The following is a 144,179-nucleotide window of genomic DNA, read 5'->3' on the forward strand; positions in this document are numbered from 1 at the left end:
ATTACAAATAAAAGATAAAATATAAATAATGGCTTCACGGTAAGATGTTTACTTAAAAACATGCAACTTTAATAACATCCATCTATCTGCAAGGCCCGTTCCCAGCTTTCAGCTGTCAGTTGAGAAAGTGTCATTAGACTGGAATGACCCAGTGGCAAACTAGGCTGGAGTTATGGAGTTATATTTTGGCTGGACAAACAAGTCTATGCATAGTCCAATAAAAACTGCATAATGAAATCGACAGCAACTTCCCGAACTGTGGTGCAGATTTCGGTCGACTGCTGAATTTGCAAAGCATCTTGTCAACTCAGCGTCAACAGATATTTTTTCCGCATCTTTTCATGTTTTTAATCAAGTTGCTGACATGATTTGATGCACTTATGGAGCTAAGACCCCTTTTATTACAATATAGATTTTGATTATCGATCAGATCGTCTTGACTGTGCGCCACCATTTTGCTTGAAGCAAATGCAAGTGATATGAGAAGTGGAATCTGATTGGTCAATAGGGGGGGACATAGAAGGAACATCACTCATAATAGCCGCCACTGTCAAGCCCAGAAATAGTCAGTTAACTTCCATGCCTCAGGAAGATGGGAATGACCTTGTTCCTTATAAAACCTAGCCTTCAGATTCTTCCACTTTCTGCTTGTTCCTTAGCTCCATTTAAACCCCCCACTATACATTAATGCAAGAAGTTGTAAAAACATAAGCAGCTATAGCAAGACACCAAAACCATTACATAGCAGCATGCATGTCCGGTCAGAAAAGAAGTCAGACATGCCAGAAACATGTCATGTGGTAGGATTTGTTTATAAAGTTTCAAACCAGTAGAGATTACCAAGCCGAAAAACCTGGCAATGATACAACCACATCTCACAAAAATTTCACCACTCCCCTTGACATTTGTCTAATTTTGAACAAAACCTTCTGGAACAGAACCCCATGCTGAAGAAGTTTCACACTAACTAAAAAGACTAAAAAGAGAAGATATACCCAAAAACATTTTAGTGAAATTAAGATATCTCATGACCTTGTCTTCTCATGTGCCAAACTAATTTCCCTTGGCCATATGGAAGAAGTCCATTTTAGGATATCTAATGTCAACAAACTTTCCATAACAGCTAAAGATACTTGACCTTTGACATAATAGCAAATGATATTTGATGTGGAAGGATCTGAAATAGGATACATGCAATATGAATTTACATTCCAGGAAGTTAAATATTCCAAAGAAACTGAGAATGATATAACAATGTTAACAAGTTCAGGGAACAATAATAATCTCTGATGTTGAGAACAGCTGCATAATAGACATTAGAAAAAGCATTAGAAGAAAAAGCACCTGTGGTGGCCAAAAAATCATGACAAATTCTTAAAGCTGTCTTGTAGACGTTTACCTTTTTTGAGTAGTTCATATGACATAATTGTAGAATTTTCCTATTCGGAATATTCTATAGTAATACGTTACCACTTGTTATACAGGTAGGCTGTTGTCTCCCACAACTGCTCTTATAGCGAAATCTTCCACAGAGATCTCAATTACCTCATGTAGCACGTGCCTTGCCACCTATGCTGTCATGTGACACCCTTTACAGAGCAAGTACTCAGGGGACGGGCAGGCTGGCATCAGCCAAAGTGGTAACGCATTACTATAGAATATTCCGAATAGGAAATTTCTACAAATTACAATAAGTAATACGTTACCACTTGTTATACCGAGGCTGATTACTACAGTAGGCGGTGGGGAGCACCTACAACCCGAACCTGACTGCTCGTGTTCCTTCAGCAGAAGTAAACAACAAGGCGGAAGCGCTCGATGCGCATGCTCTCAGCTTGGCTTTACCATATAGGAATACCAAAGCACTGTCAAGCGCATACCTTAGGCTCAATCGTCTTGCCAAATGATTGGTGATTCCAAACGGCCCCACTGGATAGGTATTTCGTTGCCGCAACGGAAGAAAACACAGTATCCGTGTGAGCTAAATCTTAGATCAGGTTAAACAGTCCGAAAGAGGGAAATTAATTTCATTCGGACTGTATATCCCAAGAACAAGCCTACTTAAGCGTATGTAATAGGTGCGTGACCTAAATTCAATATTTGAAAACATGCATTACAAGGTTGCAATACACGACAGACAATTAAGTACATAATTGTCAACTCAAATAAAGAAACACACAGAAAGCCGCACTCACCTGTGGATGAGCGCGCTGGCTTGCGTGACCCCCACTCCTGTACCCACGGCTCTTGGAACATTGGAGTCGACCCAGATTGACCACTGTGCCAGGTCTGACGCCTGAGGAGTTGGGAATTGTGCTGACGCACCCCCTAAATGACCGATTGTGCCGCGATCAGAGGCCCAAGATGGTGAACACCCTCCACGTCTTCATCAGAGACCTTTCTGAGGTAATGATTGGCAAAAACTGAGTCAGAACGCCAGTAACAACCTCGCAATATTCTGTGAACAGAGATATTGGAGTGGCCCTTACTTAAGGGCCCTAACCGGACACAGTTATCTGTCCTCAGTATCAGCAGGATTTTAGATTTCCTTGAGTGATCTTACAGTGAATTCTGTCACTTTTTGGCCAAATTTCTGATTCTTAGCGACGAAGCCCATGAGCAGGCCCAGGCGGACCGCTCCTTCGTCGCCCCTATCGAATCATAGTTTGGTGACATCGAGTGCATGGTTCTCAGACACACCGTGGCAAAGGAGAGGAGAAATGCTGTTTTCCAAGTCACATGCCGAAACGAAGCATTTTTCAAGGGCTCATACGGAGATTCTGTAAGCTATTTCAACACCAGGGAAAGATCCCAGGCAGGAGCCCGAAGGCGACCTTTCATAAGATCTTGCTGTTTGAAACCCTTGATAATACCCCGAATCACCAGCTCTTTTGAGAGACTGTTACCCATAACAACATCCTGTACCGTAGCATAGTTAACAATTGAACCCCCGGAGTTTCCGGGTCTCTCATAAGTGAGACATGACACGAGCAATATCCTGCACAGATACCTTATCTGGCGAATGAATGTGATGTTTACAACACTACTTCGTGAAAATAGCCCAACGTGCATTATACACCCTCTGGGTAGAATCACGATGCATACTAACGTATGCCCGAGACGCCCGAAGAGAAAAACCTTTACTTCTCAGATGCTTCAACATCCACGCGTGCAGACTCAACTGCCCTACATTTGGATGAAGCTGACGGGTGTGAGGGTGGATCAGGAGATCCGGTCTCACAGGCAGTGGGTGTGGCGACTGCGTGACCTGGGCCAGCAAGTCGGGGTACCACGATCTGTTCGGCCACAATGGTGCGATCAGTAACATTTGACAGCGAAATCCTCGGAGCCGGCTTAGAATGAGCGGTATTAACGCCATCGGCGGGTAATCATAAACGTCCATGCCCATCCAGTCTAACGCGAGAGCATCGTGATCGATGACCCTCGGGTCCGGGACTGGTGATACAAACAACGGGAGTTGATTGTTGAACCTGGTTGCGAACAGGTCGACCATCGGACGACCCAAACGTTCGCACAGCCACTGAAACACTACTGGGTTGAGCATCCACTCTGTGGGGCTCGGATCCCCAGGCCTCGACAGAGCGTTGGCCAGTACGTTTGTGCACATCGGGGATGTGACGGGCGCGTACCTGGCATGGGACACTGTCCACCAGAGCCAGCCTGAGCCGGGCGTCGATTAGACGATGCTTCAAGTGATTGACTGCTTTGATCACTGCCTTGAACTCAAGGCAATTGATGTGAAGACTTAGTTCGTCTACGCACCACAGCCCCAAGCTCACCTCCCCCTCTAGATGGGCGCCCCAGCCCACTAGAGAGGCGTCTGCATACAGGTTCAACGTGGCCCGGAAGGGCTGCATAGAGATTCCCGATAGGAAGGGACCGTCCACCACTCCAGATGCCGTCGGAGCCGATCCGGGAGAGTGACGGTCGCACTGTTCTCCTCCTGTGGTAACAACTGGATTAGAAACCGTTGCAGCGGGCGGAGTTGGAGACGACCCCGATCGGTGCAGTCCTGGGCTGACACAAGTAGCCCTAGCAGCTGTTCCCAAAAGTGAACAGTCTGTTGCACCGCTAAGACTTTGGCAATCATCGCCTGAATCTTGTGCCGTCAGTCTGGGGGGACAAAGAGGCGATGGGTCACTGTGTCGAACCGACCTCCGATGAACTTCAAGTTCTGTGAGGGGGTTAACTTGCTCCAAGAGCCGAAGAGTGAAATCGAGCTGACAAGACAGCACGTCTGTCATTCAATTTGCTACTAGCGAGTCATCCAGGTACGCGAAGTACCTGTCACCCCTCCTGTGGAGGAACCCCACTATGGGGATTGTTAACCGGGTGAACAGCCAGGGAGTGGACGATAGGCCGAATGGGAGCGCAACCCACTCGTAATGCCTGCCTTGACAAACCTGAGATACTTGTGACGGTCCAAGTAAATCGGAACATGCAGATAAGCATCCTTCAGGTCGATCGAAGCGAGCCAGTCGGCCGGCATGATTAGAGCTTTCAGGTTCGCCAAGGTCAACATTCTGAACTTGGGCGGCTTGTGCAGGTAAAACTTGTTGAACGATTTCAGATTATGAATCATTCTGAGTTCGGCACTGTCCTTCTTGGGAACGATAAATATCCTGGAGTAAAACCCCGGTGTTATTTCTGGTAGGGCTAACTCCCGTACCGCCCTCTTCTCCACCAACCTGCTGAAGGCATTGGCGAGGATGGGAAGGTCGGTTTCCTGAATAGAAAGCTGCCAACGGGCAGCTGTGAGCGCCGAAGCCGCTTTTAGATCTAGCCGATAGCCGTACCGGATCGTGTTGACCACCCACAGGTTCCCAATTTTCCCAGTAAGTCTGGAGTCTGGCTCTGACAGGGGAAGGAAAGGGAGGCCTGACAGGTTGCGGCAGGCGCAACTGTCCAGGGCCGAATGACTCGGGTTCGCCTACGGGCCAACCGAAGCTGGCGCTGTTGGTACACGAACCCTGCAAGTGAGAGTCTTTTGGAGGAGCCCTTACCGTCCCTGAGACGGCTTAGGCTTCCCCCAGTGTCCCTTCTTCCCCCGAAAGGGCGGCAGGTTGCCCTTACCGGGGCCCACAGGGCAGAGCCTCTTCCCGGAGGAAGAAGACACCAACCCCTTGGACTTCCCGGCCGCAGCATCCTGAGGGGCACTCCGTTTAGGGGCACCACCCAGGCGTCTGTGCAGAGACCCTACCAGATCCAACGTATGCCGCGAAGCCGCGGAAGACGAAGCAGCCTGCTGTTCTTTTAGAACACCAGGGATCCGGTTATTAAACAGGGTCTGCGCAGACCAAGGCCGCGAAAGGAGCACCTCCTGGTTTGCGGCGTCCAACCCAGAGGAACCCTACACCGCGGGCAACGATCGTGAGGATCCCTAGAAGACAGAAACTTCTGACAGGCCCCACAGCGACAGGTTCACAGGGGTAGCAGGGGTGCTGGACAAAATGTCTAATTCCATGTCCCACATTGTTTTTTGAACAAAAAACAAAACATGGTTACAACACACACACCAAACATATTCACAAAACGTATATTTTCAGAAAGAAAAACAAACAATAATTGCAAATACATAAAATACATATAATATATATATATATATATATATATATATATATATATATATATATATATATATATATATATATATATCTTAATAGGTAATGCAAAAAAAACCAAGATATACCACTAAAGGTGGATGGAAGACATGAAGTGCCGACGCCATACCCTGTTAGTAGCGAAAAAGAGCGCGAAAATTTTCCAAGCTCCGTATTACGAACGCCCCGTAAATTACAGTTTATAGGACTAATAAACAGTAATAAATATCACAAAAGGATAGGCAGGAGGCGAAAAACTGGACCGTAGAAGGAACGCAAGTAGAGCAGTCACAAAAACGTCTTGCTAGGGTAAGCGAAGAGACAAGAGTGAAGGGTGTCACATGACAGCATAGGTGGCTAGGCACTTGCTACATGAGGTAATTGAGATATCTGTGGAAGATTTCTCTATAAGAGCAGTTGTAGGACACAACAGCCTCGGTATAACAAGTGGTAACGTATTACTTAATGTAATTAATAGATACATAGAGGTTATCACGCGAGTGTGTTTGGGGATGGTAAATATCTTGCATTAGGAATAAACATTGTATTTAGCAAGCCTTGGCCATCGGTCTGTCCGCTAGAGTAACTGCACTTTGTCAAAGGGAAGCTACTCTTACCCTAGTCTATGAGACGTCAAGGCCACTTTCAGATGTTGTTGACAGTTGGTCTGTCCTGTCATAACGTTAAGAAGTGTAGTCAGATGTACACACAGCGACAAAACAAAACAAGGTTAACAATTCAAACATATTTCTGCCAACTCCAACTATTTTGATTTGTGGAGAAGGTTTCGAGCCGCAGAGGTCTACAAGCACAGATATGGCTACTGATCCCGCTTGGCTAGGCCTCGTGCCCTCGCAAAATTGTTTCGAAATTTATATCTCCAAAGTTGCCAAAATGCCTCAGCTACGTCACAGTTAGACACTGATTTTCAGTTTATTAGACTGTTCTTTTGATAATGATAGCAATTATCCCTGTAGTTTATCCAGATTCCCTATGGTTAATTCTGACTTGATCACGAATGACGAGGACGACGCCATGTTTGTTTGCAAACAGTGAAAGTAGTCCCTACTTGACCTTTGATATTTGCATCTCTATCCGCATATGACCACAACGGATATCGTTTTGATCCGTTGGCTTTATCCTGCTGAGAAACCTACCCATTATATGATAAATATACTTAATTTTGTGATTTCATAAACATTAAGAAAAGGCAGGGGCATGTTCACGATTTTGTCTTTTTTTTAAATTTACAATGTCAGTCTAATCCGTGGAATATCACACAAACATTAACATGTGATTAACATGTTATTAACATGTACACCCGGAGAAACTTTCATGGTACCATTTTCTAAAGTCATAGTTCATTAGTCTTTGAAATAGTGAGTATATGATGTTTATTGTGGTTGTCAGCTTGCTTCAATTTGCAATGTGGATTTACACAGTGTGCACACTGATTTTTAAGTTACACATCCATAAAGAAGAAACATTGAAGTCAATACTTATAAATAAATATGTCAACAATAATAATTTCTGACTGCATATTTAATTATTAATGCACAAAAAACATAGACAACAATAAAAAATCAGTAACACTGTTCAGCACAATAATGCAACACAAGCCCCGCCCCTTCTATTATCATTTCATCAGGATGCAGTAGCCAATCAAATGACATGGAATGACTTGGAATTTATTTATAATGTGTTTGTTGACAATTTATCAGTGAACAAGAATGTCATTAATCAGGTGAGCTGAATACTTGTAAGCTGACTTTCACCCTGGAATGATCCAGACACCAAACATTCATGGGCCACATCAGAAAGTACAGACCAAGTTTTGCTGGAGGGGATTAATAACCACAATCTTTATAGTAAATATTTTGTAACTAATGATCTTGACCATTTCCTATATATATCATTCCCCAGAACATACTGATTATCTTATCATGACTAGTATAAATAAGCCACATGTAGACACTACATGTAGCACACACCAATAGTGGTACAGACAGGCCACATGTAGACACTACATGTAGCACACACCAATAGTGGTACAGACAGGCCACATGTAGACACTACATGTAGCACACACCAATAGTGGTACAGACAGGCCACATGTAGACACTACATGTAGCACACACCAATAGTGGTACAAACAGGCCAAATGTAGACACTATATGTAGCACACACCAATAGTGGTACAGACAGGCCATATATAGACACTACATGTAGCACACACCAATAGTGGTACAGACAGGCCACATGTAGACACTACATGTAGCACACACCAATAGTGGTACAGACAGGCCACATGTAGACACTACATGTAGCACACACCAATAGTGGTACAAACAGGCCACATGTAGACACTATATGTAGCACACACCAATAGTGGTACAGACAGGCCATATATAGACACTACATGTAGCACACACCAATAGTGGTACAGACAGGCCATATATAGACACTACATGTAGCACACACCAATAGTGGTACAAACAGGCCACATGTAGACACTACATGTAGCACACACCAATAGTGGTACAGACAGGCCACATGTAGACACTACATGTAGCACACACCAATAGTGGTACAAACAGGCCACATGTAGACACTATATGTAGCACACACCAATAGTGGTACAGACAGGCCACATGTAGACACTACATGTAGCATACACCAATAGTGGTACCTAGTACCCAAGCACCCCTGTCAGTTTGTCAGTTTGATCTAACATTCTAACATATACTGCTCCTTACATTGTGTTATATAACAAATCAAATGTATACAATGATAACACGATACACATAATTTGAGCCAAAACACGTTCATGGAAAAGAATATATGTTGTAGACATTCATCAGTTCTGCTGACCAGTGTGAAACACTTTGAGGCTAATCATTTGGTAGGTCAAACAAGCACCACACGATCTGCTCCCACACAACTATCTAGAGATCAGCAAACAGTGACCTACAGCAGAAATACCTCTTCTTGTTGATCAAAATACATATTAAACCTTGACATTTTATCACAGCTTCCAACTAATTTCTACACTACATATATTCATATAAATACTAACAACATATGCAAACATGATAGGAGCTACCACACACATTTGTTGTTTGTTTGATAACTTTGACCATACTTCTTGGAAATAGTCCTATCACCTAACTCTTCAGAAGACAGCAAGGTATTTCAAGATGGATTGTGTCCAGTTTAAGGATATTTGTGAACAAAAAAGATTCAAGAATATCTGTTGTACAGATGCCTTCAAAATCGAGGTGCAAGTGAAAATAGCCACACTGCTATAATCCCTTCATTTCCTTCATTAGATCCTCTAGACTCTTCTCTGTTGCACCAACCGTTGATTTGTTGTCTGACATCTGGAAACAAAGCAATAAGAGTTACTTCCCTTACCATGATGGCAAGAATAACCTTGTATCGTAATGGCACATTCATTCAGAGTCAAGTTAGCATCCTAACATATGACAAAGCAATAGGTTGCAAAGAAAAATAATAGTCTTATACTAATCAAGTTTCTAATGAACTTTTTTCTATTGAATTGAACTTTTCTATAACAGACCCTAATAACAACAAACGGGTGATAATTAGTACCCATTTCAAAGAGTTGACTACACATCAATTAGGGACGTACTCCTCTGGTCTGACAACTGATGAACATGTAGCAGGGCATGGAGTCATCCCACAGATGACATCCTTACCTTGTCAGTGTAGTTTGAGTCCCATCACGGGACAAGAAAGTTTTATGGCTGCTTCATCGGCATGCTACATTTGGTAATGGTATGTCCAGCCACTGGGCTGTTAGGTAAAACATAAGGCAGATCTGGATGGTAATGGTGAAGTCTTATTCTTAATCAGATAACAAGGATAATGGGAGGGTCGCTGTTAACAAGAGTCCTCCCTCCATCAAGAGTTCCTGCACAATGCATGAGGAGGGCAGATGAGACAGGAAGGTGGACAGGAAGCGGACCAAGGGGCCAATCAGAAGTAAAGTAGCATCTGACAGGTGTCAAAGATGCTTAACAGTAATGCGAAGTGGTGCACATATATAACAATAGATAGGGGGAAGTTAATATGAAGGTAGAGAGGTGAGGTGAAATTAACATCGCATCCAAAATTAGTGCATAGCTCTGTGTGTGTGTGTGTGTGTGTGTGTGTGTGTGTGTGTGTGTGTGTGTGTGTGTGTGTGTGTGTGTGTGTGTGTGTGTGTGTGTGTGTGTGTGTTTAGCCTCTATAATGCCAAGCACAATGCAGGGTAGCCACAAGTACCCTCTTTCAACGTCTTTTGGTATAATGCGGCCGAGCATTCAAACCCCTGCCCTGAACTTCTGCTCTCCAGGCAGATGCTCTACCACTAGATCCCGGAGGCGAAAGGGAAATAAATCACAATGGGTATCAAAGTTGAATTTGTTAGTTGGCTGACATTCAACTGCAGACAAGGACAACATATGATGAGCACAACCAGACATGATTATGGAGGATTTAAATTAAGTATATATCATGAAGACTATGGGATGATGAGAGGGTGGCACCTATGTAGCTAACTCAACTAACTTAGCACTGCCGGGCAGAAAACAGATCACTGTGCATGCAGGCTTAATTCTCAGCTAATTGGGGGTATTCATTTTATAGACCATAAGTAAAAGGTTCATTTCATTTACCTTCAATGTAATTGTATTGATTTGAAATTAACTGAATCTGGAAACAACAGTAATAAGGCTCTGTAGATCATTGGCCATTCCAAATAAGGTTGTTGTGGTGGCCATGATGGTTTGAATTCTGTGAGCTCTCTCAAGGGACACCAGTTCTTGGATTGTTTGTTTGTTTGTTTGTTTGTTGTTTAACGCCACACTGAGCAATATTTCAGCTATATGTCGGTGTTACATAAATAATCGAGTCTGGAGTCACACAATTGGGTTACAATGACATGTATCAACCAGGTCAGCGAGCCAAACCACCCGATCCCGTAAGTCGCATCTTACGACAAGCAGAGTCCCCTTCACAGGCCATTTCTTGGATATAATACACAAGATTTAAACTTTGTGAAACTAGTAAAACAAGACAAGAAGTGAGCAGGGCTAACTAATATTCCCAACCCCTAGTACAACATATTTCTAAGTTCAAAACATTAAAAGAGCAATCTTTTCTCAGAAAATCGACTTATCAAAATCAAAATTTGCACTGCACCTCTCCTATAGGTATAAAAAGGGTTCACCAAGTTTGGAAGGATGGAAGGACAAACAGAATTTCTTGGCATAAAAGGGCATGTTTAAGGCCATAGGTGGGTAAACATTTTCAATATGGCTGACATAGCTAGCGTGCATGTTATAAACTTGGATCCGACTACTGTTGCAATAGCTGTGATCAACCATGTTTCATCTTTCAAGACCTTGCGTTTCTTAGAGGAGATGTCAAATATGTAAAAGTTTACAATGGATGAAAACTGTGCCACAACAAAATTCTCTTGACTTTCACTTGAGCTAAAATGACTATTCATCATGTTTCTTCCTTGTATTACTTACCTGGTTTTGGGCAGGTTTTGTATATGCAACTGTAACACCCTTGGTCAGTTCTGGTACTGAGCCCTCTGCAGCTTGCAATTCTGCCTCTGTTGTCTCAGAAACCAACTCTATTCCTAAATTAACAAATTATGATATTTTACAAAAATGTTGCTACAGTTAATAAGAGACAAATATACTCCTGTCAGGACACTTTCACAGATCTGCTACAGTTAATGAGTGAGTGAGTGAGTATGGTTTTACGCCACTTTTAGCAATATTCCAGCAATATCACGGCGGGGGACACCAGAAATGGGCTTCACACATTGTACCCATGTCGGGAATCGAACCTGGGTCTTCGGCGTGACGAGCTAACGCTTTAACCACTAGGCTACCCGACCGCCCCACAGTTAATGAGAGAGACACATACCCCTGTCAGAACACTATCACAGATCTGCTACAGTAAATGACAGAGACACATATCCCTGTCAGAACACTATCACTGATCTGCTACAGTTAATGAAAGAGACACATACCCCTGTCAGGACACTATCACTGATCTGCTACAGTTAAGGAGAGTGAGTAGTGTATGTAATGACAGTTCTGCCGCAACTCCACTGGAGCCAGATTTATACCCAATTACTATACTACAGAAGGAATTTTCTATGCAAAAATGATGATGCGATTCAAAGATCTTCATGAGATTAAACTAAATTGTAATGAAAATATTCTCTATTATTTTTACTCATACGCATACCATTATTTTGAACAAAGTGATATTCAACAATTTTACTGAGTTCTTCATTCATTTTACTAGACCAGACTATATACTCTTTTTCGAAATTGGAAAGAAACAATTGATGACCGTATTTGGTTGGTTTGACATCACTGATATAATATATACCTTGTGGTAATTCTCTCCATTTTATAATTATGTCCCTGAGCATAAATGTTTTTGTTGACATTATCATAGACTTATGTAAGCATTCATTTAATGTGATCAAACAATCTATTTTCAATCTCCAACCAGTTCTTTGGTTTTGGCACGGAATAATTGATGTGCTTGTTGTCTCCCCTGTTCTATGAACTTTTTTTTCTCGTCTTCACTAATACCACTGGTCTCATGAGTATTGGATCAAAACTCCTGCTTCATTGCATTGTATTTGGTTAGTTCTGATAACACTAGACGAAACTCCTCCTCAGGTTTCTTACAATCAGCCAGTGCTGTTGAAATATGGTCCTCAATGCTGTGCACTTTGCTTCGGCAAGTATCCGAACATTATCATGTTTTAATGCTTTCTTTTGCAACTTATGAGAAATGAATTTTATTGTTATTCCTGCCAGTCCTGAGACTCCAGCGGCTATTTCCATACCAAGTACGATAGGCGTGGCGATTATAGTTGATGATAAACCAACACCGGCTACACCGAGTCCCATGCCAGCTGTTACAAGCGCGGTGTCAACTCCGTCCAGAGCATTCACGGCTATGCGATGTTTTATGTCGCATATTTGATGTAATCGAAATCCATCAACAGTATCCATCTTTTCAAATGCCTCATCGAGCGCCAGATATAAGCTCATAGTGTATATTACGGTCATATAATAGTCTTTAATTGATCTTGCTTAAATGTTTTGAGAGTATACATCAACCTTATCAAATGAATATTATATGGCAAGAATATCTTAGTAAGAGAAATGCTGTCACTTTTAATAATTTGGACCCCCTCAAGGGTTGCAACGGGTGATGCTCCAATATGAATACTGCGATGTCGACGCTCATGTTTCTTGAGCCATTCAACCGACAGACCTGGTAATATTTCGAAAGCATCTACCGGTACATCTCCGAACAAGACTTCAATAATGAGCGTAGAAAGATTAGGTATTGCACTCAAGTTATGCTTAATATCATTGAATTCAGTAACCAAATTTAAACTAACATTTTTTACTGCCGGACGACTATATAACATATGACCTGGGTTTTCTGGCTGGGGAGAGACTAACACACTTTTTTCGTTTTGATGGGATATAAGCCCCGAGTACGATTCCACTATTCATTATCTTAGTTAAATTATGTGCCTTACCCATCAACACATACGGTGGGGTAATGACGATATTCAGTAGCCACTCAATGTTTGCTTCGACCATAGTCCATTTATTATCATCAGAGTGAGTAAGATTGTACGAAGTGATTTTTTTAAGGAGTCTACTAACGTCGACATCGCTTAAATCTCATAGATTACCTGTGAATGTAACTTCTTTCCGCTTGTATACATTATCTTGTAAGTGTAAAGCGTATAACTTACCATCGGTACCGGGTTTACCGAATCCTTCTGTGTCTCCGAGATCGGAAAGCGCAATTGTATTACATTGTCTGAGTGTTCCAGGGCCTGATGAATCAACCATTATTTATAATATGAAGTGTTACACTCAAGTATCCTATATGTACAGGTTGGTGTTTTACAACTAATACAGAAATTTTGAGGTCTGAAATAATACCACGCTTTAATTTTTTATATTGTAATGCTGATAAAGATTCCGTTCTACCACTATTATATTTTTCATCTTTGACTGGAATAGATATGAGTAAAGTTGAAGGACTTTCGGGTTGAATATTATCCGTCGTGCTTATCTGATCAAGATGGATGCACAACTCTTTATAGGGAACTAAATCGGGTAATTTAACTCCATGTCGTGTTTGGTTGGATCATATAAATTTTTGTTTAGGAAATCCAAGTGATTCTTCTAAGTTCGTAAAAAAGCCATTGTCTTTTCTCCAGGATCTCATTTCAGCACCCCATTCGACTCATTTTGTGTGAGAATAACTCCATTAGGCTTAAAAATTTCATCATTGAGGGAGCATACGCTGTAATACCCATCAGGTATAGTAATGGGTTCGCCAATACCTGATAAAAAAAGCCATATTATTTCTTCTCACAGCATTTATATTGGTCCACCGCAAATAATAGGTTACATCGCATAAGGCGACTTCAAGTTGACTATCCGAATTATCGATAGTATGAAGCAGTTGAATAGACTGACCATTTGTTATTCCCGGGAGTGTAACATACATAATAAATATACAATGATACTATATCATAACTTAAATATGAAATCAACCATTATTTATAAAATGGAGTGTTACACATTTAAGTATCCTATATGTACAGGTTGGTGTTTTACATCTAATACAGAAATTTGAGGTCTGAAATAATACCACACTTCAATTTTTTATATTGTAATGATGAGAAAGATTCCGTTCTACCACTATTATATTTTTCATCTTTGACTGGAATAGATATGAGTAGAGTTGAAGGACTTTCGGGTTGAATATTATCCGTCGTGCTTATCTGATCAAGATGGATGCACAACTCTTTATAGGGAACTAAATCGGGTAATTTAACTCCCTGTGCTGATGTCTTGATTACTGTTATATCTCTGAGTGCAAATCTAAGTGTAACTGCTAAGTTCATGAAAAGCTTTACATCCTTTTCTCCAGCTTTTAGAATCAGCATCCCATTGGACTCATTTTGTGTGAGACTAACTCCCAAAGGCTTAAAAAATTCATCATTGAGTGAGCATATGCTGTAATACCCATCAGGTATAATGTGTCGTTTTCTATTTATCATTATCTGAGTATTTCTTCTCACAGCATTTATATTGATCCACCGCCGGTAATACGTTACATTGCATAGGGCGACTTCAAGTTGACCATCCGAGTTATCGATAGTATGAAGCAGTTGAATAGACTGACCATTTGTTATTCCAGGGAGTGTAACATACATATCAAATATACAATGATACTATATTATAACTTAAATATGAAATCAACTTATATTACTTATCAGTTGATTTTAGTAAGTGCCTCTGGTGCTAATTTTTTTGTTGAATTCCTTGATATCTTTGAAAAATACAGGTTCACGGCAACTAGCGATAAAATGGTGCACGATTGGTTCCACAATCCAATGCAATTTTGGCAGAATCAGTTAAACTTTGCCATATGGTGTGCCACAACAGGATGTGGTGTATTTCTTTATGCCCAAGGATTTGAACTAAATAAGTCTGTTTTATCATTTCACGTGTATTATCAGATTAGACGTATACTTAAAGAAATTAGTGCACCATTACCGCAGGATCGAGCATGGAATGCATCAAATAATCCGTACAATAGGTCGGCATTCCAACGTATTTGTCAGGAATTTAATATTTCTACGAGTAAAGATTGGCGTATTAAAGGAATTAACCATGGTCTAGGTGTTCCGTACAGCGGATAAAAAACTGTTAAAGAAGAAAGCGATGATTTAGTTAAAAAAACTCATCAACCATTCGATCCATTTAAGTTGTTACAGAAAAACAATCTTTTTGTAAGATTGCATAATCTTAATCATGTCTGGGAACTCTCGAGTAACGATTGGAGAGGTTCTCTTATGAGTTTTAAGGGTGGTTTGGCTTATATTGTTACAAAATTTGTACATCTGAACGATACCGCAAACGCTTGGAATGAATTTCTTAATGATAAAACAGAAAATAATTTTACTAACCCAGGAGTTGTAAGAGTTAATGAATCAATAAGAACTAATGTAATGACAATTCTCGGTGCACAATCGCAAACACGAACATACATTATTGGTTCTGGGACAGCGCTCGATGCACAAAAACAAGTGCCACCACATATAGCGGCTAAAATCAACAACATATCGATGAAAAAACAGCACTTGTAGTGGGTGGAGTTGCAGCTGGTTTACTCATGATTTGGTCAGCGAACTGATTTGGTTAAATAGTTCTTAATGAACTGATTTGGTTAAATAGTCTTTAGCAGTAGGTGGAGTTGTGGCTGTTTTACTCATGATTTGGATAACGGATAAGTACAACAGCCCTGCAATTGCTACGATCAGTGCCCACAAGTTTTGACTAAGCCATGTGGTGGTCTTAGCTAATAAATTCAAGAGCCAGGAAACTATGCTCCCTATTATACCGGGAAGTGCAGATGCGGCTTTTCTAGCGAGCTTTCCTAGTGCTGAACCTAATGCTTTTAAATGCTTTTTTATCCACTCTTTTATACCCTTTTTATCAGTAGGGGGTGTACCACCTCCTGTACCACCACCGGTTAACGCGAGAGTCAAAGTCAATATAATAAATCCCAATGCCGTTAAAATACTGGCAATGGTTATTCCCTGTTCTCTGAACAATATTTTAATTTTATCGGCCAGTGTAGTGTCATCGTTGAGGACTTGATTGATAGTTTCTCGAATTCGACTGATTTGTGAACGAAGTGCCTTTCTATTACTCGAAGCTGCTTCGAGGCAGGCCGATCTTTCGTCTTCTAAGTTACGCAATCTTTCTGCAACGAGACGTCTACTGAATTCATCACCCACCTCTTCAAGTTTTGTTTTCTCATAAGCTATATGCTTGTCGAGTTTGGATAGCTTGGCTATATTATTGATGAGTTCTCCCTGCATTGTTTGCATTGCCTTGTCAAGACCTCGTAATTCCCTAATACTGAACTCCGAGGATGGTACCTGTAATGTGGAATTATCGTAGTAGGTATCCAAGATTTCTCCGAGTCCGTCCGAGGCCACCTTCGAGCTTCCTTTCAAATTATCTATAGTACCGAGTTCAGTACACACAGTCCGAAGAACCTTAGTAGTCTTTTTCGGAAAGTTTTGCTCGTTGTGAGTAGTTCACAAAACCTAATTCATTACGAACAATGTTGATGTCGTGTATACTGGCTATCGTAGACAAAGCTAGGGGCTTACGAGTACGAGAATTCATAAGATCAATATCAGGTTTGCTACTCAGTCGCAATATTCCTTTACTATCTAATTCAAACTTTGAATATTCACGAACAATAGGACTAACATCTTTAAAGGTATCGTAATAATCATTGACGGTTGATTGTAAAAGTTCATCGTTAAGATTCTTGCCACCAAAGCTGGTTTCATCAGTACCTCTTCGATTGTACTAGGGTTATCAAAATCATCTAGATTAAAATCATCCATTTTTATATTAAACATAAGGTTACATCATTTCAATAAAACAATGTCTTCGCAATACGGACGCAAGTTAAACCCACAACGTAGACTTCGAGATCCATAAGGGGTCAAAGCAATTCGTCAGTCTGTAACTATAACTAATAACGCGAGTACCATCGATCAGAATCAAACGCTTCTGGTTCACTTTCCTAATCTCGGTGCACACGATGTGTTCCGGGAACTGTCCGACTAGCATTTACGATTATTTTGACTTCTGCCAACGTTAACAGGGAGCCTGTTCAGAACATAGGTCGAGCTATCGTTAAGAAAATCGCGATTAAAATTAGCGGTAATGAGGTTTTGAGTATCGACGATAGCGATCTATACTATTGTTACATGGATCTCTGGAGAACAGATAAAGAGCGGGAAAACTTACAGTACCAAGGTATTTGTAATAAGAACACATTGAGACTGCGTGTAGATGCTTCTAGTGGTGATAGTACCGTCGTTAAAGATCAGGCCGTTGCCGACGCATTAGGTAACCGATTCTATATTCCCCTCGACTTTGAATTACTAGATTCCCACATGCCCTTTTATCAAGCATCCCTAGTTAATAGGTTAGAATACGAACTCACTTTTAATGACTACAGCAGAGTAATCAAAGTCACTGGGGATGAAATGGCTAGCTATTCCATTGACAATATCTCGCTGGACTATGACATGATAATAGATCCCGAATTAGCCAGACAAATTCATAACCAGTATACAGGAAGTTTAGCCATTTTGTACGATCGCGTGCTTCGACATCGAAAGATCACCAGGAACAAAAAAGATACGACATGGAATATCAATCTAAACGTCCCCACGAGATCGTTGAAGGGTATTTTGATGTTGTTCAAGGACCCCTCCGATGCATTTAAAAGAAATACCGAGAAGTTCTACAATCCCAAGATTACAAAAGTAGAATTGACTATTGAGGGCGTTCCTAATCAACTATATAGCCAAGGAATGCTAGCGTATCATCAATGGGATGAGATTAAAAAACTCCCTTCTATAAAACGAAGCCCAGAAGTTAACGCAGTCGTGAAAGATCCGTCTCTCGTCAAAATTATAGCAAATATAGCAAAATTATAGCAAATATAGCGAAAACATTCGATGAACTGAACATGAGCGGTTAATATGACATAATGTGGTTTGAAATCCTCATTCTTTCGCAACAGTTTTTTATTACGGGATGTATTGGATATGCCATATTATATTATGTTAGACTTAAATATCTCCTTAGGTATTACATTATGGAATGCGACGAACTCATCGAACAAATGCTCATCAACATCAAAGAATCTCATCAACATGCAGAAGAACCTATGACAGATAAATCTTTAGATAAACATAGAGAAAGACTCGCCGCTTTGGTAGCCGGTGGAAAATGTTCCCAATATTTTGGGAAAATTATACCATCGAAAAAATTGATAACATGACCGAAAAAGAAATTTAAAAACTGTACGCGCATTACCAGTCTAGACTGGGAGCTACCATGACTAAAACGATAGGTTATATTACAACTATACACAATCGTAGCTAGTACGTTTCTTCCTATCCCTGCAGAACATCGAGAACTCGAGAAAGACCCATTCATTGAACATGTTATAAGCTCAGTGAGCTGTGAGTTTTATCATAGATACGGAATGTTCTTAGCTCCACTCACCACAGCTTTAATAAAGGCTAGGTATTGTCAATTTAAACATACGTGCCCACTTAATAATAATTGAGACTCAACAGATTGCGGAAACACAATCACAACAAGTGACACCACAACAGATTGCAAACGAGGAAATAATAACCCCGATTGCAACACAAACACAAGAGATAGTGAATGAAGAAATACAAACCATTGCACCACAACCACAACCACAACCACAACCACAACCCAGAGTGACGAGGAAGAACCCAAAAAAAATCTCGGCTGGAAGAATGGGCGGGCTTGCGCACAAAGCGAAACTAATGAATAATTCAAATATTGATCTGATTAAAACTTGGGCACTAGTAGGAGTTGTTGCTATAGCAGCTGTATGGTTGTTTTATAAGACCGGAGAAGAGAAAACGTCAACCCTGATGTCACAACAAGAAGTTCAATTAGAGGTTAGCCCTCATATATTGCTATAAGAAGCATGACTACTCCAGTTACAGACGGTAAAATGTTGGTAAACGCAACGTATCATTCAGCAGTGGTCAGCGGCTTGGCCATTGGCTATGCCCGTATAGCTAAAATGATTACTAAAGCCACACCACCCAAGCTAGATTTTAATGGTTATGATATTGGTATGATGATTCTTCATATAGGATTGGCTATGTCAACAAAAGATATGCTCATCAAACAAGGGCTTATCCCGGAAGATATCATGAAGTAATTAAACATTTGAATATTTTATATTCATATAAATATTTGAATATTTTATATTCATATAATATGGCATCAATTGCAATGATGGTTGATGGAGGTGTTGTTAAGGCTCTAGCGTAGACAGGGACATTCAATTCAAATGTTTAAGGATATCGAATCTGCCATGCAGATTATGGGAAAAAACCTGACCCTATGCCGAGACCAACAATGAGTCAGTTTAATACACCGTCAGAGGAACAAAAAGACTGCGAGGTAAAATTCATAATATGTGGGTTGACTGCTGTATTGATTTTAGGTTACACAATAACTACGCATAAACCATGACCAAGTAAGGGCTGGAGAGCGAGTCAGAGTGACTGCTAATCAATAAATCACCAGTGGAGATGTTAGGCTGGGCATGCATTTAGACAAATGATACTAGAAGTATATATTTATCACAATGGCGAGAGGCACATCAAGATGTAAATTCATACGCATTGGCCGATCACAAATTTTTGTGGAAAGAGCTGTATGTCAGATTTTTGTGGAATCCACTCCATTGCAATTAGAGTGAGTGAGTGAGTGAGGTTTTACGCCGCTTTTAGCAATATTCCAGCAATATCACGGCGGGGGACACCAGAAATGGGCTTCACACATTGTACCCATGTCGGGAATCGAACCCGGGTCTTCGGCGTGACGAGCGAACGCTTTAACCACTAGGCTACCCGACCGCCCCATTGCAATTAGAAAAGGGCATGTTAATTATTCGTGTTCTGTATGTGGGATTGGGGTCAAAGGTAGTTACTGTTTATGTAAGAGTCACTGTGCTGACAAGAAACGGTTTCAAATTATTTATGAGAGGAAAAAGGCTTACCGAAATGAGATAAATAGATTGGGTAGAATTCAAACCAATTAGACATTAGTTCACATGTATTTATATATCACAATGACTTATGTTGTCAGAGAGCTGAAAGCTTTAGCAAAGCAACGTGGTCTACTTGGATATTCTCGAATGAGAAAAGCTGAATTGATCGATTTACTCGGTTGGGAATACAACAAACCCCAGACTGATAGAGAACTCAAAGCTCAAGCAAAAAACAGTGGGCTGAGAGGTTATTCTCAAATGAGAACAGCTGAATTGATCGCTTTACTAGATAATAATCAACAAGATGATGTTGATAATAATCAACAAGAATTAAAATTTGTATACCCACATCCGCCGCGTTGGTAAATATCTAAGAGGTTGGAAGATGGATATTAATTCCAACATGGATGTTAATGATGTTAAGCCCATCATATCGAGTAAAATTAACGAGGAGTTAGATGATTTACATAGTATAAAATACCAGCTGACGATTAAAATGTCATTGAGTAAAAGTAACACAGACGATAGCACTGAATATACCGAACCATATTTCCGAAGCAATCAAGAAGTTATAACGGAATCCAATACTATAAACGCATCATTAGATAATCAATTCAGAGGATACAGGAAACTTTAGAACGTTGGACTAATAGAGGTTCGGGTTGGGGTGTGGATAAAATCGATAGTTTATATTTAGATATAGCAAATTATATGCCCTTCAAAGGTGGATCTTATGATTTACCCCCGTATTATAAAAAGAAAAAAGCCATAATTAATGTAAAAAATAAATCCGATGACTGTTTAGGAATGATGATAAGATCTGCATTGTTCCCACAGATTCTAAAATTGCAAATAGACCTTCGAGCTATCCCCAAAACGATGGACTCAACTTCGATGGTATAGACGAACCTACATCAATCTCACAAATTTATAAGGTGGAAAAGCAAAATAATTTAGCTATAAATGTTTTCGGACATTCTAAAGGAATTGTTGTACGCAGGATAAGCTCTGCCCCGGGACATATTCCCAGAATCAATCATTTCTGATCGAAAAAGATGGAAAATATCATTATACATGGATAAAGAGTTTAAACAGGCTATTATACAATCAAACAAAACATGCTAGAAAGAAATATTTCTGCGAAAGATGCCAGCATTGGTACACCAGACAAGATCTATTAGAAGCGCATAAAGAAGACTGCAGAGGTGTTGGACAGACCGCTATCAGGATCAATATGCCTAAAGAGGGGAAAAATATATCAAAATTTGAACATTATTGTAATCAAATGCAAGTACCATACGTAATTTACGCCGACTTCGACGCGCTTATCAAACCTATAGAAAATAATCAAGATAATAATCAAGATAGTAGTTTTACGTACAAAACTCAAGAACATATTCCTTGAGGGTTTGGATATATAGTTGTAAGGTATGATGGGAAAACAAACCCGCCCGTGATTTACAGAGGTCCCGATGCAGCGGGAAAGTTCCTAGAATATCTACAAAATGAAGAGAGAATAATCAGGGAAAAATTATCGTGTAAGAAACCCATGTGTATGACGAGGGATGATTGGAGGGCCCATAAGAAGTCAACGAGTTGTCATGTTTGTAATAATCCCCTGAATTGGGATTCCGTAAGAGATCATTGCCACGTCACGGGTAATTATCGGGAGGCCGCGCATAACGAGTGTAACTTGAAACTAAAAATGAATTCTCAAACAATACCCATCCCCGTTGTGTTTCACAACCTTAGAGGATACGATTCACATCTCATTATGCAAGCTATCTCAAAGACCGACGGCGGCTTAACGTGTATTCCTAATAATATGGAAAAATATATATAATTCTCGTTGACTAAAACTATACATTATAGGGACAAGGATGGGAAAGCCAGAATAAAGCAAAGTAATGGGCTTAGATTCAGAGACTCCGTACAGTTTCTGTTATCTTCCCTGGACAATTTAGCTAAAGTGAACAATCCCGATGACTTTGCGATAACAAATAAATATACCGATAGGTTAACGCGTCATTTATTGCTGAGAAAAGGTGTATATCCTTACGAATATATGGATGATTGGTCTAGATTTGAATAAACTAAATTACCCCCCCTTGAATCATTCTATAGTAACTTAACAGAATCTAAAATAACAGATGCCGATTATGAACACGCTCTGACTGTATGGGATAAATTAGGTTATAAGAAGTTAGGTCATTATCACGATCTGTACTTAAAAATCGATGTACTGTTACTCCTATATATATTTGATATATTTAGAAAGACATTTTAAAGACAATACGGCTTGGACCCGGCATGGTACTATCGTGGGATGCATTGTTGAAGAAGACCGGCATAGAACTAAAATTACTCACCGATTACGATATGCACTTGTTTAGTGAGAAAGATTATGAGGTGGTATATCGATGACAGCGAAAAGGTATTCTAAGGCTAATAATAAATTAGTGGAAGGATATGATCTGAGTAAACCTGAGACGCACATATTATATCTCGACGCCAACATTTGTACGGATGAGCTATGAGTCAACCTTTACCCACGGGTGGTTTCGAGTGGGTCGATGTGATTGATATCAAGTGAATGATATCCCCTCAGATTCCTATAAAGGGTACATACTAGAAGTTGACTTGGAATATCCAAATTCGTTACATAAAGATCATAACAGTTATCCGCTAGCTCCCGAAAGATTAATTAATGGTTAATAAAGATTGGATGTCGGAATATCAACACTCCTTGATGGGTAATACTAGAATAGCTAACGAAGAAAAACTCGTACCAAATTTGATGGATAAGACAAAATATATAGTTCACTACAGAAATCTCCAGTTATATCTATCGTTAGGTATGAAACTTAAGAAAATACACAGAGTTCTAAAGTTTGATCAAAGTCCTTGGACGGAACCCTATATAAGACTGAACACAGATTTAAGAAAGATAGCTACCAGCGATTTCGAAAAGAATCTATATAAGCTCATGAATAACTCAGTATTTGGTAAAACTATGGAGAATCTAAGGAAGCGTGTTGATGTTAAATTTGTCAGGTTTAATGAGGAAGAAAGACTCAGGAAACTTATAGCCAGTCCGCCTTTTAACAGAAGCAAGATATTCGATAACGACTTATGCAGAAGAGTAATATAAAATTCAACAGACCATAGTACGTCGGTATGAGTATTCTCGACTTGTCAAAACACTTAATGTATGACTTTTATTACAACGAACTTAAGAAGCAATACGGCGATAGATGCGAGGTGTTATATACCGACACAGATTCTTTGTTGATGGAAATACAAACCGAGGATGTGTGTAAAGATATGGCAGAAAAAATAGATATGTACGACACAAGATTACCCAAAAGATAATCCACTGCACAGCGTAGTAAAAAAAAAAGATGTTAGGTAAGATGAAGGATGAATGTGCTGGGACCCCTATAGCGAAGTATGTAGGATTAAGACCTAAGATGTATTCTATAAAGAAGTCCGATAATGGAGAGATAAGAAAAGCTAAAGGCGTTAAGAAGTATGTGGTAAAAAAGCATATCAAACACGAACGTATAAAGAAGCATTATTCAACGGTAGAACATTGAAACACGAGATGAACTCTTTAAGAAGTTACAATCATAGGATATATGGATTAAGAATGAACAAGACATCATTATCCCCTTTAGATACAAAGAGATGGATTGATAAGGATGGTGTAACTACCTATGCTTAAGGTTATTTAGGGCGGTAATACGGTATCGTTGGGACCTATGAACAACTCTTCTCGTACAAATGCCCTGCCCGGTCGATCTTTAAGATAATAAAGAATAGGCTCTCCTTCTTTCATAACCAATTGACTAATGTTATATGTCTTAAGAGACCAAATCGGATCTGTTGCGCAAAGTAGGCCTCCTTCGAGTTCACCGGGCTGGTATAAATATCTTACGCTTATTCTATTCGGAAGTTTTTGTTCTTTGCCTCTCCTCGGTGCTGAAGATTCGGAAGTTACGTATTTTATTTTAATTGCATCGGATGGTTTCTTCCCGATTAATCTCGTTACTTCATTTCAGCGCTGATACAACAGCTGATAATCGTGTCACCCATTCGGTTGATCTCAATCATTCCGATTTCCATCCCATACTGATAGCCAAACAAACGTTCCGCTAATGTCCGGTTAAATCTTTCGACGATAGCTTGACTACGGTGGGCCTCTCTTTCACCATGCCTGATTTTGACATCGTGCTTTGTTAACAATTTAGTTACCAATCCCATAAACTTGCGACCGGGATCTACTTGAAATAGCTTAGGCCATTTTAGTGGTCCGCGTTTATATATGCGACTCAGTGCATTAGCTACTTCTGTTGAATCTTTCGCGGTTAATGGCTCAGCCTCTTTGTATCGACTAGCCACCTCCACTACGGTTAAAGCGTATCTATACGTTTTGCGTCTTACGTTATCGTGGGGAAGAAACAAGAGGTCAGCCTGATGAGCTTCATTCGTTGTAAAAATATCAAACTTCTTCCTCGGTATATAACGCGGTGCCGGTAAATATATTTGCCACATCGCTTGGTTTCTTTAACCAATCCTTGGCCACATCTTTAGATACCTTAACCCGCAGTGGCTAATTTTTTTATTGCTCCTACACCTTTCCAATATCCTCGTGGGCTATAGTAAATTTTATTCGTTATTAATTAATATTGATGTTTCTTTTAATACGACTCATGGCGATCGTTGAATCACATCAGCGTTTTGACGCTGGAAAAAGTTCCATCTGTAGTGGTGGTATAGGTATATAAATTTGGCTCCAGGGGAAGTGGTCCAGAACCCCCATTACCTATAAAAACTTATATCATAGAAGCATTGATTGACTCCAGGTGGTGGTGAGCTAGAGTCAATTTAGTTTAATCTCATGAAGATCGTTGAATCGCATCATCATTTACACATAAAAAATGCCACCTGTAGTGGTGGTATAGGTATATAAATCTGGCTCTAGTGGAGTTGGGGCAGAACCATCATTACCTATACTACTAGTCTGTTTTATCATTTCACGTGTACTATCAGATTAGATGTAATGGTGGTGTTGCTTTCACCGTTCAAAAGTTTGAGCAACCACCCGGAAATGCTTGGAATGAATTTCTGTATGATAGAACAGAAAATAATTTTACTAACCCAGAAGTTGTAAGAGTTTATGAATCAATAAGAACTTATGTATGGGCAATTCTTGGTACACAATCACAAACACAAACGGGAATAATTGGTTCTGGGACGGTGCTCAATGTACAAAAACAGTTTGTCGCAAATGTAGAGGATGCTATTAATTCACCAGTTGACATACCATCTTCTATAAAGCGTTATCAAGATGTATTACAGTACGCTAAATCCAAACTAGACTACGTTTATAGGGCAGGACTAAACATGTCACCGAGTAATATGGAGCTTAAGATCGGTAAAGTGATAAGCTATAATAATAAAATTGTCATTGCTTCCGATCCACAAAAACCAGGTATAAATTCAGCTATTAACACCAAATTAATAACCCAAACAAACACAGGCAAAACGGGAATAGTAAAACCACACATATCTACTGACACACCACAACAACTGCAACAGTCACCAGTGCTGCCACATATTGCAGCTAAATATCGACAACATATTGATGAAAAAACAGCGCTTATAGTAGGTGGAGTTGTGGCTGTTTTACTCATGATTTGGATAACGGATAAGTACAACAGCTCGGCAATTGCTACGATCAGTGCCCACAAGTTTTGACTAAGCCAAGTGGCAGTCTTAGCTAATAAATTCAAGAGCCAGGAAACAATACTCCCTATTATACCGCGAAGTGCAGATGCGGCTTTCCCCGCAAGCTTTCCCAGTGCTTCCCCTAATTCTTTTAAATGTTTTTTTATCCACTCGTTTACACCATCTGGCCTTGGTAGTGTCGGTGGTGTGGGTGGTCCACCTCCACCGGTTAACGCGAGAGTCAAAGTCGATATAATAAATCCCAATGCAGTTAAAATACTGGCAATGGTTATCCCCTGTTCTCTGAACAATGTTTAAATTTTATCAGCCAGTGTAGTATCATCGTTGAGGACTTGCTTGATAGTTTCTCGAATTCGACTGATTTGGGAACGAAGTGCCTCTCTATTAGTGGAAGCCGTTTCGAGGTGGGCCGATCTTTCGTCTTCTAAGTTACACAATCTTTCCGCAATCCGGCGTCTACTGAATTCATCGCCCGCCTGTTGTTTTCTCATAAGCTATATGCTTGTCGAGTTCAGATAGCTTTGCTATATTATTAATGAGTTCTCCCCGCATTGTTTGCATTGTCTTGTATATTCCCTAATACTGAGCTTCACAGATGGTGGTACCTGTAACAGGGATAACCAAAGGTATCCAAGATTCCGTTTGAGGCCAGCTTAAAGCTTTCTTCCAAATTATCTTTATCTATGGCACAGAGTTCAGTCCGCACAGTCTGAAGAACCTTAGTAGTCTTCGCAGAAAGTTTTCTCGTGAGTAGTCTACAAAACCTTAATCATTACGAACAAAGTTGATGCCATGTTTACTGGCTATCGGTGACAAGGCTAGGGGCTTACGAGTACGAGAATTCATAAGACCAATATCCGGAGAGCCTTGCAGTCACAATATTCCTTTACTATCTATCATAAACTTTGAACAGTCACGACCAATAGGAGTTTCTTTTAAGGCATCGTAATAATCATTAACGGCTGGTTTCAAAAGTTCATCGTTAAGATTCGTAAAGATGGTTTCATCAGTACCCTCTTCAATTGTACTAGTATCAGTTAGGTTATCTAGATTAAAATCATCCATATTTATATTAAACAGAAGGTTACATAATTTCAATATAAACAATGTCTTCGCAATATGGACGCATGTTAAACCGACAACGTAGACTTCGGGATCCATTAGGGGTCAAAGCAATTCGCCTGTCTGTAACTATAACTAATAACCTGAGTACCATTAATCAGAATCAAACACTTCTGGTTCGCTCTCCTAATATAGGCGCTCATGATGTGATAGTTCCAGGAACTGCACGACTATCATTTACAATTATTTTCGACGCTAACAGAGAGCTCGTTCAGAACATAGGTCGTGCGATTGTTAAAAATATCGCAATTAAAATTAGCGGTAATGAAGTTTTGAGTATTGACGATAGCGATGTATAATTTGCTTACATGGATCTCTGGAGAACAGCTAAAGAACGGGAAAACTTACAGTACCAAGGTATTTGTAATCAGAACACAATGAGACTGCATGTGGGTGCTGATAGTGGCAACAATACAATCGTAGAAGATAAGGCTGTTGCTGATGCATTTGGTAATCGATTCTATATTCCGCTCGACTTTGAATTACTAGATAGTCACATGCCCTTTTATCAAGCATCCCTAGGCGATAGGTTACAATACAAACTCACTTTTAATGACTACAGCAGGGTAATCAAAGATACAGAAGATGCTAGCTCTTCCCACTGGAGTATGATATGATAACAGATCCTGAATTAGCCAGACAAATTCATAACCAGTATACCGAAAGTTTAGCCATTTTGTACGATAACATGCTTCGACACCTAAAGATCACCAGGAACAAAAGAGATACGACGTGGAATATCAATCTAAACACCCCCGTGAGATCGTTGAAGGGTATTTTCATGTTGTTCGAGGACCCTTCTGAAGCATTTCAAAGAGATACCGAGAAGTTCTATAATCCCGAGATTACAAAAGTAGAATTGACTATCGAGGGCGTGCCTAATCAACTATATAGTCAAGGCATGCGAGCATATCAACAGTGGGATAAGATTAAAAAACTCCCTTCTATAAAATGAAGCCCAGAAGTTAACGCGGTCATGAAAGATCTGTCTCTCGGGGATGTATTGCTGGCTGAATTCCTTACCACAAAGTATGTGCTATGGATCGACATGCAAACTACAGATGATGACCAACGTCACGACAGTGGGCGAAGAATAGAAAATGCTAGTGAGGGTGTTACTATACAGATAACGAAGCTCTTCGAAGCGGCTGGTAAATTAAACATATATTTTTACGTGATTAAGTACAACTTAATATACAGAATGGAAGATTCGTGAAAGCGAACTATTAATAATCTTTTACCTAAAGAACTGCACTGCGCTCACATATGCGAGCAAGCGGGTTGCAGAAAAACAGATATATTACAAAATCATAATCGGGATGTTTTCGACCGTATTATTATTCTGTGCCAGACTTTAAACGTTAGGAAAACATACCTATCAAGAGATTGGGTAATGAATGACCCCGGGGTGTACAAAGTTGATCCGGGCAATGGTTTACGAGACTGTTTACGAGAATGTCACGAAAAATAAAAAGAAGAATCAACCCTTTTTACAATAGACGATTGCAGTGCGAGTAAAGAACTTACCAAAAAGAAAGATATGCTTTCATATTTAGCATTCTTCGGACGACATATGGAGCATAGCATACTAACCCAAATATACAACTCTGTCCTGAAAGATCTCAGAGAGCAGACCAAATGGGTAGCCCTGTTTCATTGCAAAGACTGAGATTCAATTGAGGAATGTCTACGTGAAAATGATGTTATTTCTACCAAGCTCGAGCGAGATAAAGTCAGAAAACTGTTTGCGGAAATGAAGCACTGAAAACTCATATTAAAAACCAATCAACCAGTTGCTTATGCAATTGCTGAGCAAAAACATAGCAAAAATAGCAAAATTATAGCAAAATTTAGCAAATTAAAGCAAATATAGCAAAATTTAGCAAAATGCGATAAATTGAACATTAGCGGTTATTATGGTAATAATGTGGTTTGAAATCCTAATTCTTTTGCTACAGTTTATTATTTGGGGCTGTTTTGGATATGCCATATTTCATTATGTTAGACTTAAATATCTCATTGGATATTACATGATGGAATACAACGAACTTATCGATCAACTGCTCAAAGATGAGCCTGTAGTTACAGATCAACATAGAGAAAGACTCGCGGCTTTGGTAGCTGGTGGAAATTGTTCCCAATATTTTGGGGAAAATTATACCACTGAAAAAAATGATAACATGACGAGGAAATTAAAAAACTATACACGCTTAACGAGTCTAGACGGGGAGCTACCATGACTAAAACAATAGTTTCGGCTATGTTACAACTATACACAGTTGTAGCTAGTATGTTTCTTCCTATCCCGGAAGAAATCGCATGTATTTATGAGAATCTCTCGAAAAAGACCCATTCATCAAACACGCTTTAAGCGCAGTAAGCTGTGAGTTTTTTCATAGATACGGAATGTTCTTGGCGCCACTTAACAGCGGTTAAATAACAGCTAGGTATTGTCAATTTAAACATACGTGCCCACTTACTAATAATGGAGACGGAAATAGCGAGGAAACACAAGCGATTACACCACAAAGACTGATTGCATCACAAGTCGGAGTGACAAAGAATCCCCAGAAAGTCGCAGCTGGTAGGAAAGGTGCGCTAGCGAGGAAGGCAAAACTAATACACAATACTGAACATAGCCCGATTAAAACTTGGGCTCCCTATGAACTAGGGGTTGTTGCTATAGCAGCAGTATGGTTTTATAAGACCGGAGAAGAGAAAACACCACAAGTTCAAAAATTAGATGAGGTTCAATTAGAGTTAAGCCCTCATGTAATGTTATAAAAGCAATGATTACTCCAGTGACAGACGGTAAAATGTTGGTAAATGAAACGTATCATTCAGCGGTGGTCAGCGGCTTCGCCATTGGCTATGGCCGTATAGCTAAAATGATTACTAAAGCCACACCACCCCAGCTAGATTTTAATGGTTATGATATCGGTATGATGGCTCTAGATGTAGGCCTAGCTATGGCTACAAAAGATATGCTAATCAAAAAAGGGCTTATCCCAGAAGACATAATGAAGTAACTAAACATTTGAATATTTTTTATATATAGTATTATTGAACACAGTTCAAAAACATCAAGGCATCAATTGCAATGATGGTCGGTGGAGCTATTGTTAATGCTCTAGCTTTTTCTGAGAGTAATTTTTTATTTTCTATTGTGGGAATCAAAAGCTAAAGAAATTGAAGAGGAGCGTAAACGACATAATAAAGTATTAGAACAACTTTAAACAACCCAATCACAATGTGCCAGGTGCATAATGGAGAGATTAGATTTTATTAATGATGAACTTCGTAAACAAGGACATTCAATTCAAACATTTAAGGATGTTGAATCTGCCATGCACGAATACTTCCTTGCGTTTATAATGTTTGGGTGGTTGGTAGTTGCGATTTTCAGCTATACAATTACGCATAAGCTATGACCTGGCAACACACTATGTCGGGCTGAGTCATATCAGCTATTAATTATAACCCTGACTGCTCAGCTATGTCGTGCTGACTGGCTGACTGCTGATGTTAGGCTGGGCTGACACGCATTTAGACAAATGATACTAGAAGTGTAATATTTATCACAATGGCTAGGGGCAAATCCAGATGTAAATTTACACTCATGGGAAAACCAATTCAATGCAACAGACGTTGCATCGGTATATATTGTGGGATACATGTCTTTACAATTAGAAAAGGGCATGTTAATTATACGTGTTCTGTATGTGGGGTTGGGGTCAAAGGTAGTTACTGTTTATGTAAGAGTCACTGTGCTGACAAAAAATGTTTTCAAATTATTTATGAGAGGAAAAAGGATTACCACAATGAGATTAAGAGATTGGGTAGAATTCAAACCAATTAGACATTAGTTCACATGCAGTTATATATCACAATGACTTATGTTGTCAGAGAGCTGAAAGCTTTGTCAAAACAACGTGGTCTACATGGTTATTCTCGAATGAGAAAAGATAAATTGATTGATTTACTCGGTTGGGAATACAACAAACCCCAGACTGTTAGAGAACTCAAAGCTCAAGCCAAAAAAAAAGTGGCCTGAGTGGTTATTCTCCAATGAAAAATGCTGAATTGATTGATTTACTGAATGTTGATGTTGATAAAAATCATCCGGTTGTTGAGTTAAGATTTGTACCCACAGCCGGCGTTGGTAAATACCTAAGAGGTTGGAAGATGGATATTAATTCCAACTTGGATGTTAATGATGTTAAGCATATTGTATAGAGCAAAATTAACAAGGAAATAGATGATTTAAATAGTATAAAATACCAGTTAAAATGTTATTGAGTACAAAATGACGCAGAATATACTGAACCTTATTTCCGGAGCAACCAAGAAGTTATAACCAAATCTGAGTCTATAAGCGCATCATTAGATGCTTCAGTTCAGCGGATACAAGCGCATCATTAGATGCTTCCATTCAGCGGATACAAGAAACTTTAGAATGCTGGACTAATAGAGGTTCGGGTTTGGGTGTGGATAAAATCGATAGTTTATATTTAGATATAGCAAATTATATGCCTTTCAAAGGTGGATCCTATATAGATTTACCCCGTATTATAAAAAGAAAAAAGCCATAATTAATGTAAAAAAATATAGGCGATGACTGTTTCAGAATGATGATAAGATCTGCATTGTTTCCCACAGATTCTAAAATTGCAAATAGACCTTCTAGCTATCCCCAAAACGACGGTCTAAACCTTGATGGTATAGACGAACCTACACCAATCTCACAAACTGATAAGGCGGAAAAGCAAAATAATTTAGCTATAAATGTTTTCGGACCTTCTCCTAAAGAAATTGTTGTACATAGGTTTATAAAGAGTTTTAGCAGGCTATTATGCCATCAAACAAAACATGATGGAAAGAAATATTTCTGCGAAAGATGCCAGCATGGGTACACCAGACAAGATCTATTAGAAGCGCATAAAGAAGACTGCAGAGGTGTTGGACAGACTGCTATCAGGATCGATATGCCCCTAAAGAGGGAAAAAATATACTAAAATTTGAACATTATTGTAATCAAATGCCAGTACCGTACATAATTTACTCTGACTTCAAAGCACTTATCAAACCTATAGAAAATACCGAACACAATACTGGATGCAGTTTTACATACAAAACAAGAACATATTCCTTGTGGGTTTGAATATATAGTTGTAAGGTATGATGGGAAAACAAACCCGCCCGTGATCTACAGAGGTCCCGTTGCAGTGGAAAAGTTCCTAGAATACCTACAAAATGAAGAGAGAATAATCGGGGAAAATTTATTGCGTAAGAAACCCATGTGTATGACGAAGGATGATTGGAGAGCCTATAAGAAGTCAAAGATTTGTCATGTTTGTAATAAACCCCTGAATGGGGATTCCGTAAGAGATCATTGCCACGTCACGGGTACCGTATTTTCTTGAGTATAGTCCGCACCCATGTATAATGCGCACCCCCCTCTAGCGGGTTCAATATTTTGGAAAAAAAGAAATTTGAATATTATGCGCAGAAATAAATAACACTGTACCCTTCAGTGAAGTCCGGCAAATGAACGGGTAATGAGAAACCTCGTCAGTACAAAATCGAAATTTGAGATAAAAAATCACCAGACATGCTGATTTTCCGTTTAAATTGTATTTTTTGTTCAGCTAGGCATTGTTTTATATCCAGGGATTAAGATTACCTTGTGTATTTTCTCGTAAACTAAGCCGGACACATCAATCAGCTGTACACACGTTTTCTTAGAATCTACCGGTGATTCGGTCAAGACACACCCAATGTTATAACTTTACAGTATTTTAATGCAAGGATCAGCAAAAGTTGTATCTCAAACTATTTTTTTATCAGGAATAATATATTCCAATATCTTGTTAATTTAGATGCAGCTTTTACTAACATATTTAAAATAATAATAAATCTAAGCGAAGCAGCTGATCGCTATTGCTGGGTATTATTTTTTACATGGAACCAGTCTGACGAGTCACCGTCAAGTCTCCCATGTACGTGATCGCGAGAATTACGTGTTGACATAGAATCGTCCAACAAAAACAAATATGACTGTTAACGAGTCAAAGTATGGCATTTATGGTATATGTATCCATTCTATGTCAACTAAAGTTCGTTTCAAGGCGTCAATAGAGGTAATCTGACCGTGGTTGCTGTTAATAACGGTGAGTTGTGCAATCTTCCGATCGCTTCACACACGATTTCGCCAAAATTAATTAAAACAATATTAAAAGGAATTTTGAATAGAATTAATGAAATTATGTATCAAACATAAGTCCAGATATACAAAGAACACTTTTTATATCCGGACAGTGTAATACATGAATAATTTGCGAACTTCAGTATGGATTTGTTGACATGGTATTTCCGGTGTTACGTGCTCACGGAAATGTCTTTCCATGGGGGAAAAAACATCAAAACTCATTAATTTGTGTATAATGCGCACCCCCTTCTACACAGATGTGTTTTTGGGAAAAAAGTGTGCACTATACTCAAGAAAATACGGTAATTATCGGGGAGCCATGCACAATGAGTGTAACTTGAAACTAAAAAGAATTCTCAAACAATACCCATCCCCGTTGTGTTTCACAACCTTAGAGGATATGATTCACATCTCATTATGCAAGCTATCTCAAAGGCCGATGGCGGCTTAACATGCATTCCTAATAATATGGAAAAATATATCGCTTTCTCGTTGATTAAAACTATACATTATACGGACAAGGACGGGAAAGCTAGAAAAAAAAGAAAAGTAATGGACTTCGATTCATAGACTCCATACAGTTTCTTCCCTGGACAATTTAGCTAATGCGAACAATCCCTATGACTTTGCAAAAATAATTCAATATACTGATCAGATAACTCGTCATTTGTTGTTGAGAAAAGGTGTATATCCTTACGAATATATGGATGATTAGTCTAGATTTGAATAAACTAAATAACCACCCCTTGAAACATTCTATAGTAACTTAACAGAATCTAAAATAACCGATGTCGATTATGAACACGCTCTGACGGTGTGGGATAAATTAGGTTGTAAGAATTTAGGCGATTATCATGATCTGTACTTAAAAACCGATGTACTGTTACTCGCCGATATATTCGATATATTTAGAAATTTGAATGAATAAATATTTATGTTGAGAAAGGATTAAGAGGTTGTATATCGATGACAGCGAAAAGGTATTCTAAGGCGAATGATAAACAAGAGTTTGCCACTAACGTGGCTATATTCCCCGCCCTGGTTGCAGAATTTATGACATAATTAAATCTAAACAAACCCTAACCTTTTTTAACCGAGGTGGAACTTGTCATGGAAATTGTAAAAAAAAGAAGAGTTTGGAACCTAAGTCCATCTTGTTGCCATGGAAACGTAAAAAATTAAAAAATTAAAATGTCTAAAATTTCTAAATAGCAAAAGGCACCAGTTCAGCATGTACACCTGACAAACCTGCATAGTTTCATGAAAAAAAATTGAACGGTTTATGAGTTATGCTCCGGAAACAAACCCTACCCTCACAGAACCTAAGTCCATCTTGTTGCCATGGAAACGTAAAAAATAAAAATGTCTAAAATTTCTAAATAGCAAAAGGCACCAGTTCAGCATGTACTTGACAGACCTGCAAAATTTCATGAAAAACCATTGAACGGTTTCTGATTTATGCTCCGGAAACAAAATGTGACGGACAGATGGACGGATGGATGGACAGAGCCCGTTTCTATATCCCCCGCCAACTTTGTTGGGCGGGGGATAATAAAGAATAGGATCTCCTTTTTTCATAACCAACCGACTAATGTTATATATCTTAAGAGACCAAATCGGATCGCTTGCACGAGGTTCATGGGGCTGGTATAAATATCTTACGCTTACTCTATCCGGAAGTTTTTGTTCTTTGCCACTCCTCGGTGCTGAAGATTTGGAAGTCACAGATTTCATTTTAATCGCATCGGATGGTTTCTTCCCGATTAATCTTGTTACTTCATTATTTAGCGCTGATACAACAGCTGATAATCGTGTCACCCATTTCGGTTGATCTTAATTGTTCCGATTTCATTTCAATCACATACTGATAGCCAAACAAATGTTCTGCTAATGTCCGGTTAAATCTTTCAACAATAGCTTGAGTACAGTGGGCCTCTTTTTCACCACGCCTGATTGTGACATCGTGCTTAGTTAACAATTTAGTTACTGATCCCATAAACTCGCGACCAGGATCTACTTGAAATAACTTGGGCCATTTTAGTGGTCCGCGTTTATATATGCGGCTCAGTGCATTAGCTACTTTTGTTGAATCTTTCGAGGTTAATGGTTCAGCCTCCTTGTAGCGACTAGCCACATCCACTATGGTTAAAGCGTAATTATATGTTTTGCGTCTTAACTTATCATGGGGAAGAAACAAGAGGTCAGCCTGATGAGCTTCATTCGTTGTAAAAATATCAAACTTCTTCCTCGAGTAAGTATATTTGCCACATCGCTTGTTTCTTTAGTCAATCCTTGGCCACATCTTTAGATACCTTAGCCGCAGTGGCTTATTTTTGTATTGCTCCTATACCTTTCTAATATCCTTGTGGGCTATAGTAAATTTTATCCATTATTAATTAATATTGATGATTCTTTTAATACGAATCATGATGACTGTGTGTGCGCATCATCATTTTTTCATAAAAAATTCCCTCTGTAGTAGCAGGATAGGTATATAAATCTGGTTCCAGTGGAGTTGCGGCAGAACTGTCAATACTTATACTACTGAGTGGAACATACCCCAGTCATCCTCATGGATAATCTCTTCAACCTTCATCTCCTTTTTCTCTTCCTTCGGTTTTAGTTCTTCTCTTTCCTGCAGAAAGGCAACAAAAATAAATAAGAAATGTCCTTGTTTCCCCAGGTGGTGAGTGTATGGATTACAGTACACCACAACTATAGTATATGTGCCTGTTGGCCCAGGTGGTGAGTGTATGGATTACAGTACACCACAACTATAGTATATGTGCCTGTTGGCCCAGGTGGTGAGTGTATGGATTACAGTACACCACAACTATAGTATATGTGCCTGTTGGCCCAGGTGGTGAGTGTATGGATTACAGTACACCACAACTATAGTATATGTGCCTGTTGGCCCAGGTGGTGAGTGTATGGATTACAGTACACCACAACTATAGTATATGTGCCTGTTGGCCCAGGGGGGGAGTGTATGGATTACAGTACACCACAACTATAGTATATGTGCCTGTTGGCCCAGGTGGTGAGTGTATGGATTACAGTACACCACAACTATAGTATATGTGCCTGTTGGCCCAGGTGGTGAGTGTATGGATTACAGTACACCACAACTATAGTATATGTGCCTGTTGGCCCAGGGGGGGAGTGTATGGATTACAGTACACCACAACTATAGTATATGTGCCTGTTGGCCCAGGTGGTGAGTGTATGGATTACAGTACACCACAACTATAGTTTATGTGCCTGTTGGCCCAGGTGGTGAGTGTATGGATTACAGTACAACACAACTATAGTATATGTGCCTGTTGGCCCAGGTGGTGAGTGTATGGATTACAGTACACCACAACTATAGTATATGTGCCTGTTGGCCCAGGTGGTGAGTGTATGGATTACAGTACACCACAGCTATAGTGTGTGCATGCATCTTGTAATATATACACCAGTGGGACTGGGAGGATATGGCATCTAGTATCCACGATAGTTGGCAGTAATGAAGTAGGAATACATACATATATATTTAATGTAAATCTTGAAATTAATGTGTCTCCAAAAGAATGCGACCGCTGGTCCCTTGCCAAATATGCGACTCAGTATGAATGCGACACCCCCCTCCTTTCAAGCATCTAAAGAAAATGTCCTCTGTCAGGTTTACAGGAGAGTCGTCACCTTAATCCAACCTTACATTAATCCAATCACACACAACACACCAAATAGCACTGCTTATTAGCGCTGAGTAGAGTACTTTCGCTAAAACAATACATGCACACTGGCTCGTGTCGGCCTTTGACACAGTCACAAAGAACAAAGACACTGTGTTGCATGTATGGCATCTGTCTGGACTTGCAGGTGTGATCAGTGACGACATAAGTGAGTAGAACAAAGTTGTTTGTTTTCAGCGTATGTCTAAGTTGGTATTTCTGCTATCCAAAATGTCTTTTTGTTGATATAAATGCGATGTTTAATAATGTAAGCAAGCATTTTTCGCATTTAATTCACGCCCACGTTAATTTCAAGATTTACAGTATACACATATATAATATATATATATATATATATATATATATATATATATATACACAAGGGAGTTAACTGACTATAAAAGTCCAGTCCAAATGCAATCACACTGCCAAATATTTTACCTTTGTTTCCTAGAACTACCGTTGTATATCATGCACAACAGCTGTATATTCTGTAAAACATGTGCATTATATACAACAAAATATGGATTGTCATTTAAAGTTTCCCACTTGGTAAGAGAGCTTGTAATGGGTACTACAGATTCATGTAGAAATGGAGCATGGGAGGCTTATTGGTGCATGGTGTGAATGTGGTACATGCACTTCAGGTTTAATGACATGACATCTATTTTTGGGGAAACACATGTCTAATGAGGTACAACTTTGAAACAAAAGGTTGTATAATTCAAGCTGCATGAATATCAAAGTGCTGTGCACTTCACGGTGCACCCTGACCCCTATTTTCAGCCAATCTCATGATTGATTATTTCTACTTGGAAACACACACGCTATCTCTTACATGCAGACCCATGTGAAATCTCATAGGATGTATATCTATCCCATATGGTCATAAACAATATGCACACAATGTTGTGAAAATCCTCCTGTACCTGATAAAGCTTCTGTTGTCTCCTGCAGTGGCTATCATCACACTGGGGGTTAGGCCTCATTGTCATGGTGGGGAAGAAGTCTTGGAGTGCATTGTAACCAAGGTAGTATGTCACTTCACCAAACTTCAACAAATATCTGCAACAATTTGATCATGTACTGGCATTTATTCTTGTCAATCTTTGACTTCAATAAAAGTGCTACATTATGAGATTATACATTGTTAATTCCTAATTGAAAACATGTTTCAACATTTCATTCACACTTACTTTATTTCCTTTGTATGTTAGTGTAGGACAATTATTCACAGTGTTTTTATCAGTATGTCAGATTCACTAAACTGCCACAGTAAAACCTATTGTTTTGATATACTAGCTGCCATACTGAATACACTACTAACTTGAGAACAGTACTAACTTGAGTGTATTCTGCACGAGAAATCCAGCAACAATTGCCATTGTGGTGGGAAGGCTGGCGGCACACACACCCTCTCTCTTCAAAGTCTTTTCATCAGTGTTGGTTGCCACAACCAATGGGGGAGCACACTGCACCAGTAACACACACTTATCTTAGCAGTACACAACTAATTACAGACCAATACCAGGCTATAAGACTGAACAGAGGATAGAATCACAAGTCATGATCCAGGTATAGAGTAGGGAACAGGATCACAAGTACTGGAGCAGGTATAGAGTAGGGGACAGGATCACAAGTACTGGAGCAGGTATAGAGTAGGGGACAGGATCACAAATACTGGAGCAGGTAAAGAGTAGGGGATGGGATCACAAGTACTGGAACAGGTATAGAGTAGGGAACAGGATCACAAATACTGGAGCAGGTATAGAGTAGGAGACAGGATCACAAATACTGGAGCAGGAAACAGGATCACAAATACTGCAGCAGGTATAGAGTAGGGAACAGGATCACAAATACTGCAGCAGGTATAGAGTAGGGAACAGGATCACAAATACTGGAGCAGGTATAGAGTAGGGAACAGGATCACAAATACTGCAGCAGGTATAGAGTAGGGAACAGGATCACAAATACTGCAGCAGGTATAGAGTAGGGAACAGGATCACAAATACTGGAGCAGGTATAGAGTAGGGAACAGGATCACAAATACTGCAGCAGGTATAGAGTAGGGAACAGGATCACAAATACTGCAGCAGGTATAGAGTAGGGAACAGGATCACAAGTACTGCAGCAGGTATAGAGTAGGGAACAGGATCACAAATACTGAACAGGTATAGAGTAGGGAACAGGATCACAAATACTGCAGCAGGTATAGAGTAGGGAACAGGATCACAAGTACTGGAGCAGGTATAGAGTAGGGGACAGGATCACAAATACTGAACAGGTATAGAGTAGGGAACAGGATCAAAAATACTGGAAAGGGTATAGAGGAGGGGATGGGATCACAAATACTGGAGTAGGTTTTGTGTAGGGGATGAGATCACAAGTACTGTAGTAGGTATAGAGTAGGGGACAGGATCACAAGTACTGGAGTAGGTATAGAGTAGGGGATGGGATCACAAATACTGGAGCACGTATAGAGTAGGGAACAGGATCACAAGTACTGGAGCAGGGGACAGGATCACAAGTACTGGAGCAGGGGACAGGATAACAAGTAATGGAGCAGGTGACAGGATCACAAGTAAAGGAGCAGGGGACAGGATCACAAGTACTGGAGCAGGGGACAGGATCACAAGTACTGGAGCAGGGGACAGGATCACAAGTACTGGAGTTGGGGACAGGATCACAAGTACTGGAGCAGGGGACAGGGGATGAGATCACAAGTACTGTAGTAGGTATAGAGTAGGGGACAGGATCACAAGTACTGGAGCAGGGGACAGGATCACAAGTACTGGAGCAGGGGACAGGATCACAAGTACTGGAGCAGGGGACAGGATCATAAGTAATGGAGCAGGGGACAGGATCACAAGTAATGGAGCAGGGGACAGGATCACAAGTACTGGAGCAGGGGACAGGATCACAAGTACTGGAGCAGGGGACAGGATCACAAGTACTGGAGTTGGGGACAGGATCACAAGTACTGGAGCAGGGGACAGGATCACAAGTACTGGAGCAGGGGACAGGATCACAAGTACTGGAGTTGGGGACAGGATCACAAGTACTGGAGCAGGGGACAGGATCACAAGTACTGGAGCAGGGGACAGGATCACAAGTAATGGAGTTGGGGACAGGATCACAAGTACGAGAGCAGGGGACAGGATCACAAGTACTGGAGCAGGGGACAGGATCACAAGTACTGGAGCAGGGGACAGGATAACAAGTAATGGAGCAGGGGACAGGATCACAAGTAAAGGAGCAGGGGACAGGATCACAAGTACTGGAGCAGGGGACAGGATCACAAGTAATGGAGTTGGGGACAGGATCACAAGTACTGGAGCAGGGGACAGGGGATGAGATCACATGTACTGTAGTAGGTATAGAGTAGGGGACAGGATCACAAGTACTGGAGCAGGGGACAGGATCACAAGTACTGGAGCAGGGGAAAGGATCATAAGTAATGGAGCAGGGGACAGGATCACAAGTAATGGAGCAGGGGACAGGATCACAAGTACTGGAGCAGGGGACAGGATCACAAGTACTGGAGCAGGGGACAGGATCACAAGTACTGGAGTTGGGGACAGGATCACAAGTACTGGAACAGGGGACAGGATCACAAGTACTGGAGCAGGGGACAGGATCACAAGTACTGGAGTTGGGGACAGGATCACAAGTACTGGAGCAGGGGACAGGATCACAAGTACTGGAGCAGGGGACAGGATCACAAGTACTGGAGCAGGGGACAGGATCACAAGTAATGGAGCAGGGGACAGGATCACAAGTACTGGAGCAGGGGACAGGATCACAAGTAATGGAGTTGGGGACAGGATCACAAGTACGAGAGCAGGGGACAGGATTTGTAAAACTTTGTAGGCTGTTTATCAACCTATCTATTCAAGTATACTTTTAACATTGCATATGGTATGTTCAAAGATTTGAAGATTCTTGAGGGGAAATTTAAATCTGAATCATGAAAATAATGGCCATTGGAAAAAAGTTTGAGATGTAAACACAGTAAGCTCGATGACTTTTTAGGCCTGCTACATGTTTATTAGAAGTATAGAATCACATGTTTACTTCTTCTCCTTCTTCTCTTTTTGTTTGTTGTTTAACGCCGCACTCAGCAACATTAGAGCTACATGACAGCGTTCTGTAGATAATCGAGTCTGGACCAGACAATCCAGTGATTGACATCAAGAGCATTGATCCTCACAATTGGGATACGTTGACATGCATCAACCAAGTCAGCAAGCCTGACTACCCGATCCTGTTAGTCACCTCTTATGACCAGCATAGTCGCCTCTTACAGCAAGCATTGGTTGCTGAAGACCTATTCTGTACCCAGATCTTCTTGGTTCTACATGCAAGTAGTCATGAAGTGTCTTACAGCAAAACATGATGTCTCCCCTGGCACAATGACCTGTATGTGTCCTGACACAGCATTCTCACTCACTCCTGCCTCAATCCATGTCTGACCAACTTCATTACATGCCTGCAACATCACATAAATCAGCTCCTGAAAAAGTCTTTTCAAATACCAAATTTGAATCATTAACAGGCATGCCACACACACTTGACCTACAATAATAGACAACACGTCTTAATTAGCCAGAAAAACAGATGGATAGTTATGCAACAGATGTCTGAACCAGAATAACAGATGAATAGTTATAAGTGTGAGCCAGAATAACAGATGGATAGTTGTGTGACACGTGTGAGCCAGAATAACAGATGAATAGTCATGCAATAAGTTTTGACCAGAATAACAGATGGATAGTTATGCAACAGATATATGAACCAGAATAATAGATGGATAGGCATGCAACAGATGTGTGAACCAGAATAACAGATGGACAGTCATGAAATAAGTCTGTGCCAGAATAAGTGATGGGTAGTCATGCAATACATGTGAGCCAGAATAAGTAATGGATAGTTTAGCAACAAGAAAGAAGTGAGCAAAGCTGACATACCCCCGTTATCCCCGCTGGTCAATAACAAATAGTAGATAGTTTGTTAATTAATGAAATATACCTGTTGCTTTAAATCATTTCCTTTGTAACCCCATGAGCTATACAAAACCAGTCATCAAAATTTAAATTCCATCATGTTTCCATGAAAACAGCAAAAGAGGAAACTTTCAGAATCTTATAAAAGATAAAAAACAATCATAGTGGTTAATGTAACAAGTTTGCTGAAGCTAGGATACATAATATTGTAAACATGGATCGTACAAAAACTCTACCCAAAATTTATGTTTCACCATGATTCCATGGAAACGGCAAAAATAAAAAAAATTCAGAATCTTCAAACTAGCAAAAGGCACAAGTACTCATTGTGGTTAATGTGTGTAGAAAGTTTGGTGAAGCTAGGGTGTGTAGTTAAAAAGATATAGGCCGTACAAAACACACTCCCTAAAAGATTAAGTTTCTTAATGTTTCCATGGAAACAGCAATAATTAAAAAGTTCAGAATCTTCAAACTAGCAAAAAGGCACAAGTACTCATTGTGGTTAATGTGTGTAGAAAGTTTGGTGAAGCTAGGGTGCATAGTTAAAAAGATATAGCCCGTACAAAACACCCTCCCTAAAAGTTTAAGTTTCTTAATGTTTCCATGGAAACGGCAATAATTAAAAAGTTCAGAATCTTCAAACTAGCAAAAAGGCACAAGTACTCTTTGTGGTAAATGTGTGTAGAAGGTTTGGTGAAGCTAGGGTGCATGGTTAAAAAGTTATGGGCCATACAAACGCTTGGACGGACGGACGGACGGACGGAACGCTATATACCCCCGATTTACTTCGTAAACGGGGGTATAATAAATGTGAGCCAGAATAACAGGAGCATAGTCATGGAACACATATGTGAACCAGAATAACAGATGGATAGTCATGCAATAAGTGTGAACCAGAACATGCAATAAGTGTGAACTGGAATAACAGATGGATAGTCATGGAGCATATGTGTAAAACTGAGAGAGACTTCCAACTTGAAGATAAACTCAGTTATCAAGCATGGATAATAATATATGCTTTTTTTATGAATAAAACAGAACAGTGTTTGCAAGTACTTGTAAAATCAGAAGTAGCCCCTACAATGCTGTTTCTAGAAGGCCCAATAACCATTACATACAATCATGCATTTCCAGTGTGATTCCTTTACCTTCCTTTTAGGGAATATTGTCAATATCTCACAGGTTTCACATGTACTATGTTCCCCCATCACCCGTTATCATATTGCTGTGTACCAGATATTTTTAACCAATGGCCTGAGGGAAACTTTTGAATACTAAAACCAGTGTGTGCTCAAGTTGACAGTGTTTCTCACCTGACATCATGTGACACATGTGAAATTTCCATGTGGAATCTGCTCCACACACTGCTTCAGTGCCAGGCAATGGTAGGGTTTGCACAAAGTTCAAGCATGAAGGAGAGCTCATTTCACTTTTATAAGTTACACACAGCCTCATTGAGCTGACAAAAACAAGACACACTGCATATTGGTCCAATGTACTCACTTGGTGATGTAGAAACATAGTGCCTACATTTCTGTGAAGTGCCGACTATGCTTTGGGCCATTACAATGACACCAAACAAGATTAAATGCATTTGTGCTCTAACTAGAGGCGTTTGGAAATACTTTGGAAATACTTGCAAAAACAGAAGCAGCTCCATCACTGCCATTTTCTCAAGCTTATAAAGTCCTAAAATACCACCAATCCCAAATACCAAATTCCCAAAATTGACCTTATTAAAGACAATTTCCTATGATGCAACAATTACAAAGTCTCAGGACTGTACAAGTAGAAGGGCAACAGTAACTGGCAATGAATTATACAGTAATGTTTCACAATAACCTGAAAGATGACCTTCACCAGACATGTTATGAAGATTTCATGTGGTAGCAATTATATGAAAGATAAAGTTTCATCCTGTAGAGCTAACAATGCCCCAGAAACTGATTATGATGTAACATTTTTTTATAGTGGGACTTTTGGCTTTTTATCTTGACCTTTGACATCTTCATGACAACTGTATCAAAAGAATTCCAAGGGCCAACAGGAAGAAGTCCATGGAAGAATAATATCTTATGTCAAAAATCCTTGTGTTGCCAGTTGAGGTCAACTTTCAACAAAACCTTTTTTAGAACAGTACCATTTCATAGTGCTGCTAATGACATCATTTCTGTTTTGGAATTCCCAGGGCTGTACAATTTTAAGTTGAATGCATTCAGAGCTTTTGGTTTCAATGATATCATTTCTAGTTGGGAAAACTCCCATCCCTCTGCAAGTACAATCATATAATATGAAACCTTAATATGAAAGTTACATGTATGCATCGCTTGGTAACATTATTTCCAGTTTGAGGAAACAAAATGCAAAGTTATTGAATGCAAAATAACTCTAAAACAGTAAGCCCATACCTCTAGGTAGCTTCTTAAGAAAGTTATTGGCACTTCCAGTGTAATGACTTCAAATCTGGTTTGCAAAAAAATATGTCTAATGAAGTGCATCTTAAAGGCAGGGAATATCATGCCTCTAGCCTCCTTATTAAGAAAGTTGCATGGAATTCCGGTATCATGACCATGATTCTAAATTTCAGCCAATCACATGACTAGTTCTGGTTGAAGGCATAAGTGCTGGCATGTCGTGCCAACACAAGGGGTCTGTTTAGTACACAAAGAAGCAGAACCATCTTATAACCTTCAAAGAAGGAATCCCCATCCTTAGGATATGTACTAAAATTTTATCTGCAAATATTTACAACAAAACTTCTTCAATTTCATAAACATATATATGTTTGAATGTATGACCATGAGAGTGAAGATATTCTTCCATATCAGTTGCAAGTTATTTAAATACATTTCAAAGGGTTAAACGATATGCAAACAAAATATTACTTCCCTCCATGAGGGTCCTGATGGGAATACTTTTCAGCGCAAAACAACTAGAAGAATAAGAATACAGCATTATCTCTATCCCCTACCATGGGGAACATTAGAATATTGTTTGTTCATGTAGGAGTGAAAAAAACTATAAACAAGAGTCCTATTAAGCCTTAAGAAGAGACAGGTATTTGGGCCACTTTATGTCATCAGAAATCATGATTAAATGTGAAATTAATACACACAAAAAATTCCCCTTCTCTGGAAGCTCTTAGATAGCTCTTGATAAGGCTAAAAACATAACAGTCTTGGTTCTCAGACGCAGCCCACATCTTCATGCACGTTTCATTTTTATTTCCATTTCTAAAAAATGTAAAAATCCTTATATAATCCGCACCTCAAACACATGACCCAGGAAGTGAAATGCTACAAAATTTATCAAACACAATGCGATCCAATATGGTGCACGGTTACTTTTTCCCTTTATGTGCGTACTGCTTTAGTGCACATATCATGTACCGGTAAAGGTCAGGTTTTGTGCTTGCTTTGCCATTTGTAAATTTGCCAAATGAAAACATGAAATTTATGATAAAATATCACTAGACGTGATGATTTACAAATTCAATTGTATTTGTGTACTGTATGCTGGACAATGTTTCATATGCAGAGATAACAATCACATGTGTAGTTGTCTCGTAAAATAAGCCGGAAATAGCAATCAGCTGTTCACACACATCTATGGGTGTCTATGGGTGATTTAATTTACAAAATACCTCATGTCATGGCCATTGTCATAACTGACAAGTATTTGTGACAGTGTGACAATGTACCCCCGCTGCTAGAAAATGATAACGTACATAATTTCCTTAAATTTAAGAGAAAGTAGTCACACAATATTTCTCCTTAAGATTTTGAAACGGGAAGTTTAATAAAAGTATTTCCTTGTGTTGGTGGAACATTTTCCCTGCAAGTCAAGTAAGTACAGTAATGCTTCATGGGGTTACAAACCTACTACATCTTCACCCACACCAGGAAGCAATCTCATTAAAATGAGGAAATCCCATTACGGGTCACGTCAGAACGACCTTGCGCGAACTTTGACCAACCAATGAAATGACCAATGAAATGACCCATAAAATGACCAATTAGAAGGCAGCTTTCTTGTGCTTTATGGCACTAATTTCAAATTGGCGACTACGCTTCGAAACAAATTTTGACAAATTCTTGATTACAAATTTGAAACCTGAACCAAAGGAACATTCTGGAATGGCTAATAGATGGTCTAGATTGTATGGATTCAGTCGTTAGACCCGTAACTATCGTTCGGAATACCCCGTGTTAAAGTTTTCGAGGTAAATCACATTCCGACTGTCACTTTCATAATCTGGAGCGACGCTCTGATTGGTCGGATGAAAGGTCGTTCTGACATGACCCTTAATGGGATGTCCTCAGATCTTTGTTTAGCGGTAGCGAGAACTGAGGTCTGATTTTAATGAGATTGCACCAGGAAGTGGTCAGTGACGAAGACAGGGACTGGTTGTGTCGGTTCAACAGTGTTGACAGAGGTGAATATCAGATAAAGTTCTCCACCCTTAATGTGTGTAGATCTTTGTCTGCCTTGCACAAGATGAAGGTCAAATTTGTTCACCAACTGACAGAGTTGTACATGATTATTCATGTTGAAGTCTCCTGTCAGAATTGTTTTCCCCATTCCTGTGTGAAGTGTGGATATAGCTTCATCCAAAAGACGCAGAAAGTTCCTGAGTGGGCCTGGAGGTCAGTATACAACAACAACCAATACAGATGTCTGAACCATAACTGCCATCAGCTCCAGAGATGTTGGCCAATGAAACTGTGTGTAACTCAGATCTCTCTTAACTAGCATTGCTACTACATGATCAGATGCCTTGTGCAGGAATGAAAGAGAAGGGAGACGATCTTATTAGTGTATTTCCTCATCTTGGAGATGGGTTTCTGTGAGGCATAACACTATTCCCTCTTCATTAACATGGTCTGACTGAAATGTACCCCCTGGTTCTTGAGAAATCGCGTGATCACAATACAGTGATATGAAGACCGAATACTTTGTATCTTTAACGACAAATGTTCTCTTTTCAAAGCGAGTTCATGGTGAGTTGATGTGATTTGCCCATCATTTCAAACAGGATTTCGTCGAAATTAATGTCATCAAAATTGAATCAAATTTTTTATAAAAGTAATACAATGGATTACAAACGGATAATGGATTAAAGTCCATGTGGTGTATTGATGTTATGCATGTTAAATGCGTGATGATAATCCAGAGAAATGACTGCTCCTTTCGTACAACCCACACATGCGCTTGCTGAACAAAAACCCCGGCCCTTCCGCCAAGATCTGAACTTTGGCCTGTTTGTCATCTGCTTGAATGGCACATGGTGCCTTGGTAGTACATTTTCTCTGTGAATATTTCATGTGTTAGACTATATATTCGTCGTTGTTAGCGGATTCAGGACATAGCCGGACCAAGTTAGTCAACAGGCGAAAGTACTTCATGCATGTTATCTATGTGTTGTTTCTGATTGTGGGGCACCGTAGGTTCACTGGCAATGTTTGAGCCATCTGTTGAAAGGGCAGAGCAGGTTTTCATTGCTGAAGATGTTAAGAATGAAAAACATGTAGCGACTATTATCACTCTCATGTAATCTCCCCCCAAAAAACAGCATCACTAAATAATGACAATATGATCACGACCTTGAATGACCACCTAAACCAACGGAAATAGGTGAAAGATTTCATTTTACATGACATCACCAGCCTGAATCATGACATCACTCCTCAACAGTCAGTAAATGTCTGTCTGTTGAGGATACAATTGAAACTGCAAAACTTGATGAATCTGCTTTGAGGGATATCAGTGAAATTCCAGGTACTTCATCGCAGTCTATGAGTGTGAATGGTTACGCAAGACCCAAGAACACTTACTACAAACCATGTTATCGCTGTGGGAGGGGTGGTCATAATCTTAACGACTGTAGATTCAAAGAGGCTATATGTCACAAATGCAAGAGATTGGTCACCTTCAACAGGCATGTTTGTCCGAAGTACAGGTTTTTCTACAGAAGTATGAGTCGGTATTCAGAGGACTAGGAGAGTTAAATGAAGTCAAGGCAAAGTGTACCAGAGGATCGTGCACCCAAAAAGCAACAAATGTGCCATAACTGCTCCAGGATAAAGTTGGAGCTGAGCCAGAGAGACTTGAACAGTCTGGTATCATATCCAAGGTTGATTTCAGTGAATAGGCTGCCCACATTTTTCCCAACTTGAAAAGAAATGGCTAGGTCAGAAAGAGCGGAGACTTTCAGATCACTGTGAACCCAGTGCTGCAAGATGTGATACACCCAATGCCAAAGGTAGAAGATGTCTTTATTTCATGAAGACAGACATGAGACAGGCTTATCTACAAATGGAAGTGGAAGATGAATCAACAAGGTATCTCACTTTTAACACTTCAAAGGGACTTTACAGATATAACTGGTTACCTTTTGATATCAAGACAACCCCTGCTATCTGGCAGAGAACTATTGAGCAAGTGTTGCAGGGCAAGCCATTGCCTGAGAACCATTTCTTTTATTTTTTGAAGCCTAAGCTCTTAGATAAGGTAACTTCAGTAATTTCTTCTAAAACTTGTCCCCATTACAGACACTATGCACCAAGTAAAGAACATGGATCAAGGGCCTGTAAACTCTGTAAACTGTAAAAAAATATTAATTTTGGGGACTAGTTTTCAAACTCAGTCTTGCCAAGTATCTCTTAGATATGCATGCAAACTTTCATTCAGGCAACTTCATGCAAGGGCCATAAAATGAATATACGACACCAATTTTCGAACTCATTTGACATCATGACCATCAGAGTGTAAAATTTCATTTCTCTGACTTACATAGTTTTAGAGAAAATAAGTCCCTTTGAGAAGCAGACTGACGAACTCTGTTCCTATATCCCCTGACCTACTTCGTGGTGGGGGATAAAAAACTACCGTAAACATAAGAAAAGTCTCATTTGTATGACAAAAGATTGATGAAAAATCTCTATAAATATTGCTTAGCTTAAATAGAAACTACGTAAATCTCGTAAAAGTCATATGTGACTAGATGTAACAACACAACAAATTTTGGTATTTGCAAACCACGAATTGCAGTAATGAAATGGGAGCAGAACGAGTTGTCCCAAATGCTCCCTTCAGACAGACTGAAGATGTGCATTTGCACAGAGGTATTTCATACTTCAGATTCAACTTGACAGCTTATCCTCTCTTCAAATGGGTTTCCTTTCCAAGGCGACAAAATAATGATGACTGACTAAACTCCAAACTGTACTACTGACCAACACCCCAATGAAGACCCTCCTAGGGGGATTTCAGTGAAACTATGACTATTTTGCATGTCCCCCTCATTTCTACTACTGTCATCATAAAATTGACATCACTTGTCTGGGGTAACTGGGTAACTATTCAAATCATATAACCACTGCATCCATATGACGTAAATAGCTCTGCAGGAAAGGGTATTTTAGTGCAAACGGTTGGCAAACATAATTTACTCCTGACCTTCACTGTGACCTTGACCTGACACATAAGTCACTCAATAGTTTTTCAGTTTATGGCCTACCATAAAGATATACCTAGTTCTAGACTTGAAAATGTAACTTAAGCTATTGATTAATGATGGAGCTGATTAAATAGTAAAAGTTTTCATTCCAGTATGCATTAAAAAAAAATCTCACCGTGTTGATTGTCATTCTTGCTTCAAAGTTGTCCACACAGCTGAGAATCAGGTCCACTGGTGTGTCCACCTTCAGTCCACCGCACCTGTGATCACACAAACAACATCATACATCTTCTTAACCTAAACTCAGATGGATGCGTCACCTAGTTACATACTCCAAATGCATCATTTTGGGATAAATATGTGATTTATACTTATCCTGACTCATACTAATTTGCTTATCTCTTTTTCTTCACGAAATGTAGTGGAAACCTCTTGTGCAGTGATCCCTGTGAACAGAAAACATCTCACCCCAATGCACTCCACTTACGCGCATGCACACCGACCATCAGTGTGACTCATCACTCCTTATATTCTCTTCAATTTTCTTACTATGAAACACATCAGAAAGCAAGGACAGCTGGGCAGGTGGCTTCAGCGTATGAGTCAGGATAAGTATAAATTGCGACTTATTGGCCGGAGAGAACATGGTTCCCGGACCCCATCGCAACAGCAGGAGAACCAATGCTAGTGCGTTTGGGTGAGATGTTTTCTGTTCACAGGGATCACTGCACAAGAGGTTTCCACTCCGTTTCGTGAAGAAAAAGAGATAAGCAAATTAGTATGAGTGAGGATAAGGTTAACTATGATTTTTATAAGGATCGATGTTTTGAATAGTGTGATACATATCAATCCATTAAATGTAAAGCCAACAGTCAAAAGGGTTTCTCAGCATTTTCATGTTCAAAATAATCACCAAATACCAACTGCAAGAAGAAACAATGTGGTAACAATTTGTATATAGAGCAATGTAAGTACTGTGTAAAACTGTTGTATTCACTCAAAGTTTTAGCTTTCCTGTACTTTCTTAAAGTGAAAAATTTGATTGCATTTTTTTTTGGCCAAACAAGTAAAATCCTAGATTTTTTTATATTTTTGCATACTTATCCTGCATTACTCCTTAATGCATCTACTGCTTGTTTTTGAGCTGTGTGAGGTCTTGTTGAAGAAGAAGTTGTTTCAACTGCCCTATCACACAGCTCCAACGTGGCCAGGGAAGTTATGACATCATGGATCAGCACATTACTGCTAAAAACAGAGCATCTGAAGACATTGTGGGGAGGCAACTCTGTGACGGGAGGGTCCCTTTAGACGCAGTAATGCAGGACAAGTATACCAATATAAAAAATATCTGGATTATACTTGAATTTTTAACTTATCCTGCATTACTCCTTAATGCATCTGAATGCGACGGAAAGGTGGTGAGCAAACCTTCAGATGTGATCTTCCATCCCAAAACTCTCTAAAATCCCTTAGCCAATCAGCGAAGGCCAAGCTCGGTGTCAATCGACCATTCCTGTCGACAAGGAAGGAGGGAGTTAGGTATGCCAAATATACAGGTATCGATACAACCGTAGAAGATAAATGATACAATAGACGTACCGAGCCAAAATGCATGAGCATGTAAACTTCTAGTCTGGTACGCAACAGAGAGGACAAGAGGCCGGATCTGGATAGGTATGCGTGCTCTGTGCGTGCCTTACACGTCTTCTAAGGTGACATCTCTCAGGTAGTGACAGTCAAAATACGGTGTCAGAACACCAGAAACAGCCTTCCATAATGGCTAACTTCCACTTGCGATGTCGATGATACAGGAACAAAGAGACGACTGCATTGTTTGCGGCGATCCCTTGATCGGCAGATGAAACATCGCAGCGCTCTCACTGGACACAGTAGGAGCCCTCCGCTTCCGCTAATCGACGATAGAGGCGGGATGAGAAAGGATCTGTCGGGCTGTCCTGGGAGCTGGTTCTTGCTGTTGGGAGAGCCAGGAGGAAGATTGTCTTTTCCATCAGGTGGGAATGGACTGGTTCAAAGGTTCAAAGGGCGTGCCTCGGAATTGGAGCCCCAATTGATTGACCAGGTTGAAGAACTGGCTCGTTTGCAGAAGGAGTGAGTGGGAGCGAGTCGTTCCCTGGTTCCGGAGACACCAGATGACGGTGATGTTTTCTGTTGAGATGCTGATCTGTGCGTGCTGAAGGGCATGCTTCCTGTGAGAGAGAGCCAGTATGAGCTCATCTAGTTCGAGGTTGTTGATATGCCACTTCCAGGTGTGCTCCCCATCCTAAAAGAGAGGCATCAACGAATAGGTGTAACGAGGTCGTAGGCTCTATCAAGGAGACGCCGTCTAAGACGTTCGTTCCACGTCCACCACCATGAAGCATGAGGTGGTCTGGGAGGGCAATGGATACAGACAATTCTTGGCGTCTGATGTAAGGTGCCAGGAACATCTGAATCGGGCACAGTTGGAGTCGTCCTCTGTGCTGATGATAGAAGGTCCAAGATCGCTTGCCACTGGCACAGCATGCATGAGTTGGAGTTGGATTCGGTCCCACCAGACAGGAGGTCTCAGTCAGTTTTGAAGAGGCCCCCAATTAACTGGAGACAGAAGGTAGGCATGAGTTCCGAATTCCATATACTGATGTGGAGGGAGGACGGCTGAAGGAAGTTGTGCCTACGTTAATAGGTAGCTGACCTAGATGGCTTGAATGAAGCAGACTGAGAGATGTGGGCCAGAGCCTTGAGGGTGGTCTCATCCCTGGTGAAAGGCTGTTATCCGGGAGAGAGTCTTTGAGACTTTGCCATTAAAGAAGAAGGTAGACGACTATGGTTGACGGAGGAGGTGCGCATATGTGTCCTAATGTGTTCCACCTGTCGATGGAGGTAGGAGAGGACAGTGGTGAGATGATCCTGTCAATGGGGGTTATCCCCCAAGAGGACCTGCATAATGGTCTTGGAGGTGGATGCCATGACTGATAGTGGCTTGAAGGAGCGTCCGAGTTCCGTCTCAACATAGGTGAGCTTGTTGTCTGGAATGCGGATGGTGGTGGGGCCGTTGGAGCCTGTCATGCGGTGTAAGTCTTCATCGAGGGTGTGGGCAGTGTCCACAAGCTGGAAGGAATGGATAGGAATATCCTCTTTTTTTGTATTTTTTTCGAGAAGTCCTCATCAAAGGCTGTGATCATATTTGATCAAGGGATTCAGAGGGATGGAGGTGGGATTGAACCAAATCGTGTCACACTTATCCATGCCCTGGCCAGGTAAAGGAGCCACGTCCTCCAGCCGGTCAGACCACCAATCAGCCGCCTGGTTGAAGCAGAGGTGGACGTCGACCTCAGACGTCGATCCTTTATAGGGTGGAACAAAGGAGGCTTCAGAGTCTGACTGGTAACTGCTAGAACAGCCAACCGGAGAGCGACTTTGGAAATGGTGGCGGGAGTGAGACAACTTGCTGCTCCGCGTGAGGAATTCCTGGGGGCAGAGAATGTTATCTGCAATGACGCAGACTGTAATCACAATGCGTCCCCGCCCGGGTTTATGAAAAACAGGTTTACGAGAACACATACAACAACACATAAATAAAAAATATAATTGCAAGAGTACTTTAATGATGAAGTACCAGGCAACACAAAGGAAAACAGAATCCAAGCCACGAGATCCAGTGGCCATGTAAAATATTCACGGTGGTTATTTGAAACAACAAGACATCTGAGATTACTGTAGTGAAATAATTATGCTATGGTGTAAATCATATGAAATATATAAAGATACAAACCGGAGGCACAATATAGTCACAAGAGAAATTCACAAAACAATCAAACACACAAGGGTTGAAGAAGTTTTTGACTGAGATCAAAAACACAGGTCTTGCTTCTGTGAATGACAGCAGTATCATGCTGATCCGTGATGTCATCAATTCTGTGGTCACATGGGAGCTAGTTGTCAGATAGTTCAAACAACTTCTTCTTCAGCAAGACATCACTAAGCTCTTGTTTCTGTCAAGAACAAGCAGTAATGCAGGTTAAGTTAAATCTAAGGCTAGTTTGGGGTCTTCCAAAGGCTCTCTTATAGTTTTTATGACCCCATAAATGAAAATTGTACACTCAAAGTTAGCTTGTCCTCTCCTGGTATTTACAAATCACTAAAAAATAGACATATATGTTTGACAGAGAGAGAGATACATAGAGACTAGGGGAAGAGAGAGAAAGAAAAGAAACATGATGACATATTTACACTGACTACATACTACCCATGCTTGGCACTTATTGTGATGACATATTTACACTGACTACATACTACCCATGCTTGGCACTTATTGTGATGACATATTCACACTGACTACATACTACCCATGCTTGGCACTTATTGTGATGACATATTTACACTGACTCACCTGATCCTCTCCACAAAGTGATTGAAGTTGTCCACAGTTGTTATATTATAGTTGTACACCTCAAACTCTACATCTGGGTTGATATCCCTACAATTACAAAATAATGTACTACGTCAGGATGACAGCTCTACTATACTCGAGTGTGAGTGGCAGTCTAGATGACACATGGAGATGTCATGCACCATTCTGAGTGTGTGGCAGTCTAGATGACACATGGAGATGTCATGTTGACTATTCTGAGTGTGTGGCAGTCTAGAGGACACACAGAGATGTCATGCACCATTCTGAGTGTGTGGCAGTCTAGAGGACACACAGAGTTGTCATGCACCATTCTGAGTGTGTGGCAGTCTAGATGACACACAGAGTTGTCATGCACCATTCTGAGTGTGTGGCAGTCTAGAGGACACACAGAGATGTCATGCACCATTCTGAGTGTGTGGCAGTCTAGAGGACACACAGAGATGTCATGTTGACTATTCTGAGTGTGTGGCAGTCTAGATGACACACAGAGTTGTCATGCACCATTCTGAGTGTGTGGCAGTCTAGAGGACACACAGAGATGTCATGCACCATTCTGAGTGTGTGGCAGTCTAGAGGACACACAGAGTTGTCATGTTGACTATTCTGAGTGTGTGGCAGTCTAGAGGACACACATAGATGTCATGCACCATTCTGAGTGTGTGGCAGTCTAGAGGACACACAGAGTTGTCATGCACCATTCTGAGTGTGTGGCAGTCTAGAGGACACACAGAGTTGTCATGCACCATTCTGAGTGTGTGGCAGTCTAGAGGACACACAGAGTTGTCATGCACCATTCTGAGTGTGTGGCAGTCTAGATGACACATGGAGATGTCATGTTGACTATTCTGAGTGTGTGGCAGTCTAGGGGACACACAGAGTTGTCATGCACCATTCTGAGTGTGTGGCAGTCTAGAGGACACACAGAGTTGTCATGCACCATTCTGAGTGTGTGGCAGTCTAGATGACACATGGAGATGTCATGCACCATTCTGAGTGTGTGGCAGTCTAGAGGACACACAGAGTTGTCATGCACCATTCTGAGTGTGTGGCAGTCTAGATGACACACAGAGTTGTCATGCACCATTCTGAGTGTGTGGCAGTCTAGATGACACATGGAGATGTCATGTTGACTATTCTGAGTGTGTGGCAGTCTAGGGGACACACAGAGTTGTCATGCACCCATCTAAGGGTGTGTTCTGCCGTCTACTAGACACATGGAGATGTCATGCACCCATCTGAGTGTGTGTTCTGCTGTCTCCTAGACACGTAGAGATGTCATGCACCCATCTGAGTGTGTGTTCTGCTGTCTACAAGACACATGGAGATGTCATGCACCCATCTGAGTGTGTGTTCTGCTGTCTACTAGACACATGGAAATATCATGCACCTATCTGAGTATGTGTTCTGATGTCTGCTAGACAAATGAAGATGTCATGCACCCATCTGAGTGTGTGTTCTGCTGTCTACTAGACACATGGAAATGTCATGCACCCATCTGAGTGTGTGTTCTGCTGTCTGCTAGACACATGGAGATGTCATGCACCCATCTGAGTGTGTGTTCTGCTGTCTCCTAGACACATGAAGATGTTATGCAGCCATCTGCGTGTGTTCTGCTGTCTCCTAGACATGGGGAGATGTCATGCACCCATCTGAGTGTGTGTTCTGCTGTCTGCTAGACATGTGGAGATGTCATGCACCCATCTGAGTGTGTGTTCTGCTGTCTCCTAGACACATGGAGATGTCATGCACCCATCTGAGTGTGTTCTGCTGTCTCCTAGACATGGGGAGATGTCATGCACCCATCTGAGTGTGTGTTCTGCTGTCTACTAGACATGTGGAGATGTCATGCACCCATCTGAGTGTGTGTTCTGCTGTCTCCTAGACACATGGAGATGTCATGCACCCATCTGAGTGTGTTCTGCTGTCTCCTAGACATGGGGAGATGTCATGCACCCATCTGAGTGTGTGTTCTGCTGTCTACTAGACACATGGAGATGTCATGCACCATTCTGAGTGTGTTCTGCTGTCTACTAGACACATGGAGATGTCATGCACCCATCTGAGTATGTGTTCTGCAGTCTCCAAGACACATGGAGATGTCATGCACCTATCTGATTGTGTGTTCTGCTGTGTGCTAGACACATGGAGATGTCATGCACCCATCTGAGTGTGTGTTCTGCTGTCTGCTAGACACGTGGAGATGTCATGCACCCATCTGAGTGTGTGTTCTGCTGTCTCCAAGACGCGTTGAGATGTCATGCACCTATCTGATAGTGTGTTCTGCTGTGTGCTAGACACATGGAGATGTCATGCAGCAATCTGAGTGTGTGTTCTGCTGTCTCCTAGACACATGAAGATGTTATGCACCAATCTGAGTGTGTGTTCTGCTGTCTGCTTGACACATGGAGATGTCATGCACCATTCTGAGTGTGTGGCAGTCTAGAGGACACACAGAGTTGTCATGCACCATTCTGAGTGTGTGGCAGTCTAGAGGACACACAGAGTTGTCATGCACCATTCTGAGTGTGTGGCAGTCTAGATGACACACAGAGTTGTCATGCACCATTCTGAGTGTGTGGCAGTCTAGATGACACATGGAGATGTCATGTTGACTATTCTGAGTGTGTGGCAGTCTAGGGGACACACAGAGTTGTCATGCACCCATCTAAGGGTGTGTTCTGCCGTCTAATAGACACATGGAGATGTCATGCACCCATCTGAGTGTGTGTTCTGCTGTCTGCTAGACACGTAGAGATGTCATGCACCCATCTGAGTGTGTGTTCTGCTGTCTACTAGACACATGGAGATGTCATGCTCCCATCTGAGTGTGTCCTGCTGTTTGCTAGACACATGGAGATGTCATGCTCCCATCTGAGCGTGTCCTGCTGTCTGCTAGACACGTGGAGATGTCATGCATCCATCTGAGTGTGTGTTCTGCTGTCTGCTAGACACATAGAGATGTCATGCACCCATCTGAATGTGTGTTCTGCTGTCTACTAGACACATGGAGATGTCATGCTCCCATCTGAGTGTGTCCTGCTGTCTGCTAGACACATGGAGATGTCATGCTCCCATCTGAATGTTTGTTCTGCTATCTACTAGACACATGGAGATGTCATGCACCCATCTGAGTGTGTGTTCTGCTGTCTGCTAGACATGTGGAGATGTCATGCACCCATCTTAGTGTGTGTTCTGCTGTCTGCTAGACACATGGAGATGTCATGCACCCATCTGAGTGTGTGTTCTGCTGTCTGCTAGACACATGGAGATGTCATGCACCCATCTGAGTGTGTGTTCTGCTGTCTGCTAGACACATGGAGATGTCATGCACCCATCTGAGTGCGTGCTCTGCTGTCTGCTAGACACATGGAAATGTGATGCACCCATCTGAGTGTGTGTTCTGCTGTCTACTAGACATGTGGAGATGTCATGCACCCATCTGAGTGTGTGTTCTGCTGTCTGCTAGACATGTGGAGATGTCATGCACCCATCTGAGTGTGTGTTCTGCTGTCTGCTAGACACATGGAGATGTCATGCACCCATCTGAGTGTGTGTTCTGCTGTCTGCTAGACACATGGAGATGTCATGCACCCATCTGAGTGTGTGCTCTGCTGTCTGCTAGACACATGGAAATGTGATGCACCCATCTGAGTGTGTGTTCTGCTGTCTACTAGACATGTGGAGATGTCATGCACCCATCTGAGTGTGTGTTCTGCTGTCTGCTAGACACACTGAGATGTGACAGACCTGAGTGTGCGTTCTGCTGCTTCCACTTTACTCATACCAGCCTGGCTTGGTTGATAGAAGAGTCTGTTCATGTTAGCCAGCTCTACCTTGTCGTAGTCAAATAGTAGAAGCTGAGGAACAACAAAAAGGGTGAATGAGTGAGTTAATTTATAGCCACATCAGCAGTAGTTCAGCCATATGATGATTAGAACTAGTCATAGAGTAGAAGCTGAGGAACAACAAAAGAGGTTCACACAGGTGAATGTTAGCTAGCTCTACCTCATGTTATTGTTGCTCCTGGACTTCCTGGACTGTGTTCAAGCAGAACTAGCAAACATTCACCCGTTAGGACCTCTTTTTATTGTTATTACTTTATAACTTATTGGGGTACACATTGAGGGTTGAAGTGGAATTTCTCATTCTATGAGCCTGGTGAATTATTGCATGGTAAATAATTGCCACAGTACCTTTCCTATGCCACATCTGGCCAACATCTCTGCTGTCACACTCCCAACTCCACCAACACCAACAACAGCCACAGTGAAATCGCGGATTTTCTTTTTCAGGCAAAACAAAGAAAAGTGTTGACAATTAACATTCATGGACTAGAACTGATTCCATGTCTAGGGCTCAACATTTTGGACATCACAATTAGGACTCAAACTTGATATGGCAAAGGCATCATCGATTCCTAAATGTTCATTTTAATGCTAGTATTGTATGTTGTTTAATGTTGCACTCAGCAATATTCCAGGTATGTGATGGTGGTCTGTAAATAACTGAGTCAGGACCAGAAAATCTAGTGACGCATATTATGGGCTCAATCCATGCCGTTGGGCTACGATGACATGCAATCAATCAAGTCACAGAGTCTGACCATTCAATCCATTTTGTTGGTACGAAACATGTGACCTCAGACAGCATGTGCAAGGGGTGGTATGCTTGATTTACCATTGACACTCAGACACAGTTGTGAGAGAGTCAATACCAAAGGGACAACATCCGTGTACCACTCACGATGCCATTTGCAGAAAATGTCAGGCAAGGTTCAGAACTCCAGATAAGCTTTGATTTTGTTTGGGTATCCACAATTTTAAGCAGGAATTCAAATATTTTTTACCCACCTGTTTCTTGACATTTGGGTATTTTAACTTAAAACCTGTTTCATAACAATCCCTTTAATCACCTAAAACTATGTGAATAGTAGTATATCCTTCTGTGTCTGCCTGCGGCTCCCTCTCCAGGAAGCTATTTTTGTTTGCTTTTCTGTTTGCCAAAGTAAGCATAGTAAGAAAGGCGCTTTTTTTAATCACCAATCAGCGACTGTCTAGGATACAACATGTACATAGGGAATCTCACCCGAGTGTCTTTTGATATCAAATATATCAACACAAGTTGATAAAAAACTCAGAGGTTTGTCGAGGAGTTATCCACTTTGTTATATGACATCAAAAGACACAAGGGTGAGATTTTATTTATCATCCAACATCATTCTTCCAACTTTTTCAGTTTATATAGACAGTAATAACCAGTCTCTTAACCCGCATGGTGCCTAGCTGTCACTAGCTTTGTACACTGCTCATTGCCACACTGTGATGACGACATGGTTTCAAAAACGTATACATCGTATCAAAAGTGTTTCAACAGTGTAACCAAACTGTATAACATGCAACTCAGTTGACTGTCTTTCCAACAGTATCTAAAGCCAACAAATTCAAAAGATCTATGCACTGCCTAGCCATCAATAAAAATGCTGGTATTGTAAGTTTCCTACTTTTCTACATTAATTGTCATATGGAAGCATTCGAATGTGGCAAGTAAAGTGAAGTAAGCGCCCTTGTTTGAAATCTTAATGTCCAATAATTCATATCATTGTAAAGTACATGTCCTAACGGTGATAGATATATGACAATTTTGTCGAAGTACACATTCATTGAGAATTTTCCGTGATTCATATTTATCAATAAAAAATCCCGATGAAATTGTCAGTGTTTACATCAAAACAAAATTGACGGAAGTGGTCGTGATTAGTTCATACACTGACTGTGTCAAAGATTATGCATCTTCCCGAGGCAAGTGAGTTAACTGACTGTAATAGTCCAGTTTCCACCCTTGCTGAACTAGGCTGGTATAATGGAGTTACATTTTGGCTGGACTAACGAGTCTATGCATAGTCCAATCAAAATCGCGCACCGAAATCGAAATCCGGTTTGTAAAGTGTCATGCATAGTTAGGTCGACTGCAGGATTTGCAAAGCATGTGCACCGCTAACTCGTTGTCAACAAACATTTTCTATATCTTTTCATGTTTTTGATCAACATGCCCACGTGATTTGATGCATTTCATGATGTAAGACTCGTTTGATCACAATATAGATCTTGATTATCGATCAGATCGTCTTGACTGGGCGCCACCGTTTTGTTTGAAGCAAATGTTAGTGATACGAGAGGTTGAATCTGATTGGTCAATAGGAGAGGCATAGAAAGGACATTACTCATAATAGCCACTGATGGCACTATGATCGAGCCTAGGAATTCCAGCCTAGTTCGGCAAGGGTGGAAACTGGACTTTTAAAGTCAGTTACTCTCTTGCCTCGGGAAGATGAGATTATGTTACAATATGAATGACAGTTTGAAATGTATATCTTGAAGAAATCCCGGTTACGTCCATGTAGGTTTCAGTGTCCATGCTCTTTCATTAGTGATAAAAACAACATCAGGGTAATTGACCCCGTACATTTTCAAAGAACAAAATGTAAAAGATCGCTAAACAGCCCTAACAATACTCAAATTAACATCGCACAATATCGGACATCATTAGAATTTCTTAATAATTAAGAAGATTATAATAACGTACATACTACCACCCAAAAGTAAGTACATGTAGATTCAACCAATATCGCTAAGACTTTTTTACGGGCAGCAAAGCTATTTTCGATCACTCTTAACCCAGGCGCTGTATGTCATACAAGCAGTGCTTCGTTGTGCAATCACACAGACCACTTACTTATACTTCAGTTGTTATGATGTGTTGTTAATGGTTTAAACCTAACTGATAAAAAGCTTGAAACGAGATGTAATTGGACAATTTTAATACTTGAATTTGAAAGCTCAAGTAGCATAGAGTGGGCTATATTTAATACAAGAAAACGATAACTTTCACAGGTCAAAGAAAGCAATGTTATTGTTTTTACGACACAATTATTAGTAATATCTACATTAAGTCGATTAAAGTAGAGTTCAATGTATATACAGGTCATGTGCTCAAAAGTCTGAACAAATTTGTTTCACTATGACCACTAGAAAACATACATCCTCATCTCAGTTTGTATTTAGCACTTGTCTGCCTCACTTAAACCTTTGCCCAAAATATTATTGCATGGCCATGCAGTCCATGAAATACAACTTTTTCCTTCATATTGTTTTATAAATACGACTTTAGAAGTATATTTTACACCTTGGTATGAACAGGCACATTCAATGACATTTGTGATAGTTTATTTTCAGTACAGTTTTCCATTTCATCCCATTCTACAAAAGCAAAAGTGTGAAATACATAATGATCGAGGTGAATGAAAGTAATGGAATTATTTGTCATAAACATGATAAAAGGAAAAATATATTCTTGGAATTGAACTTCGAAAACATAACTAACAAAATGTTTAGTATAAATGGTTTTCAGTTACTTTTCTTTTGGCCTAGCTAAACTACATCTTGGAGGGAACATACACAATTTAAAATTGTGAAAAAAGAACCACAAGAATGCATTCATTTTACTCTTAGACAAGATTTTTTTTACAAATTCTATTTCTTACTAAGGATGCAAAACAAAGTAATTATAACTAAATATGTATGTCACTGGTCGAAGTATTTGATAATATATATAATGCAGAGAGAAAAAAAAAAAAAAACTATTTAAAACATCAAAACAAAACCTCATTTAGTCTACACTGAAATAATGTTGTCATTCAGAAATAGATTGTCTATATATTGTGTGTAGATATAATTATTTTTACTGTTTATGTTATCATGGGATAACATTTATACTAAGTTATCCTATAATAATTAGATCCACATCAAGTGCTTTTATGAGTTATCATAGTGTAATATTTATACATCATTTCATATAATTATAGTTTAGCAAGTAATATTTATCATCAGGTAAAATGTATATATAAAATATCAGTAGTAGCCTAAGGTAATGGGAGCGCATCTAGACATACTATTCAATACGACAGTGTTACGTCTACATAGTTTAATAGATTAGAAGCTTTTAGATAAATGCTAGCCTAAGGTATCAAGATCCCATCTCCCAGACAAAGGATATTTATTTAAGTATATCTGTCATCACCTACCGGGGTATATTAGAATAACATTACTTCAATTAAGACTCATTAAGGATTAGCCCCATACAAGCTCGTCTATAGTGCATTAAGGATTAGCCCCCATACAAGCTCGTCTATAGGGCATTAAGGATTAGCCCCACACAAGCTCATCTATAGTAACACCCTAATCTCTTTCAAAGCATCCAGTAAATATGTCAACAAGATTAGTGCCAGTCCAACAGGATTAACAGGATTTAGTATTCCCCTCTGTCTAGCCATCCAATTAGCATAGGACACAACCAATCGTGTATCAACCAATCAAATTCCTTTCTATTGTTCAAACTTTCATTAAATACATACTGTAGCCAAGTTCTAGCAGAGAAGGGGTTTGACTCTCTTACAAAGCAGACCTCTCTCCCACAGCCCAGAGTGTGTACCGACTCTCTGTGGCACCCTCAGTTATTATCTAAGCATAAATTGTAAATTGTTAATTGTTCTTGTAAATAAAATTGTGATTAGTCTCCTGTGACTCTGGCTCTTTGCTGACTAATTCCCCAAGAAAACCAGCACGTCATTTGGAAGGTATTGTTCACCTAGAACAGTTCCATGATAATTTGGCGGAGAATCATCGTTTTCGGAACCACGGAGTCCAGGAACTAACCACAACCAGCTACAAGAACCCATTGGAGGACATGTCCAACCGTGATCATCTGATGGAATAACAAGCAAGCTGCATCTACCTCTGACCTCAACACTGGATTAAAGACAACCAACTCCTGCAAAGACACCAACAACGAAAGAAAAAGTCTTCAAATATTGTAAGTACTACATTGTTGATTACTTGTCTTTCTTTAATTTAGTACGGTACATACTAATAGGTGTCATGGCAAATATGGAGTCTGGTATGGAAAGTAACTTTGAAAGTGAAATTCCAACAGTGTCTTTAGTTACGCCCCTTGCCAAAAGTGTAATTCAGGCAAAATTTGGCACAAAAACAACAAATTGTTTAGTAGATACAGGGGCATCCATTTCTTGTATTTCGTCTGCTTTTCTGAGCACAGCTTTTGAAAACCTTACTCTTGGAAACTCACCCTTTCCACAGGTTAAAGGTGTTGGCGGCGAATTGCACAAAGTGTTAGGTTCAGTTGTGTTAGATTTTGTCATTGAGGGTCAGGAATTTTCTCAAAGATTCCATATTCTGCCTACACTTCCAGAGGCAGTGATACTAGGTGAAAACTTCCTTGATGACAATGATGCAGTCATAGATTATAGCTGTCATTCCTTGACAACAGCACCTCAGATAGGCAATATATCAATTTCCTAGCCAATTCAGTACAAGAGATTAGTGGATTAGCAAAAACAATAGATCAAATTTACATCCCCCCTCAGAGTGAAATTCATTTCAAGGTCAGACTATCAGAGACCAAAGAGGATTCCCTCATCCTCATTGAACCCATTGCTTCCCTCACTGCTCATACTGAAGTAGCAGGTGGTAGAACTCTTTCCAAAGTGAAAAGCAAAACTGCTACATTTAGGCTTATGAATCCCTCCCAAGAAGAAAAAGTTCTTGACAAGGGAACAGTTGTAGGCAAATTTAGTTACATTGACCAAGACTCTGTTTATGCAATCGACTGTGACCAACCATTCATCAGTACCGTTAACACTGACAATGAGAAGAGAGACAATGACACCAGGGATTATGTTAAAATTGCACAAGAATTAGGATTTGATTTGACCAATACACAACTGACTCCAGACCAACGACACAGACTACTTAGATTCTTGGGACAAAATAGAGACATGTTTTCAACGAGTCTTGCAGATTTAGGAAAGACTGACATGCACCAGCATATCATTGACACTGGCGACCACCCACCCGTTAAGTGTAGACCATATCGCCAATCCCCTCATCTCCAAAAAGTCACTGAAGAGCTTATAGATGATTTCCTGAAGTATGATTTGATCGAGGAGTCTACTTCTATGTATTCAGCTCCCATTATCCTAGTCAAGAAACGTGATAGCTCATATAGATTTGTTTGTGACTACAGAAAGTTGAATTCTGTCACTTTACCAATGTCATGGCCTCTTCCAGTTTTTGATGATGTTGTTGATAACATAGCCAATGCACAAGCTAAGATCTTCTCAACTTTAGACCTTGCTAATGGCTTCTTCCAAGTGCCATTACATGAAGATTCAAAGCATAAAACTGCTTTCGTCACCCATCAAGGCCTTTATCAGTTCAAACGTTTGCCCCAAGGTTTGACAAATTCTCCACTTTGTTTTCAACAGCTCATGAGCAAGGTGCTAAGAAAATTGCTTTTTAAGGTTGCGCTGATTTACATTGATGATTTGATAATTTACAGCAAAAACTTTGAAGAGCATCTCCAACATTTGGAGCAAGTATTTTACTATCTGAAACAGGCAAAATTGACACTAAAGCCATCCAAATGCAATTTTGCAACAGACAAAGTTTCTTTTCTGGGTCATGTTTTATCATGTGGAGGTGTTCAAGTTGATGACAAAAAGATTGAAGCAATTAGAACCTTTCCAGTGCCCAAATCACAAAAGCAGATCCGCTCCTTCTTAGGTCTCACAAACTTCTACAGGAAGTATGTGAAAAATTACGCTCACATAGCGCTTCCACTGAATGCCTTGCTAAAGAAGCATTCAGAGGCAGAAGTAGGAAAGAAACCAAAGTTCCAATGGTCACTTGAGTGTGATCAGGCATTCAACACCCTCAAACATGCTATGAGTAATACACCTGTTCTGGCGTATCCAAATTTTGACAAAGAATTTCTTCTTGCAACTGATGCCAGTGATATGAGCATAGGTTTTGTTTTGAGTCAAAAAGACGAGAAAAATAATGAACATCCAATAGCTTTTGGTGGTAGAGCTCTTCATGGCAGTGAAAAGAACTGGAGCATTACAGAAAAGGAAGGCTTAGCTCTAGTTGAAGCCATTAGATCCTTTCGTCCATACCTTGCAAATTCCAAATTCACAGTCTACACTGATCATATAGCATTGAAATGGCTGAAATCAATCAAGGATGCCACAGGTAGGTTAGGGCGATGGTCTTTGGAACTTTCTACCTACACTTTTGACATTGTTCATCGCAGCGGCAAAGCCAATGGGAATGCCGATGCTCTCTCACGTAGGGAATATGAGGAAAATATTAACTGTAATGATCAGACAGAAGAAGATGCTGAGAAAACAGTCTTCTCAGTAACTTCAACTCAGCAAAGCAAATCAACTAGCAATACCACAATCTTGCCAAACACCCATTCATCCACACGGGTCACACAGACAACTCAGACTGAGGATATTTGCACACCTATTGTCAATCACTTAGAATCAGACACACAGACAACACATTGGTCAGTCACCTTTGAATATGAAGAGGATTATCAGTCAGTACCAGTTAATGTTGTCGCAGCATTACATGCTACAAATGCTGATGTTACCCAAGACGCATTGGTTGAAGTAAGTATAAAAGAACATCCAAATTTACGTCACCTACAAAGGATTTGTCCAGATTTCATCCAAATCTTTGACTACAAAGAGGATGATGTCCTTCCACAAAATGAAAAGGATCGTGAAAAGATTCTTATCGAAGCCAATACTTTTGAAATTGATGAAGGCATCCTATACAGATTCGTTCCACAAAGACAGAAAGGCCATGCAGACAAGTTCATTAAACAGCTGGCAGTCCCAAGAACCCTCAGAAATCAAGTCCTGCAATCCTATCATGACTCAGAGTTTGGCGGTTGCCACCATGGGAAAGAAAGGATGCACAACACCATGAGACCTAAGTACTACTGGCCCAAAATGTACAGCGAGATTGCTACTTATGTCCAAACATGTGAGGTATGTCAACAGACCAAGAGGCACTACCATGGTAAGAAGGCACCACTTCGTCCACTACCTGTAGAAGAGGTCTTCACCCGATGGCACGTTGACATTCTCGGTCCCTTGCCAACAACACCAGATAAGTACAAGTACATTTTGGTCATCACAGATGCATCATCTAGATGGTGTGAAGCCTTTCCACTTCGGACCCAAGAAGCCAAAGAAGTAGCAGATGTTCTCGTCAGAGAAATATTTTGTCGGTATGGCGCACCAAGGACCTTAATTTCAGACAGAGGTCAGAACTTCATGTCCAAACTTATCAAAGCAATTTGTGAACTTTTGGCAATTAAATTTACCCATACCAGCCCATACCATCCTCAAACAAACAGCTGTGTAGAAAGGCTCAACTCTTACATCAATCAATCACTAAGAGCCTATTGTAACAAGTCTCAAAATGATTGGCCCCGTTTAATTCCTGGCATCATGATGGCCTATCGGATGGCTCCAAATTCATCAACTCAAAAATCCCCATATGTTATGCTTTTCGGCCGAGAAATGAGAGCTCCACAAGATGTAGCATTAATTCCAAAAGAAAATTTAGGCCACAATAACAAAAGTTATCTTTCCAATTTGCTTGAGGAGCTTGAAATCACTAGAACAATCGCAGCTGAAAACACTGCTCGGGCTAAGGAGGTGTATTCAGAACAATATAATAGAAAGGCTAAAGAACCAGAATTCGCCCCAGGTCAAAGAGTTTGGCTTTACTGTCAAAAAGTTGAAAAAGGCCTTTCCAACAAATTAACCAAAAAGTGGTATGGTAGCTATTATATCATCCATACAGGTCCAAATTATACCTACAAACTGCGCCGAAGTTCTGACGACAAAATACACAAACCACTGGTCCATGCCAACCGTCTGAAGCCATATTTTGATCCTGCTGATCGTCCACAGTATCCTCCAGAACCATACCTCAATGACACCAGTAACATAGATTCAGGAGTCATGGATGACAATGAGGAACCAGTCAGTGATTCACAGCCTGACAGCAACAATTCCCCATCAACAAGTTCAACTAACCAGGCTACTGATCAATCACCTCCACAACAGAAAGGTAAGAAGGTCAATTCCAAAACAAAGGCAGGTACTTCCAGCAACAAGAGTCCGAAGCAAAAGACCCCAACAAAGAAGAAAAACCCTGTTCCAAGTACAACAGAAAAACCTACCAGTCCCACGGCCACAATGAAGGAAAATCATGCCACACCAGGTCCTAGTGCTCCAACCAAGGTAAATGAAAAGGTAAACAAAGGGAAAAGAGGAGTGAATAGTAAGCATCACCAGCCCAAATCCAGAAAACAACCCGACGACAGCCAGGTACAACCTCCAAGTCCAACATCAGGTAATCAAACCAAGGATATCCCTCAGGCTTTCAATCCAGAGGACATCCACTCAATTGTTAGTTCTAAGAGAGCAAATAGCAAAATCTACTACAGAGTGAAATGGAAGGATCCAGAAAGAGGAAACACATGGGAGTATGGCAGCAGCATTCCAGACTCCATTAGGAGAGAATTTCACCTCAAAAGAAGTATGTCAGGAAAACGACGAAAACGTCCACTGAAGAATCATAAGTTTTTCGACAAAAAGGATTCAGCACAAGACAATAAATCAGTCAATGTTCTGTCAGGTAATTCAATGTCAGGGAATGTCCAGCAAACCATGTCCACCAAACCACGCATAGAATTAGATGTCAAACCATATCCGTTTTTTCCAAAACAACTACGAAAAGTCGATCATAAAATAGAAAGAGTTCTGGGCACTGAAATTATTCAAGGAGACTGCTATGTCAAGGTCTCATATAAAGAAAATCCTGATCAATTCACATGCTATTTTGAAAGTGTTCCTCCCCACCTCATACAGCGCTACCTTGATGATAGCTGGAAGGATCTCCGTAAGTGGTCCTGTCTAGAAGATAATCCTCCATATGATCCAGAGGAAGCACCAATTTATAAATCCAAAAGGGGTATTTTTCCACATAAAGACTTTGGAAATATCAACACCTTTTTCTACCGTGAATCATATCTGAATTACACAGAATGTGGTACCACTCAACCATACGGTGATCTACTCCCTATATATGCCGATATCTGCCAATTGAACATATTCTTGATCAAAATACAAAATCTCCTGAATAAACGGTGCAAATCACGAAACAGCTATTAGCTGTATCTTGTTATGTTTTCTTGTGTCCAGTCCTTTCACTATGGGTCGCCAGTTGAGAACAAATGGCATCAGCCTGATCATCTGAGTTATTTGTATCACAACAAATTTTGAGCATTGACCTGATCAACCAATCTCAAAAGCGAAGTGAAATGACACAAACCAAACCATACTGCGAATCGAAACCCAAACCGCACCGAAGCGAAGCAAACCATACTGCGAATCGAAACCCAAACCGCACCGAAGCGAAGCAAACCATACTGCGAATCGAAACCCAAACCGCACCGAAGCGAAGCAAACCGTACTGCGAATCGAAACCCAAACCGCACCGAAGCGAAGCAAACCGTACTGCGAATCAAAACCCAAACCGCACCGAAGCGAAGCAAACCATACTGCGAATCGAAACCCAAACCGCACCGAAGCGAAGCAAACCGTACTGCGAATCGAAACCCAATCCGCACCGAAGCGAAGCAAACCGTACTGCGAATCAAAACCCAAACCGCACCGAAGCGAAGCAAACCATACTGCGAATCGAACCCAAACCGTACCGAAGCGAAGCAAACCATACTGCGAATCGAACCCAAACCATACCGAAGCTAAGCAAACCGTACCGAAGCAAAATAAACCAAACCCTATCACATTGAACCGAACAAAAATCAAAGTGAAACAAACCAAAACTAACAAAGAATTCTAAAAAGGATATACACCTTTCTAACATTTTTGTATACCGTATTAGTGTAATAAATCGATGCACTTGTTATATGCACATGCACATATATGTATATATAATTCGTCTAATGATTGTATCCAAAAATAGAAGGATATTACTATTTTTCTCATGATATACTTTTGTAATTTGCCGCCAATACATTCTTCCTGGCCATGACACCGTTTAGTAATAATTATGTACTGATCTTTTACATCATAATTATCATATTTGTTTTATTTTCTAGTTATTACAGACAAACTGAGGAAGTATTTATATATGACATATTATTTGAACATGCTAACTCTCTTTTCTTTGTTTCCATGTAAAACCTCCATGGACACAGCCAACTATCCTAAACCTCAAGCCAGGATGTGGAACTCAAAGCCTCTTACATCACCCATAAACCAACAGTACAGAGTGCCAAGACAAGCCAGCTCCACATCCAGATTCCCTGATGACAGCATTTTTATATTATGTTTCCTTATATCAAAGAGACTCTATAATAATTATTATTCACTACTACCAGTTTAACTTTATTCATTGTCCATCTTAGCCTTAATTATTTTTATTTTTTACACGTTTGGGGTCCAAACTTTTTCAGACGGAGGGGAAGTTATCATGGGATAACATTTATACTAAGTTATCCTATAATAATTAGATCCACATCAAGTGCTTTTATGAGTTATCATAGTGTAATATTTATACATCATTTCATATAATTATAGTTTAGCAAGTAATATTTATCATCAGGTAAAATGTATATATAAAATATCAGTAGTAGCCTAAGGTAATGGGAGCGCATCTAGACATACTATTCAATACGACAGTGTTACGTCTACATAGTTTAATAGATTAGAAGCTTTTAGATAAATGCTAGCCTAAGGTATCAAGATCCCATCTCCCAGACAAAGGATATTTATTTAAGTATATCTGTCATCACCTACCGGGGTATATTAGAATAACATTACTTCAATTAAGACTCATTAAGGATTAGCCCCATACAAGCTCGTCTATAGTGCATTAAGGATTAGCCCCCATACAAGCTCGTCTATAGGGCATTAAGGATTAGCCCCACACAAGCTCATCTATAGTAACACCCTAATCTCTTTCAAAGCATCCAGTAAATATGTCAACAAGATTAGTGCCAGTCCAACAGGATTAACAGGATTTAGTATTCCCCTCTGTCTAGCCATCCAATTAGCATAGGACACAACCAATCGTGTATCAACCAATCAAATTCCTTTCTATTGTTCAAACTTTCATTAAATACATACTGTAGCCAAGTTCTAGCAGAGAAGGGGTTTGACTCTCTTACAAAGCAGACCTCTCTCCCACAGCCCAGAGTGTGTACCGACTCTCTGTGGCACCCTCAGTTATTATCTAAGCATAAATTGTAAATTGTTAATTGTTCTTGTAAATAAAATTGTGATTAGTCTCCTGTGACTCTGGCTCTTTGCTGACTAATTCCCCAAGAAAACCAGCACGTCATTTGGAAGGTATTGTTCACCTAGAACAGTTCCATGATAATGTTATAAATTGAACCATGCAAGATTCTAATATATGAAGCTAAAATATGAAAAAGGTTCTTTAATATTGGATCCATTTTGACAGCTTTTTCAACGTAAAACATTCCATTCCCTTACTATATGCACATTATTTTCTCAGAATACCAGAATAAACATACCAAAATTAGAAAACAGGACCAAATATTCTAACAGTGTTAGTCAAGAGATAAACAGTCTCATTCACTCATTGGTCGCAGTGGAAATCTTCCCATTCGTGATAGTCTACTTTCTTGTTCAGTCAAAGAGAATATTATTCTTTGGAAAATGAAACGATCTGTATCCATTATATGACCACAACATTATATCAGCTGTTGACGTGATTTCATCCACGTCACAACACGCACAGGTCAAATCACGCACACCTGTCCGGACGACAAATTCACAGCGGCGCAAAATCAACGACCATCTATTTGCCTACACAAATAAAATTGAAGATTGTAAAGTTATTGAACGAAAAAAAATAAAGCATTTACTTATTGCTGACTTTTCAGACAACATATCAAATAAAAGTTGAAGACTTGCAATAGAGTATCATACGTTAATCGAGAGTACATTCTACATCAATAATTTCTAAATTTAATGTTAATTAGATCTAATATCCATGGCAGAATGTTGAAGATACGAGCTGTCGTGCTATGATAATATATTCCATTTTCTGAGGAGATTTGTAACATGTATTTGATTATACATATACATACACAATTGATTATCAATTATCAATTATCTTGTACAATCACAGCATGTACCATGTACATTAGACTCATAGAAAATACTATTTCAGCAAACCAATCATAGCACCACTATCACAGTTTCAATGAAAGGCAAAACAAATAGAAATCAAACTTTACAGCACATCGTATCCATAAGCAGTTAACCCAAATGCAAAAAAGGTATTGCTTTCATATTAGAAGTTATGTTGAAGTTTTCAATAGTTGTATCGCGTGTACTGCCGACAGAAACGGGGGGCAAGCTGCCACATGTGAAACCGACCTTGACACAATTTGTTAACAATATGGCGTCAACTCACGTTTGATGTCGTGGCCACACTTTTAAAATCTCCTTTTGCGACAAAATGTGAAACAGTTAGGGCAATTTATTTACACAGTCAGGTAGTTTGAGCAATAACACATGACTGTTGAGTCCTTTCATATGAAAAAAGCAGCAGTAATTTGTCAAAACGGGTGAGCATGTTGGACAACTGGTAGACAAGAAATCGCGGCACTGCTATGATGCGAACATGCCCTGTTGATCACTTATGGCTTGTCCATTCAATGTTTACGTTTTTATCATGAACTGCCTGCCCATAAATATACACTATAAGACCATAACATTAATGATCATAGCTATCATGTGGTGGCAGGTGGAGTTAAGCAACGTTGGTCTCGGATGTATGGGTGACCACGTTTAGCGGTTTGACTCCTGAGAGTTTCTAGGGCTTCGGTCCTGCCCCACACTGAAGCACATGTACCACATGTGGTGTCTCCTTGGGCAAGTGACTTTGTACGAAATGTGCCTCTGTTCACCCAGCAGTAAGTGGGTACCCGGTAGGATGAGATGGTAATGTGGCTGTTAACCTTCCAGCGCCTTCTCTGGTTGTATACTCTCCAGAGAGCTGAGAATGAAAATCAGTTGCTCACTGATCCATTGAGGGTAATAATGGTGTAGAGGTTTCAGCATGAACTGCTACATGGAGGCTAGCGCATATTATAAGTGCACATTATTATATTTGATCTTTTCATACCTTAGATTTGAATAATTTCTGTAAATGAGCATCATTAACAGAAAGACAATTTGCGCTGTCGTTTCATCTCTAGCACCGTGTGCATAATAATAAAAAAAATCGCTGTCATTCGCATGAAGTGCAATTTGCCAGGAAAAAGTCAAGAAGCGGGGTAACCACTTTACTAATCTCGCCATATTTCGCAATCTGATGCATTGCATAAAATATGAGTTACACGATATAAAAGCTGATTAGAGTGAAGATGGTTATAATTTTGATTGTGCACACTCAGTGTTTGATATCTTAATTTACAGTTGAAATGGGACATTTTTACGGGTCCATATATGGTCCCGTGGCAAAAAGTACTGCTAACAGCTTCAGCAGCCGAGCCATTAGTGATGTCATTTGATCGTGATGTCATGGTAACCAATGACGTCACCATGGTCTACAATGTAGATATCGCTTGATCTCACCCAAGCATATCTCCTGTGGGAGCCAGTTTTGGATGATAAATTGACTAGACATGATGTGCTTTTCAATTGGCATCAATCAGTATGGTTGTCGCACAAGCTTTTCCAAATGTAACTGTCGGTAAGTGAATTTCACTATCAGCTGATACACAATCATTTTATCTAAAAGTTTAATATACGCAATCGTTTTATCTAATAGTTGTAATTTACACATTAATTTTATTTCAATGGCGTATTTTTAGCTTTTGCTGCATATTTGATATGCTAGGATTTTATTTGTCTGCATATTTCAATTTATTTAATGTGTATTTTACGCAAATACGCAGCTCATCTCCAGCTCTGAGGTTTCATTTTTTAAGATGATAATGCACATGCTCATCGTGCCAGGATTCTGACCTGATTCCTCCTGACATCTCTGACAGTGCTACTGATATGGACGTCATGAAATTATTCACTGATGATTGTTATATTGAATCGTTGTGGATGGTTCTTTTCCTATCTTTTAGTCAACACAATATAAAACCCGAGTTTGGTTATTAATGGCATTCAGTATAAAACACATGGTGACCATGGTAATGCTTGCATTTTGCTCTTTGAATGAGAGGTCAACAAACTGTCTGAAAACACCAAGGTATTTACAAGCAATGTTTGTTAATCTTAATACTTGCTGTATGTTTTTGCTTATGGCACAATAAAGTAGGGAAATTAACACAGTTTTAACAATGTCAGACAAAATGTTTTGCTTGTCAGGTGAACACCCGACAAAAGGTGAGCAAGGGAGGTTTTCACCACTCTCAGTAAGTACATGTAATATAATTGTTTCATAGTATCAAACATCTTCCCAAAGCAAAGGAGTTAGCTGACTGTAAATGTCCAGTCTCTACCCGTGCTAAACAGGGCTGGAATTATGGAGCTATATATTTTGGCTGGACTAACGGGTCTATGCAAAGTCCACTCACTTGAACTCATGCAACAAAATCAACAAATGGTTAGTAAACCGCCGTGCAGATTTTGACCGATTGCAGGACTTGCAAAGCATGTGTACTGCCAACTCGGCATCAACAGATATTTCATGTTTTTATTCAAGGTGTTCACGTGATTTGATGCACTTCGTGAAGTAAGACCTGTTTTATCACAAAATAGATTTTGGGTATCGATCAGATTTTCTTGACTGGGCGCCACCATTTTGTTTGAAGCAATGCAAGCGATATGAGAGGTGGAATCTGATTGGTCAATAGGAGGTACATAGAAAGGACATAACTTGTTACAGCCACTGGTGGCGCTACGATCGAGCCCAGAAATTCCAGTCTAGTTTAATAGACAGTTACCTCCCTTGCCTGGAGGAAATGAGTATCAAACACCTTGAATGGTTTCACATCATCAGTCCAATGGAGCATACATACCTCAAAGTTATCAACTATGCCCATTCTTTTCAAAGCCATCAAGCGACTGAAAAATAAGAAATCATATGATTATCTACATACATAATAGGCACATAGCAATGATTCATGTTATCTTCAATGATTTTCTGGCCTATCAGCATGATAAAAACTAATGGGACTGGTAACTTATTGGGCAAATGGGGCATGTCTATGCAGTGGAAGACGATGGCATCTCCTTTCTGTGATGTTTACCAACCACAAGCAGTCAAAGAAGTTGGGAAGAGGTCAACTTCTGGGCTTGGATAAAGGTGGCAAATCCACCGAACAAAATTGTCAATTGGAGATGGCATTCCGTCAGGGATGGTTGATCTGTCGGGACAGAGTGTCCAATATGACATTTGTGGATCTCTGGGAAGTGCCTTGGACGAAAAGCCTATATGCAAAGGGAGTCAAAAAGATGGAAGAACTCTATTGCCCATCTTGTTTATGTACCAAACTACTGAATCATGAGTTGCGATGCACTGTGAATCTCGGCCCAAAGTGATATTGCCAAAATTACTGCCTCTAATTCCAAGTTGTTGATATGGAGTTTCATTGTTTCATTTTGTCTACGTACCAAAGCCCTGCCAATTGAACATACAGCTCCCCTCCCCACTGTTGAGGCGTGGATGAACAACTGATGGGTTGGGATAAATGGGTTCAAAGAGACTCCAGGGGGCCATCTTCCAGGGGGATGAACACCTTACCGAGCTTCGTGTTGAATACAGTTATTATCTGAAGAAGTTGAGTAGGAGTTTTCTCGGACTTCAAAACGTTGACCAGCCACACTAGCTGTATAAGTAGCTTCTGAGTGAACTCAAGGTGCTTCACAAGAGTTGACTGGTCTTCGTGGTCTTGAATGCAGTCTTCCATATAAACTTGGAAAATAATCATCTGAATGTTAAGGAATTGCATGATTGGCTTTGTAATATTGGTGAAAAGGCCCGGGGCTGAGGATATTCAAAACAGGAGACCTTCCACCAGTAATGCTGACCTTGAATATGAACCAGAGATAATGGCGATACCAATGAAGATAAGTGTCTTGTAGGTCCAGGCTGACCATTTAGTCTCTTGGAGGGATGATCGTACACAGCAGTGCAATGAAAATCATGCGAAAATTTGTCGTCGCTTCTAGGTACTGCACGCTGAAAATCTTCATGTTGAAAATCATTCGAAGCTTTTGCTGTCTTCCTTTGGACCAGGAAAATCGGTGTGTAAAACCTAGGGGTTGCGGGACATGCCTGTCCAGCTTGGCCGACTCTCCAGCTTCCTTTGCTAAAGTAAAGAAAACTGTTCTGGTACTTGACGACTTGTAGCTCAATTGTCCTTGGTGTCATTGACCTCTGCCACAAAAGGAGCCAGTGTTTACAAGTACTTCACAGAGGTCTCACTGTGATATGGTGAATTGAGGACAACATCATTCCTAGGGTTGTTGACCTTCCTCCGAGTGTTAATTTGAGAGGATCCACCGATACTTGTAAATGAGTCTCCTTAGTCACATTCTGGGCAATATTCTGGATCTTGTTAACTGTGTTGTCTCTGTAATTTGAGAAGATCCACCAAACCTAGTAAATGACTCTCATTTGTGACATTCTGGGCAATCTCCTGGATCTTGTTAATGAATAATTAAGGTAGTGGACCAAGGCAGCTGATAAAGGCACACCTTAAAATGATCTTCCTAGAGGCTGTATTGAAGGCGTAACAGTAGTCATGTAGTGAGACAAGAGGTCAATAATTCTCTGGAAATTGTCATGGACAAGCGCCATACAGTAGTTAACACCCCATGTGTACCACAATCTGTCAAAATGAAACTGGGAGGCAACATCTGGTCCTCTTGTTTAAGAAATAACATAAACGTCTGGGCGAGATTCTGGATGAGGTCAGACATGACTTGACTTGGGAGGTATTGTGATGGCAGATGAAGCTGAGTTAGGAACTACGAAGCCGGTCAGATGATCCTCATTAGAGCGACTATTTCTGTAATCAAAGTGACGTATGGCAGTAATGTTGTAACATTGAAGTGACATAGGTCCATATTGTTATCAGGATCCCCTTGAGCAGCCAACAAGTTATTAACTGTAGCGACCGAGGAGGTAAGGTCTTCTGGCCAGTCCAGGGTTGTAAAGTTGTAGTTATGGCTTGCAACAGCGAGTCAAAATCTGTGGATGATAGGACTGGTTGATCCCAGTGATCGCAAGAAGTAGCTAAGGTTGACAACTAGGCGGATCCTGTCTGGTATGAGTATCCCAGGGTTGGGTCCATTCCGTAGAATGAAACAGAGATCTGCTGGTGGGACTGTAGATACTGAATTCTTTCTACAGGTGAAGTGCCTCGCCGGTGTGATGTTGATCCTAACGTTGCTCTCATGGAGGCATATATCAACAGTAATCCAACATAAGAGTGGTAATCCCAATAAGGCGGGTATTGATGTCAATCTACATACGTCAAGGAGAGACATAAGAGTAGTGTTGATACCAGCTATGATATGTCGCTACATCAATGTCCATCTTCAGGGGAATGTCGATATGCATGTCGCTGTAGATCTGAATCCCAGGATCTAGATCTGGCCTTGCGTTCTGAAGGTTGGGATCAACCTTGCTCCTTTGAGTAAGAGCGATATTGGCCCAACTGTCACTGTTTATTCCTCTCAGAATGCTTAGAATTCTTAGAAGTTAGATTTCTGTCGATCCTTAGAACCCCAATGTTGCTCTGTCTCAGAAGTGTGAGTGAGTGAGTGAGTTGGGTTTAATGTCGCTTTTAACATTATTCCAGTTATATCACGGCCTGTCAGCTTAATGTGGTAGGAAAGCCCATCTTTGTTGAGAAGGTAAAGGGGAGCCTGATACTTCAATCTCTATAGTCTGTGACTGTTCATTATGTGTCTGGGGCGAGACTTTGTCTTGTGAGGGGTTGGCAACTTCTGACATCTGCTGGAACATTTCGAATGAGAAGATGGGGAGGGAAAGACAATTCATAGTTGAGCTTCTCAGTGGTGATCATTGTAACCAAGGGGAGGAGCTGTCCTTGGAAAGAACTGTCAACTATATGTCATAGGTGGTTGAGCAATCACTGATATGTCGTCAGGTGCACTGGGACCAGTCGTAGTTGCTGTTTTGGCAGGAATATCCTCTTTTAGGAAACTGTTAGATATGATATCATCTTCCACTGATAGTGTTTGTTTGTTCTTTAACGCCACACCACTGATAGTGAAGTGATGGTAGATGAGGGAGGTCCAACAGACAGCCATAATCTTGAAGAGAACAGACGCCTTGTAACTCGTTTCAGCTTTTCAAAATATGACAGTCCATGTTTAAAGTCTCTGGATTTCTATCACCAGTCAACAGTGCATTTTTGACACTTGCTGGAAACTTTGTTCTAGGGCGTTTGCACACCAGGTTCAAAAGAAGAAAGAAGAAATGCATGGTGTGAGATAGAATAAGTTAAAAAATTATAATTTTGGACATTATTTAGGAACTGGTTATTTAAAATAGGGAGGGGGGGGGTTTGTCCTGAACAACTGTAGCATGTTTTTAGAGGGGTGGGGGTGGGGGGCATTCATGAATTAGTATATAGGGAGTGGTGGGGTGGGTGTGAGTTGTCAGCAATATGATACAGTCCTAAAACCAATCCTGCCCCACCTTATAATAAATGGCCAGTCCCTTAGCCTACATATCTCCATGGACTCATTAACAGTCATTAATTAAAATCTAAAATTGAAATGGTAAATAATACAATGGATAATATTATTGATGCAATAAACTAATTACACAATAAAACTTAAAAGGTAAAATCTTGAGCACATTAACTCCACGGTGAAATGCTGCAATACTAAACATAACAGTAAAGAATATAGCATGCAGTTACTTCCCTTTACATATGGGTACTGCTTTAATGTGCATTTCCTGTTCATGGCAGCAGTAGGAGCTTGTGTGCTTCTTTTGCCCTTTGCAAATTTGGTCAATGAAAAAATAAAACTAAAATGATTTACAAATTCAGAAGTATGTTTCATTCACAGAGATTAAGATTAAATATATATTTGTCTCATAAAATAGGCCGGAAATAGCAATTACCTGTCAACACATTTTCTCCCCTATCACAGGGAACAAAAAGTAAATTAACATGCACTTCAGGGAAATTGAAGTACAAATAAAGTGCATTTTATAGATGGAATTAAAATGTGCATTTTCAATAGTCCAACCTGACTGGTTTATTGAATCGCAACACTGTAGCGAACTCAAACATGACAGGTTTACTCTAGATCAAGAACAAGGTACATTTAACAGTTGCAACTATAGAAACAAACATCTATTACATCATAATAACACAACACATGTAAAGCATACTTGTAACCAAGGAATTGAATGAGTCTTCAACAACATGTGCTTATAACAACAAACAATGGAAGGTAATTCAAATGTCAAGCTAAGAAATGTGCACCACCAATGAAGGTAATTGATCATCAGCAGAAGCTTATTAAGTTCCCACATAAGTGTGAACCTGTATGGACTTTGGCTGATGAGTGCAACACAAACAATCTTACTGAAGAAGGATCACAGCGGAATCACAACCCAGTAGAAAAGTGAAAGAAATGGCCTGTCAGAAGAGAAGTAGGTATGGGGGCAAGCACTACAACATAACCAGGGAGGGCAAGTAAATGGCGCAGGCATCAGACAAGCATCATCAAAAGGTTGGGAAGGAAACCTCACAGGGAAACGGACACAGACGTTTTTGAGTGCAGTAAAACTGGACAATGGAGGGTGGAATATTTACACAATGGTAGTCAAGGTGACCAATTAAGTACAATTTCTGTTTAAGAATAGACACGATTCTCATGTGGGTCAGCCTGAATGTTTTGCAAATGAAAGTATAGATATAAGCTGTAACAGTACATCAATGATGGGACCAGTAGTAAGCATGGGAGCGTATTCCGCTAGTGAACGGTACAAAACATGAACAAAATCATATATTTTTCAGAAAATACACATATCAAAACAAAACTTTGCACTGCACTTCTTTTATTAGTATGGAAACTATTCTCTAAATTTGAATCTATGAAGCAGTTTTGTAGTTAAAGGTCGCACACCCCATTGTTTCAGTAAAATAATTCTAAGTGAGAAAAATCTGGGCTTTTTCAGAAAATCCAAATACTGAAAACAAAACTTCTCAACATGCTCAATGCACATGTCGTATTAGGATATAAACTGTACCCCCAATTGGCAAAGTATCCACGAAGTAGTTTTCATGTTATAGGTCACACAAATGCTGAAGCAATATTTTTTTTATTTGTTCACTACATAAAAAACCATCATATTTTTGAAGAAAATACAAATATCAAAATCAAACTGTACACTGAACCTCATCTATGAGTATGTAAATGTTTCAGTAAAATACTTCTAAGTAAAGAAATATGCAAAAAAGGTGTATTTTATCAGAAAATCCAAATAATGAAATCAAACATTGTAATGCAGCTCTCCCATAGGTATAAAAAGTGTTTTAGATATGGGTATTATTAATGTGTGGTGTCACCCTGGGGAAGTGACTTAGTTCAAACGTGCCTCTGTTCACCCATTAGAGAATGGGTACTGATATCCCAGCTAACACACGACGTTGTCACAACGTTGTGGAAAGGTTGTTGATTGGTAATGTCGTGAAATAACGTTGTCACAACGTTATGATAACGTCAACGTGCAACGTTATTTCACAACGTTATAACAACGTTGCACATATACGTTGTGAAAACGTTGTGCATCGGACATCACACAACGTTTTGTAACTACGTTTCTGAAACGTCGGTGAAACGTTATAGAGTTTGCTTCTCGATAGTCATAAAGGAATAGAACTGCTTTATCAAAATCAACATGAATTTGTCAGAATACCAAGGCAGTAATGCATTACCTGTCTGTATATTCGGCATTTGAATTTTCATCTCTTAATGCTAAAATTTCAAGAACGTAATTTCGTATCTCTATGACAACGTTAGTATTATGTTACATTGAAACGTTATTCCACAACGTAACAACAACGTTGCAAATTAACGTTGTGATAACGTTGTGCTTTGGACATTACAACACTTTTTGTAAATGATGTTTAGGAAACCACTTATAGATCTAACATCTCTTAGTTTTATTTTTTTTAAACATATATCTATTAACAAAGTTATCTGTCTACTAAATGTTGTCACAAGCAATATTACAGTTAAAAACAATTAGCGCGCATTTTTTGCGGCGAGAGAGGGACTGCTGAAAAGTTTAGCCTGTTGCCTCGTGAAGTGACGTCAGAATGACGTCTCATTGTCGCGAAAGATTTGATGTCACCAGCCATCTTAGTTCAAGCTCACTCCGGACATATCATAACTAAGTGATTGTGCAGCAACTGGAACTGGACAGATGATCTGTTAATTCGGATGAGGTAAGTTATTTTTTCAAAAGCAGTCTCCGCTTGTTGATATGTTTCTGTACATGCAGATAGCCAAATGATTTAAATGTATCGTATTATTCAGAAGTGGCAGGGTTTAGAATGCAGTTAGCCGATCACTTTCACTGAGCGTCAGTATTTGATACACAGAACATGAAGTATATATAGAGGTGAAGGAGGCCCAAGATTTTTTTCCATATTATTATTTTATGGATACCAGGGTAATTACCAAGGGCAAGCAGTATGTGTTTGACCAGAATTCAGTCTGGCGGCGTTTTGTGGTCGTCATATTATGTTCGGGTTCCGATCGTAAGCGTCTGTAAAAAGGCCTAACTTATGCATCACCTACTGACCACTGACAGTTATCGCCATTTCTTGTTATTTCTGAAATCATTACTGTTTAAAGTTTACATGTACAAATCTTCTGAATTTGATGTTTGTGAAACAATGTGGCTCATTCGGGCCATGGGAAAGGTTGAGTAGATTTCTCTTATACAGCGAAGAGAGGGAATCAAAACAATGGAAGTATTTTCAAATCGACTCTCTGTAGGCTGCTAGTTATAGCCCTAGTCTAAAGCGCTCAATGTTATGAAAAATTGTATTTTCGGGAAGAGACAGAAACATACTTGTTGTTTCCGAAAAGGCCTAATTAGCACTGACTGAAGTAGCCTAAATGTGGATCATCTGGTTGTTGGTGCTGTCTATAAAGTTTATTTTTGCAAGGCGCTGATCATGTGTATTTTCAATATTTCCAAAAAAGAATCAATTCATCATTTTCCGATAACTAGATCTATGTCCGACGCCCTTCTAATGAAATCGGGCAAAAGAGAAACGCGTCTCTCGTCGCGAGCCATAACGGGGTGTTCGAGGTATTGTCCTCACTGGTGATAATAAGCTAGTCGATAGTCAAAAGTTAAATATCCCCATATATTGTCAGTGAGTTGGTTATCGTTTGTTGATTTTTAAGTGAGATAGATGTAGCCAATGTGCACAAATGAAAAATACAATGGAATTGATAGCAAACATATTCGTTCGGTTTTCGAACTCCATATGTTGCCACGTAGGCTACCATACTACAAAATTATATTTAACGATATTGATCTGTATTATGTTCACTAAATGTAGTAACAAATAAATTTCATATGATACTTGGTTCTCTGAAACATTGTGACAATGAGAGAGAATAAAATGGTGATCAAAAACTGAACGAGTAAGTTCCAGTGCTCGCTACGAAATCGTACAGTAGCTATATAAACAGCGCTGCGATGAAGATATGAGTCGTAATTAGCTACAATGCCTCTCTAATATATCTGTTCTCGTTTGGATTCCGGTTTAGAAAAGGACCCCAACAAGCCATATGTTTGTAATAACATGATTGTGTGTCATTGTAGTCCGGTTGTGAGACGTGGCTCACTATAACAATCACTGGTTTGCCTGACCGGTTTGTCAGACCGGTGTAGATCTATATGGAAATCAAATTACATTAGATGCTTTTTTATGATGGTACTCATAATTTTGTTACTTATATCTGTAGCCTGAGATATTTCCGGTCGCACATTATACATGGGGACTTTGGATTTACAGTTTTTCCTACATTTTAGGCAATTATACAATTTATGTTATCTTTTTGGATAGACTATAGTAGTATAGGTAATGGGGGTTCTGGCTCACTTCCACTGGAGCAGGATTCATATACCTATACTGCTACTACAGATGGAATTTTTTATGCCAAAATGATTAAGCGATTCAACGATAGTCATGAGATGTATTAAACGAAACATCATTATTAATTAATAATGAATAAAATTTACTATAGCCCACGAGGATATTGGAAAGGTATAGGAGCAATAAAAAAATTAGCCACCGCGGCTAAGGTATCTAAAGATGTGGCCAAGGATTGGTTAAAGAAACAAGCGTTGTGGCAAATATATTTACCGGCACCGCGTTATATACCGAGGAAGAAGTTTGATATTTCTACGACGAATGAAGTTCATCAGGCTGACCTCTTGTTTCTTCCCCACGATAAGGTAAAACGCAAAACATATAAATATGCTTTAACAGTAGTGGATGTGGCTAGTCGATACAAAGAGGCTGAGCCATTAACCTCGAAAGATTCAACAGAAGTAGCTAATGCACTGAGTCGCATATATAAACGCGGACCACTAAAATGGCCTAAGCTATTTCAAGTAGATCCCGGTCGCGAGTTTATGGGATCGATAACTAAACTGTTAACAAAGCACAACGTCAAAATCGTCCGTGGTGAAAGAGAGGCCCACCGCAGTCAAGCTATCGTCGAAAGATTTAACAGGACATTAGCGGAACGTTTGTTTGGCTATCAGTATGGGATCGAAATGAAATCCGAGCGATTGAGATCAACCGAATGGGTGACACGATTATCAGCCGTTGTATCAGCGCTGAATAATGAAGTGACGAGGTTAATAGGGAAGAAACCATCCGATGCAATTAAAATGAAATCCGTGACTTCTGAATCTTCAGCACCGAGGAGAGGCATAGAACAAAAACTTCCGGATAGAGTAAGGGTAAGATATTTATACCAGCCCGGTGAACTCGAAGGAGGCCTACGTCGCGCAACCGATCCTATATGGTCCCTTAAGGCGTATAACATTAGTCGATTGGTTACGAAAGAAGGAGAGCCTATTCTTTATTATCTTCAAGATGGACCGGGTAGGGCATTTGTACGAGAAGAGTTGTTCATAGTTCCCGACAGTACGGTATTACCACCATAACCATAAGCATAGGTAGTTACACCATCATTATAAATCCATCTCTTTGTATCTAAGGGGGATAATGATGTCTTGTTCATTCTTAATCCATATATCCTATGATCGTAACTTCTTAAAGAGTTCATCTCGTGTTTGAACGTTCTACCGTTGAATAATGATTATTTATACTGTTCGTGTTTGATATGCTTTTTTACCACATACTTCTTAACACCCTTAGCTTTTCTTATCTCTCCATTATCGGATTTCTTTATAGAATACATCTTAGGTCTTAATCCTACATACTCCGCTATAGGGGTCCCAGCACATTCATCCTTCATCTTACCTAACACCTTTTTATTTACTACGCTGTGCAGTGGATTATCTTTGGGGTAATCGCTCGTGTCGTACATATCTATTTTTCCTGCCATATCTTTATACACATCCTCGGTTTGTATTTCCATCAACAAAGAATCTGTGTCGGTATATAGCACCTCGCATCTATCGCCGTATTGCTTCTTAAGTTCGTTGTAATAAAAGTCATACATTAAGTGTTTTGACAAGTCGAGAATACTCATACCGACGTACACCGGTCTGTTGAATTTTATATTACTTTTCTGCATATGCAACGCGGCTAAGTCGTTATCGAATATCTTGCTTCTGTTAAAAGCCGGACTGGCTATAAGTTTCCTGAGTCTTTCTTCCTGATTAGATCTGACTAATTTAACATCAACACGCTTCCTTAGATTCTCCATAGTTTTACCGAATACCGAGTTATTCATGAGCTTATATAGATTCTTTTCGAAATCGCTGGTGGCTATCTTTCTTAAATCTGTGTTCAGCCTTGATCGAACTTTAGAACTCTGTGTATTTTCTTTAGTTTCATACCTATCGATAGATACAACTGGAGATTTCTGTAGTGAACTATATATTTTGTTTTATCCATCAAATTTGGTACGAGTTTTTCTACGTTAGCTAACCTTGTATTACCCATCAATGAACGTTGATATTCCGACATCCAGTCTTTATTAACCATTAATCTTTCGGGAGCTAGCGGATAACTGTTATGGTCTTTATGTAAGGAACTCGGATATTCCAAGTCAACTTCTAGTATGTACCCTTTATTCTCATCATTATTATTGATATCATCGACCCGCTCAAAACCACCCGTGGGTAAAGGTTGACTCATAGCCCATCCGTACAAATTGTGAGCGTCGAGATATAATATGTGCGTGTCGGGTTTACTCGGATCTCCACTAATTTATTATTAGCCTTAGAATACCTTTTCGCCGCCATCGATATACCCCCTCTTAATCCTTTCTCAATAAACAAGTGCATATCGTAATCTGTGAGTAGTTTTAGTTCTACGCCGGTCTTCTTCAACAATGCATCCCACGATAGTCCAGGACTGGAATAGTACCATGCCGGGTCCAAGCCGTATTGTTTTAAACACGTCTTTCTAAATATCTCGAATATATCGGCGAGTAACAGTACATCGGTTTTTAAGTACAGATCGTGATAATCGCCTAAATTCTTACAACCTAATTTATCCCAGACAGTCAGAGCGTGTTCATAATCGGCATCTGTTATTCTAGATTCTGTTAAGTTACTATAGAATGATTCGAGGGGTGGTAATTCAGTTTCTTCGAATCTAGACCAATCATCCATATATTCGTAAGGATATACACCTTTTCTCAGCAGCAAATGACGAGTTATCTTATCGGTATATTGATTTGTTATCGCGAAGTCATCGGGATTGTTCACTTTAGCTAAATTGTCCAGGGAAGATAACAGAAACTGTACGGAGTCTATGAATCTAAGCCCATTACTTTGCTTTATTCTAGATTTCCCATCCTTGTCCCTATAATGTATAGGTTTAGTCAACGAGAACGATATGTATTTTTCCATATTGTTAGGAATGCACGTTAAAACGCCGTCGGGCTTTGAGATAGCTTGCATAATGAGATGTGAAGGTTATGAAACACAACGGGGATGGGTATTGTTTGAGCATTCATTTTTAGTTTCAAGTTACACTCGTTATGAGCGGCTCCCCGATAATTACCCGTAACGTGACAATGATCTCTTACGGAATCCCCATCCAGAGGTTTATTACAAACGTGACAACTCGTTGACTTCTTGTGGGCCCTCCAATCATCTATCGTCATACGCATGGGTTTCTTACACAATAATTTTTCCCTGATTATTCTCTCTTCATTTTGTAAATATTCTAGGAACTTTCCAGCTGCATCGGGACCTCTGTAAATCACGGGAGTGTTTGTTTTCCCATCATACCTTACAACTATATATCCAAACCCACAAGGAATATGTTCTTGAGTTTTGTACGTAAAACTACTATCATTATCTTGGTTGGTATTTTCTATGGGCTTGATAAGCGCTTCGAAGTCGGCGTAAATTACGTACGGTACTGGCATTTGATTGCAATAGTGTTCAAATTTTAATATATTTTTTCCCTCTTTAGGCATATCGATCCTGATAGCATTCTGCCCAACACCTCTACAGTCTTCTTTATGCGCTTCTAATAGATCTTGTCTGCTGTACCCATGCAGGCATCTTTCGCAGAAATATTTCTTTTCCTTATGTTTTGTTTGATCGTATAGCACCCTGTTTAAACTCTTTATCCATGTATAATGATATTTTCCATCTTTTTCGATCAGAAATGAATTGATTCTGGGATTATGTTCCAGAGCGGAGCTTATCCTGTGTACAACAATTCCTTTAGAATGTCCGAAAACATTTATAGCTAAATTATTTTGCTTTTCCACCTTATCAATTTGTGATATTGGTGTAGGTTCGTCTATACCATCGAAGTTGAGTCCATCGTTTTGGGGATGGCTAGAAGGTCTATTCGGATTTTTGTCTACGGGAAACAATGCAGATCTTATCATCATTCTTAAACAATCATCGGATTTATTTTTTACGTTAATTATGGCTTTTTTCTTCTTATAATACGGGGGTAAATCTATATAAGATCCACCTTTGAAGGGCATATAATTCGCTATATCTAAATATAAACTATCGATTCTATCCACACCCCAACCCGAACCTCTATTAGTCCAGCGTTCTAAAGTTTCCTGTATCCTCTGAATTGATGTATCTAATGATGCGTCGATAGTATCGAATTCGGTTATAACTTCTTGATTGCTACGGAAATATGGTTCGGTATATTCGACGCTATCGTCTGCGTTACTTTTACTCAATGACATTTTAATCGTCAGCTGGTATTGTATACTATGTAAATCATCTAACTCCTCGTTAATTTTACTCGATATGATGGGCTTAATATCGTTAACATCCATGTTGGAATTAATATCCATCTTCCAACCTCTTAGATATTTACCAACGCCGGCGGTTGTGGGTACAAATATTAATTCTTGTTGTTGTTGAATATCATCCTCGTCTTGTTCTTGTTGATTATTATCAACATCATTATTATTATCTAGTAAAGCGATCAATTCAGCTCTTCTCATTCGAGAATAACCTCTCAGCCCACTGTTTCTCGCTTGAGCTTTGAGTTCTCTAACAGTCTGGGGTGGTCTGTTGTATTTCAAACCGAGTAAGGTAATCAATTCAGCTTTTCTCATACGAGAATATCCATGTAGACCACGTTGCTTTGCCATAGCCTTCAACTCTCTGACAAAAACCATTGTGGTTGAATGGTATATACAAAATGATTCATTTGTCTAAATGGTTGTTTTTCATATATAAATACGTATTCTCCCCAACCTATTCCTCTCATTGATGTAATCTCTCTTCCTAGCATAAATAATCTGCTTCCTAACCTTATCAGCACCGTGACTCTTACATAAACAGTAACTACATTTGACTCCAATCCCACATACAGAACAAACGTAATTTTTAAAACCCTTTCTGATGTTATAAGCGTGAGTACCACAGTAAATACCCACAGATGGCTTCTGACATTGAATCGATTTCCCCATGAGTGTATATTTGCATAGATTCATGGTTATACACATATCATATCATTTGTCTCAAAGGTAAATCACATCTACACTATTGTATAGCTGAAAATCAATAGAGCAGATAACCCCATAATCACAAATGTGACCCCGCGGTTCTTTTGTTCCTCAGACGGTGTATAAAACTGACTCATTGTTGGTCTAGGTATTGGGTCGAGTTTTTTCCCATAAACGAGGAAGTATTCGTGCATGGCAGATTCGACATCCTTAAACGTTTGAATTGAATGTCCTTCCTTAATCAGTTGTTCATGAATAAAGTCTAATCTCTTCATTCTCTGCTGTGTATATTGTAACTGAGCTGCTTGGTATTGTTCTAAAGCTTCGTTATGTCGTTTACGCTCCTTTTCAACTTCTTTAGCGTTTGATTCCCTCATACTGGAAAATAAATAATTACTCCCCGAAAAAGCTAGAGCATCAACAACAGCTCCACCGACCATCATCGCAATTGATGCCATATAATATAAAATATTCAAATGTTTAATTACTTCATTATGTCTTCCGGGATAAGTCCTTGTTTGATGAGCATATCCTTCGTTGCCATTGCTAATCCAATATCCAGAACCATCATACCTATATCAAATCCATTAAAATCTAGCTTGGGAGGTGTGGCTTTAGTAATCATTTTAGCCATACGAGCATAGCCAATGGCCAAGCCGGTGACCACCGCTGAATGATACGTCGCGTTTACCAACATTTTACCATCTGTAACTGGAGTAGTCATGCTTCTTTTAGCATTATATGAGGACTAACCTCTAATTGAACTTGTTGTTGCGGCGGGGGTGACGTTTTCTCTTCTCCGGTCTTATAAAAGAACCATACAGTCGCTATACCAGCAACTCCTACTAGTGCCCATGTTTTAATCGGATTTGAATTATTTATTAATTTTGCTTTGCGTGCCAGCCCTCCCTTTCTTCCTGCAGCTATTTTTTGGGGGTTCTTAGTAACTCTGGGTTTTAGTATTTTCTCATTCACTTGTGGTGCATCCTCATTCACATCCTCATTCACTTGTTGTTCCGCAATCTATTGTGGTTGCGCAATCTGTTGTGGTGTCACCTGTTGTGATTGTGTTTCCGCAATCTGTTGAGTCTCCATTTATATTATTTAGTGGGCACGTATGTTTAAATTGACAATACCTAGCCGTTATTAAAGCTGTGGTGAACGGAGCTAAGAACATTCCGAATCTATGATAAAACTCACAGCTCACTGAGCTTATAGCGTGTTCGATGAATGGGTCTTTCTCTAGAGATTCGCATAAATACATGCGATGTTCTGCCGGGATGGGGAGAAACGTACTAGCTACGACTGTGTATAGTTGTATTATAGACGACCCTATCGTTTTAGTCATTGTAGCTCCCAGTCTAGACTCGTAACGCGCGTACAGTTTTTTAATCTCTTCGTCGGTCATGTTATCAATTTTTTCGATGGTATAATTTTCTCCCAAATATTGGGAACATTTTCCACCGGCTACCAAAGCCGTGAGTCTTTCTCTATGTTTATCTAAAGATTTATCTACATCAGATTCTTTGAGCATTTGTTCGATGAGTTCGTCGCATTCCATAATGTAATACCTAAGGAGATATTTAAGTCTAACATAATATAATATGACGTATCCAATACATCCCGTAATAATGAACTGTTGCGAAAGAATGATGATTTCGAACCACATTTTATGTAATCGCCCGGATCGACTCTGTGTACCCCGTCGTCATTCATTACCCAATCTCTCGATAGGTATGTTTTGTTAACGCTTATAGTCGGGCACAGAATAATAATATGATCGAAAACGTCCCGATAATGACTTTCTAAAATATCTAGAATAAAAGCTGTTTTTCCGCAGCCCGTTTGCCCGCATATGATAGCGCAGTGAGGATCTTTAGGTAAAAGATTATCAATAGATTGCTTGCACGAATCTCCCATTTTGTATATCAAGTTGCGCATCCATAATCACGTACAAATATATGTTTAATTTACCAGCCAATTCCTGGAGCTTCGTTATCTGTATGGTGACACCCTCGCTAGCATTTTCTATTCTCCTCCCACTGCCGTGTAATTGGTCATCGTCCGTTGTTTGCATGTCGAGCCATAGCGCGTACTTTGTGGTTAGGTATTCACCCATCGATACACTCCCGATAGACAGATCTTTCACGACCGCGTTAACTTCCGGAGAGCGTTTTATAGAAGGAAGTTTTTTAATCTCATCCCACTGGTGATACGCTAGCATTCCTTGGCTATATAGTTGATTAGGAACGCCCTCGATAGTCAATTCTACTTTCGTAATCTTGGGATTGTAGAACTTCTCGGTATTTCTTTTAAACGCATCGGAGGGGTCCTCGAACAACATTAAAATACCCTTCAACGACCTCGTGGGGACGTTTAGATTGATATTCCACATCATATCTTTTTTGTCCCTAGTGATCTTTCGGTGTGGCAGCACGCAATCGTACAAAATGGCTAAACTTCCCGAATACTGGTTACGAATTTGTCTGGCTAATTCGGGATCCGTTATCATATTGTACTCGAGCGAGATATTGTCAATGGAATAGCTAGCATCTGCAGCAGCTCTGATTACTCTACCGTAGTCGTTAAAAGTGAGTTCGTATTCTAACCTATCACCTAAGGATGCTTGATAAAAAGGCATGTGGGAATCTAGTAATTCAAAGTCTAGGGGAATATAGAATCTGTTACCTAATGCGTCGGCAACGGCCTGATCTTTTACGACAGTACCATCACCACTAGAAGCATCTACGCGCAGTCTCAATGTGTTCTTATTACAAATACCTTGGTACTGTAAGTTTTCCCGCTCTTTATCCGTTCTCCAGAGATCCATGTAACAATAGTATACATCGCTATCGTCGATACTCAAAACCTCATTACCGCTAATTTTAATAGCGATTTTCTTAACGATAGCACGACCTATGTTCTGAACGGGCTCCCTTTTAACGTCGGTAGAAGTCAAAATAATCGTAAATGCTAGTCGGACAGTTCCCGGAACTAACACATCGTGTGCGCCGAGATTAGGAAAGTGAACCAGAAGCGTTTGATTCTGATCGATGATACTAGGATTATTAGTTATAGTAACAGACTGACGAATTGCTTTGACCCCTAATGGATCTCGAAGTCTACGTTGCGGGTTTAACTTGCGTCCGTATTGCGAAGACATTGTTATATTGAAAACATGTACCCTATGTTTAATATAAAAATGACTAATTTTGAACATAATGACTTTGATCTAAGTACCTTTGGTGACTTTGATAACCCAATCGAAGATACTGATGAAACCAACTTTGGTGGCACGAATCTTAACGATGAAATTTTACAATCAACCGTCAATGATTATTACGATTCCTTTAAAGATGATAGTCCTATTGTTCGTGACTATTCAAAGTTTACGACAGAAAGTAAAGGAATATTGCGACTGCGTGGCGCTCCGGATATTGATCTTATGCATTCTCGTACTCGTAAGCCCCTAGCCTTGTCTACAATAGCTGCTAAACACGGCATCGGCACTGTTCGTGATGAATTAGGGTTTGTGGGCTACTACCGACGACCAAAATTTTCCGCAAAGACTACTAAGGCTCTTCAGACTATGAGGAAAGAACTCGTTAATACAGATGATTTGGAAGCAGCCTCGATGGTGGCCTCGGACAGACTCGGAGAAATCTTAGATACCTATTACGATAATTCCACGTTACAGGTACCACCATATTCAGAGTTCAGTATTAGGGAATTACGAGGTCTTGACAAGGCAATGCGAACTATGCGGGGAGAACTGATAAATAATATAGCCAAGCTATCCGAAATCGACAAACATATAGCTCAAGAGAAAACAAAACTCGAACAGGCGGGCGATGAATTCAGTAGACGCCGCGTTGCTGAAAGGTTGCGTAACCTAGAAGAGGAAAGATTGGCCCGCCTCGAAGCAGCTTCCAGTAATAGAAAGGCACTTCGTTCGCAAATCAGTATTCGAGAAACTATCGATCAAGTCCTCAACGATGATACTACACTGGCCGATAAAATTAAAACATTGTTCAGAGAACAGGGAATAACAATTGCCAGTATTTTAACCGCGTTGGGATTTATGATATCGACTTTGACTCTCTCGTTAACAGGTGGCACAGGTGGCACAGGTGGTAGTACACCGCCTAACGATAAAAACGGTATAAGAGAGTGGATAAAAAAGCATTTAAAAGCATTAGGTTCAGCACTGGGAAAGCTAGCTCAGAAAGCAGCGGCCGCACTTCCCGGTATAATAGGTAGTGTTGTTTCCTGGCTATTGAATTTATTAGCTAAAACCACCACTTGGCTTAGTCAAAACTTGTGGGGGTTGATCGTAGCAATTGCAGGGCTGTTGTACGTATTCGCTAAGAACTATTTAACCACCAAATCATGAGTAAACCAACCGAGACTCCACCCACTACAAGCGCTGTTTTTTCATCGATATGTTGTTGATTTTTAGCTGCAATATGCGGTGACACTTGTGCATTAGTAGATGTTTGTGAAACATGTGGTGTTTGTGGCTTGACTATTCCCTTTTCGCCCGTGATCGTTTGCGTTATTAATTCGACGTTTATATCTGAATTTATACCTGGTTTTTGTTGATCGGTAGCGATAACAATTTTATTATTATAACCGATCACTTGACCGATCTTAAGTTCCATATTACTCGGAGACATGTATAGTCCCGGTGCATAAACAAAGTCCACTTTGGATTGAGCGTACTGTAATGCATCTTGAAAACGCTTTATAGACGATGGTATGTCAACTGGTGAATTAATGGCGTCCTCCACGTTTGAGACAAACTGTTTTTGCGCATCGAGCGCCGTCCCAGAACCGATAATGGACGTTCGTTTTGAGATTGCGCACCGAGAATTGCCCATACATAAGTTCTTATCGATTCATTAACTCTTACAAATCCTGGATTAGTAAAATTATTTTCCGTTTTATCATTAAGAAATTCATTCCAAGCGTTTTCGGTATAAATTTTTTTTAAATTGTATAAATTTTTTAACAATATAAATTAAACCACTCTTAAAACTCATAATATCCCCTCTCCAATCGTTACTATAAAGTTCCCAGCCTTTAATCACCGGTATTATGCCAATGATCATATATTCTTGCGTAAAGTTTGCTGGTACTATACAACTTACCAAAATTAACTGGAAGTTTATTAAGTACTCTATATACATAATCGCTTTCTTCTTTGACGGATTTATTTTCCTCTGTGTAAGGAACACCTAGACCATGGTTTGCTCCTTTAATGCGCCAATCTTTACTCGTAGAAACATTAAATTCCTGACAAATGCGCTCATACGCGGACCTATCATAATTATTATTTGTGGAATTCCACGCTCGATCCTGCGGTAATGGAGCACTAATTTCTTTAAGTATATGTCTAATCTGATAGTACACGCGAAATGACATAACAGACTTATTCAGTTCAAATCCTGGAGCGTAAAGAGATACGCCACATCCCGTTGTGGCACACCATATGGCAAAGTTTAACTGATTCTGCCAAAATTGCATCGGATTGTGAAACCAATCATGCACCATTTTATCGCTAGTTGCCGTGACTCTGTATTTTTCAAAGATATCGGGGAATTTAACGAAAAATTCAGCACCAGAGGCAGTTACTATAATCGATTGATTAGTAATGTATCTCGATTTCATATTTAAGTTATGATATAGTATCATTGTATATTTAATATGTATGTTACACTCCCGGGAATAACAAATGGTCAGTCTATTGAACTGCTTAATACAATCGATAACTCGGATGGACAACTCGAAGTAGCTCTATGCGATGTAACGTATTACCAACGGTGGACCAATATAAGTGCTGCGAGAGGTAATAATGAGATATTTAGAATAGATGACCAAAATAGAATTAATAGAATTATTACTATACCTGATGGGTATTACAGCGTAAGCTCACTCAATGATGAATTTTTTAAGTCTAATGATGAATTTTTTAATCCTATTGGAATAAGTCTCACACAAAATGAGGCGACCAAGACAGTGAAAATCTACAATGAAGGATCAAATATACTTATTGGTAGGAACTTAGCAATTACACTTGGATTGAATCGGGCAATAACATTACCACACGGCACAACAGTGATTGCAACGAATAACGTACCTGATTTAGTTCCCTATAAAGATTTGTTCATTCATCTTGATCAAATAAGCACGACGGATAATATTCAACTAGAAAGTCCTTCAACTCTGCTCAGAAGTGTTCCAGTGAAAGATGAAAAATATAATAGTGGTTTAACGGAATCTTTCTCGTTATTACAATATAAAAAATTGAAGCGTGGTATTATTTCAGACCTCAAAATTTCTGTATTAGATGTAAAACACCAACCCGTACATATAGGATACTTAAGTGTAACACTCCATATTATAAATAATGGTTGATTCCATATTTAAGTTATGATATAGTATCATTGTATATTTGATATGTATGTTACACTCCTGGGAATAACAAATGGTCAGTCTATTCAACTGCTTCGTACTATCGATAACTCGGATGGGCAACTCGAAGTCGCTCTATGCGATGTAACGTATTACCCACGGTGGACCAATATAAGTGCTGCGAAAAATAATAATGAGACAGAAATAAATGGTCAAAAATACATTATACCTGATGGATATTACAGCGTATGCTCACTCAATGATGAATTTTTTAAGCCTAATTGAATTAGTCTAACACAAAATGAGTCAAATGGGTTACTGATTTTAAACTCTGGAAAAAAGGATGTAAAGCTTTACAGGAACTTAGCATACACACTTGGATGGGGAGGAGAAATAACAGTAATCAAGACATCAGATCAGGGACTCAATTTACCCGATTTAGTTCCCTATAAAGAGTTGTGCATCCATCTTGATGAAATAAGTACAACGGATAATATTCAACAAGAAAGTCCTTCAACTCTACTCAGAAGTGTTCCAGTGAAAGATGAAAAATACAATAGCGGTAGAACGGAATCTTTCTCAACATTACAATATAAAAAATTAAAGCGGGGTATTATTTCAGACCTTAAAATTTCTGTATTAGATGTAAAACACCAACCTGTACATATAGGATACTTAAGTGTAACACTCCATATTATAAATAATGGTTGATGCATCAGGCCCTGGAACGATAAGACAATGTAATACAATTGCGCTTTCCGATCTCGGAGACACAGAAGGATTCGGTAAACCCGGTACCAATGGTAAGTTATACGCTTTACACTTACACGATAATGTATACAAGTGGAAAGAAGTTACATTCACGGGTAATCTAGAAGATTTAAGCGATGTCGACGTTACTAGACTCCTTAAAACCACTCCGTACAATATTATTTACAACAGTGAGAATAAATGGACTATGGTCGAAGCAAACATCAAGTGGCTGCTGAATATCGCCATTATCCCACCTTATGCGATGATGGGTAAGGGACATAATTTAACTAAGATAATAAATAGTGGCATCGTACTCGCGGCCTATATCCCGTCAAAACGAAAAAGTGTGTTAGTCACTCCCCTGCCAGAAAAACCAGGTCATATGTTATATAGTCGTCCGGCAATCCAAAATGTTAGTATAAATTTGGTTACAGAATTCGATGATATTAAACAGAACTTGAGTGCAATACCTAATATTTCTACGCTTATTATTGAAGTCTTGTTCGGAGATGCACCGGTAGATGCCTTCGAAATATTACCAAGTCTATCGATTAAATGGCTCAAGAAACACGAGCGTCAACGTTGCAGTATTATTCATGTCGGAGCATCGCCTGTTACAACCCTCGAGGGGGTTCAAATTATTAAAAGTGACAGAATTTCTCTTTCTAAGATATTCTTACCGTATAATATACATTTGATAAGGTTGATGTATACTATCAAAACATTTAAGCAAGACCAATTAAATAAGCACGACGGATAATATTCAACTAGAAAGTCCTTCAACTCTGCTCAGAAGTGTTCCAGTGAAAGATGAAAAATATAATAGTGGTTTATCGGAATCTTTCTCGTTATTACAATATAAAAAATTGAAGCGTGGTATTATTTCAGACCTCAAAATTTCTGTATTAGATGTAAAACACCAACCCGTACATATAGGATACTTAAGTGTAACACTCCATATTATAAATAATGGTTGATTCCATATTTAAGTTATGATATAGTATCATTGTATATTTGATATGTATGTTACACTCCTGGGAATAACAAATGGTCAGTCTATTCAACTGCTTCGTACTATCGATAACTCGGATGGGCAACTCGAAGTCGCTCTATGCGATGTAACGTATTACCCACGGTGGACCAATATAAGTGCTGCGAAAAATAATAATGAGACAGAAATAAATGGTCAAAAATACATTATACCTGATGGATATTACAGCATATGCTCACTCAATGATGAATTTTTTAAGCCTAATGGAATTAGTCTAACACAAAATGAGTCAAATGGGTTACTGATTTTAAACTCTGGAAAAAAGGATGTAAAGCTTTACAGGAACTTAGCATACACACTTGGATGGGGAGGAGAAATAACAGTAATCAAGACATCAGATCAGGGACTCAATTTACCCGATTTAGTTCCCTATAAAGAGTTGTGCATCCATCTTGATGAAATAAGTACAACGGATAATATTCAACAAGAAAGTCCTTCAACTCTACTCAGAAGTGTTCCAGTGAAAGATGAAAAATACAATAGCGGTAGAACGGAATCTTTCTCAACATTACAATATAAAAAATTAAAGCGGGGTATTATTTCAGACCTTAAAATTTCTGTATTAGATGTAAAACACCAACCTGTACATATAGGATACTTAAGTGTAACACTCCATATTATAAATAATGGTTGATGCATCAGGCCCTGGAACGATAAGACAATGTAATACAATTGCGCTTTCCGATCTCGGAGACACAGAAGGATTCGGTAAACCCGGTACCAATGGTAAGTTATACGCTTTACACTTACACGATAATGTATACAAGCGGAAAGAAGTTACATTCACGGGTAATCTAGAAGATTTAAGCGATGTCGACGTTACTAGACTCCTTAAAACCACTCCGTACAATATTATTTACAACAGTGAGAATAAATGGACTATGGTCGAAGCAAACATCAAGTGGCTGCTGAATATCGCCATTATCCCACCTTATGCGATGATGGGTAAGGGACATAATTTAACTAAGATAATAAATAGTGGCATCGTACTCGCGGCCTATATCCCGTCAAAACGAAAAAGTGTGTTAGTCACTCCCCTGCCAGAAAAACCAGGTCATATGTTATATAGTCGTCCAGCAATCCAAAATGTTAGTATAAATTTGGTTACAGAATTCGATGATATTAAACAGAACTTGAGTGCAATACCTAATATTTCTATGCTTATTATTGAAGTCTTGTTCGGAGATGCACCGGTAGATGCCTTCGAAATATTACCAAGTCTATCGATTAAATGGCTCAAGAAACACGAGCGTCAACGTTGCAGTATTATTCATGTCGGAGCATCGCCTGTTACAACCCTCGAGGGGGTTCAAATTATTAAAAGTGTCAGAATTTCTCTTTCTAAGATATTCTTACCGTATAATATACATTTGATAAGGTTGATGTATACTATCAAAACATTTAAGCAAGACCAATTAAAGACTATTATATATTCGTAATATACACTATGAGTTTATATCCAGCGCTCGATGAAAAGATGGAAACTGTTGATGGATTTCGATTACATCAAATAAGCGACATAAAACATCGAATAGAAAAGGATAGGGAGTTGAGACTTGGATTGTATAAAAAGTATCGCAGAGCCGTGAATGCTCTGGACGGAGTTGACACCGCTCTTGTAGTGGCTGGCATGGGACTCGGTGTAGCCGGTGTCGGTTTACTATCAACTATAATCGCCGCGCCTATCGTGCTCGGCATGGAAATAACCGCTGGAGTCTCGGGACTGGCAGGAATAGCGATAAAATTCATTTCTCGGAGGTTGCAAAAGAAAGCATTAAAACACGATAGTATTCGGATACTCGCCGAAGCAAAGTTGAGCAGCATTGAGGATCATATTTCGACAGCAATGGCCGATTGTAATATATCCGAGGATGAGTTTCGTTTAGTGCTGTCGGAACTCACCAAATACAACGTAATGAAGCAGGAGATTCGATCAAAATCGAAGAAAAAAAAGTTCATAGAACAAGGGAGGCAACACGCGCGTCAATTATTCCGTGCCAAAACCAAAGAACTGGTTGGAGATTAAAAATAAATTGCTTACTATCTTTTGATCACATTTAGACAAATGCTTACATAAATATATAATAATGGAAAAAACTATTAAATGGAGAGAATTACCACAAGGTTTTTATTATATCAGTGATGTCAAACCAACCAAATACGGTTATCAATTGTTTCTTATCAATTTACAAGAAGAGTGTAGTTATATAGTCTGGTCTCCTAGTAAAATGAACGAAGAACTTTATAAAAATGTTGAATATCGCTTTATCAATAAAAATAATGAAGAATATTTTTATTACCATTTAGATTCATCTAAAGCAATGATTGGCCCCAGGTATTGGTGAGCTGGAGTCAATCTCATGACTATCGTTGAATCGCATAATCATTTTGACATAAAAAATTCCATCTGCAGTAGCAGTATAGGTATATGAATCCAGCTCCAGTGGAAGTGAGCCAGAACCCCCATTATCTATAAAAATTTATATCACAGACTCCAGGTGGTGGTGAGCTAGAGTCAATTTAACTTAATCTCATGACTATCGTTGAATCGCATAGTCATTTTGGCATAAAAAATTCCCTCTGTAGTGATGGTATAGGTATATGAATCCTGCTCCAGTGGAAGTGAGCCAGAACCCCCATTACCTATACTACTACTATAGATCTAAATGTATGCTTATTGAATATAGTTCTAGTTTTGACTTTTTTATATGTTTTCGTTGCAGCACGGGGGAAAATGTTACACAACCATGTTGATGTTGAATCATTGAGAAACACACCAAATAAACCCTGGGCTGTGAATTATGTTAACGTAAGTACAATTGTTCACAGTTACATTCCATTGTCTATATTCATCTTAATTGGTTTATTTTCTTTTGCTGTAAATGAATGCCAAGAATGTAGATCTATTTATATAAATCTATGCTCGTACAACGTTTTGTATTCAACCTGATTCTTGATGTCTCTGAATGAATGTTAAAATGTGTTTCCATCAGACACTTGCATTATACAATATTGATAAAGCCTTATCTCCAAATGAATGTCTCTCGTCATATAGTTTCTTTCAAATACCTGCTTGAGATTTATTAAGCTGTTTGTATTTCAGGGTAGTGGAAGTGAACACCAAAGAAAGAAGATTCTGACAATCAATAATTTCGAAAAGTGTATAAATTTTTCTAAAAATATTAATATATCAACACAAATGTGTCTTGGAGTTCTTTGTTGAATGATGCCGTCGAATGACTGAAAGTTGAAGTATACTATATGGACTTGATTAGAGACCGACCATTTAATATTCAAGGAGGTGGGGACCTGGAACTTTTCTATGGAGATTACATGTTTTAGGTCACAGCTACAAAAGCAGATATGTGATTTTATTTAACTCTATGAGCCTGAAGATAAACACCTTGCAACTAGATTTTTGTGGCAGGCATTTTTTTCACCAGTCTGAACCGTAATTATTTTTGTCAAGAATTTTCGGTGACAATATATTTTTTCAATAAAATTCCAGGACCCGACCCGCCCCAGAAAATATCATATGGTCAACCCCTTACAATGTCTGGCCATTCTTATTTTGTTTCCTGCAGTACTTGCCTAAAGGGTAATGGTGTCTGCCTTTGTTAAAGTCAAATGTATCTAGTTAACAGCTCAGTGGTGTTTTTACATGTTGAACATTGTCAGCAAGGCAACATGTAACTGTTAACCGGGCTATTCGACGCCCTGGTTTTAAAACATTGGTAAAAGGTATCTCGAATCATACACATTCACATGACTAAAGCATATTCTAAAACATTTCAGGAAAAAGTTTTTGGGTTGTTTTTACAACATTTTAGTGGGGAATGTTCACAACGTATTTCATCCTTGTAACACAGTTATTTCACGTGGTTGTGACAATGCCCATGGTAGTACACAGAACAACGTTGTAGGGACGAACTATTATAACATTGCCACAACGTAAAATACAACACTACCACAATGTCAAATACAATGTTCCCTCAACGTAAAAATACAACGTTCCCACAACGTAAAATACAACGTCATCACAACGTTGTTACGACGTGAATATGACGTAACACAACGTTAGGAAATGATGTTGTGACAACATAAATGGGAGTCCACAGAATAACGTTATATGGACGTAACATTCGCAACATTACCACAATGTAAACACAACGTTATCACAACGTTGTAACAACGTGAAATTGTTAGCTGGGATGTGAGTAGGATGTCAAAACCCTCTAGAGCCCATAGGCAGCTAGAATGATAACTGAGATGCATACAGAGTCTGAGGGTCATGATGGGTTTTAATGCTTAATGAAAAACACCCTTCAAACACTATCGTAAACGTAAAATTCATCTTTTTCGTATATGCTTAACGTAAAATACCAAAAAATAACTGCTTAAAGGGGCACTGATCTAACGCAATTCCCCGGACTGGTTGTTTCCTTTGTTATTGTTTTTTTTCCCGTGAGTACCCGGATGATACGCAACGCAACTGAGCGTGACCAGAGACTGAGCTACTGTCTGCATGGACTGCTAAATAAACTTGGAGGCTGGAGGCAATATTTGTTTTACGCATTTTTTGCATAAACACTGATTGGTACACTGTGATGTATAAAGATTTCGACAAAGGGCGCATGTTAATTAATTTCTTCAGCCTAAACAAACAGACAAAAAGAACGGCGGAGCTCATTGGATGTCGTCATTTGGAAATACCCCAGATGATTATTGTTTAATACTAAAAAAAAGTATCCATGCAGTGAAAGCATTTTCGGATTTCGGATTGCGTCGGTAGTACGTTTACTACTCCCTTGTTGTCATCCACGTTTTCTCGTATATCCCTACACTTGTGTATTTGTCGTCATTCACTTGATGCTCAGTTGATGAATTTATTACAGGTACAATTAGTGGTGGCACCACTTAGATTACCTGACAAAGGTTCCCATTTGGCATTTATTGTGTCTGGGGTAATTATTCAATCTAAATCCAGGTTGGAACTGAGGTGAAATGTGTGTTATGTAATATGCACGTGGCAGCCCAGCAAGAGATAAATGGTCAGTTGATTTACTTTTTTTTTGTAATTCAACGGATCGTTCCTAGTCATCAAAGGATTAACAGAAAATACGTTGATTGATTAATCACTGTTATCTTGCACAGTGGATATGTCAAAAGTGAGTGCTTACATGTCTAGGTTTACTAAAACAAAGGGAATACACTCATATCATGGCGTGAAGTGCCGATGTAAAAACAACATACTTTGTTCAAAGGGTTAACTGATAATATGTTGATTGATTGATCATTGTTATCAATCACTCAATGGAATTTTAGGAACCTTGGACGTTTTGAAAATAGTTGTCACATGGGCTTTTTCAGCCGACCCTTGAGATTTGACACCTATGTGAAACACCTGAAACAATCCAAGTGATCAGTTGAGAAACGAACACGGGTTATAATATCCCGAAACGATATATATCTTTTAAAATATTTGATTGTTACAGAAACACGTGACATCGAATAAGTTTTTTTGTACAGCTGCAGATGAGTGGGATATTGTTCCGTTGTGTGTATATTCACAGATACATTCCTCGAACTAGGCAGCTGCCTAAAATTTATACACATAAATTTGATAGGTTGTAATTATAGTATTTGCATTTTGTTTTCCTTCATTTGAACCGATTCGTTCTTGTTTCTCTACGTCTTGGTTGGGAAATTCTTCAATGCGCGATAGACATTATTTTTTACAGGTCTTTTCCTTTGTAAGCGTGTATAAATTACCGTAAATTTGTAAAATGTGAATCTCTCAGGCAATTTATAAAATGTGTAAATATTTCAGTCATTTTGACTAAAAAATCTGTCCAGATTGATAAAGACGATCAAAAGGGCCTACAAACATGACAACAGATTATTATGTTGGATTAGAAGCCAAACAACATAGAAATATACTTTTCAACGTAACATTTTCAGTCTCTTGGTGATGACATTAAACATCAAAATGTTTGGAATTCGTTATCATAATAATACAGATGGAAATATTTTTCAGTTTAATAAATTTGTTACACATTTTGACAGTTTCAAAAATATACACACTATAAAAAAGCAATACTCAGGTGAAATATTTACTTTGTGTTGCAAGTCGATATAGTATAAACGAAAATCGGAAAATTACCAAGCAAGTGACTTATCAAAACTTCGTCACCATTACCGTTGCTACCCACAAAGATACCTACATTTCCATATTATCTCGAAAACTGTATTTCATTTTGCTGATCAATGTGACCATACGCCCTTATTACTACCCATAAAAGTGACTAATGCGCTTACAAATGGCGCAGCAGAGGTCGCGAACTAGTCTAGATTTCTGCTATACATCCGGGTACTCACTGGGAAAAAACAATAACAAAGGCAACAACCAGTCCCGGGGAATTGCGTTAGATCAGTGCCCCTTAAACGTAAATAAATAATTTACTGCTTATCTTAAAAATGACTAAAAACAGTCTGTCTTCAAGACCCAAATGCTTCGCCACAGAAAGCAGGCTGCGCAACTGACGCAGGGGACCAGTCTAGAATGTTTAGCGATTTGAGATTTTACCCGGTATTAGAAATATGAACTGTCAGGATGAAACAAAAGCAGAATTAAAAGTCCCATGTCCAGCCATGGCCGATTTAGGAATTTTCTGCTTAATGAAAAAGTACCCTCAATTTTACTGCTTATGGGACCCCCCCATCAAGGACCCTCGAGTCTGGTTGAGGAACAATTAAACAGCATCTGCGCAGATACTAGTATTTGGATAAGTGTGGTATATAAATGTATATGAATGTGAATGTTTTTCGTATGAAAGCTTATGATGCACCAGTGCACCAATGTCACAAGACATATGCAGATGACCACATGGTAACTTCCTCATAATTATTGTTTTATGGTTTAAACAACACACAATAACACAATAACCATTAACTTAATACCTACCAGGTGGTCCCTTCACCGATAGCCTTCCCCATACACAGAATACCATTCCAAAATTACAAGAACGCGAGCTAAATGATCTAGTTTCTCCACCTGACCTGTATGGGTTGCTGTCAACTACTTCCGAACTCATTTGCGGAATCTTCTGACGAACAGCTGTTTGGTTTCTTCCTCTTTCTCGTTGAAGTTCACCCTCCAGTTCCGCAATTCGCAGCTTTAGATCATCGATACTTGCCATAGTTGACCGGCCGAATGCAAACATACACCTATTGACCTCTTCGATTAAATTTTATATAAATATATCCATAAATTTATATATCATCCAAATACGAAAACTGTATTCGTATCAGGAAGCAACGTGTTGTCACGAGAAGCTCGCGATCCACTATGGATTAATGTTGCCTGAAGTCAACGGAGGTAGCACTTCCTACTTCTGTGTAGGGAGTTTTGCGACCAAACTGCGCTTCAACAAAGAAGAGTTCTCCAAAGAACGACAATCTACATCATGCTGTAGAAATAGTACTTGTTTCTGGTAATCAAAAATTATCATAGTGTGACTATAAGATTATGTTAGCTATTTATTTAAATTATATTCTAAATGGCAACTAGATCGTAAAAGAAGAACAGAAAGATATGATTAATCATTCTATGATACTAGAACAATTGAGACACATACGTTATCAACGCGGCTCGTTGGTCTAGGGGTATGATTCTCGCTTAGGGTGCGAGAGGTCCCGGGTTCAAATCCCGGACGAGCCCGACCCTTTTACTTATTCATGTAAATCTTTTTATTCGCGGACAATTTTATTAAGTGTTTCTGACGTTGTCTGTTGTCTTCATTACCTTAAACATTAGTGACACAATAATACTGGCCACACCAACAAATAACCTTGGGAGCTGTTGATAAATAGTTAACTTCCAAGAGAGGTTGCATTGCACTGACCTTTTGTTTCATGGATAGAGTTCATCGTGAATTCAGCTTGCAGATTGTAGTGCTTACTATTTGATTGTTTGTTGTTTAACGCTGCATTTAGCAATATTCCACACCGGAAACATGTGGTTGTGGGCTCGAATCCCGGTTCGCCCCGATTATGTTTCTAGGTTTCTCAGCACCATACCGCGTGGGTTTCACCGTGGTAAACGTCTGAGACCTGAGATCACTTCGGGCTTTCCTCCACGCTGTTATATAACTGGAATAGTGTTAAAAGCGGCGTTAAACCCAACTCACTCACTCAGTCACATCATCATAATATGTTACTGTGGAATGTCCACGATTGATGTTTGCATTCCAATCCAGTTTTAAATTAGTCCCGCGTTTGTATTCTCTGGACGAGAACGAAATAAGTTTGTCGTGATGAATAATAGCAGTGCCGATGAAACATTCACCATAATATGTGTCACGTCACCAAACGTGATCCTATGGTGTACGTACGGTCGGTAAATTTGCAGTTTATGAATAGGATTTCTTAAAATATCCACGGCAATCGGTGATTTCAACAGTGTGTTTTTTTCGCCCTGTTCGTCTTGTGCACATCTGGAATCTGAATGACAACGATCGTCAAAACCCTGGTAATCGTAAAAAATATGTTCAAGTGATGAGGGTAGGTTTTTGTGGTTTCCACATGTTTTCATTGCAAAGTAGCTATGTGTTTTGGCAGGGTCACACTTTTCCGAAAGCTCCTCGTGCCCATGTCATTCTGAGGGTTCTTTGTGACCCAGATTTTAATTCGCTGTTGATTCCTTTTTGTGGCATGCCAAGTATCATTTGCATATGGCCATCCATATTTATGTATATGTGTGTTTCTCATCTCCGACCTCAACTAACAAGAGCACGGGCGTAGGAAATATAATGTAACATTTAACAAAAAATGACTTTCCAGAATTATGTGAGTTATTTTATGGCATATTTTACTTTGTACTAGTCTAGAATGAATAAATATAATAATAAATGAACTTATGACGCGTGTCATGTTGCTTCGGAAACGATTTTCTTAATAACCATGTTCTTTAATTAGGTGCAACGTCAGCAGTAATTGTTAATTTCAAAAGCACTTGTAATGTGAGATTTTAAATTAAAATAAATTTATTATTTCCTTAATGAAACGAAGTAGATGTGATAGCGGTGTTTTCATCAGCTCATGCTACAACCAGGCCAAGTTCAAAGGCTACGATCTCGTAAAACGAGAGCGAGACCAAATTACCCATAAGCCCTTCTATATAACGTCGAAGTGCTAAAAACAACTAAGAAAAGAGCCTCAATCAAACATTATTTGGGATGTCCCAAATTAAGGGTACAAGTAACCCAGAAATACAAATCTGTGTACACTGTACCGTACGCGATCTACAAAATCAACAGTCTCCTCTGAGACAGCAACCGGACGGATACTCTTGGTCCAAGCTGTACATCTAGAATGTGGGAATTTCAGCCAGGACTCCTAATGGCGTCCTCCGTAAAGAGACACAACAATTCAGTCAAAATACAAGCTTGGTAGGGAAACTCAAGGTTGGGGCTATCACATCTACTTCTTTTTATTAATGAAATTATAATTTCAATTCACACATTATTTCAATGCACTACACAGAGCAAATGATTCTCAGGATAAGCTTGTATGGTCAACTTATGAGGTTCCGACCCAGGCTTAGAGACCTTTGAGGGTTTTGTCAAAAGGAAGACAACTTTGACGCCCTTGTCAGATGTGAACTTTATGTTCATGGAAGTACGTTCAGCTGATCGACTTGCTGATGTAAGCATCAACAATATGGCCAGTTTCTCTGCCAGACGTGTATCTGATAATTTACCATTTTCAGGCACATTACCAGTATGGTTCAGGACCAGTCTACATTCCAAGTTTGGTGGTAACAAGGACATGGACGTTTCTGACTGAAAATAGCTGCCATATGTTTCTTGGTCAAAGGGTGTTGACCAACTGGGTAACCATGTATGTGGGGATGAAAAGCAGACAAGCTGATCTGCTAGTGTTAACGGTTCTGTATTCAGATCCACTTTCATACATGTGGGTTAGAAACTTTAGGATATGTTCCAAAGAGGCTGAACACAGGGATTGATTTGCCGTTCCACACACTAGAAGGACCACCACCTCCAGGAGAAATTACAAGCTCCTTGCGTCCCTGGTCTCCACTGGTGAAACAAAGTCTCGGCAGGCTTTTGCGAAATGCCTCCTGAAGTGACCAGATTCCCGAGACCCTACAGGTCGCTAATAGCAGTGTCCGGTTTGCTACCAGAGGGTGTGTTTGACCTTGTGGTGATTCCAGCAAGTCGTACCATACTTGTAGAAGTATTGGACACCCCACCGACATCTCCAACAGGACTGAGTACCAAGAATGGCCCTGCGACCAAGGAGTTATCAAGGTCAGTTCTGCCCCCTCCCTCCGTACTTTCCACAGACATCGGATACTTGCCATAGTTGACCGGCCGAATGCAAACATACACCTATTGACCTCTTCGATTAAATTTTATATAAATATATCCATAAATATATATATCATCCAAATACGAAAACTGTATTCATATCAGGAAGAGCAACGTGTTGTCACGAGAAGCTCGCGATCCACTATGGATTAATGTTGCCTGAAGTCAACGGAGGTAGCACTTCCTACTTCTGTGTTGGGAGTTTTGCGACCAAACTGCGCTTCAACAAAGAAGAGTTCTCCAAAGAACGACAATCTACATCATGCTGTAGAAATAGTACTTGTTTCTGGTAATCAAAAATTATCATGGTGTGACTATAAGATTATGTTAGCTATTTATTTAAATTATATTCTAAATGGCAACTAGATCGTAAAAGAAGAACAGAAAGATATGATTAATCATTCTATGATACTACAACGATTGAGACAAAAACTCCATCAATGCGGCTCGTTGGTCTAGGGGTATGATTCACGATGAATGAATAAATTAATTTGTTTCTATTACTAAAGAATTGTTTTCGTGAATACTATTTTAATAACATGCTGTGAATGGTATTTTGGGGACTGAACTTCGGATTTCTACTTTCTAAAACGTTTCTTTGTCCTTATTACGACCGAGCGCACATCCGAATTGAATGACTGCTTACGACAACAGACTACTGTCAAGTACTTTGCAAGTTCGCTTGCCTTCAATATGAGCAACAAAACATTTTCGTGTGGCGCTTAAATTAACGGAGAGTTGTTCAACATGATCAGTGGAGCCTCTGGTTATTTCGATTATGACATTGATGACTTTTTCGTGGAGAAATTTCTAATTCAAGATGACATCATTCCGGCAGTCCACTCTTCCCGCCCTTCCCAGCTAACACACTACGTTGTCGTAACGTTGTGGTAAGGTTGTGGATTGGTAACGTCGTGATACAACGTTGTCACAACATTATTATAACGTCAACGTGCAATGTTATTTCACAAAACTATAACAACGATGCACATTTACGTTGTGAAAACTTGTGCATCGTTGTGTATGATCGGACATCACACGTTTTGTAACTACGTTTCTGTAACGTCGGTGGAACGTTATACAGATTTTAGAACTGCTTCAACAAAATCAAAATCAACTTGATATTGTCAGAATACCAAGACAGTAATGCATTACTTTCCTATAATTTTTTTAATTTGAAGTTTATACGATATAGGGCTTTTTCCTTTGGACAAGAGGTCGGTCATATGACCGCGAGATTGGCGTACATAAGTGTGTGAATGACACAATTTGACGTCCATACGTTTTTTTCACGAGGCCGTGTTCTTGAAATGACGTAAACACTGACGGACTACTTCCGCATTACTGGTGGGCGGTCGGGCTAGTGGTTAAAGCGTTCGCTCGTCACGCCGAAGACCCGGGTTCGATTCCCGACATGGGTACAATGTGTGAAGCCCAATTCTGGTGTCCCCCGCCGTGATATATCAGTTTTATAATTATGTTTAAATCAATATGGATGTACAGTCAGCCATACATGGGTGTACAGTCAGCCTTACAGGGATGTACAGTCAGTCTTATATGGGTAAGGCTGACTGTACATCCATAATGATTTAAACATAATTTTAAAACTGATTGATCACTGATGTACGACTGACAATACGCTCAGGTAATACTTTCGGTAACCTTCTACGGTTGGATTAACTTACATCGACTGACTGTACAACCCTTGAGACTGACTGTACACCCCTTACGACTGACTGCACAACTCTGTAACACTGACTGTACATCCCTTAAGACTGACTGTACAACCCCGTAAGACTGACTGTACATCCCTTAAGACTGACTGTACAACCCCGTAAGACTGACTGTACATCCCCGTAAAGCTGACTGTACACCCCTTAAGACTGACTATACACCCCTTGTAAGAGTGACTGTACACCACTGTTGGACTAAGTGTACAACCCTTCAAGACTGACTGTACACCCCTGTAAGAAGGAGTGTACATCCCTGCAAGACTAACTGTACACCACTGTAAGATTGACTGTACAACTCCTTTAGATTGACTGTACAACTCTGTAAGACAGACTGTACACCCCGTAAGACTGACTGTAGAGCCCTTAAGAATGATTGTACAACCCCGTAAGACTTGTAAGAACACGTCCCATTTTAATTCTGGAAACCCAAAAGTCCAGAAACTCTAAGCTCTTTGCCCAGTCTCGGTTAAAGGTATTTACAAAATTAAACATGCCGTTTTCATGGGAACATACCAAGGAAGAAAAAATGAAAAAAAAATTGTTTAAAAACTCAATATTTAGACTATGTCGCCCATGGGCCTGCCCATGGGCGAAGTGTGGCCCATGGGCCTGCCCATGGGCGAAGTCTGGCCCATGGGTAGGCCCATGGGCAGGCCCATGGGCGAGAATATGTTCCTTTACTTAAAACTCATGTTTTTGTTTCGCAAATACATTTAATGTATTCATTCAAGTATCATGACACAAAATTTAACTCATTTTAACTTAATTCAACGATTTTATAGCGATATTGAAATATTTCGTCCATGGGCGAGAAAAAGGTTTGGCCCATGGGCGAGAATATGTTCCTGTACTTAAAACTCATGATTTTGTTTCGCAAATGCATTAAATGTATTTATTGAAGTATCATGACACAAAATTTAACTCATTTTAACTTAATTCAACGATTTTATAGCGATATTGAAATATTTCGCCCATGGGCGAGAAAAAGGTTTGGCCCATGGGCAGGCCCATGGGCGAGAATATGTTCCTTTACTTAAAACTCATGATTTTGTTTCGCAAATACATTAAATGTATTCATTGAAGTATCATGACACAAAATTTAATGAAAAAATGAAAAAAAAATGTTCAAAAACTCAATATTTAGACTATGTCGCCCTATGGCGAAATGTGGCCCATGGGCGAAGTCTGGCCCATGGGGAGGCCCATGGGCGAGAATATGTTCCTTTACTCCAAACTCATGTTTTTGTTTCGCAAATACATTAAATGTATTTATTTAAGTATCATGACACAAAATTTAACTCATTTTAACTTAATTCAACGATTTTATAGCGATATTGAAATATTTCGCCCATGGGCGAGAAAAGGGTTTGGCCCATGGGCGAGAATATTTTCCTTTACTTAAAACTTATGTTTTTGTTTCGCAAATACATGCAGGTGTTCTTACTATTTTCATGGCACATGATGTAACTCAATTTTACTCAATTCAGCTATTTTACAGATTTATTGAAATATTTCGCCCATGGGCGAGAAATCCTTGATTATTATATCATGCCAGAGTTCTGAAATTCAGTGACAATGTTGCTGAACAGTAGAATCTGATGGACGTTTTGTGCAGAACCTGTTTGACACTATGGGTTCCAGGACCACTAACACTCTGAGCTGAAAAAGTTTGATCCTAACCGCACCCAACATCTTTAATGAACCCGGCCTTATCTCTCAAAACGTTTTGGCAGTTTATCATACGAATTCATGTCCGTGTACAACATTAAATTTTAGTTAGTTTCTATTTCATTTCCCATTTTATGACCCGTTGATACATCCCACTGTGCAATTACGTGACAGGTACGCGTGCGCGTATTTAAATGGAAAGAAACTATTCGTCTTTTATTGCATAACGTTTGGCTGAATATCTTACATTCTAACGAAATCTCGAAATAATTATTTAATTACAAGCAGTGTCGAACTGACCAGTGGGTATTATGTTTCAATGCGATTGAGGAAAACGTGAGTGAATATTGTGACACTAAAGCAACTTTTAACTGCATTGTCACTTTTGGTATGAAAATGGTAATAGTTCAGAAAAACGTAACAGCCTTCTTATGATAATTCTCATATTCTCATTAGTACGTTGTGTCTAATTACAGTGTCGGCCTTATTTACAGGTGATTCTACAATACTTGTTGTCGGTCAATTACAATCTGCCACACCACGCGTGAATAAACAGTTATGCAGGTGTTGCTGTGGGCAAATACCTAGCCTGTACATGTATATTTTTGTGGATACATGTATTACATATTTTCGTTGATATGTGGATATATTAAGCACCAAGACACAAAAAGTTTATGAAAGATGAATTTGTGCCTTGATATATATATTCAACGCGAACGAAGCTTGTATTTTCTCCGCGATCCTGATGTGTATCATCGTTTAATTGGTCATTCATTAAAAGTATGTTGTGAGGCGATATCAAAGGAGCCGCTCAATATACACAGTGTCGTCCGTTTCGCGTGAACTACCACCCTACCCTGTCAGTAAGAGTTATGTAATCGGTACACAAATATATTTGGTGCGATGTCAGTGTGGAAGGAGTTTGAATTACGTCCGCCAGTGGCTACAGAAGGTATAATACCAATCAACAAGGCCAATGCCGTACTAATAACCTAGTGACTCGCGTAACAACGGCTGTCAATATGTCTGCTACATCTACCATACCATCATCCCTGTCACAACTGGCGTATTAACGGTTTATTCAAAAAATTATTGTAGAAATGTCGTTACCAGACTAACGTACGTCGTATTCAGTCCTCAACTGGATGTCACATTCCTTATATCAGTTAACAGCCCTGTTTGTGAAAATATGTATTAGACATAAGATTTAAAGACTAATAAAATCAATTGTAAGACCGCATAGACCATAAAACCGAATAAAATATGTCTTGGTATCATCTCTTGTCTATTAGATGATGGCAATGACCGGAAATGTTATAACGTTAGATTAAGAAGGAGAAACATTAAAGTGTTTTACAATACTTGGAAACATGAGCAATAAGATGTAGCAACATAAACATGCATGGAATAAGGAAAAAGGATGAAAACAAATTGAAAGGATTTTAATACAAAATTATCGAACTAAATAACTTGCCTGAACAGAAGGGGTATCCAAACTTGTTTGACAGTTATTCGTGTGTTGTAGACTGTCGAATGGGACTCATGTGTGTACGTAGGGTACGCATATCTATTGCAAGTTTTAGTACTCATACACTTTCTCTTTTTGTGTTTTGTTTGTTTGTTAGTTGTATAACGCCACACTTAGCAATATTTCAGCTGTATGACGGCGGTCTGTAAATAATCGAGTCTGGACCAGACAATCCAGTGATTGACATCATGTGCATCGATCCACGCAATTGGGATACGATGACATGCATCAACCAAGTCAGCGAGCCTGACCACCCGATCCCAGTAGTCGCTTCTTACGACAAGCGCTGTCGCCCTTTTACGCCAAGAATGGTTTGTTGAAGATCTTCACGGGTCTATTGAATGCAGGGATTTGTGTAAAGTCATCAGACAGCATACAATGCCAACTAAAAAATTATACTCAGTGTCTCCGCAAAGTAATATAGTACGGTACTTAGAGTACATGTGAGTTTATACTCAGATTAGGGAGATGTTTAATCCATATAACGTGTTATTATTCTACCTAACAATGTATTTAATGAAATGAATGCAAAACAAACTCAACGGCTAAAAGGTTTCATTGAAAAAACTACCCCTGGTCTTGACTAATAAAACAACTGCAACCCGACACAGATTAAACGCAACTTACAAACACAATCATAATCTGGTTAGTCTGTATCACTCAACGAGGCCGCTTACTCTGACCACAGTATGACAGAAATGGGCAGTTCAGTAATTAGGAGCCAAAACCAGGCAGGTACGCTGGTCACACTTGACTGGTCTGACTGATGATTAGGTCGTCTGACAATTGGGAGTGAACCATAGCAAGAAGTATCTGCGAAACTATTTGCTCCTTTTATGGGACCGATTAGTTTTATGACCATGGGCCTCGGCACAAGCGTGGTGTTGGAAAACAAGTTATACATGTACATCCGATATGGTGACTGTTTTTCGCTATTCATATTCTAAATACATTCATAATACCACCACATTTTAGTACTCCTTGAAACTTTACAATCACTTCAATATGTACTATAGATTGAACGAGAACACTTGATATATTGCAGATTATTAAATCATTGTCTCTATTATCAGCCGCTACGTTTGTATCGTTTGCATTGTACAAAGAAATATTTTATCTGTCCTTTTGCAGATTTAGCCTCAGAATGTGCTCATTCGAATTAGGAACGAAAATAATTGCTTATCATGAGTATATATGATACAGTTAAAAGTTACTTGTACACTGTAGACGTATTCACTTTAAAGTCGCATACGACCTTCGCGAGCGAGTTGAATGATCCAGGTTAATTGGAACGAAGTCTAGAAAGGGTTATAAAGTTGTGTATTTGGTAATGTGTAGGTTTGTTAAATATAATTTTTTAAATTCCTTTTATTTCAATATGTAAAAACATAACTATGCGCTTAAAAACAGAGCTGACTTGATGGGAGATAGCCACTTCAGATTGTCCGTTGGACACGGTTTAACCTTACTGTGTCCTCACCCTGGTTGTTGTTACCGTTGTTATAAGGGATTAAGAGCTACGGCTCATTGCATTTTTGGTTACAGTCTGTATCACTAAAGTGGACATGTGCAGGTGAACTCTGTTCAATTAGTGTATGAAATGCCCCAAAATGTGAACTCCAGACAATAATAACCTGAGGGTAAATCCACGTGCGTCTGCCTTTCCCCTCGTTCACCTTCGAAATCCTTGATTATTATATCATGCCAGAGTTCTGAAATTCAGTGACAATGTTGCTGAACAGTAGAATCTGATGGACGTTTTGTGCAGAACCTGTTTGACGCTATGGGTTCCAGGACCACTAACACTCTGAGCTGAAAAAGTTTGGTCCTAACCGCACCCAACATCTACAAGTTTGTAAGCTTGTAGACATCATTAAGAAGTAATTAACAGTCCCATGCTGAGACCTTTCTCAAAATTCAGACCGGTGGCAGGCTGCCAACAAAGAGAAGAAAATATCGCAACCCCGACACGAGTGTGCTCAGTCAAACAATGAACTTACGACCGGCAGAAAACAACTCCAGTTGAATATGCCGATGCTGTATCTCAGCCGTGTTGGCCTGAAAATTTAAACATGCTAATTAAATCCAAAATCGTATAATTATTTTTAATAGAAACCGTATCTTAATTTGTTCTTGCACTGCATCATGTCGTGTATTTCATCTGTATATGTGTAATGTGTATATGTATCAATGACTACACTTATACCGCATATTCTGCAACAGACTATAATTAATCACCTTATTATTGTCTCTCCATTTACCATGGCTGACTGCACAAATACCCTTTTAACAGTGGACACCGATATCAGTATACATGTAGGCTTTTTGTTCAAAAAGGAATATGTAGGAAATTAAATGTAACAATTAACTGTGTACTAATTACATGTTTGAATGTTATCAGTTTTACGTTCTGAGATACAGTGATGTAAGCATCTTCTAAAATCTTCTAAAAATATAATAAAATACAAAACTCTCTGCCGTAATTTTTTTGTGGAAATCATTCGATCAAGTAAAAATGACTGCGTGACAAGACGAATCAACTATTTATACCCGGTAAAAGAAACTGCCGTATTTTAGGAACAGTGCTATAACAAGACATTTGAAATTTCTAACAAGCAGATACATTAGAGACAGTGACTAGACTACAGGTACGTAATCCGTATCAATCAAAGGTGTAAAAAATCATTACTATATTTATTACAATGCAAATACTTTAGTGATACATTTTTTAGAGGAGAGGGCATACACACAAGTATATTGCTTCCGTGTGTGAATGCAGGTTGTACTTGGTATCTCAGTTCTCAGTTTCATACCGGTTGTATAACTGAATTTGTATATGGAACCATGCGTACAGCATGACAATTACTTGCTATTCGTCAGTTTACAACACACATAACACGGTCAAACAATTTTAGGCACCGCTTTTGCGAGTTATTTAGTACAATAATGTTTTATTAAAATCTATTTCAATTTGTTTTCACCATTTTCCCTATTGACAGTCGTTGTTACGTGCGTCACTAGGTAATTAGTACGGATTGACCTTGTTTATTGTTTCTATACTTTGAGGATTTCTGTGGCAAGTGGCGGACGTAATTCAAACTCCTTCCGCACTGATACCGCATCAAATATATTTGTGTACCGATTACATAACTCTAATGGACAGGGTGGGGTGGTAGTTCACCGGACGACACTGTGTATATTGAGCGGCTACTTTGATATCTCCTCCAAACATACGTTTATTGAATGACCCCATTAAACGATGATACACATCTCGATGAATATATCAAGGCACTAATTCATCTTTCATAAACATTTTTTTGTCTTTGTGCTTAATATATCCACATATCAACGAACATTTGTAAAACATGTATCCTAAAAAAAATAAACATTTTCAGGCTAGGTATTTGCCCACAGCAACACCTGCATAACTGTTTATTCACACGTGGTGTGGTAGATCGTAATTGACCGAGAGCAGGTATTGTAGAATCACCTGTAAATAAGGCCGACACTGTAATTAGATACAACGTACTAATGAGAATTATCATAGGAAGGCTGTTGTTTTTTTCTGAACTATTACCATTTTCATACCAAAAGTGACAATGCAGTTAAAAGTTGCTTTAGTGTCACAATATTCACTCACGTTTTCCTCAATCGCATTGAAACATAATTCCCACTGGTCAGTTCGAAACCGCATGTAATTAAATAATTATTTCGAGATTTCGTTAGAATGTAAGATATTCAGCCAAACGTCATGCAATAAAAGACGAATAGTTTTTTTCATTAAAATACGCGCACGCGTACCTGTATATTGCATACCTAGTGTCACGTAATTGCCCAGTGTGATGTATCAACGGGACATAAAATGGGAAATGAAATAGAAACTAACTAAAATTTAATGTTGTGGAAAATAACTCCAATGAATTGGAGTACACGCACATGAATTCGTATGATAAACTGTCAAAACGTTTTGAGGGGTAAGGCCGGGTTCATTAATGATCGCTACAATATGTAAAACAGATGAAATTTGTAGAACTAAAGGGAACATCCAACCAAATGCCCTTTTTAAATAGTAATGTAATGATATAATATAAAGTATATTTCACATGATACAATATACTTTGCAAACAGTTAGTTGATGCTTGAAAGGGACTGACGAAAACATAGGCGAAATATTTTAATAACGCCGTAAAATAGTTGAATTAAGTAAAAATTAGTTAAATTTTGTGTCATGATACTTGAATAAATACATTTAATGTATTTGCGAAACAAAATCATGAGTTTTAAGTAAAGGAACATATTCTCGCCCATGGGCCTGCCCATGGGCCAAACCTGTTTCTCGCCCATGGGCGAAATATTTCAATATCGCTATAAAATCGTTGAATTAAGTTAAAATGAGTTAAATTTTGTGTCACGATACTTCAATGAATACATTTAATGTATTTGCGAAACAAAATCATGAGTTTTAAGTAAAGGAACATGTTCTCGCCCATGAGCCAAACCTTTTTCTCGCCCATGGGCGAAATATTTCAATATCGCTATAAAATCGTTGAATTAAGTTAAAATGAGTTAAATTTTGTGTCATGGTACTTGAATGAATACATTAAATGTATTTGCGAAACAAAAACATGAGTTTTAAGTACAGGAACATATTCTCGCCCATGGGCCTACCCATGGGCCAAACCTTTTTCTCGCCCATGGGCGAAATATTTCAATATCGCTATAAAATCGTTGAATTAAGTTAAAATGAGTTAAATTTTGTGTCATGATACTTAAATAAATACATTTAATGTATTTGCGAAACAAAAACATGAGTTTTAAGTAAAGGAACATGTTCTCGCCCATGGGCCAAACCTTTTTCTCGCCCATGGGCGAAATATTTCAATATCGCTATAAAATCGTTGAATTAAGTTAAAATGAGTTAAATTTTGTGTCATGGTACTTGAATGAATACATTAAATGTATTTGCGAAACAAAAACATGAGTTTTAAGTACAGGAACATATTCTCGCCCATGGGCCTGCCCATGGGCCTACCCATGGGCCAAACCTTTTTCTCGCCCATGGGCGAAATATTTCAATATCGCTATAAAATCGTTGAATTAAGTTAAAATGAGTTAAATTTTGTGTCATGATACTTCTTTCAATACATTTAATGTATTTGCGAAACAAAATCATGAGTTTTAAGTACAGGAACATATTCTCGCCCATGGGCCTGCCCATGGGCCTGCCCATGGGCCAAACCTTTTTCTCGCCCATGGGCGAAATATTTCAATATCGCTATAAAATCGTTGAATTAAGTTAAAATGAGTTAAATTTTGTGTCATGATACTTCAATAAATACATTTAATGTATTTGCGAAACAAAATCATGAGTTTTAAGTAAAGGAACATGTTCTCGCCCATGGGCCTGCCCATGGGCCAAACCTTTTTCTCGCCCATGGGCGAAATATTTCAATATCGCTATAAAATCGTTGAATTAAGTTAAAATGAGTTAAATTTTGTGTCATGATACTTCAATAAATACATTTAATGTATTTGCGAAACAAAATCATGAGTTTTAAGTAAAGGAACATATTCTCGCCCATGGGCCAAACCTTTTTCTCGCCCATGGGCGAAATATTTCAATATCGCTATAAAATCGTTGAATTAAGTTAAAATGAGTTAAATTTTGTGTCATGATACTTCAATAAATACATTTAATGTATTTGCGAAACAAAATCATGAGTTTTAAGTAAAGGAACATGTTCTCGCCCATGGGCCTGCCCATGGGCCAAACCTTTTTCTCGCCCATGGGCGAAATATTTCAATATCGCTATAAAATAGTTGAATTAAGTTAAAATGAGTTAAATTTTGTGTCATGATACTTCAATAAATACATTTAATGTATTTGCGAAACAAAATCATGAGTTTTAAGTAAAGGAACATGTTCTCGCCCATGGGCCAAACCTTTTTCTCGCCCATGGGCGAAATATTTCAATATCGCTATAAAATCGTTGAATTAAGTTAAAATGAGTTAAATTTTGTGTCACGATACTTCAATGAATACATTTAATGTATTTGCGAAACAAAATCATGAGTTTTAAGTAAAGGAACATGTTCTCGCCCATGAGCCAAACCTTTTTCTCGCCCATGGGCGAAATATTTCAATATCGCTATAAAATCGTTGAATTAAGTTAAAATGAGTTAAATTTTGTGTCATGGTACTTGAATGAATACATTAAATGTATTTGCGAAACAAAAACATGAGTTTTAAGTACAGGAACATATTCTCGCCCATGGGCCTGCCCATGGGCCTACCCATGGGCCAAACCTTTTTCTCGCCCATGGGCGAAATATTTCAATATCGCTATAAAATCGTTGAATTAAGTTCAAATGAGTTAAATTTTGTGTCATGATACTTAAATAAATACATTTAATGTATTTGCGAAACAAAAACATGAGTTTTAAGTAAAGGAACATGTTCTCGCCCATGGGCCAAACCTTTTTCTCGCCCATGGGCGAAATATTTCAATATCGCTATAAAATCGTTGAATTAAGTTAAAATGAGTTAAATTTTGTGTCATGGTACTTGAATGAATACATTAAATGTATTTGCGAAACAAAAACATGAGTTTTAAGTACAGGAACATATTCTCGCCCATGGGCCTGCCCATGGGCCTACCCATGGGCCAAACCTTTTTCTCGCCCATGGGCGAAATATTTCAATATCGCTATAAAATCGTTGAATTAAGTTAAAATGAGTTAAATTTTGTGTCATGATACTTCTTTCAATACATTTAATGTATTTGCGAAACAAAATCATGAGTTTTAAGTACAGGAACATATTCTCGCCCATGGGCCTGCCCATGGGCCTGCCCATGGGCCAAACCTTTTTCTCGCCCATGGGCGAAATATTTCAATATCGCTATAAAATCGTTGAATTAAGTTAAAATGAGTTAAATTTTGTGTCATGATACTTCAATAAATACATTTAATGTATTTGCGAAACAAAATCATGAGTTTTAAGTAAAGGAACATGTTCTCGCCCATGGGCCTGCCCATGGGCCAAACCTTTTTCTCGCCCATGGGCGAAATATTTCAATATCGCTATAAAATCGTTGAATTAAGTTAAAATGAGTTAAATTTTGTGTCATGATACTTCAATAAATACATTTAATGTATTTGCGAAACAAAATCATGAGTTTTAAGTAAAGGAACATATTCTCGCCCATGGGCCAAACCTTTTTCTCGCCCATGGGCGAAATATTTCAATATCGCTATAAAATCGTTGAATTAAGTTAAAATGAGTTAAATTTTGTGTCATGATACTTCAATAAATACATTTAATGTATTTGCGAAACAAAATCATGAGTTTTAAGTAAAGGAACATGTTCTCGCCCATGGGCCTGCCCATGGGCCAAACCTTTTTCTCGCCCATGGGCGAAATATTTCAATATCGCTATAAAATCGTTGAATTAAGTTAAAATGAGTTAAATTTTGTGTCATGATACTTCAATAAATACATTTAATGTATTTGCGAAACAAAATCATGAGTTTTAAGTAAAGGAACATGTTCTCGCCCATGGGCCTGCCCATGGGCCAAACCTTTTTCTCGCCCATGGGCGAAATATTTCAATATCGCTATAAAATCGTTGAATTAAGTTAAAATGAGTTAAATTTTGTGTCATGGTACTTGAATGAATACATTAAATGTATTTGCGAAACAAAAACATGAGTTTTAAGTACAGGAACATATTCTCGCCCATGGGCCTGCCCATGGGCCTACCCATGGGCCAAACCTTTTTCTCGCCCATGGGCGAAATATTTCAATATCGCTATAAAATCGTTGAATTAAGTTAAAATGAGTTAAATTTTGTGTCATGATACTTCTTTCAATACATTTAATGTATTTGCGAAACAAAATCATGAGTTTTAAGTACAGGAACATATTCTCGCCCATGGGCCTCCCCATGGGCCTACCCATGGGCCAAACCTTTTTCTCGCCCATGGGCGAAATATTTCAATATCGCTATAAAATCGTTGAATTAAGTTAAAATGAGTTAAATTTTGTGTCATGATACTTCAATAAATACATTTAATGTATTTGCGAAACAAAATCATGAGTTTTAAGTAAAGGAACATGTTCTCGCCCATGGGCCAAACCTTTTTCTCGCCCATGGGCGAAATATTTCAATATCGCTATAAAATCGTTGAATTAAGTTAAAATGAGTTAAATTTTGTGTCATGATACTTCTTTCAATACATTTAATGTATTTGCGAAACAAAATCATGAGTTTTAAGTACAGGAACATATTCTCGCCCATGGGCCTGCCCATGGGCCTACCCATGGGCCAAACCTTTTTCTCGCCCATGGGCGAAATATTTCAATATCGCTATAAAATCGTTGAATTAAGTTAAAATGAGTTAAATTTTGTGTCATGATACTTCAATAAATACATTTAATGTATTTGCGAAACAAAATCATGAGTTTTAAGTAAAGGAACATGTTCTCGCCCATGGGCCTGCCCATGGGCCAAACCTTTTTCTCGCCCATGGGCGAAATATTTCAATATCGCTATAAAATAGTTGAATTAAGTTCAAATGAGCTAAATTTTGTGTCATGATACTTGAATAAATACATTTAATGTATTTGCGAAACAAAATCATGAGTTTTAAGTAAAGGAACATGTTCTCGCCCATGGGCCAAACCTTTTTCTCGCCCATGGGCGAAATATTTCAATATCGCTATAAAATCGTTGAATTAAGTTAAAATGAGTTAAATTTTGTGTCATGGTACTTCAATGAATACATTAAATGTATTTGCGAAACAAAATCATGAGTTTTAAGTAAAGGAACATATTCTCGCCCATGGGCCTGCCCATGGGCGACATAGTCTAAATATTGAGTTTTTAAACAATTTTTTTTTCATTTTTTCTTCCTTGGTATGTTCCCATGAAAACGGCACTTTTAATTTTGTAAATACCTTTAACCGAGACTGGGCAAAGAGCGTAGAGTTTCTGGACTTTTGGGTTTCCAGAATTAAAATGGGACGTGTTTAAGGTTGTTCACCCATTTAATATTGACTATGCAACCCTGTAAGACTGACTGTACAATTCTGTAAGACTAAGTGTACACCACTGTAAGATTGATTGTACAACCCTGTAAGACTGAGTGTACACCACTGTAAGACTAACTGTACACCACTGTAAGATTGACTGTACAACTCCTTTAGATTGACTGTAAAACTCTGTAAGACAGACTGTACACCCCGTAGGACTGACTGTAGAGCCCTTAAGATTGATTGTACAACCCCGTAAGACTTGTAAGGTTGTGCACCCATGTAATATTGACTATGCAACCCCGTAAAACTGACTGTACAACTCTGTAAGAGTGACCGAAAAACCTCTGTAAGACTAAGTTACAACCCTGTAAGACTGACTGTACACCACTGTAAGACTGAGTGTATAGCCCTGTAAGAATAAGTGTACACCACTGTAAATTGACTGTAAAACCCTGTAAGACTAAGTGTACACCACTGTAAGACTAACTGTACAACGGTGCAAGACTAAGTGTACACCACTGTAAGATTGACTGTACAACCCTGCAAGACTGACTGCGCTCCGCTGTAAGACAGTGTACAACTCCCTTAGATTGACTGTACAACCCTGTAAAGACAGACTGTAAAACTCTGTAAGACAGACTGTACACCCCGTAAGACTGACTGTAGAGCCCTTAAGAATGATTGTACAACCCCGTAAGACTGGCTGTACAACCCCATAGGACTGACTGTACAACTCTGTTAGACTGACTGTACACCCTTGTGAGACAGACTGACTTGTAAATCCATCACAATGGTCTGTCCGGTTTGGAAAAACCCAGGCTCAGACCAGGCGCCGGAACGGACCCATCGGCGTGCTGCGTTTTCGACAAATCAGGAATTAAGCAGGGTTTCAGTGCCTCTCCTATAATAAGCCACGCACACCGTCACAGTCCGAGCGCTGAAAGAGAGATCAACCATGTCGTCTCGATGCAGCTGTCTGAAGTGTCAGACCAACACTCAACAATGTCCGCGAATGAGTAAAGTCTACTCCTGGACAATATTGGCCCACCCACCTGATGAATCGGAGACGATCTTATCGCAGAGCCCGCACTGGTTTAAGAACAAGCGTGAGGCTATTGCAGCATTACAACGAAATATTCAACGCGGAATTGACGTACCCGACTGTTTGGGTGGTCCGTATTATCATCTAGTATCGAGATTAAGGAAAGTAATGTAAAACAGAGACAACCCTAGTCCAGCTTGTTTCCAGGTTTTTTTCCAAAGGCCCTTTTCAGGGCCACCCATCTCTCCCGATAGAACGCTTTCATCCTTTGCTTTGCCAACACAAACAACAATCTATGCAAAAGAACCCACATCCTCCCCAGTCCTCTTGGAGGTACACGCCTACGAGTGACACCACGCCTCTATGTATGTATGCATGTATGTATGTATGTATGTATGTATGTGTACACGAGTGGCATCACGTTTGCATGGAGACACGAGTAAAACACCACGTATGTCTGTCGATCTCTCTCTATCCGTATCCATATACATATGATAAATAATATTATTTATAAACGTCTGTTTGAAGACACGAGTAAAATACCACGTTTGCATTGAGACACGCGTGACACTACGTTTGCATGGAAACACGAAGTACATCACGTTTGCATGGAGACACGAATGATAGCACGCATGTAGGCATACACGTGTGCCAAATACTCGGCGTGGATGAACGAGTGACAACGTCATAATAGTATTTATAGACGTCTGTTTGTAGTCACGCGTGGCACCACATTTGCATGGAGACACGAGTAAAAAAACACACGCCACGTTGGCATACACGAGTGCCAACACCTCGGCATGGATGAGCGAGTGACAATTTAACGTCACGCGTACGCATATCTATCGATCTATACTTCCAGTAACGTGTGCTTGTAGTCACGCGTGGCACCACGTTTTGCATGGAGACACGCGTGACAGTACGCATGTAGGCATACACGAGCGCCAACACCTCGGCATGGATGAGCGAGTGACAACGTTACGCATGTCTATCGATCTATACTTCTAGTAACGTGTGTTTGTAGTCACGCGTGGCACCACGTTTTGCATGGAGACACGCGTGACAGTACGCATGTAGGCATACACGAGCGCCAACACCTCGGCATGGATGAGCGAGTGACAACGTCATAATCATATTTATAAACGTCTCTTTGAAGTCACGCGTGGCACCACGTTTGCATGGAGACACGACATGTCTGTGCATGTCGATTCACCTTTAGAGTTCAGACGTCCGTTCCGTAGCGCTAAGGTGATCGCCGCTCACCTATCTGTAACTTAGACGAACGACTGTCATTGCGCTACAAATACGATCGCCTTGTGGAACGTGACCTTGCACCTCAAAATTTACAATCACGTCATAATACCCGATGATGTCATTTGTGGAATTTTGTCGCTTCGATTATTCAGCGATGTGACGTCAACCTTGCTGGGTCATCGACTGTGTATAAGCTCGTCTCAGTGATCTATCATCTCCACACGCAATCGGCACACACCCTGCACACCCTGAGACCTTCGGATCGTTAGCCTGACAGCTAACCGACTGAGCTACGTCTACACTGTTAAACTTAATGTAAATTTACCTGGGGGCCGTTTTCGCGGGCTTGACCAGAAAAATGGTCATGACCAGAAACGTGGCTTAGCATTTTGGCGTTGCTGTCATGTGACCGCCCGGTCGTTTGGTCACGCCTATGACGTTACGGAACTGAACGAATAGGGTCGAATAGGTGACGGACACTTACGAAGGATAAGGGTGGGCATGGTGTCTCGTGACTTTAGTCTACGGACACTTACGAATGATCCCAATGCCATTTGGCACACTCGTCCCATTCCGTAATTTAAAAAATACCGGGTGGTGAGGAATGAGCCGATATGCCGCTAACTGAAAACGGCTCCAGGCGTCAGACGTCAGACGTCGAACTCGCGAGTGCGCATGAATGATATTGTATTTAATAGTTCGTCGGGTGATTTTTGTGACAGAAAAGTGTGGTAGGGAACACTGTAAGGATGATGTGGATAATAGTAAGGAACGATGGAGGAATAAGCATGACTAGTGACGACACAACGGTGAGTTCGCTTTTGAATCAGTACTGAAAAACTGTAGCCGGTGAAAGTGGCTTGTGTGAATGTTCCAGGACAGTTTCCAGTAGCCAAAATACTTTTTACTCGACGTTTTTGTGGGAAGAATATTAGGAGCCGCTGTATAATCTATAGTAGACACTAAACGAGTACCTAACCCTAATGATCGTAAAGGGGTGATTGATCGTAAAGGGGATTCAAGGGCTAAGGATAGAGTTCGGGTAACCTACCCTAACACTGGAGACATTTGAATGTGTTCAGCACCAATATAATATCCCTAATAAACTACATTCTTGTGCATAATAATGAAAATTAATGAACCGAAAAAATAATATATGTATATTAGTTCCCATTTATAACCCTTTTAGCCACTTGAATTACGAGAAAAACGAAATGGAAAAAATAAAAAGATAAAAGTGCTTTCGTAAACTAGCGCTTGCTATAAAATGCGCCGCAGGCTATAGTGCCCGTAAGTCTCGCGAAGCGCTACTTCCGTTGCCAGCATTTCCGGTGACATGCCTATACTCGTGAACTAGTTCTGCTTTCGAAATGCGCGGCCGCCAAAGCTAACTCAGTAGCCGGTACCAAGTAAACTACCACGCTTGGTTGTCACCGCTGTTGACAGTCGTAAAAGTTTACTTATTTCAGAATAATATGATCGGTTATTTGTCATTACTGTCAGGTTTATCGGTTCCTGACTGACAACTGACAACCACGGGACCTTTCGTAAAGGTATGTGTTCTTTTCCTTACCTTTAAAATAATTTGGACAACCAGTGCGGTACTATCGTTCAGACGTTATAGTCTCAGTGGACAGTGTTTTATGATTACGGAGGATGTGTTACATGTTTCTGTGATGTAATATTATTAATGAAGATGTAACTACTAATAGGTAGGCCACTTTACCCAACTTACCACGTTATTCTGGTATCTGACAGCATGAGCAGTGTCATGGAAGCCGTGCCTTTGACAGTTTGAATGGGCATTAAATTAGGCAAGATTTGGAGGATGAAATTTGGAAAATCTATGCTGTGAATATATTTTTAAACGTGAAATTTATTTCAGTATATTGTATTTATTTATATTTTTAGTAATTATAGTACTTAATAACCCAGTCATGTGTTTGGAACTTTAAAAAATTAATATGCACTATATATGGTCATATTTACTATGTTTACTCTGTCACACACCTTTACTTAAGTAAATAATATTCCATTAAGAAATTTGTTAGTTTTGAGAAGAAACTTACTTATAAATATTTTTTTATGAAGGAGACAAGAGGGTTTTAATGCAATGTAGAATGTTGTGTAATTATCAAAATTAGTTTGTATATTAAATGTGAATATATATAATAATGCAGATGTACTATTTCTTGCACGTTGGTAGTTTGCTCTCACCTACATGTACTTAATGACTGTATGGAAGTGCGGATGTGAAAAATTAACAAGAAAGACTCAAAAGACACACACACACACACACACACACACCATAAAAAAATAGAAAAAAGATATTAATAAAAAAATGTTTTTGTGAAATAATTAAAAGTTGAGAGAAAATGAATGATTTCCTCTACTTTGGATGAATGCTTACTGCATGGCAAATAGATTTTCTTAGCCCTGCCTGTAAATATATTGATCCCAAAAATAATTATCCAAATTGAATAAAATAGAGGTCGTCTCATCAACATGCACCAAAAAAGAATATATGGGAAATAAACTTAAAAATATAGTGTCACAAATCACTCAACAGTTAATCAAATAACCATGAAGGCAAGTCAATACATTATATATTGATTACTATAATCTAGTATTTGAAATAGATATATCAAACCCTAACCTGTAAAACACACATACCCCTTAATTTCGAACTACATTTGAATATGCATTATCATAATTTTATTAAAAGTATGTAAGTCAAATTGTTTTATTTTACTCGCATGTTTCAATGAAAGACCTCTTAGTCTCAGGTGGTTTGAGGTTTGTACAACAAGTAACTGCTGTTAGTTTTCCATAGGAATATTCACAGTGATATACTTATTTATCAAATTGTGTAAACATTATTTGTTAAGTCCAGTGATGAATAGAACTGGTGTTGGACAATGGTAATTTTACACTGTGTATGTACTTGATGTCTAGTTCTATGTTGTTGCAGAACATGAATGGTTTTTTTCTTGGTCATACAGGAGGGAATTTCTGCTGTACAGCAACCAAAAGATGAAGCAGCATCCAGAACCGAGCAAATTCAAGTCAGAGGGGCAAAAATGCAAGACAAATACACTGAATTATGGAGGCGATCAGCAATGACATGTCATACATTAAGAAAGATACTTACTAATATATGAAGTGTAATTTTATTCTGAGGGAAGAAATAAAAGTGTTACACCTCGTCAGCAATATAATTGTTATAACACTGCAGACTGTGATTGATAGCAGGGGCAAGATTAAAAGATTAATTGTGATGAACGGTAGGGTTTTTTAATTAATATTTCTGGTTGTGAGGCTCAATTGAACCAAGTAAAAAAATTGCCACAAGTCCAAAACATTAATAGATTCAACTTATCACTCTGTCAACACTGATGAACACAATTTAGTGCAACCATATTGACTTGATGCAGAGATAGAAACAATTGCACCTAGTTTTCATATATTTGTGTATTTCAAATATTCTGCCAATAAATCCAAGTCAAACAAATGAGGTAACTGTCATTTCACATTTTCCGCTATCCAATTGGACCAATCTGTTTTAAGATTACTGGTCAAGAAATTAGGGCTGAAACGATATCCCGGGACACCGATGCATCGTGATTCACTCCATACGATACGGTGTGCGATTTGAGGTGCTGTATCTCGATTTTTCACGATACGTTTTTTTCAAAGTCGTATGTACGTACGTCTTTGTTTTTGTACATGAACTTTTATCACAGATACGTTTTAAATGTGTTTAAACTCTTTCAACACCGTAGGAACCGAGTCCCCAGGCACCGGCCAAGCCTTAGTCACGTCAAAATTGTATATATATTTATGGACCTACCTGTCATACCATTCATTTATTAAATCTATCACATCTCACAATGTCTGAAATACGAATTCTATTTCAATTTATCATTTTTTATCGATAGATTAAAAAGTTATTCACTATTTCCCGCAATGTTATTGAAAATATAATTCTCGGACGCACACTTCGACAACGGGTGCACATCGAACATGTCAAAGAGCAAAACAAAGACGTTTCAAGCAAATCTTTACATATATTATACAAAGTGATAAATAAAATGAACAAAAATATATCTAAAAGTGGTTAAGTTATTATTACCATCTTTTCGTGCGATCGCGTGTAATGTTAGTCAAATGACATCTCGGCTTTCGGCGCCTCGAATTCTCGGCTCGGACACGATGTTCAATGCCAAAATATATGCATGAAAAATCTTTGTCACAGCTTGTAACCTAGGATGATACATCCACGAAGCTCCATATCTTTAATATAGATCGCGATTTCCTGCTTAAAACGTTCAGAATAACACGATTTAACCAAAATATTTCGTAAAAATCTGAAATTCATCATACACAAGGATTTGTAATTTGATTGCCTGCCTCAGGTCACGAGCTCAAATTTGACCAATCATGAACCTTGTAGCAGACTTCGACAAGAAAGCGTCATTAGGAACCATTTTTTATCCAATGAAATCTTATGTTATACCTGCGAAAAGACGAGCGTAAGGCAATGTTACGAGCGTGTAGATGACACAACAAGCTTTCTAACGATGTGTCATATGTCAGTTTTCGACGAACGTGTTATTCATACGAAGGTTTCGAAATAGGGAGGTATTTCTTCATGTTACTTAGCGGACAGCCGCTGTTATCTGGAAATGGGTGAAATCAGATATTATTCATAATTCTTTTTAAAATAATTTTCCAATTACGTAAATGAAAATAAAAAAGAAATAAGTATATCTAGATCTTTTGAAATCTTATATTTGCCCCAAATCGTCAAATTTTCGCTACCTTGGTCCTTAATCTGGATGTTATGAATGTGTTAGCTTACATTTTGTATATTTACAACGAACTTAATTAAGTTGTCAAGTTGTAAATAATAACATAACTTTCATATTTATAAACACCAGGATTAGACCTTTCAAATGGTGTATAACATGGCTGTTGCTACAATTGTTTTTAATTGGTTTTTAATTTTTTGCCTTATACATGAAAATGGCAAATCATTAGTTATTGGACACTGGTACATTTAGTATTTACTCCAAGAATCTACCATTTAGTCACAACTAACAAATATGTAGAACTGTTAGTTTTGTGTTTGCTAGCCATTTACATGGAAATGGCAGATGATTCATTAAGTTAAAATACTCATTACAGTATATATTTTATGACTCATGAACATTCATTCACTTTCATTCAATTTTTCATTTTTATAAACTAAGTTTAATGCATTTATCTCTTTTCTTCTCTTGTCACTATGTGTATCGTAGCGTATCGAGATACGTATCGAATCGTGATGTAAGTATCGAGATACGTATCGTATCGTGACCTAGGTGTATCGTTGCAGCCCTACAAGAAATGTTAATGTTAATTGGCTATTGTTCTATGAATCATTGTAATTTGTATGCTGGACCCTAAAACAGTGATGTGAAAACAAGACATGTTGATATTTCAACAAAGAATTCATTTCACAAAGCAGCAACTGCTATGCCATTGGTTAAGTTAAATTTTCATTGGTAAGCATCTGTTGTATTTTCTTTGAAAATTTTGACCCATAAACTGGAAATCTATTATCACACATTCCATCTGCATTGTTATGATATTATATTCAATATCAATTCAGTATCATGGCTGATACCAGAAATATTTAAAAAAACTTTTTTTGTATGGCATTATCCCAGACAAAAAACAATAAATAAGCTTCAGATCTATTCAGTAATTTTATTCCAAGGTCATGAGTATTAAACATTCATGGCAAATATTCCCAAATGCCAAGCCTGAACAAATAAATGTGCCAGAATGCACTGTTACTGGTGTCAGTATCTAGATTCACACTGGACTTTATGAGAGAGTCCCAATATGTTCTGCAAAACCATGTTGATGACAAGTAGGTCCTGTTCCAGCAAGTGTCCAGTGTATATGGTGTATTCTGATGGTCACAGACATCATTTACAGAACCAGTACTTCAGCAAAATGTTCAGATAGAACTTTAATATGTTTACACCTGTATACACAACAAGAGTTGTTCTTTCTAGGCAATGTAATGCTTGACCACAAAATATTCCAAGAAATCAGAAGATATGTTGTAGTCCGAGATGCTCTTGAGGTGCAGTTATGCTTGGCATCAAGGTAATTCTGGTGATCCATATGCATCTACTTGTGAGTAAGATGAGGAAATCTTTCTCCCCTCAAACATGGAAATATGGTCCAACTGCAAAAGATATAACACTTATGAGATCATATAATATATATTTCTAAAAAAACAACCATTTCTTACAATCCCTACATCAAGATATAATTAATAAATTAAGTATGTACATTGTACCTTCAACTGAATATGATAAACAAATGCTAAATGGGGTTGCAATGATCAAGCCTATTCACATCATACAGAATACATTTAAGTGAGGTCACTTTTCGGAGATCTTAAAAACAAACACCGCAAGGATTTAATTATCATCATTTACAAATTAGATTAATATTTTTTTGTGTGAATCAAACCTTGATATTTCAGTGCACATAACTTTATCATCGTGATATTAAATTAAGTATAGACAAAATTTGCGTTGTCAACACGCACATGATAGGCCTTCTTTAAATATGACTATAGTTTGTGTCATCTCCCCTGGACCTACAAATATAATTATGTGACGTTCCCTATCAGAGCTGAACATTTATTATTGGAAAAGGCTCAGGATAGATGTAATGGAAATTTGCCATAACATTGTATGGTGCATAAACCGAGAGCATATTGCAAATAACTTCCGAACGAATGTTTTATGCTAATTTCTCAACGCCATCACCATTGTACGTGTGATGATGAACCGATCATTATTGCCTTATCAACACTGACAATTATACCAACTTATCAGAAGTGTGCAACAAGTGAAAACTTACCTCAATATTTATGAATTGGTAGCGGCCAGTTTGACATCGACCATAGGACGTCTTGACAACACTGCAACTGCTTTGACAAGCCAACACTTGCTATTCATGTTCCCCATCTCGAGTATTTAATGCCTGTGAAAGTGTCATGTTTTTCTAAGTTACACCTGCGTGTTCCTAATATGATTCGCCGGGACCTGTCCGACGTGACACTGCTGTCGCCATTGCCGCGAGACGTTGTTTGTCACCGGAAGTACTAAATAAATCGTCCCGTGACCTACTTACACCCCCTATATTCAGTAAACAAATATTCAAAACTCTCCACAGCGCTTGGCATATTCAATGACTTTTCGTGTAGAGATGATAGATCACTGGGAGGAGCTTATGCACACACGATGACCCATGACGTCACAGGGCATTGTTTCGCCGGTGTGACTGGCAACAAAATACATAGAGAATACTACACTCATTCTCGTTAGATACCATAGAAAGTTCACGAGTTTCGTAAAAATGGTATCTAACGAGAATGAGTGTGGTATTTTATATATTACCCACGTTAAATATATATTTAAGTGTAAATACATAACAACTTGCGTTCTTTGACAGACCAAACTGAAACCGGTTGCAAAATCTGGTTGTGCATGAATATTGATATATGACCAAATATGGGCATTGTTGACATGTTTATGCATACGCATTAACAACATGCGCCTGCTGATCTGTTTGCAAACAAACCAGCACCGACGCTCAAGATCCTTTTGGAAGAAAGTCTTCAACTTATTGTAATTCAAGCGCCATGTTGTTAGTACGCAGGACACCGATAAGAAAATTTGAAATGTCACATTAGCGCCGCGCTTTGAATATCGGACCAACAATCACACGCATCACACTGCCGGGGTCCCGTCTGTGCAATCAAAATGGTTCGGTTTCCTTGATCTATCAGCTGAATTTATATCATGTCCGTACCATTTTGAAAGAGGGAAATCAGACTGTTCGCCAAAGACATTCATGTTAACTGTACCACCCTTTACTGAAGACGTGAAAATCAACAAACTCAAATCTGCTTGCATGTCAGTGACAGCTTCGAACGATCGAAGGGCAAGGTCGGCACCGGAATAAGAAAAGACAACCGCGATCCACTCACAGCGTTTTACGCTAGAGATAGGGAATGTTACTGTTCACATTTGGGATGTTTGGGGCCACAAAATCAGAAGTCAGGCACACTTCCACGGAGTTTTCGAATGATTTGTATCGGAACTGTGAACTTTAAGTGATCAGGTCGTGCTGTCGTGTTCGTTCATTCATGAACAACACTTCCCGAAACAGCGCCACAACATACGCTTCAAAGGGGACACCGATGGTACAACCGGATCATCCCAAGTAAGTCTAGATATCTGTCCAGATAGTTTAAACAGACTCAATTTCACCACGCTTATCCTTTTACATTAAATCAAATTGAAAGTTGCGAAAATGGTCGGGTGCGTTACGCTTAAGGGACGCGCTCGATCGGCAGTCGTACATTGTAAATCGATTTATAGATCTAGCTCGATTATACGTCTGTGAGGGTGAACATGACAGTTAAATAGCGCACCACGCAACCACTCACAGTGTACCTTACATACGTCGTTTGGGTTGTTGTCTGCCATCGGCTGTGCTCCGTCTCTACGCCTTGCACATAATCGCAGAGCCTATGCAGCCTGTAACCATATTAACATCGACGTGCAATTCCATCGCTTCAGTTTAGAAATACTACATAAAAAAGATCAACATGTATTCATATACAATTAAATTTTGTAAAGTTGGAATGAACTGTTACGTATTCTTTCAAGAGTTGCCAATGAGAAAAAAAACATCTTTCGAAACTAATCCGGGCCGCTTGGGCATGACCTTCACCTCTCCTTTCTCGTCCAGCATCAGCGCTCCGTCAGTCCAAGCGTAAGGCGTTTTATACATATTGTTCGGCTATGCACTATGATGTTCTTCTTATTGTTGCCTAACTGTTTTTAGTTTTGATTTATTATATCGCACAATAGTATCCTCAATCTCATTGTTAATCTCATCTCACCATGTCTACAGATTTACTGTAGCCCACGTGCTGTGCCCACGTGTCGCCGTCCAACCGCGGCAATCAGGCCTACTAATTTAGCTAATTTTGCCCGTCCGATCTCATAAATCGCCAAGGAATTTTAAGCCGTACACTTACATATTTTATATATGTATTAACATACTGGAAAACGTGTTTCAACTTTAATTTAGTCGCGTATAAAGACAATAAATTGATTCAGTGCAAATCATGTGCAAAGTGAAGTACAGTAAGGCATACATTTCATTCAAAATCTGTTTGCACATTCTGCATGTTGATAACTCGTTGAGTATGCTTGTTGCGTCTCATTTGAAACAGTCATTGTCCTAATTTTATTTCTTAATTATGTATTTGGTGTTACAAGAATATGTAGATCTAGATCTACCATATTTTTGCTCATGATAAAATTTGCCTTCATAATCATCTTTCATAATTTGTCAACATCATGTTGAATTATTCATGCAAGTTATATTCAAAACAGGTGCATTATACAATCATGACCATCACTTGTATTACTTACTCAATATCACTATCAAGAAAACTGTTTCACATATCAATAACAAGTGGTATTAATTGGTGTTTTGTATGTTTATAGCAGTTTCTTCAGAATTCCAATCTCCAGCTTAATCATCAGCATACTTCATTATATGGACCGATGTCATTGCATGCTACAAGGTATGAAGTTCATGATAATAACAATAATATTTTAATAATAATACAGTAATAATTTTATGCTTTTATTTCTGTGAACATATTTACAAGATCTGTAATCTCATTAAAATCAGATCTTAGTTCTCGCTATCGCTCAACAAAGATCTGAGGACATCTCATTACGGGTCACGTCAGAACGACAATAAAAGAAATATATATATGATACTGAATGATACTGAAAGTACAGTCGGGCCCTGGTATTTTGAAGCAGACTTCTAATTATCTGCATATTTGATATAGCGAGACATGGAAAGACATACACATCAAGAAACAGAATCATAAATCCGTAGCAAGATGCTTCTGCATTGTGTGTACTGTCCACTTCTTTTTGCGTGTCAGAGTAGATAAAATTGATCCAGTTATCCTCCCTGAGCTTGGCATGGATCCTTCTTGGAAATGCTCACAATCACCATGATCACTTATCTCCGACATCTTGCAAAAGTGTGATGTTATGTGTAGAGTTCATTTTTTGTCTTACAAAAACAACAAAGTGATATTCTTGGCTCTTGTTAAGTACAGTCAAATCTCATTCTACCATGAATTTGGAATTTACTCGATTCTGATTGGTCAATCAGAGGCTATTAAATCACAATAAACCCCCTCTGATTGAAACAGCTGGTTTGACGGCCGCATCACCGCGGAAGCTAATATTCATAGAATAGTACTATTTTCAGTCATTGTCGGTACGCATATTTGAATAACTATATCTACAATTACCGGTTACAAAATGCACAGATGCGGTCACTACAATATTCAAAGGATGTGTGACAATACATTTCGTGCAGAAAAACACGACAGAAATCAACAAAGGGAATGTATTTACGTTTTGGAGACAACAGAGAGCTTGAAATTTTGGCGCTTTTCTATATACGACTGTGACGTCATATCTTTAGCGTCACAATGAGCGATATGACGTCATAATGGTGACGCGCGATGTAGAGCGAAAGCCTTGCAAAGCTTGCTTTGTTTTCTTTAGGGATGCCCACCTCATGTTAGCTTACCAAGTTGCCGTGCTTATATGCTTTCAATGCCTGTCATATGTTCGAGTGAAGTAAATACGGTGTAAATAAACTGCTTGAGTATATACAGCACCATATTTTGTTCGGTGATTCTGTAATGCAGATCGATAACCCACTCAAAACACTGAACTCAACCCTTGCCGCTTCACTCTGTATATTTGCTAACACCAAAGAGTTCGCATTTTATTTAGTCATGGTAGAATGGAGATAAACATACTGTGTTTTCAATGTAGAGCTAGGTTACCTGTAGATTTAACCCCGCTAAATTTAACATTTGAAACCTCACGCTGCGCGTTCGGTTCCAAATTCAATTTAGCGGGGTTAAATCTACAGGTAACCTAGCTCTACATTGAAAACACAGTATGTTTATCTCCTAATTAATCCGACACTCGTTAATCCAACAAACAGCTTTATCCGACACTAAAGATAGGAACCGATTTAATCAATGCTAATTAGCCCCTCAATCCGACAGTCTCGCACTCCGACTCCAACACCTAATTTGCAACGAATTACTGAAATCACTCATTAAAAGTCTTGTTAATCCGTCACAGTGATCAGCGTCGCCCAATCCAGGAAATATTACCTACTTCTAGCACAGATTTGTTAGCAACTGGGAGCTGTTACTAGTAGGTACAAAGACGGTCACTTCGTCTCTGGAGACTAACATTTACTGCTACTACTAGCTAACGGCAAAGGAGCATGTCTTTGATTTTCATTGGTCAACGAGTCTACATAGACGATATGCAAGCCGGGCTCTGTCTCAACAGAAAAATGAGAAGATTACCACAGAGCAACTTCAACCTGTAACCAGCTAGCTTTCTAGATGAAGAAGTAGCACTTGAAATATACTGTGGTTGTTAAATAATTAGAAATAGAATCTACATTATCATGAAGAAAATTATACGGTAACCATTGATCATTACGTCACCAGCTGGTCACATGACCTCGTCATGCATCATCATCCACCACCATTTTGTGTAGGGTCACGTCATTTGTTCCACTCAACCTAGGCCTAGTTTAGACTAGTTAATTGTGTCTGTTCTCTAAATAGAGCACAACAAACGTGGGTGTTTTCACAACAATAAATACTCTTCAATATTCCTGCCATTTCCACAAATGGGAACGTAATGTCGTGCATGTTTTCTTCAGGTAGCCTTGCATTCTTTGCGTCCCTAGAAACAATGTTGACGTGCACAAGCAAAGTCACGCATCATAAATGCCGTTTATTCTAAAAGAAAGAGTGATTTACCGCTAAGGTATGACCTACTACCTATCATATATCGTATTGGAGTTGTTGCCTGGTATCAAGCGCCCATGTTTTGAGGTGAATCACTTGCGTCCAAAGACGATTGGGTTACGTTCCTTTTCACACTCGCTCATTTCTTTTGGTCCAACTGGTAGTAATTACTGCTTACATATATATACTTTTATATGTCGTATTTCGTTTACATTTCAGCAGTATGCATCGGAGGCAGAAAATTTATTCAAGCTCTGAAGTCCCAAACAACTGAAAATGCTCCAAAACACAATCACGTGACCCTGGTATTCTCAAAGTGCTGGTGAAAGTGATTGTTTTGTAAATGTTTGTTGATAGCAGAGAGGCTGATAGACTTTATAACAAGTCATGATCAACATTTCCCAACTGTTAGTTATTTACACTGGTCTACATCTGTATTGTTTCTTTGCAACTTCTGTCAACAAACTCAAATTTATCCATTTATACCTGAATAATTGTGTTGTTTTAAGATTATGACTAGGCCTACAGCATCTAACTAACTATAATCCTCTGCTAACTGAATGTCTGAAGACAAAATACCATTTTATTGATGAATGTATCTCCATTTAACTCATACAGTTTAGTGTAGGGTGTAATGTTTGAATGTTTTTGTTGACAGTAGCAGACACTACATCTGCCTATGAGCAATGGACAGGACTGAGAATACCTTACCATGAACAGTAGTGTGCACTGCTGGCAACATCCTGTTTTAGTAAGTATAATTGAATTCCCAATTATAATGTCATTGTACACACAAAAACAACATAGTGTAGTTTTTAAATAGTGATCTGTTTGGCAGTGTTTTTTATATTGTATATTTTCCTTTTCACTTTGTCTACTGGCCTGCATTAGTCCTTGTCATTTTCCTGTTATTTCTGATACATTTCAAAATAAGATTTGTCTGTACAGTACCAGTACACTTTAATAAGGACTAAGAGCAAATGTGCATATTTCTCAGTGTTTTAGTCAATTTGTGTTGTACCCAAATAGAGGGAATATTGTTACTGTAGTTCTTGTCATTCATTGTCTTGGCAGCAAGTGCCACATGTTTAGTTATACAAAGTTACCAAGTTACCAGTGAAGATCACGGTCAGAATAGGTCTTCAGCAAACCATTCTTGCTTTAAGAGGTGACTATCCTTGTCACAAGAGGCGACTAACGCGATTGAGGGGTCAGGCTCACACACATCGTTAATGCATGGCATCGTATCCCTTTTGGATGGATTGATGCTCATGTCAATTACTGGATTGTCATGTCCAGATTTCATTGTTTACAGGCAGCTGTCAAAGCACGAATATTGCTTAGTAAAGCATTAAACAACAAACAAACAAAGATAAAAGTTCAATTTTTTAAATAATCTTATACCCTAGTATTATAATGTGCCATTTTTATCGATTATTATGAATACAGACTGTTTGTATCAGTTTGTAAGATACAAACCAAGATTCCCACAACTATCTGCACATGCTTGTCATAACACGATTAATATGGTATCTTCAGGTTATATATGTTTGTAAAAAGTTTGCTAGAAAGTGTCCACTTTGGTTGTAAAATCAGTATGTTCCTCACGACAGAACTAAATGTACACAACTTTGTTGTGGTATTTTTTGTTGAACTCGTCTCTGTCTTTCTCAAGTTATGTTTGTGCAAGGTGCCTACCTGTTTAGTTTAGACCTACATTGTAAATGTTGTGCACTAGACCATGTAGCCTGGTCACTACAGGGTTTACCCAAGCCTCTTAAAACTGGGGACAAATTTAATGTCTTATCTTAAAAATATCGTCTTGTTTCTCTAATCATACTGTTAAAATTATGTTTTACGTACTTATCTACTCTCTGTGGAATTCCTAACCAATTAAATAGTAATGTCCAATATTTTTTATTATATTTGCAGATAACAAATTGCTATAGACTATTAAGGCAACTGCTATGTTATATTCTAACTCTTTACTTGATCTTGGGACTCACCAGACTCTGCACTGGATACACAATGAAGTATCAACGTCTTTTCATTTCGGGATTGAGGTAGCAAGCGATAGCCTGTTGTCTGGTACTTTAAAGTATACTATAATGCATGTACTAATTCTTTATACTGTAAACATATACTGACATGATGCAAGTGTCTGTATAAACAAGGCACCACTGTAACATGTTTTGCTTGAGCAATTCCTCCTGAAAGGCCCCCAAGTTTGAAACGCAAGTCCAGTAACATTGTGCTCGATGTAGTAAGTCCAATTAATAATAGTCAATATGACAACACTAAAATCCTGTTCGGACTAGTTGACCCATCATTTTTAGGCACAGACTGCTTATGTAATTCAATATATGGTGACAATGCTGCACGAGGTTCTGTTTTGTGTATTTCAATAACTTGCACATTTATGAACTTTAACCTTAATGTAATCCTTTAATCAAGTGATGTTTTATTTTTACATTTCTTTAATAACCTACAATTGTTATGAAGCTGTCATTTTTTGTGTGGTCCCAGGAATAAAGTCACCAGAAATGCATTCAAAAATTGTATCTGATTTTGAGCATGACGAACATGGCAGATATGTTTAAAATGTTGTTTTCAGACATGTAAGTTATTGTACAGTAAGTCGTCTGTAGTGTAAAAACATGTTGATTCTTTTGTTTGCATATTTAGCTGTTCCAGAACTGTTAGATGATATTAAATTGCCGTAGAAGAGTTTTATTTCCATCTGTAATGTCATTATGGTATACCAGTGTGTATGACAATTGTTTTGAAATTCATCAATATCTTCAAATATGATCTATTGTATCCAGTGACTGACATGTTAGAAAGAAGAAAGTTAGGCAGCACCCAATCAGAGAGAGTACCATTAGACACATGTGATCAAGTCCAATTCAACACATTGCCCTTACGTATAATGGTCTCTGTCCAACATTTTCCACGGATCTCTGTGTTTGAAAACCAATTCATCCTGATAACAGGTTTCTGATTATATTGCCTATTCACTTACACAAGATACACAATTTTGAGTAATAAACAGTTGAATGTAGAAATCTGTTAATGTTGATAGGAAGAGAACAATCATTATCTTAGGGTTATGTTAAATATCATTAAGGCTTTAATGACTTGTTGACAAGTAAGGAATACCGTATTCAACATAACAAGCGCCCAGGGCGCTCTCAAAATTAAAAATAGGGGGCGCTTATTAGAATATTATTTTGAGTTGAAAGATCGTAAATTTCGTGGTTTATGCTGAAATGAAACAGCCTGAAATGTTTACATACGACAGATATATTTTTCAAGAATTTAATTGCCCATAATTAAGGGTGATATAACACATGAGTGCGTATTTTACACAAATAAATAAGTCTTGTGTACATTCATCAATCAGAAGGGGTGCTGATTGGGATTGTTCACTAGCCAATATATTAGCAAATATCCCCGTGGGTGCTTATTAGATCGGGGCGCTTATTATAATGTTGCTCCCCCTGGATTTCTTTTGGGTCACATTCGTGTCAGTTATTTTGTCTTTAGTTAATTAAATGAATCTACAAATGAACATAAGTTGAAGTGCAAAATCATACATGTTTAAATCTAAAATCTAGTTGGCAGGGGACGAGCGATTTTAATATCTGAATTAAAAAGAAAAGAAAAGTATTCATTAAACAAGCAAAAACACATGATGAGACATTTGAAATAGCAAAAGTAAAATTCACACCTTTTGAAAATGATTATCAATATAATTAATACCAAGTGAATATATATTAGACAACTACTTTCTCGAAACATTCATTATCATTATTTCCCATCCATTCATTCTTGAAATACTGTGTGTTTCTGTCTTTTGAAAAGGTAGTCATAACATCCTTTGTTATAGCAGCGAAATGAAAGCATGAAGGATAATATATTTCGGATTTTACAAAAAGCTCACCTGTGTTATGTTATTAGGAAATATTTTTAGTATTATTTCTTTTAATTTTCATAATGATTGCGTCACTAAATAACATATTTATTCGTATTTCAATAATTTTGATAAAAAATCATGAGTAGGTATTTCTCTAGTTGCAACAGAAAACAATTCCTAAATCATGACAGTATTAATGCTGACAAAAATTTATGCCATCATTATAGTAATCGTTTCCTTCAAATAATTGGCACCTTTCTTGAAACTGTGCAAGGGGCGATGGAGGGAGGTACGTGTTGTGTGTCGTGAACAGTTCCACTTATTGTATACGCAGCAAGATATTCGCATTTGCAGACAACTGTAGACAGGAGTCGAGTTTAAGATATTCGTACTTCCACCGTTGAAGATTTCAATCTTAGATAAGCCGTCTTACAATCGTACTAAGATGGGTTTGTGAAAGTGGCATAGGACAATTGTATGGTGATTGTAAAATTGATTGTAGCCGCCTAAGATCGATTGTAACTAAGATTGTTCTGTGCAAGTAGGCCCAGGTGTCGGTAACTTTTAGGTGAGGTTAGGTCGCACCCAGTGCAGGTAACATTTCCAACCATAAGTGGAAAACTGAATTCTTTTAGAACTGGCTGCAAGTCTTTTCAAATCCAGGAAACAAAAGTTCATGAAAGTAGTGAAATACACAGGTGGTCTGAATGCATTGAACTTGCAGGACTCTTCACAATTACCACTAGAACAGTCACTCATGAGGTTACAATCACAACAGACACTTTGAGACTTCTGTTTAAGGTTGTTTACTCGATATCATGATATGAAAAGGCATGTACAGATTCACCCAAAATAAATTCTGGAGCACATTCTCAAGGGTTTTTTTTCTTTGAATTTATTTAATATTCAAAATAACTGAAAATAAAGTGTTTCAATTTATGATTAACTAGTGCAGCCAATATTTTGGTGGTGCAACCTGCTTAGTTCACTTTGTTGCGCCTTGTGCAGGTGGTAAGACCCTGAATTATAGACCAAGGCCCCAATGACTGTATGACTATGGAGTAGCACTGATTATCATTGTTATTTTTGTCATATTTTTTATTTCAGTTGGCACACAACAGCATCCCTCCTGATCAAGTGAAAAGGAATCCTATGACACAGCTTGATCTTTGTCTGACATGGAAATCTGCAAATCAAATAAGGTGGAAGAATAACATCTGGTTAAAAAAATTATGTGGAAAAGTCAGCGGGTCAGAAATCACCCACATAACTGCTGTTATCTGAACACAGTTCAGGTTTGATATCCACCATGAACTTTTCAGGTATTGAGGGGCTGTGGGGTCCAAAGTCATCTGAAAATTATTGAAAACATGAATAATGGACATGATATGTAAATTACAACATAAAATAGAATGGTCATGTGTGTAAAGACATGTCATGTTCAATGGTCACTTTCAAATTTATCTTCCTTTAAGGTGGTCGAAAATAACATGGCTACAAATATAACGACACAAAACATATATGTTGATATATTTTAACCAAATTCAGTCTGTAGATGTGTTATGTTCAGGTACCAAGCGCTGAAGTCAGCTAATGTTAGTTTGTATTAACCTTCAGTTGTTAAAAACTTTTACTTTTCTGACAATCCCAGCCGTGTGGTCTCTAGATTAATATTTACAAAAATCAGACCACCGTGGTGATTCTGTGTTAGAATAGGTCCACTGCAACCTATCCTTGTTATAAGGGACAAGTTAAGTGATTGGGTGGTCAGGTTCGGTGACTTGGTTAGTTGCTTGTTATTGTAACAAGATGACAGTGATAATATCACTGGTTTTTCCAAACCAGACTGAATTATTTCCAGGTTATCTTCATATAGCTAATAAAATATATATGGGGGACTGCTGTGTTTAATAAAACTAAGACAATCACTGAAATCGGATCAGATTCTAAATATGACCGCCATGTCAACCATATTGAATTTGTCAATGATGCTAAATTATATTACATTGTACTTTGGGGCATAGTATGATTTTTGTAACTGCTGTTACTTTTGTTCTTCACATGTGCCCCCTTATCTACATTTACTGCATGTTCGTTTAGTCCTTTTGGTTTTATGCATATACCGGTAAATTGGAGTGATGAATGAATTGGACAAAATATCAACACTGTAAATGGTGACACAGGAGTGTATTAAATGTTATGAATTTATCTAAGTGTTAAAATAAAAATGACTTTGAGAAAACAGCCACATAAGTACCATTTATCAGAGCGGTAAATCAGTTCTAGAAATGTGAATTTTATTGGGATTCCAAACTGTATATTTGTTCAAGATAAGGATTTGAAATATCTGATGTTGGTTCTTTTTGTAATGTTGGAAGATAAACATAAATACAGTCATCGCTTGCTAAAACACCCTTCATGATACCGCAGATTGGGTTAAACTTCAGGTAAAATAAATGGGTCACATAAATTTAAATACTTCTCCTTTCTCCTTCCCCCCCCCCCCCCCCCCAAAAAAAACAAAAAAACCAACACATTTTTAAGCATATCGACAATTCTGCTCTAAATTTATGAATTTTTTTTTTTTTTATAAACGTTTTTATTGTTCCCAGAGTTGTAGATTAATACAGTATTCCATCAAAGACATATTTCGGTTTGCATAGAATGGCACAATACACTCTTTAGAAAATAAAAGGGTTGGAAACAAACATGGTCCTATTTCAAACCAAAACAGTTGCAACATACAGTCAGACTCAAACATATCATGTATCAACAGAGAGCTATGAATCAAATGCTGAGAATAAAGGTAATCATTTTTTGTTAAAGTTACTTTTGTCATCCTTTTTTTATAGCAATAAATTTCTCGATTGAATATATGTTTTTAAACTATTTTAAAAGTATGCCTAATTTCGGTTTGGTTCCTTTAATTCCACTTACATGAATATGCCTTTTTCCCAATAAAACTATATGATTGATTAAAGTATTAGAGTAGGTAGAACCAAACCAAATAAGATATTTTGTCAATTTAATTTTTTACGGAAGATAATTGTTAAGCCAAAGTTCGAGATCATTCCAAAATTGTTTAGTTTCATTACATTCCCAAAAGACATGGCTGACGTCCCCATTGACAGCATTACAAAAGCTACACACACTGTTGTCTACAAGATTCATTGTTAATAGTTCCTTATTTGTGTAGATAATTCCATGTAGAAATCTGTATTGAAAATCTAAAAGTTTTACATCCTTCATTTTATATCTATAAACAGTAAATATCTTTTTCCAATTAAAATCACAGTGAAAAGTTAATTGCCATTAATTAAAAACTTTAAGATTATTTTCATTTGATATTAATTTATCATTAAAGATTCTAGCACCTTTTACAGGCTTAGTCAGATCACTTAAGCAATTGATTAAGTTTAGTCATATTTTTATTTGAAATACTATGTGCTTCTTAAAACACTTGCCTTCAAATATTTGTACCTATGTTTTTGATCGTGCAACTTTCTATGTACTTATCGGGTTGTAATGATCAAAAGTGTAGCAGTTGCTAAGCACAATTCCAGAAAATAAATCTTGAAAGTGTGCTTTCACTAATTGTTGTATCAATAGGCAGAGAAATGTGTGAATGTAAAATATTTGAAATATTTCATTTGAGGTTTGAGATTAAATGCAAATTTTACAGTATTTTAATGTCCAGGTTCGAGATATCGTCTGCATGTCAATCTACAATGATGAGTTATCTGTTGTGAGCACCTCCTCAGAAACTACTGGACCACTGAAGCTGAAACTTCGCATTTGTTGATCACATCAGAGTTTGTTCAAGACGTTCAAATCCAAATTCCAGTATGATCTTTTACACTGTTAGCTGAAACTTCTTATTGCCATTATTCAGTCAGTTTTGTACAAGTTCTAATGAAATTTGGGATTAAAAAAATATTTCTGATTTTTCATAATTCATAATTTTGACCTGGCTTTAACCATGCTTTTAAATTCTATCAAAATGCATATTTGTGTATGTTATGGGATTCAAAAAATATTTCTGTTTTTTCATAATTCATAATTTTGACCTTGCTTTGACCATGCTTTTAAATTCTATCAAAATGCATATTTGGCAATGTAAACTTCTCTAAATTTGCCAGACTGAGGGAGCTGAATTTGTGACGTGTGTGTTTCTCCTCAAGATGACAGCATGATTTGTTCAGATATTTTAGTGTTTTTAGTCCTCAGTATTTATATGGAAAATATAAAAATATATATATGCAGGGTAGCAATGATAGTGTCTGTATAGTGGTTGTCTTTTTTGTCATTATAAAGAGTTGACTACATGTGAAGGTGAGCTACACTGTTGTAGCACTATTTTTAACCAGGCTATGGGCTATCATTACCAAATTCATTCACCTTTCTTTGGCAAATATTGTAGCCTTATAGATAAGAAGAATAAAATGATAATCTGTATGTTTAAATTATACATTTAACTCGTTCAGTTTTTTTTTTTTTGTGGTTTCAGATATCCCCTTTAATGATGTCATGAACTGGACGCTGCACTCTTGATTCCAGCACTAATATTGTCATGACCAAATGTTAATAATGTTCATATTCAGCAAGTTGAAGATAACTGACACCATCTTTAAGTTTCACAAATATGTTATTCAGAAGTTTTTTGTTTTCACTACTGATTTATATAAAGTATAAAAAATAGATTTCTGTAATAGAATAAAGTATTGAAATACATGTGATACTAGTTGTGTTTCCGTCACCATAGTGTGGATGTTTTATGCTGTTTGAGAGAAAAGTTGGCCTAATGGTCTAAAATGCTTCAACACTGCAAAGTTGTGTCGATTGGTTATGTGAGGATCCATTCTGATCACTAGAAGAGTAGAAACCCTAACCCTGGCTCCTTATCATTCATGTTTATGTTGAGATTTCGTGACATCTGCGCCTGATTCAAGAATAATCCAGTTTTACACCACTGTCTGACATAATGTGTAGAAACCTTAACCCTAGCACCTTATCATTCATGTTTCTGTTGAGATTTCATAACATCAGCGTCTGTATCAGGAATAACCCACTTTTACATTACTGTCGGACATATAATGGGTAGAAACCCTAACCCTAGCACCTTATCATTCATGTTTCTGTTGAGATACGAAAACATCTGCGCCTGATTCTAGAATAATCCATTTTTACATCACTGTCGGACACATATTGAGTAGAAACCCTAACCCTAGCACCTTATCATTCGTGTTTCTGTCGAGATACGAAAACATCTGCGCCTGATTCAAGGATAATCCAGTTTTACATCACTGTCGGGCATATACTGGGTAGAAACCCTAACCCTAGAACCTTACCATTCATGTTTCTGTTGAGATACGAAAACATCTGCGCCTGATTCTAGAATAATCCAGTTTTTCATCACTGTCGGACATATAATGGGTAGAAACCCTAATCCTAGTACCTTATCATTCGTGTTTCTGTTGAGATACGAAAACATCTGCGCCTGATTCAAGGATAATCCAGTTTTACATCACTGTCGGGCATATACTGGGTAGAAACCCTAACCCTAGAACCTTACCATTCATGTTTCTGTTGAGATTTCATAACATCAGCGTCTGTATTTAGGAATAACCCACTTTTACATCACTGTCGGACGCATAATGCGTAGAAACCCTAACCCTAGCACCTTATCATTCGTGTTTCTGTTGAGATTTCGTGACATCTGCGTCCGAGTCAAGGATAATCCAGTTTTACATCGCTGTCGGACATATATTGAGTAGAAACCCTAACCCTAGCACCTTATCATTCGTGTTTCTGTTGAGATTTCGTGACATCTGCGTCTGAGTCAAGGATAATCCAGTTTTACATCGCTGTCGGACATATATTGAGTAGAAACCCTAACCCTAGCACCTTATCATTCCTGTTTCTGTTGAGATTTTGTGACATCTGCGTCTGAGTCAAGGATAATCCAGTTTTACATCACTGTCGGACATATATTGAGTAGAAACCCTAACCCTAGCACCTTATCATTCGTGTTTCTGTTGAGATTTCGTGATATCTGCGTCTGATTCAAGAATAATCAAATTTTACATCGCTGTCGGACATATATTGAGTAGAAACCATAACCCTAGCACCTTATCATTCGTGTTTCTGTTGAGATTTCGTGACATCTGCGTCTGAGTCAAGGATAATCCAGTTTTACATCGCTGTCGGACATATATTGAGTAGAAACCCTAACCCTAGCACCTTATCATTCGTGTTTCTGTTGAGATTTCGTGACATCTG

At 38.8% G+C, this 144,179-nt stretch overlaps 1 protein-coding gene, 1 long non-coding RNA gene and 1 other non-coding gene across 4 annotated transcripts; 2 read left to right on the forward strand and 1 right to left on the reverse strand.

The window, feature by feature from the left end:
• Positions 1-5,705: 5,705 nt before the first annotated feature.
• LOC139463724 (ubiquitin-like modifier-activating enzyme 5) lies at positions 5,706-102,701 on the reverse strand. The gene is made up of 12 exons (XM_071244975.1): positions 102,426-102,701; positions 74,002-74,047; positions 58,218-58,307; positions 57,772-57,881; positions 54,004-54,090; positions 49,789-49,873; positions 41,536-41,640; positions 38,496-38,623; positions 38,081-38,216; positions 35,995-36,070; positions 11,162-11,274; positions 5,706-9,001 (listed from the first exon to the last, which is right to left on the reverse strand). The coding sequence occupies exons 1-12, from the start codon at positions 102,587-102,589 to the stop codon at positions 8,924-8,926; spliced, it is 1,218 nt and encodes a 405-aa protein (XP_071101076.1). The 5' UTR covers positions 102,590-102,701; the 3' UTR covers positions 5,706-8,923.
• A 313-nt stretch (positions 102,702-103,014) lies between these two features.
• Trnap-agg (transfer RNA proline (anticodon AGG)) lies at positions 103,015-103,086 on the forward strand. The gene has a single exon. It is a non-coding gene; the product is annotated as a tRNA-Pro (tRNA).
• A 31,120-nt stretch (positions 103,087-134,206) lies between these two features.
• Positions 134,207-142,582, forward strand: LOC139463330 (uncharacterized). 2 transcript variants are annotated; one of them, XR_011653040.1, is made up of 4 exons: positions 134,207-134,289; positions 134,643-134,735; positions 139,008-139,195; positions 142,408-142,582. It is a non-coding gene; the product is annotated as an uncharacterized lncRNA (long non-coding RNA). The 2 variants fall into 2 exon arrangements; XR_011653039.1 differs by having other exon boundaries at positions 139,008-139,102.
• Positions 142,583-144,179: the final 1,597 nt, after the last annotated feature.

This window comes from Haliotis cracherodii, unplaced genomic scaffold (assembly GCF_022045235.1).
Source record: "Haliotis cracherodii isolate W230 unplaced genomic scaffold, xgHalCrac1.p SCAF_16, whole genome shotgun sequence".
NCBI classification, from domain to species: Eukaryota; Metazoa; Mollusca; class Gastropoda; order Lepetellida; family Haliotidae; genus Haliotis; species Haliotis cracherodii.

What these genes read in the sequence shown, in the direction of transcription:
- LOC139463724 (XM_071244975.1), bottom strand. Translation starts at nt 102,589, where the DNA reads ATGTTTGCATTCGGCCGGTCAACTATGGCAAGTATCGATGATCTAAAG. An exon ending in GCAGCAGAACGCACACTCAG is followed by an intron (nt 54,091 to 57,771) that starts GTCTGTCACATC and finishes TTGTAATTGTAG; the next exon opens with GGATATCAACCCAGATGTAG. An exon ending in GGGAGACATCATGTTTTGCT is followed by an intron (nt 38,624 to 41,535) that starts GTAAGACACTTC and finishes TTACTGGTGCAG; the next exon opens with TGTGCTCCCCCATTGGTTGT.